This window comes from Pan troglodytes, chromosome 19 (genome assembly GCF_028858775.2).
Source record: "Pan troglodytes isolate AG18354 chromosome 19, NHGRI_mPanTro3-v2.0_pri, whole genome shotgun sequence".
Classification (NCBI taxonomy): Eukaryota; Metazoa; Chordata; class Mammalia; order Primates; family Hominidae; genus Pan; species Pan troglodytes.
In genome coordinates, this window is record NC_072417.2 from 68,873,132 (window position 1) to 69,017,310 (window position 144,179).

The 144,179-nt window shown below is 39.5% G+C and overlaps 1 protein-coding gene across 8 annotated transcripts; it reads left to right on the forward strand.

Annotated features, from left to right (window-relative positions):
- The first annotated feature begins 3,656 nt into the window (after positions 1 to 3,656).
- On the forward strand, positions 3,657 to 97,156 carry PCTP (phosphatidylcholine transfer protein). 8 transcript variants are annotated; one of them, XR_675393.5, is made up of 7 exons: positions 3,707 to 3,920; positions 20,000 to 20,117; positions 23,777 to 23,856; positions 26,396 to 26,567; positions 27,464 to 27,531; positions 76,156 to 76,322; positions 97,071 to 97,156. XR_675393.5 is itself a non-coding variant. In XM_009432873.4 (6 exons), the coding sequence occupies exons 1-6, from the start codon at positions 3,780 to 3,782 to the stop codon at positions 28,013 to 28,015; spliced, it is 612 nt and encodes a 203-aa protein (XP_009431148.1). In that variant the 5' UTR covers positions 3,657 to 3,779; the 3' UTR covers positions 28,016 to 30,026. The 8 variants fall into 8 exon arrangements, 6 of the variants coding, with proteins under 6 accessions (XP_009431148.1, XP_511897.3, XP_063655950.1 ...); XR_008540504.2 differs by lacking the exon at positions 3,707 to 3,920 and adding an exon at positions 4,081 to 4,153; XM_009432873.4 differs by lacking the exons at positions 76,156 to 76,322; positions 97,071 to 97,156 and adding an exon at positions 27,983 to 30,026 and having other exon boundaries at positions 3,657 to 3,920.
- Positions 97,157 to 144,179: the final 47,023 nt, after the last annotated feature.

A 144,179-nucleotide genomic window follows, 5' to 3' on the forward strand; every position in this document is an offset into this window, starting at 1 on the left:
TGAATTGTACTGCATTGCTGGATATATCACAACTTGTTTTATCCATTCACCCATTAAAGGTCATTTGGGTTGTTTCCAGTTTGGGGCTAATACAAATAAAGCTTCCATGAACATTTCTGTACAAGTCGATGTTTGAACAATGCTTTATTTTTTTCTCTTGGGTGAATACCTAGGAGTATGATGATTAGATTGTATGGTAAGTATACGTTTAACTTTTTAAAAAAATTGTCAGTTTTCCAAAGCATTTGTACTGTTTTCATTTCTACCAGCAATGTATGAGAGTTCTAGTTCCTCAGCATCCTTGCCAACACTTGCTTTGATTAATCTTTTTAATTTTAGCTATTCTAAAATAGCCATAGTGGCACTTAATTGTGATTTTAATTTACATGACCCTATTGACTAATGTTGTTGAGCATCTTTTCATATTCTTATTTGCCACCAGTATATATTTTTTGGTGAAGTGTCTGTTTAAATTTTTTTTTTTTACCTATTTTTATTGGGTAGGTTTTTTTTATCATTGATTTGTGAGAGTTCATATCCTTAAAGTTTAATATGCACAGTTAAAGTAAACTAAAAAACACTAAAATTAATATCTTGCATCTGCCTCCTTAACACAGCTCTGATCTTGCCCTCCCTTGTTCCAGGTTTCTGTAGGTTAGAACTTTTGTTCCACTTTATTTTTATATGTGCCTTTTTTTTCTGTATTCTCCCCACCCACCCATCCCATCCCCTGGCCTCTTTATTCTCTGATTATTGGGCTTCAGTAAGAAGTGTTTAGCCTTTTCAATGTGTCCTTCGTGTTTCTTAATTACTCTTTCATGTTTTCCATTTCTTTATACCTCTGTTCTGCTTCCTGGGAATTTACTCATCACAGCTACTTTCTTATGCCCTGATCTCTCTTGAACTGTGGTAGGGCAACCATTTTACCTTTCTTTTAAATTTTTAATTTTAATAACTATATTTTGTATTTATGGAGGGTCTACTTGGTTATTTTTCAAAGTCAATGCTCTTCTCTTCCCCATCTGCATTGTGAATCACATTAAAGGTAGATGCTAATCAGACAATGGATCAGCATTTCACCTTTATTACAAATAAAGCTGCTTGGAGAACAGGGCTTGGGTTTGTGGCAACAATAGAATTATAACACTCTGCCTGTAATCAAACTTGCCATCCAGGCACAGGCATCATTAGGAAACCTGGATTCTGGTGTCAGAGCCTGTCCTCTTGAGTCTACTATACAACCTAGGGCAGATGAGAATGCATATTTTCTACGAGTAGACAGTTGCCAAAAAGGAAGAGCCAGAAGGGTTGATCTAGACCTGACCAGTAGTTCCTTCTCCTAAACTCATCAACTACAGTCATGCACATCATAATAACTTTTTGGTCAATGTTGGATTGCCTATATGATGATGGTCCCATATGATTATAGCACCATATTTTTATTTTACCTTTTCTATGTTAATTAGGTTTAGATACACAAATACCATTGTGTCACAATTGCATTCAGTATTCAGTACAGTAACATGCTGTACAGGTTTGTGGCCCATGAACAATAGGCTCTACCATACAGCCTACATATGTAGTAGAATCTACCATCTAGGTTGGTTTAAGTGCACTCTATGATGTATGCTTCAGGATGCAATTGCCCGATGACACATTTCTCAGAATATATCCCTGTCATTAAGCAATGCATGGCTGCATTTAAATCACCCATCTTCTCCAGAGTAGGAGTTGAGCAAATGAGTGAGGTCAAACATATTTCCCTAATGGAAGTTCCTCCACTGGGAAACATTGCATGGGGAGGTGGGGAGAGGACGAGTCATCCATTCTAAGAATATTCAGGAGCTGGTGTTGCTGGCTTTCATTCTCTCTTCCCTTTCTGAAACCTGGAAGTATCCTTTTTCACTTTTCAGCTAAACTATGTATTTACAACTATTTTCAACACGTTTTAACCAACATTTCCATGTTTGAAGCCAGGAGCTTTAGCTGCCATTTTGCCAGAAGTTGTTTCAGAGAGTTTTTTTTCACAAAGGAAACAGGCTATTAAGGCAACTTCTCAAGAACAGGCCTTCCTGGATCCCTTTCCTAGCTGTTTTTAGACTTTAGAGATACCATAAAATATTTCCTAACATTATTCTTTCATTAACTGTAATAAAATAACTGAGTGTAAATCTCAGCATATTCAAGGGTATATTTATTTTTCTCCTGAGTTTATTAGGCAACACACTTTTAAACACATACAATAAATACAATTTGAAGTGCGTGCCTTATATCTTGCATGATGTCGTTTGTGCTCTTATGCTTGTCTCCATTAGTCTATTGCCATAGAGTAATAAAGCTTTATCAAATCAAACCTTTATAATGGATTCCTTGAAGATACTTGAAAATACTTCATAGCCAATAGTTTTTACACAATTGGTTTTTCAAGCAATGAATTTCCATTTAAATAAAATATGGATTTACAATACATAGAAAATTTACAAGGAGTTATAAAACAGTGGGAAAGTATGTCTAGTCTAAACTTTTGTGCATTTAGTCTAGGAAAATTTCACATCCCTCTTTCCACACCTATAAAACCAAACAGAACCAGGACTGACTTGAGGAAAGCAATTATTTATCTCTGCTGTGTCTAACTAAGCAAGCTGCCAAATGTGATCATTTGCCTGATTGGAAGTTCGCATAAATGAAGACTTTGCCATCAACTTTCTTTCAAGTAAGGAAAGAAAAGCATTTCAATATAGTAATGCAAAACAAGTGGAAATTGTTATTGAACATTTACTTGGACGGGCACTGTGCAAAATTATTCCTTGTCCAACCACCTCCTCAGCTGTAACTGGTAGCACAATTCTTGACCCATTTTACAGATTAGGAAACATGAGTTTCCAGAGTTTATTGGCACTCATGTGGCTGTTACATCGTTTTGATGTTTAAACGACCTACTTTACTCAAAGTCAGGTAGTACAGTCTGCTGGTGGGACATACAGTATTACTCAAGGGACTTCAAAGGAACAAGAAGATGTTTGAGTTGCACAGTGAGCTAAATTATGCAAGTTGCAGAAATCCTAGGTGGATAGTACGACACCTTTCAGATCAGTTTCTACCCTCAAGGGAGGCAACAACCTTGTAGATCCATTATGGATTAGGTTTCTAAACTGTTTTCGTGTTATGAACCCCTAGAGTCTTCTGGGGAATCCAATGGACCTCGTCTCAGAATAATGTTTTACAATGTATAGCAGAAAGAAGAGAAATTATATTGAAATACACTTCTGGCATTTGACCCCTTAGGATTTTTCCAGCATTTCTACTCTGCCCACCTCTCCTCTCATGTCTACCAAAGAGACTTTCTCTACTTTATTCAGAAAGGTAAATGAGAGACACTCAAACAGGTCTGTAGGTTATGGGAGTAGCAGGGAGTATGGGATGGGCTACTGAGGAGCTGTTTTTGAGGTGACATCACTGTCTCCCTTCCTCTTCCTTTTCCCTTCCCTCTGGAAGCCTCCTCACTTCTCCAGCTCTTCCTTCCTTCCTTCCCCACATCAAGTCCAATTTTTCTCCTTTTACTTCTTGTCTATCCTCCTCACTCCTTGCTCAGCCCCGCCCGCTTTTCTAGGCCCGCCCCTCCAGGGCCCCACCCTCAGGCCGCTCCTCCAGTCTAGGCCCCGCCTTCTCCTCAGTTTCCTGCCAATGACGCTGGGGCAGCCCGGTCACCCCGCCCCCAGGCCCACACCAAGGGTGTCCGCGGCCTGCCCTCCAGGCGGAGGAGCCGGGACTGCGGAAGGATGGAGCTGGCCGCGGGAGGCTTCTCGGAGGAGCAGTTCTGGGAGGCCTGCGCCGAGCTCCAGCAGCCCGCTCTGGCCGGGGCGGACTGGCAGCTCCTAGTGGAGACCTCGGGCATCAGCATCTACCGGCTGCTGGACAAGGTAGCGGCCAACCCGCTGGAGGACCGCGGGGCCTAGAATGCGCCGGCGTCGACCTCCCCGCAGGGAGTGCGGGGCGGCAGTCGCGGAAGGGACAGGGGCGGGTCTTCTCCGGCTCAGGAAGGAGCTCCGCCCGGACCCTGTCTCAAGCTCTGGAGCTAGCGCAGGGGCGGTGCTTCCAAGTGACTGCCGTGCAGATCCAGGGGAGTTGGAAGGTCACAGGAGTTCAGCCTCAGGTCAGGCCCGACGGGGCATGTAGTTAGAAGTTAATGATAGTTGAAACGTGGGTCAGCTGGTTCCTAGGCCCGTGCACACGTCTGCAAGGGACGTTGATCCTCACTCTCCAATGCGTGTCAGTGGCATATGGGGGCTGGGGTGGGGGAGGGGCGGTATCTTAGGGCTTGGATATAGGAGGAAAAGAAACAGAACTTTTCAAGGACTGGATGTGCAGGGTGGTGTCAGGGGTTGCCGAGAAGGGCCCTCCTGTTTTAGTGACTCGTTTCTTTTGGTTGTTGCCCCTTCCTTCCAATTTGCTCTTAATAAGTTGAGTCCGAATCTTCAGGCAGGAGTAAAGATGTAGGAGGAATGGGATTGGTTGTTGAAGTCTTTGGAACCAGGTAGCCATCCAGGTGGAAGGCATTGCCCCTGAGGCCTGTCATCCAAGGCTTGTCATCAGTAGCTTTGTGTAATAGTCGCAGCATGGCAAGTAGTTTAAAAGTCGCCGGCAGGTAATGTGGGTGAAACTGAAGTTTCCTAATACAGGACCAGGATATTATAGTGTTAGAGTTAGGAGGATACCTCATGCTCACCTGGTTAAACCCCAAGTTTCATAGGTGAAAGCAACAGGCCTCAAGGGTGAAGTCACTCCTGAAATGGCCCAGATAAGTGAATAGCAGAGGTGGGATTGGAGGGTTCATGATCTTGTGAATGTCAAACATGTGGTTGCCTTTTTAGGCACTTGCATTTTTGTTTACATCAAATATAGTATTTTTATATTTTAAAACAGAAAACAAACGTATGCAATATTTAGAAGTTGCTCACCTGTTAAACAGGAATGAAAACTCTGCCTGTCTCATTGCAGGGTTGTTAGGGGGTTCAAATCCAATCTGTCAGATATGTGTGAAAATTTGATAGCTGTAAATAACTCTACAATGCACAGGACAGTGACCCCATACCTCTCCCGGGGAAGAATTATCCAGTCCCAAATTGTAATATTGCCAAGGTCAAGAAACCCTACTCTAAATAAATGGAGAATATAGGTATTATGAAGAAATTTCCTGTCTAAATACATATATATTTGCTTTGGATGCAGTCCGTCCCTCTCCAGTTAGTGGGACTGTAAAACATGCTATTTGGAATACTTACAAATTAGTAGGGCTGGCCTTTACATAATCCAGGACACAGCAGATACTGCAAGTGGCTAAGCTGCCATATTTACTTTTTTTCTGTATACAGATGTTATATCTTGATGGATTACTCACTCAACAAACTCTGAGTGCTTGCTGTGTACTAGGACCATTGGGTTTAACAAGATGATCAAGAAGTTCACAGTCTAGAACAGGCAGAATTAATTTCTTAGGGTAACTTTAAAAGGTACCTTAGTTTGAAAATTGATACATTTTCAGAAAAAGTCTTTCTTTTAATTTTTATTTTTTAGAGATGAGGCCTTGCTATGTTGCCCAGGTTGGTCTTGGAACTCCTGGGCTCAAGCATTCCTCCTGCCTCAGCCCTCAGCCTCCCACAGTGCTGGGATTACAGGGATGAGCCACCACACCCAGCCAGGCAAAATTCTTTTATCTTCTCTGCTATTCCATTTTTCTTACCAGCCACATCAAGGCTTTGGCCAAGTTTTGTTGATTCAACTGCTCAGACGTGTCTAGCATCTGGCTTATTTCCTCCCATTTTCTTTCCTTTATCTTTGCTACTTTGGGTACTCAGCACCCCTCACTTAGAATTGCAGTGACCTCTTAACTAGTTTTTGGCCTACCAGCTCTCTGCTCCTGTCTATCCTACACCTTCCAGTGCATTCAAACATCTGAGAAGCAGTGATCTTATCACTACCTTTTCAGTGGCCTATTGATTGCAGAAATAATAATAATCATCACTGTAATAGCTAACATTTATTGCATGATTTCTTATAATTCAGGTGCTAAGTGTTTTGGAAGTATTGATTTACTCAACCCTATGATAAGGTACTATGATGATCACCTTTTTACCTATATATAAATGAATGTATAGAAAGGTTAAGTTGGTTTCTCAAGATTCCAGCTAGGATCCAAACCCAGCTGTCTGCCTCCAGTCCTGTGTCTTCAACATGCTCCTGCATTGCCTCTCCAAACAGAAGGCAAATGCTGCCTGGTGGGTACACTGAACTAATTTGGTCTCAACTCCCATTTCCATCATTCTCTCCCATGACCATAGACCTGACATCTTCTCCTCTAGCGAGCCCAGACCACTGTGCCATCTTCCCTGTATACAGACGAGGCAGTTGAGGTCCAGGGAAAGTCAGTGGCATATACAAAGCACATGGCTAAGAAGTGGTGAATAAAACTGGGATTTAGATCCAAGTCCATCTGCCCATGAAGCCCCTACTCTTTCCCCAAGCCACACACACTCTTTTTCTAATAAAGCTTCCAGCATGTGGGATGGACCGTCTTAGGAGGGTGAGTCCTCATTATTGGAAGTACAGTACTGTGTTGGAGAAAAAACTCAAACTGTGTTTTTTTCATTATCTCAACATCGCCAACAACACAGAGGCACAGAAGACTCCTGTGACCAAATGTCTGAGGATGTCTCTCCAAACACCACGTAAGCAGTCAGTTTTGCGGTGGACGTCAGCTAGGTGTCCTCCTGTTCAGTGTTGACACTACCTACCTGGAAATAGTGTCAGATCCCATAGGTTGAGGTCCCAGTCCCACAAGATTAACCCCCTCTTCCCTGCCACTTGTAATGCCAGTTGAAAGCCCCAGGTTGTTTTACCTGTGCTTCTGACCAACTGGCTGTAAATAGGGGATCCCATGACCCCCTCCTTGGATTCAATTAATTTACTAGAGAGGCTGACAGAACTCAGGGAAACACTTGCTTACATTTACTGGTTTATTATAAAGGATACTACAAAGTATACAGATGCATAAGATGAGATATGGGGGAAGGATCTTGGAACTTCCATGCCCTCCTTGGATGCGTCACCCTCCAGGAACCTCTATGAGTTCAGCTATCCAGAAACTCTCTGAACTCCCTCCTCTTGGGTCCTTTATGGAAACTTCATTGGCTAGGCATGATTGAAGCATGGACAACAGTGTTGAAATATGACTGGACAGAAAGGGTCTCATCTCATATTAATAGACTGATTGGGGAAACCCAAGAAGGCCTGTCCAGATTCTTCTGGCCTCTCCATGCGACATTCCTTCTTCCAGGGTATGAGGCAGGACCCTCCCTGGAATAAAGGTCTTGCAACTCTTGGCTCAACTCCTGAGGCCTAAAGTGCACCAACGTACAAAAGACTGTAACGAGGGCTATGAGAGTTATGAACCAGGAACAGTGGATAGAAACCTGTGTGTGTGTGTGTGTGTGCACGCGCGCGTGTGTGTATTGGATGTACAGTACTGGAGTATGTATGTGGGTGTGTGTGTATACTCTATGTCCAATACGCACATGCCCCCACACATATGTATACACACATATGTAAATTATATATTTATATACACACATATACATATGTATGTATATGTATACATTTTGTATATATAGCTCATAATATCACAAGTACTGTATTCAGAAAGGAGACCAGAGACAATTTGTTTATATACTTCATTGAGCCTTTATTGAGGATCTGCAATGGGTCAGATTTCCATCTATGGAAATGGATCTGAGATAGAGTTGCTCCCCTGAAGATTCTAGTGGCTTAGTTATGAAGTTATGGGCGTCGGTTGGACTGATGGTCCTTTAAGGACCCGATTGTGCATAGCATGCTTGCCACTGTGTGGTACGAGCTGGTTGTGATGACCGTTCGCTTTGCTTCCCACACTCAGCATAGAGGTGGCCAACCTAAGGCCAAAGCTATGTGGCTTCTTGGGGCTCTTGAGCAAGATTTGAAACAAGAATAGAGAAAAAGAAAATTGTGACCATGATTTAAATGATGCTGTAACAAAGTTACTGTTACATGTTTTTAAAAGACTGAAAGAAGAGTAGAGGCTCTTGAAAGAGATTTCAATGTAGCAAATTGTATTTTGAAATAAAAATAATAGAATTGTGTCCTTTTTTTTAGTAGACACAAATGATTCTGAATCCTGTTCTTGGACAAGTGGGCAATTTTGATGTACAACTTTTGATAATTTTTTTTTTGTTTTCTATTTTTCTCTTAAATCACAAAATTCTGGACTGGAAAGTTTCTTCTAAGCCATGCTGTCCAACACAATCATCTTTTTCCTCTACTTCTTCTTTCTTTGCCTACTCTATTTCCTTCCTCTCTTATTTCTTCTCCATGTTGTAATGATAATAACTTTGTTTGATGCTGCAAATTATAAATGCTGTCATATAAGTTTTCACTTATCCTTCTAAACAGATGTGGAAGATAGGCAAGAATAGGCTTACTTTACAAATGGAAATAAGATCCAGAGTTGTTGAGCGAGCCACATAAGACCTCATAACTAATAACTAATGTGAACAGTCTGCTATGATAAACTCAGTACCAAATACACAACTTGCTTCACAAGAACTACATTCTGTTTCCAGAGGCTAAAGCAAAACTAGACCAGGGCTGCCATGGGTATTGTGGGAAAAGCATGGATTTTGGAGTCAGATAGTCCTGTGTGAGAGTCTCAGCTCTGTTCCTGTATCATTCATTTAAGCATTTGGGAGATATTCATCAACTGCCTCCCATGTGCTACTGTCTTCACAGACCCTGGGGATAAGTGGTGAAGAAGGAACATGGTGCTGCTGCTTCAATGAATGAGCTTCTTAAACATGGATCATATTCATTGATAAGAATAAGCCCATAGTATGTGATGAAATGTCCAGTGGAAAATGCTATAAAGTACTTTAAAGAAAATGTTATAAAGAAAATAAAGCGAGATAAAAGGATAGAGAGATGGCATGGCAGGGTAGCCAGGGGTGATGTGATGTGTTTCAGATAAGGGAGTCCAGAAAGGCCCTCTGTGGAGGTAACATTTGGCCAATTTGAATAATGCAAATATCTGGAGGAGAAATGAATCTGAGAGTGTTTCTCAAAGTTCAAGCACATTGGAATCACTCGAGAGAGCTTGACAAACCATACCAAGCCCTACCTTAGGGATTCAGGTTTAACTGGTCTAGGGTGGGGCTTTGGTGGTCCTTTTGAGAGGCTCCCCCTTCACATAGGGGTTAATTATTTTGTCCTCTCTACTTTCTTGTATGTTTGAAATCTTTCATAATAAAACCGTTTTATACGTGTGTGTGTGTGTATTATGAGTGTGTGTGTGTGTGTGTGTATATATATATATTTAGGCTTCTCAGGAGATTCATATGAGCATGCTGGCTTTTAAACCACTGAGATAGAGGAACACTGGGTTCTAGTCCCTCAGCCAGGCTGAGCTTGCCTTATTTTCCAGGAGGAGCCAGGAGGCCCACAGGACTGGAGTGGATGTGAGATTGAAGAGTGGCCAGGGGCCAGGCACTACTTACTGGCCAGGTGATATTGATCAGTTACTTTTTCATTTTGAAATCTCAGTTTCCTCATTTGCAAAACCTGGATAATACTTACCTTTCAGGGTTGTTGAGAGGATTGAACGAAATGATAACATGGCAGAATGGTTCTCAAACTTGAGTGTGTATTGGAATCTCAAATTTGAGCATGCATTGAGTGTGCATTTGGATATATATATGTACACACACAAAAGCATGCATTGAGTGTGCATTAGAATATATATACACACACACATGCTTGTGTGTGTATATATGTATATATATACATATATACATGTATACATATATACACATATATGTGTATATACACAAGCATGTGTGTGTGTATATATATTCTAATGCACACTCAATGCATGCTCAAGTTTGAGATTCTAATACATACTGAAGTTTGAGAACCATTCTGCCATGTATCATTTCATTCAATCGTCTCAACAACTCTGAAAGGTAAGTAGTATCCTGGTTTTGCAAATGAGGAAACTGAGACACACACACACACGTATGTATATATATGTGGAAAATACTATATGTGTATATATATACACACACATATAGTATATATGAATATATACACATGTATATATGTGTGTGTGTATATATATACACACACATATAGTATATATGAATATATACACATGTATATATGTGTGTGTGTATATACTAATCACACTCATCAATGAATGTGATCCACGTTCTCATCAATGAATAAGTTCTATGTTCATGTATGTATGTGTGTAGATAGGTAGATAGATACTCTTCTTTTTTATGCATTATATTTCTAACCAGCTGCTGAGTGATGCTGAGGCTACTGGTCCGGGAACCACACTTTGAGAACCACTGGTGGATGGGGAGCATCTAGCATGGTGCTGAGGCAGTGCTGACAGTTAGAGCTAAAGTCAGAGGCAGGAGAATACCCTAGAGATGAGATGCAATGGAAATTGAAAGATGAAAGTGAGACCAAAAAATGTCTTAAGACAAAAGCAACATCCATTTTAGGGCTCCCTCTCCCTGATGTTTAAGTTAGTGGTCACTTGGGAGTAAATGTGGTCCCCTGAGCAGTGCTGAGAAGTTTCCCTGAGAGAAGGGCCATGGGTCACTTAGAAAAGCTCTTCCAGTGATCTGCAAGTCAGGCCCTTGCAGGAACTTCAGGCTTCGTTACCATGCCATTAACCACTGCCCATAGAGTGTGGAACCAGTGCGCGGAGGCTCACAGCTTCAATTTAGACAAAATAAATGTTGGACTGAAAAGCTCTGGCTGATGGCTTGACTTATTAAGTTTTTAAATCTAAATATCTGGCACTGTGAGAAGGGACAGCCTAAATTGTGTTTTTGTCCTTGAATAGGGCTTCTAATCAAAGAGTTTGGTGAGGAGCAGACAGTACTTTCCCAGGGACTGTTCTTCCCTGTGCTCTTGACCTACTAAAATTCTCAAAGACCAGCATGACTGGAAAAACTGCATTTGGGCAGGCTGGGCTGAGAGAAAGTTTGGCCTTTAGAGAGAAACACAGATCCAACTCACAGGAGAACAGATTTCACTCTATAGATGTGAAATCCCTACTCCTATTTCCCCAGATGGGATAATAATCCAATTAGCATCATGAGCCCCATTACTTCAGGATTGTAAAACTGTTCTGCTCCTTTCTGTCATCCTTCTGATTACCAGCGTGATTGATAGAATCATTCTTGAGCCCTGGTCACTTTTGGAGCTGAAATTTACTTGTGGGCAGAGCCACCATTTCTCCAGGACACCCGTCTGTGGCATTCTACTTCCCACCATAGACCAAGGCCAGCTCCTTTTCTGTCTCCCTTGAGTGTGCAACTGGGTAGATAAGTTAGAGTCTCAGTTTTTCCCTCTCCTCGCTTCTGTCTTAGGATAAGCCTGTGGGTATGAGGCCATGCGAGAATGCTGGTCTCTAGGTTCAGATTTAGTGGAAGGAGGGGAGAGGAAGGAGTAAGATGCCTCCCTTCTGTCTCCAGGTATAAGCCAAGCTTTATGCTCTCACTCTGTCTTTCACCAGATTGCTGTATGGCGATTACAGGAGGTGGCTATTAATAAAACAAAGCACTGATATTTCATTCAGCCTTGGGAATCCCTTGAGAAGAGAGGTGACTTGTAGGGAAGGGTATAGGCATTCCGAATGCTTGGACATAATACCATACCAACATCTGGAGTGAACCAGCATGTGAATCTGGGGCAATGCTGAATAGAGGTTCTTGTCTCTATACATGTGCCTTTTCTGGACATTTTGCAGAACATCTTTAAGCCTCAGTTTTCCTGTCTGAAAAGTGGATTTACTGATGGTCCATACCTTGTATCATTATTTGGATTAAGTGGGATAATCCATGTAAAAGCACTTGGATCAGTGCCTGCTGTTCAGTTAATACTCAGTAAACATCAGCTCTGAGTATTGTTTTACCCAGCTGTGTGCAACCCTGAAGGATTAGACCTATCACATTTTCTTAGAGAGGTCTTAAATATTAAATCAGATTTAGTCAACTATCTGTCTTTGTAGAGTCTTGGCACATACTTCCCAGCAGCAGCTGCAGCTTTGACTTCTGCCATTAGAACTGCTTTACTTTGATGAAAAATACTTATTTTTCATACCATCTGAGTCTATTACTTGCCCCAAAGTGGATGGACTTGGACAGCTTTTAGATAAGTAGATTGGGGGGGGGTTTCCTGTCCCTCTGAGGAATGGAAATGAGCTCTTCTGTGAGAGGCAAAGAGAACTCAATGCACACTCATGAGTGCATTCACAGGATTTGAGAATATGTGATTTATCAAGACCACCTTGTAGTTAGTGGTGTAAATTCAGATAAACACCATAAATTGGAGGTAATGAGTGGTGCCTTTCTCCAGGCCTGGTTGGGTGATGGGACATCTACAGGAGATTACTCCTGTGTGGGGATTGCAAGTGTCATTTGCAAACATTACGACATTTTGACACATCTCATATGTAAATGCATAGCATCTCTTTCAGAGTTTATTCTGTTTGGGACAAATAAGTGTACTGTTGACAATAATATTTCTCAGAATACTTTAACCTTGTAAATATAATTGAAAACAAATTGCACAGCTGTTTTTTTTCACGCATTTGAATCACCATTGCTGAGAAATATACCAGTTTAATGTTTCGACAAGTTAGCCAGCGTGATAGCATCTCAAAAATTAGTGATAACAGTAACAGATTTCCTGGCCATGCATTCCCCTGTCTCCAGCCTCCATTTCTTCACTTATAAAGTGGAGTTAATGATGCTTACATCACAGGATTATTGTAAGTATTCATGATTAAGCCCAGCCTGGCTTAGAGCAGGTTCACTGTAGATATTGGTTTTCCTGAAAATGTACATTACAGTTCTGAATCCCAGTTCTTTAATCTGGAAAAAGGAGATTATCATACCTACCTTGTTAATGAAATAGTAACCTACCTTATTAATGGGAATGATATCTAATATTTACTAAGTACTTATGATGTGCACCACATAATAGAACTTTAGATGGATTATCTAGTTTAATCCTCATAATCATTCCATGAAGTAGAAACTTATTAGACCCATTTTGCAGGTTAGTAGTGGAAGAGGTTAGATTCTACCCAGACGGTGAATCTGAGCCCATGCTATTACCACCACACTGTCTTTTCTGACTAGCTTTTCTGATTTATGAGACAGCACTTTGGAATAGTATATGGAAAAACTTGGCACAGTACCTCATCTGTTGAAAGTGATAATATTCATCCTTTCTCTATACCTGCCTTTCTCCTGGTTCCTTTCTGAACCCTTCAGAAGCAGCATCTAAAAAAAAATACTTCTTCTGTCCCTTTGGATGCCTGTTGGGCAAACACACCAGGCTTAGGGACTCAGGGGAGCATCTCAGTGGGAGGTCCGTTCTGGGTGGCCTGGAGCAGGAGTACTGGCTTAGGGAAGGAAAGGGTTCCCATCCAGGCTTTGCCACCAACAGCGTCATCAGCTGACTCTTGGCAAGTCACTCACATTACACAGCTAAGCTAAGACCCCTTCCTGCTCTTAAGATCCTGTGTGATGGGTCTTCTTTATCTTTATCATTAGTTTGTGGTCTGGAACAATGATTTGGGAATGACATGCAGAGAAAATAGAGCTAAATAAGGAGACATTGTAGGGAATAGAAGGGGCCAGTGTGCAAAGACACACCATTTCTTTCTGTCTGTCCTGTTGCTAGCTGTAGGACTTAGGCAAGTAAGTTGGCCTCTCTAAGCATCATTTCCTTCTGTAAAGGTAGAGATAACACCAACTTCCCTATCTACATCACAGGGCTATCTTAGCTGTTACATGAGAGAATGAATATAAAACGTTGGAAAGTGGACCATGCTTAGAAAAACAATGACTAGTATTATTGAAAGAATTTGTAGCAGGTCAAAGGGATTAGAAAACTCCTTCAAATACAAAATACATGACTTTTGTTGTACTGTTAATAAATCATCAAGGGAAACAGAATCCAGTCTGCAGTCAAGTAGAAGCCTCTGCTTGATTTCTTCTTGGGATCAAGATATAGTGAATACCAGCTGGTATTCACTATATGTACTATAGCAGGTATATATAAAAATATATATACCTACTGGCATTATATATACACATATATATCTGCTGGTATTATATATAAAATATATAATATATAAATATATGTAATATATATTCTATGTATAACATTATATTTATGTAGAATAATATTTCTATATATATTTATATATTTTTTTCTGAGTTAGTTATTCAAAGGAGACAGTACTTTTTATAACATGGCATGTAGGGTCTTGTACGCATTTGTGCAAAACTAAATGTTGTATCTCAATTTAATATCCATTAAAGTGTCCATTATCTCTTCCTTGACAGTACATTTTAGCAACATTTATGTACTTCTGTACTGTTTTAATGAATTTATGTATAATTATATTTCTTGTAAATATTCATAAGTCTTACCAGCACTATTCTGTCAGCCTACTTTTTTACCTTGATGTCAGATTTTTAAAAATAAATCTGGACTTGGTAAGGAGAGACTTGTATTCAAATGGATTATTTCAAGGAGTTAGGGAAAGAAGTATTACAGTAGGAAAAGTGCTTTGCCGATAAGCTCCGCAGGCATCTTGGGAGTTGCAGAGCCGTTCTTTTATAAAGAGGAGCAAAGAACGTTAGAACCATATGCGGGGATGTGGGATGAAAGGATGGCATGATCGGATAGCAGATCAGAGAATACTTTTCCCTGAGCCCAGCCTGTTTTCAGGAGGGACTGTATGCTGGCTCAGGTTTAGGATGGGCCAAAGTTCAGGGGCCTGGAGGAAGGAGAAAAGTTCAACCAGTTGGGTTAACAAGCATTTTGTTCTGGTTGATCAGTGGGGGTGGGCAGCTTAGCTAATCATTTATAAGACAAAGAAAGGGAAATCTGGAGGGTCTGTGTCTGGCCTTGTCATAGGTAAACGGGGGCATCCGTGAGTCTTATCTAAGTCATATGGGGAAGGGTAGTGGATCTTCACAGTAAACTTTCTGAAACATAAAAGGTAGGGGATTTCTTAACCTTCACTGTAATCTAGGATGACAGGGTTCAAATAAAATTCAGCATTGTTGATAAGGACCACTATGTCAATTAGGATTGTTTTTAGCTACAAGTAATAGAAAATTGGACAATCAATGACAAACAGAGGCATGTTTATCTCACCTAATAAATAGGTCAGAGTTCTACCTATTGGTAGAGTTTGCTGTCATTGATTTAGCATTCAGTGATGCCAGCAACCCTCTGAGTCTTTCTACTCTATTTCTCATGTTGATTGCCTCTTGGTCATAGGATAGTTGCAGCAGTTCCAACCATCATGTCCACATTTAAAACAGGGATAAGTCACACGGCTACCTTTCTCTGCAGAGGAGACCAGGGAAGTTATTGGCTGTTTACATTGCCACGGGGTTCTCTTAATAAGGAGAAGGAGTGTTTACCGCATCAAGTCTTATGTTTCTTCTGGCAGTTGCATTCTGTACATGATACTGGCTAATTCTCTACTTCCAACATAATCCTTTTACTATTTGAATTGTAGGAAACTAAATGTCTTATAACTGGAGCATTAGAAAAGTATCCATTATATTTTAGTCTAGATAAGGAAATTGAGCCACTGTTATAGGTGGTTTTCTGGAGGAGCTTCAGGAAAAGCCAAGAATCTCTTGAGTAAGCTTCTTTGGAGTCATTTATTCAAATGTTAGTAAGCTTGGAAAAATAAAGCCGATATTGCAAAGGATTTATATATCTAATTTTAAGAGATCTTACACATCAGATCTTATTATAGTAGCAATAAAAGTTTTGCCAAATAAGTTTTGCTTTTTCATATCAAATTGTTTGTATAAACAATGGTGCCCAGCGCTGGTGAGATGCTCCTTTGGAACTGGTGAGAGGAACTGGTGAGAGTACACACTTGGTGCACACGTTCTGCAAGGTTTGTAAAAAGTATAAAGAGCCTTAAAATGTTAATCTACTTATCCTAAAATTTATCTGTAAGAAAAAATTTGTAGTAAAAAAAAAAAATAGAATTATGAACCAAGTATTCTATACAAACATAAATATTCTGGAAATTTTTTTCCATAAAAATATTTGGAAACAGAAATTTTTTTGGAGAATAATTGAGTTAGGTATGGAGTCTTCATAACCTCAGTATAATATTTAGTTAAAAATAAGAATACAAACTATTTATACCATGTGATTCCCGTTTGATAATGTACAGATGTATTTATTTACTTAAAGGAAATATGTCAAATATTATCAGTAGATATTTTTGGATTATGGGGTTACATGTCACCTTTTAAAAATTCTTTTTGTCATTTTTATAAACTTTTTAATTATAAAAACTTTTTTAAAATATGAAGTAAAAATGAGTGTGGTTGCTGAGATCCTTTTTAAAAAGAAATAATGGGTGAGAAAATGCTTTGATTCAAGAATGTGGACCAGGCTGTTCAGCGCTTGGACATTGTATTGATGAAGTAGGAAAGGTGTGGCCGTGTTATGGAGCATTTGGTTCCTCTGGAGCTCTGGCATTGCTCAGTTCTGCCTCGAAGGGAATGTTTAAAGGAAGTTGTCGCAATCGTTCATTCTTCTGTATTCACGCAAATTATGGTTGTTCTATTTTTCTCTTCCTTGAGAACTTTCTGTTCTCATTGTCTGTGCCATATAACAGGATGGAAGTCACTATGGGTTGTAACTACATTCAGGAGAAGAAGAGAACCAGTGTAAGGGAACAGTGTGTTTTAATTTATGCAGATATCCAATGCTAACTTATTTAAAGGTTGGGGAGGTCATTATCTTAACACATAAGAATTCTTGTTGCTTAGAATGTGTGGAAAACAAGGCCTCAGTATTCTTGAATAATTGCTATTTGTCTCCCTTCCAAAGCCTATGATGAAAACAAGTGTGTATGAGTGTAAATGTGTGGGTATGTATAAATCCTTACTAAGTTCTCTTGTGTGTGTGAGGGGAGGGGGCAAGAGAGAGAAGATGTTTATCTTCCTGACATCTCTCATCAGACCCTGAGGTCTGCCCTTCTACTGGGGCATCCATGGCATGGCACATAAGGGGTTCAGATAGACTAGTTTGATATTTGCTGGTTGGAAATTCTTGGTATAAAATCACATGCTTTTAGAGCTGGAAGATTCTTATGGATTCAATTTCAATTCTACATTCATTTTTTGCCAGGTACTTTCACATACATCTGAGATTCCTAAACCGGGATGTATTTATCCCTAGGTTATACCACCCAAGCTAGAAGACCCTTAAAGCTTCAGGATCTCTAGAAAGATTCAGCATGTTTATTCCTTGACTTCCCCTCAGGCCATGGCACAGTGTTTACGGAGAGGGCTTCATTCATGCATGATTAACCAGTAACACGGCCTTAGCGCATGGACGCAAGAGTTCATCCAAAAGTTCATGTTTGTTCGTTTGTTTCTTTGCCTTTGTGTTGAAATTAATCTAATAGCCATTGCTTCAATTTTAATAATAGAGCCTTTAGGCAAAGCTGAGGGTCAGGAATTGTAAGTTGCCACCGTACAGAGAGTGAAATGTGTGATGGGGCAACTCTAGGCCAGGACCCTCATGGACAAGCGTATGGCTTACCAAGGAAACAAGGGAACTCTCTTGTACTTTGGAATCTAGAAAGGCCTTTTCCCAAATCAAAGGAACTTATATGATTTGAAGCAGATTTCTTTTGTTTTTCATTTTCAGTCTTTTATACAGAATCAAAAAGAAGCAGTTGTTGAAAAATTCTGTCTTGGAATTGATAAAACAATGTGTTGGGTTTCACTATGCCACATGGCTATTTGAAATATAACCTCTCTCGAGAACTGTAGCTGCCTATGTGACACCCTTACTTGGATGCTTAATAAACATCTTAAACTCAACTTGTTCAAAAGAGAACTCTTAATTACCCCAAAAGCCCACCAATCACCTCTTCTCCAAGTTTTTTTTCTGTCTTAGAAGATGGCATTCCCATCTGCCCAACTTGGGTTATGAAAGTTATCCTGGATTCTTTGCTTTCCCTTTCCCCAGGATCTAGCAGGAATTCCTTTTTACTTTACCTCCAAAATATATCCTTAAATCACTGACTCCTCGCCATCACTGTTGTTACTTCCCTGTTCAAATCACCATCATTTCTTATGTGAACTATTGCACTGGTCTTCTCTCCCATCTCCTTGTTCTCTGATGATCTATTTTCTACCAAGCAGCAAGAATCACCTTTAAAAAATTAATTTGATTGCATCATTCTTAAACTGAATTATGAATCAGATCTGGTCATTTCTCTGTTTAAAGCCATCCATTAGTTTTCTATAGCAATGAGAATAAAATCTTTACCTCTTACCCTGGTTTACAAAGTCCTTGGGGTCCAGCCCTGACAAACTCTCTAACCTCAGCTCCTGCCACTCTCTCTTTTATCCAGAGTTCTCCAGACCCCAGGTTCTTTAAAGATGCCAGCCCACCAATCTGAGGACCTTCCTTCTACCAGGAACGGGCTTTTCCTATCTTCCTATGGCTGGCTTCTTCTAACATTTGGAACAAGATGCTCTGATAAATGTTAACTCTCATAGAGGCCTTTCCTGATCACCTGATTACATAGATATCCTCCCCATCCCCACCCTTGCAAGGCATCATTTATCGCACAACTCTTCTTACCCTATTTAAATTACCTAGATGGCACTTATAGCTATCTCTAGCACTGCTGCCTACCTGAATTTAAGATCTCTGAGAGCAGGGCCTGCACCTGCTTTTTTACCATTGTGTCGCCAAGACCACAGAGGAGGTCAGTGTTTGGTGTGGCATGAACGTCGTCATCAGCTGCTTTTCTTTTTTTTTTTTTATTATACTTTAAGTTTTAGGGTACATGTGCACAATGTGCAGGTTAGTTACATATGTATACATGTGCCATGCTGGTGTGCTGCACCCATTAACTCATCATTTAGCATTAGATATATCTCCTAATGCTATCCCTCCCCCCACCCCACAACAGTCCCCAGAGTGTGTTGTTCCCCTTCCTGTGTCCATGTGTTCTCATTGTTCAATTCCCACCTATGAGTGAGAATATGTGGTGTTTGGTTTTTTGTTCTTGTGATAGTTTACTGAGAATGATGATTTCCAATTTCATCCATGTCCCTACAAAGGACATGAACTCGTCATTTTTTATGGCTGCATAGTATTCCATGGTGTATATGTGCCACATTTTCTTAATCCAGTCTATCATTGTTGGACATTTGGGTTGGTTCCAAGTCTTTGCTATTGTGAATAGAGCCGCAGTAAACATACGTGTGCATGAGTCTTTATAGCAGCATGATTTATAGTCCTTTGGGTATATACCCAGTAATGGGATGGCTGGGTCAAATGGTATTTCTAGTTCTAGATCCCTGAGGAATCACCACACTGACTTCCACAATGGTTGAACTAGTTTACAATCCCACCAACAGTGTAAAAGTGTTCCTATTTCTCCACATCCTCTCCAGCACCTGTTGTTTCCTGACTTTTTAATGATTGCCATTCTAACTGGTGTGAGATGGTATCTCATTGTGGTTTTGATTTGCATTTCTCTGATGGCCAGTGATGGTGAGCATTTTTTCATGTGTTTTTTGGCTGCATAAATGTCTTCTTTTGAGAAGTGTCTGTTCTTGTCCTTCACCCACTTGTTGATGGGGTTGTTTGTTTTTTTCTTGTAAATTTGTTGGAGTTCATTGTAGATTCTGGATATTAGCCCTTTGTCAGATGAGTAGGTTGCGAAAATTTTCTCCCATTTTGTAGGTTGCCTGTTCACCCTGATGGTAGTTTCTTTGCTGTGCAGAAGCTCTTTAGTTTAATTATGTGGAATCCAGCTTTCTCTCAACTTGGGAACCAATAGACATTTCTACCTGTTCTGTTTTTATAGAAGACTGGACTTTATGAGTATAAAGTCTTTGGTGTTCTGGAGGACTGCTCACCAACTCTACTGGCAGACGTCTATATGGACTCAGATTACAGAAAACAATGGGACCAGTACGTTAAAGGTGAATGATGCTTGCTTTTCTTTTTTTTTAGACATACTTTCACTCTTGTAGCCCAGGGTGAAGTGCAAAGGTACGATCTCAGCTCACTGCAATCTCCGCCTCCCGGGTTCAAGCGATTCTCCTGCCTCAGCCTCCTGAGTAGCTGGGACTACAGGCACCCGCCACCACACCTGGCTAATTTTTGTATCTTTAGTAGAGACAGGGTTTCTCCATGTTGGTCAGGCTGGTCTTGAACTTCTGACCTCAGGTGATCCGCTTGCCTTGGCCTCCCAAAGTGCTGGGATTACAGGCATGAGCCGCTGCACCCAGTGCTTTTTTTTTTTTTTTTTGATCATTAGAAAGTAGATCTATTCTGACCAGATGCAGTGACTCATGCCTGTAATCCCAGCACGTGGGGAGGCTGAGGCGGACAGATCACTTGAGGCCAGGAGTTTGAGACCAGCCTGGCCAACATGGTGAAATCCCGTCTCTACTAAAAATACAAAACTTAACTGGGCATGGTGGTGCATGCCTATAGTCCCAGCTACTTAGGAGGCTGAGGCACTAAGAATTGCTTGAACCCAAGAGGCAGAGGTTGCAGTGAGCCAAGACTGTACTTCAGCAGGGACAACAGAGGGAGACCCTGTCTCAAAAAAAAAAAAAGTGTAATCTATTTTTATTTATTCTTGCCAGTAGAAAAAAATAAAATTAACTTCTACTACATAGTGCTTCCTATTAAATTTTGGCACAAAAGCATTTTAAATGTTGGACTGAAATGCACTTTTGCTATTGCTAGGACTTGCTCCTTACCTAGTCTTAGATCCTCTCCACAGTTTGCTCTTGGGGCTCCTTTGCTGCCACTTTTAAGTTGTGTGATCCTCCCATGTATCTAGGTTGTCATGAAAGGGGAGGAGGTGCAGTCCAAGTTTTGGTTTGAGAGTTGAATCAAAGTTTTCCAAACAGAGAAGAATATATGTATGTGAGGAGGTGAGAGAGGGACAGGATGACTGGTTAAGAGCATTCTAGGCGCAGGGATCAGCATTAGTAAGGTCAGGAAAGCGTGAAGCAATATGTTCAATAGCCGCCAGCAGTTTGGTGTTGTTGGGTTGGTTGGAGTAAGAGAACCTATCCTAGGTCTTCGACTACTGTTAGTACTAGTTCTACTACTACTATTGTTAGTACTGCTAGTACTAGTAGAACTAGCTAATAGAACTAGTACTAGTAGTAGTTGAAGAGCTAGGGTAGGTTCTTCTACTACTAGGCGAACTAGGGCAGCTGTTGGGTCCAGATCCTCCAGGGCCTAGCATGGCGACCAGGCTATCGGTCTTAGATTTTTCCCTGTAAGTGATGTGTTATGGAAGACATCACACAGGGACTTCTCCTGCCACTTAGAGCTGGAGTAGCCTTTGCCAACCCAGTCATAGTGGAATGGAACTATGAAACTAGCCAAAGGCACATAAAGCCTTTAGTCAAGACTCTTGGTTGCAAGTAACAGAAAGCCAACTAAAGACAGTGTAAGAAGAGAAAAAGGAGTTTATTAGTTCATGGCATTGAAAAAAGTCCAGGGGTTTCTAACTTTGAGGACAGCTGCAACAGGGAACTTAAATAATTTCATCAGGATTGTTTCTTTCTCCATCTGTAGACTCTGTTTTCTTCTGTGTTGACCTAATTCCTAGGCAGATTCTTATGTCATGGCCAAGATGTCTGCCAGAAGTCCAGGTTTATATTCTAACCATATGAGTAACCCCAGAGGAAGGAGAATTCTACTTTTCTAGGGATGACAGCCAGATGCCAGGATTGGCTTTTGTCAGCTCAGCTTGGAGTTTGTGCTTATTTTCTGTGGAAATTCATCATGGTTTGGGGCAACTTAGTGTTCTCAAATACCCTTCCTATTTAGGGGGCAGTGGGATGCTTACCTATCCAAGGGAACAGCCAGACACTGTCTGTCCAGGCCTCCCTTGCAGCCAAGATACAGTCATGTGACATAGACTCTGCCAATAAGACCCACATGTGGCTTCAATTTGGAAAAGAGCCATGCGAGGAAGCAGGCAGCATGGAAGATCCATTTTTCAGTGACCATTGATGGCATCTGACTTTAGGGAAAACAACTGCTGAGCCTCTGATGTTTGCTCCCCAACATCAACAGCTTTCACTCTGGGTTCTGATCCAGTGGAAGCAGCAGTTAGGCTTTGCTGGAACAATCTTGAGGTTGGAAATCTCACTCTGGTCCATCCGAGAGCTTTACTAAATCACTTTTTGCTCTCAACTTGCTAGAGTGACTAACTACGACTCTGGACAGATCTGCCATCCCTGAATTCGTCACCACGGCCATGTCTTGCTCATTTTCCCAGCCCTGAAATTACTGCAGAGTCAGTCTTGCGAAACCATGCAGCTGAGAAGTAGGGGAAGGGTGATGCCCTGAAGGAAAATTGAGATGCTCAAGGGGCGATCAATGCTGAGCATGTAAAAGCAACAGATGTCCACCTCTCCCTTTCTTTTAAGGATTCTCATCAGCCTCCTGTGACCCTAATGGGCTGGCACACTCCTTAATCTACAGTGTGCTTCTAATAGATTTTCTTTCAAAACCTAAATTATCCCTCCTTAGCATCTCCTCCAGGGACTTTGGGCTCCTTCTTTAACTGGAGGTAGAAAGAAGTTTACTGCACAGCACAGTCTGGGGACAGAGCGTGTGCATGCCATTAAATTTCTTTGCTATCTCCCTCCAAGAGTTGGCTGCTGTTTGCACATAATAGTAAGACGGAAGGATTATTAGGGAAATTTGGTCACCCTAGCTGTGGCATAGTGCAAAGAAACATGGGAGAGAAGAAAGAAACTTGGGGTAAGCCATAGTTCTGCTGATCTCTAACTATCCAAGAAGGACGTTGCTCATTCTGGAACCTTCATATCCGACCTATGAATGTGCTAGACTGGGTGACTCCGTTCCAGGTTAGCTGTAATGGATCAAGGAATCCTAAAGAGGAATTAAAGGGCTCAGAAGCAAAACTATTGGTACTCTAGTGACATCTGGTGGTTATCCTGAATTTAAAACCTCTGACTATTTTTTTGATGTCTGATTTTGTTTCATTGCATTCTATCAAGAATATTGATTATGCTGTAGAATGGCCAAGATTTGTTGGCTTCTTTTATTTGTGCTGTGTTTTTCTATCCACTAGACTCTGTCCCTGGGCAATAAGCTTTCAGTGGAAATTAATCGGTTTGACTTTTTTCTAGAATTTTATACCTTATGAGTTAGTGGTTTATCATAACCTAAGAGGTCATCTTTTTTTTTTTTTTTTTTTTTTTTTTTTTCTAGAGACATGGTGTCATTCTGTCACCCAGGCTGGAGTGCAGTGGTGCAATCATGGCTTGGCTCACTGCAGCCTTGACCTGCTAGGCTTGGATGATCCTCCTACCTCAGCCTCCAGAGTAGCTGGGACTACAGACATGCACCACCATACCTGGCTGATTTTTTTGCTTTTTTTTTTTATATAGAGATGGGGTTTCACCATATTGCCCAGGCTGGTCTTGAACTCCTGGACTTGAGCAATTGACTCACCTTGGCCTCAAAAAGTGCTGGGATTACAGGCATGAGCCACCATGCTTGGCCTAAGAGGTCATACCTTTATTAGTTGTAGCTAAAAAGGCTTCCAGATGCATTAACTTCTTTTGCTTTCCTTTAGAACTCTATGAACAAGAATGCAACGGAGAGACTGTGGTCTACTGGGAAGTGAAGTACCCTTTTCCCATGTCCAACAGAGACGTATCCTTTCCACAAGGTACTCATTCCCTGGCCCTTTAAGTGTTTCTGTGTTCCTCAGCTGCAGTCTATTGCAGAGAGGTAGAGCTGGTTTCTCAGCAGGCACAGATAACATTGTCTCTGATTCTTGCAGCAGCATTTGCTAAAGATATTGCTTCTTGTATGGTGTTTGGAGAGCTCAGAGTGTGATTTCTGGGCCCAACCACATGGAGTGTCTGTAATTTTGGTCACTGGAGAGCAGCTCTTACTTTCCTAAGAAGTTTCCTAGGCCTTGAAATTGTCAGGCCACAGAATTGGGGATCTGGAAGGAACTTCTTATAAAAAGTGCTTGTTACAGCTCCCTCAGTCTACAGAAGGAAAAAGGGCTCCCAGAGAGGTGATAGGACAGAGGCACATAGGTGGTTAGTGGCAGAGCAGGTGCTGGAACTCAGGCCTCTGCATTTCCAGCTCTCTCCGCCTCCCCCATCTCAGTAGACCCCACAGCAATCCCTCCTTGATTGTTGGCTCTGGACACTGACTGTAAGCTTCTTCCCCTCAATGTCCTTGTTTATGAAATGAAGCAGTTGAATGAAATGTAGGGAGGCTTGGCTGGCACTGTAAGGTCTTCAGAAGCCCCCTTAGGACTAAGCTGGGGGGCTAGGATGGAATTTTGGGGGTGGGTAGGATGGAAGTAGGATGACTCCTAGGTAAGATTTTGACTCCTTCACCATGCTCTTCAATCCCAGCAGCGGAGTGTTTTACAGGTTCAATTTCCATGTAAGACCCTTTTAGCAAAGGGTCTCTTGGAGTCAAAAAAAAGTTTGGAAGCCGCTGAATTAGATGAACTGCCAACACTTCAAAGGTGTTCTGCCAAATTTTAATCACTATATCAAGATAATCCTTCCTCCGTGGAGTATCAGATGATATCTATCACATGAGCTGAGAAAGTTGGGGGAGAGAGTGGAACAATATTTGCTAAAAGGAAAAAGTAAAAGGTGTAGGAGAAAGGAACCCAGCGACAAATCAACATCTCTTTCCTGAAACATTTAAGAACTTTACTCATTAGTGCATAAGAGCATGGAGCAATAGACTGTCCAATGTGAGGGTGGGGCAACAGGGGGCGCTGTCAAGACACTGAGGTGGGGCTGAATGCGGGTGGCTCACGCCTGTAATCCCAACACTTTGGGAGTCCAAAGTGGGCAGATCACTTGATGTCAGAGTTCGAGATCAGCCTGGCCAACATGGAGAAACCCCGTCTCTATTAAAAATACAAAAAAATTTAGCTGGGTGTGGTGGGTGCCTGCAATCCCAGCTACTCTGGAGGCTGAGGTGGGAGGATCACTTGAACCCAGGAGGTGGAGGTTGTAGTGAGCCGAGATCGTGACACTCTACTCCAGTCTGGGTGAGACTCTGTCTCAAAAAAAAAACAAAAAAAAGACACTGAGGTGGGTGGAGGCTGAGACGGCTGCCATGTTATAGTAAGTGTAATTGTGTTGTGCGTAGTGACTTTTTTGATTATTTTAGGTTTTTGATTCCTTTGAGTGGGAAACCCAAAATTCTGTTTTATGAAAGTGTAACTAACAAACTAAATATCTGAGCTCCATCCAACTATGAAATTCTAAGTAGGTTTTAGAGCCAGATCTGGGATAAAAATTCAGGTTTCATCACTTCAGCTGGGATGTGGGATTTTTGGCAAGGTTCTTTTCCTCTCTGAGCCTCACTTTTGTCATCTGTAGTATGGGGATACTCATACCAAACTCACAGGGTCTTTGTAAGGATCCAAATTTAAGCTGTATGTCAAGTGCATGATGTTACATGATAAAGGCTCGATAAGCAGTGATTCCTGTTGTTTCATAGACTTTCATTATCCTCCCTAGAATAATGCCGTAAACTTAAGGGTTCTTCTGTCAAGGCTGATGGACATGAAATGGTTTTGTTATTCTTGGTGAACTAGTGTTAGCCCAGAGAGGACATCTGCCTACGAAATATTCATGTAGTCCCATGTCTTCCTATGGTCATCAGCTGTAACATTGCTTGACCATTTACTATGCATAAAGGTCAGTAATTAGAGCATTGGGTGAGGCCAGAACAAAGAGGAATGACACCATTGTCTGTCGAGTGCTTACTCTGCCCAGGTATTTCTCTAATGCCCCACCAAGCCTGTCTGCAAGGCAGTGTTACTCCCTTTCCTACATAGGGAATCTGAGTCTCAGCAAGGCTGAGTAGCTTACCTAGGACCACACAGCTGTTAAGTGACCATTCCTCTGTCATCTCCCAGTGCCTTCTTGGAGAAAGGAAATGTGGTTTCCTCACATAATTAAAAGCATGAAGGGATCACTCACAGGTAAGTAATACATGCTCTTTGGTGAGAACACTAGGTGTTGTGAGGCACAGTCTTGCAGTGCAGGTAGGGAGACAGGGCAGGTCAGTGAACTAGTGGTAGAAAGGAGCAAATGCCAAGTGGGAGGCACAGAATCACCTCCCTTTGCTTCCAGCTTGTGGCGCTTTCCTTCTGTCTGTCTACAATGCTGGCATTGGTGTCTTGCCTTGACTGGCCATGCAGTATGTCTACCTTCGGCAGCGGCGAGACCTGGACATGGAAGGGAGGAAGATCCATGTGATCCTGGCCCGGAGCACCTCCATGCCTCAGCTTGGCGAGAGGTCTGGGGTGATCCGGGTGAAGCAATACAAGCAGAGCCTGGCGATCGAGAGTGACGGCAAGAAGGGGAGCAAAGGTAAAACCCATGGTGCCTGTCAGTGCACCCAGCCAGGGGTCCCCCACGGGAGGGCCAGGCTGATGGGGGGACATGTTGAGTACATGAAGCATATCCCTGAAGGTCAGAGGACAGGCACAGCTGCAGAGCAGACCAGGATCAGCACCTAGAGAGAGCCTCATTCCACCCCAACAAACTTGAGTAGAGTATGAGGTTGATGTTTAACTCTGACCCAGTCTATTTTCTCCAGACTCATGGATTGTGCAGATGAAACCAGACCATTATAAGTAAGCCAGAGAGTTTAGAAAGTCACTTCCAGCTGGTCCTGTGGGTACATACGCTGGGCCTAAGGGTAGGCAAGAAAGCTGGCAGGTTTGTCTTGGAGGTCTCAGCTCCGGCTCAGTACCAACTCAGAGCTACTCAAGACCTGCCCAGCTTGAGTTTCAGCCCCCAGGGAGGAAAGCTGCAGACAGAGAGTGGGGTGCGAGGCCACCTGCTCTACCAGAATGAGTGTGGCCTTGTGTCCTAGGCAAAAATCTGAACTATAGTTAGATGGTCACCTGGAATATGTCACCTAATTTTTATGAGTATCTGTTTCATCAGTTATAAAATGGGATTAATTTTACCATCTCCTTAGGATTGCTAGAATAATTGAATGAGAGGCTATATTCAAGTGTCCAGCACTTGCCAGGTATTTAATAAATAGCAGCAAAATGTGTCTATGGCTGTTTTCAAAAGTGCCTATATTTAAGTATGCCGTAAGGGCAGTCAATGGAGAGAAGTCCATCTGAATTATATGCTACCTCCCTCTGCAGTTTCTGAGCTTGAATATGAAGATATAAAGTTTGCACAGTTTTGTTGCTATATTTTTCTGGTATTTTTCCTTTTTCTGAATTGTCCTTTCTTTCCCTCTCTAGTTTTCATGTATTACTTCGATAACCCGGGTGGCCAAATTCCGTCCTGGCTCATTAACTGGGCCGCCAAGGTGAGATCCCAGGAGGTGGGGCAGGGGGGAGGGATGGGGGAGTGTGTTTGACAAATGTTGACTTAGCCCGCGGGGCTGTCAGGCTGAAGAGACACATTGTCTCAGGCGTAATGAGGCTCTTTTATGAAGAGTTTGGTTGAGTGACTCTGGTTAGGGCTGGGGTTGCCAACATCCAAGACGGAGGCTGGGACAAGAGACAAAGAATTGTCAGCTTGGAATGCCAGCCTCTCCCTGCTTGTGCCCCAGGACCCCACCAGAATCACTCTCTGGAACCTCTGGACAATAGTCTGCTCCTAGTAGGAACAATAGTGCCTTTGGAGCCTATATTCCTCTGCTTACTGGGGAATAAGACAGACTGACCTGGCTTGGAGACAACCAGATGTGTCCAAGCCTGAGGAAAGCTTCCACTTCTGTTGTTGTTGCCCTTTTTTTTTTTCTTTTTCTCTATAAGGGAGGGAACTGCAGTGGTAGTTTGTATCACTAGAGACTGCCCAGGAGCCTGGCATTATGGGGACCATCAGCCTGCTTTGCACAAGATCTACTACTAGAGAGCTCAACAGATTCCTTGGAAGAGTGAAAAAGCACATCAACTTTGGAGTCAAACAGACGCAATTTCAAATCCTGGCTCTGCTACGGAAGCCATGCATTTCTTCCTTTTTAAAAATGAAGATAGATGTCTTCTACTGCATAGAGGGGGAGTAAATAAGACAATATTTAGGAAAAGTCTTGCCCAGTGCTCAACATTAACTAAATAATAATATATCCTGCTCCTTGATCCCCAATCCTTACCATTTTCTAATTCAGTAAAGCAAGTGCTTTCTTTTCTTTGGAAGAATGTAACAATCCAGCCCAAGCCCATTTCTTGTGTTTTCTTTTTTCCAGAAACACTGTTTCAGAAACATCTTCACTTTTTCCTAGAAAAAGCTAACATATAAGGCCTTTTTGCAACAGAAGTTCCTGTTGACTGGTCTTACTTTTGTCCTCAGTCCTACTTTTTGTCATCATCTGCAACAACATTCTGTTGAAATCCAGTTAGGGAGCCTATTCATTTTTGTTCATCCGAAAGCCAACATTTTTTACCTTCTGCCACATCCCAAAGAATCAAGAGTGACCACTGTGAAGACATAGAAATGACAGTCTCATTTCCTTTGCAGAATGGAGTTCCTAACTTCTTGAAAGACATGGCAAGAGCCTGTCAGAACTACCTCAAGAAAACCTAAGAAAGAGAACTGGGAACATTGCATCCATAGGTTGATGTCTCTGGAAGTGCAACCACCCAATGTCTCTGGAAGTGCCACCTGGAAGTGCCACCTGGAAGTGTCTCTGGAAGAGCACCCACCACTGTTCAGCCTTCCCCTGCTGTTTCTGTCTTCAGAGGCCTACACACTCTACCACATCCTTTCTAAGCATGTTCGCCTGACATCCAGCTCACTCGTCTGCTTCCTTTCTCACTCCCCGCATCCTGGGCTGGGCAGCCTTCTTCTACAGTTCAATATGGGGCAGACTAGGGAAACCTTTGCTTGCTTACTATTAGGAGGGGAAGTCTTCAGTAGGGAACACGATCATTCCATTGTGCAATTTTACGGGGATGGGTGGGCGGAGGGACACAACAAAATTTAAGAATGACTATTTGGGCGGGCTGGCTCTTTTGCAGCTTGTGATTTCTTCCAACTTGGGAGGGGCTGCTGGAAGTGGCATTTCGTTCAGAGCTGACTTTCAGTGCACCCAAACTGGATGACGTGCCAATGTCCATTTGCCTTATGCTTTGTGGAGCTGATTAGGCTGGGATTTGAGGTGATAATCCAGTAAGTCTTTCCTCGTTCCTACTTGTGGAGGATCAGTAGCTGTTATGATGCCAGACCATTTGGAGAAGTATCAGAGGCCTGACTGGACACATAATATGACAACCACATTTTTCCTCATCATCCATGAGGAAATGGATGATTTCTCTTTTCCATATGTCACTGGGGAAAGGCTGCCTGTACCTCTCAAGCTTTGCATTTTACTGGAAACTGAGGCGTCAAGATGGCTGTGGCAGCTAGCAAAAGCAAAGATGCTTTGTGCATAGCCTTGTGAAAAAGTATCTTTCTATGCATTAAGATGAATTTTCCTCCCAGAATATTTAGAAATGTAGAAGGGATAACAGTTCACAGCCAGGTAAAATTTAACTGGTGGCTTAATGACTCTGCACCTTTTTCTCAGGAATTCTGCCTAAGTTGTCTGCCTTTTCTACCACCAAAAAGACTTTTAGTTTTCTATGGTTTCTCCTGAATTTTGGTAGGATAAGGTATTTCTATGTCAAAGGCACAGCCTTGATGATCTCAGGGAAAAATTTTAATCACTGTGTATAATGATACTGAACCTTGATTAATAACAGAAATTCAGGATGTAAAGCCACAGAATGGGATTTATTAACGTGGGATACCCCAGACTGTTTGTTTTCTTTCTGGGAAGAAAAGTGTGTTCTATAATGAATAAATATAGAGTGGTTTTTACTTGTCCTGTGTACCACTTCCTTCCTACCTTCTTCCTTTTGTGAGTGTGCATCAGTTAGATCTCCTTTATTTGCAAGTGATATTCAGCCTAATTTGTAGACTTGAACATAAAACATAATTTTGGGCTTACTTATATGCAAGATCAGGTGTAGGTATCTTCATGTAGGGATCAATACAGGTGCTCAAACTGAGATTAGAATTCAGATCGTTTAGTATTGGTCTGCATTTCCTGGTAGCATTGTCGCTAACAGCAATAGGTAGGTTTGCATCTTCCTAGGCTCATGCCAAGCAAAACAAAAAAGACAATGTTTCTTTCTAGTAGGACCTGCACTATTCCATAACTTAGAGCCCCTCTAAAACATATGCTTATCTATGCCCTGCTCATTATGGTCATCTGGATAGAATTATACAAGTAAGTGAATGCCTCATAAAATTATCATTAAAATATCATTATCAGTAATGTAGCTGAAATCTATTCTAGATAAACTAAATCTGAATACTTCCTGTTAATAGAAGTCAAGTTGAAATCTTATGAATAGATTATTTGAAATAAAAGCGCTGAGATTATAGTCATTGAAAGAGAATTGGCACGAAATGGTGTTATGTAAACCATTTCTTTAAATAACATTAAATAATTTGCTAAGAACTCTGAAAATACTAAGAATGCTGAGTTTCTAGGTAAGGTACTTATTTTAAAAGGTTACAGTGTTTGCTGTAATGAATGGAGTTAAGACTTTTTAGCATTTTTACTTGCTAATTTAGAGTAGTGGACAGTCCTCACGAGCTGAGGTTATGTAGGAAACTGAAAACTCTTGAGCTATAGTAAGTGCCAAAGTCAAAAAAAAAAAAAAAAAAAAATAGAACTGGTGGTTTAGGCCTTTACTTAGAGGGACTTGCACCTGAGTTCTCAGGGTATGTTTTTCTGCAGCAGCTGGATGTATCACTTGGAATTTGTAAGTTATATTGTCATTCCTCTAGCACTTTGTTTTACTTATTTTTCCCATATCTGTGTTTCCAAGTAGACAACCAGCATTTGTGGATAGAAGCAGTTATATCACTTTGATTACTGGTCCTTGGGGTAGTATATAGTAGGCACTCGAATGGTGACTAAATGAGTGAATGAATGATTTAGAGAAGATTGACCAAATGGCATGAACCTGGAAGACTAAATCCATTCAGCTATAGAGGCTCAATCCCCATGGATTCAAGCCAAATTATTCCCCAAGTCAGTGTTTTGTGGGGTGCGGGGTGGGTGGGGGCGGTTTCTAGATTTCCCAGGTTCCCATTGGTCCTTCCTTGAAGTACCAAGGTCCTCTCTCTGTTAAGGGGTGGCTTTGCTGGTGTGGCTATGGGTTATATTATAATGTTAGAGAAATGGCACAGTTTGAATTGAGTCCGGCTGAGATTAGTCAGGATTCCAGTTGAAATTTAATGGCAAAAGTAGCACTACTGTTGGTGGTAAATTTTTTCCACAGGCAAGTTATTCACACTGCATAACAATTCAAAGTTAATGACCACCTTGGAACCGAGGAGTTCCAGCAGAGGGTCACTTCCCTTGAAAATGTTCCTATTTCACAGCAAGAGTCCTGGCCTGACTCCCTGGCTGAGATTCCTCACCCAGAATCCCCATCTATAATGCCTGCCCTTCCAACCTCCCACTTCCTAGCTGGACTTGCAAGAGATGAGGCAGGAAGAGCCCCATTCAGTTCTCACATTTCTAGTGGCACCACCCAGTCAGCTCAGAGAATTATCTTTAAATGCATCGAGACATTTAGTTCTTTAACAGATATTTCTCAAGAGGCTGGAGTCCATCAGCATTGGGATAGGCATGGCATTTGCGGGATGAATGAGAAAGATATGGTGCCTGCCCTTAAGGTGCTTATGGTCTAATGAAAACTCAGTGAACAAGCTGCTGAAGGATGATAAGTGCTCAGAAAAGGAAAATAAAAGGTGCTGTCAAAAAAAGGGCAGTAACCAAGTTTGAGGAGCACAGGAGAACGTGTTGGAATTGTGGCTGGATGAAGGTTGCAGAAGAAAGCTGTTCATGACAGAACCATTTGCACAAAACCTCTAAGGAGGAAGGACTCAGCAGGAGAGTCAGTCACATGTGAAGAATGACAGAAGGCCAGTGTGGCTGGAGCGCTGACATGAAGGAGAGGCATCTTGTATGTGGCTGGAGAAGTAGACAAGCCATGTAGGGTCCTGAGAGCAATGGCAAGGATTTGGGACTTTATCCCAAGAGTCCCAATAAGCTTTGAAAGATTTTAGATTGAGGAGTGACCTAAAAATATGTATTATTCTTAACACCATTCATTTTTCTCCATGATTCCCCAGCATCTCTGACAGCCTCTCCAGTAGCATTGTGTGGGGCTACTCAAGGTGCTTTAAGCCCTATTACTTTGAATCCTCTCCATTGTCAGGCAGCATGCAGAGTAGCCCATACTTAAATCAAGTTTCCAAAGTGGAACATCAGCTTCTGAAGTTTAACTGAAAAACAAAAGGCTGTAGGGAGGGGACCACCCATGCACATCCCCTCTGTCTCTATTGGCCCATGTTGGGGCGCAGCATACCCTCCCACACATCTGCATCATGCAGCCCATCAGAGCAGAGCCATTTAAGGGGCCAGAAGTGGGAGAGAAAAAATGAAAGGCAAAAAAATGTAAGCAGGTCCACTTTCCCCAAGTTCCTTTTTTTTATATTCATCCTTAACTGCAAGGAAGAACTTTTTTTTTTTTTTTTTGCTTGAGAAGACAGAAGCATAACATATTGTTTGTTTAGGTTGCAGAGTTTAGAACCAACAAAATGGGAGGACTTCAGAACAATTATTTACATTGCTCATCTATTTATATATGTGTATGTCCATGTGTGTCTCTTTGGATACACATAATAGATGCTGCATTTCATAAGATATAATAATGGAACAACAATTAAACAGTACACTATGTAAGTACACTATGTAAACTTTCTAAGTTTCCTGTGTGATATGCCAGGCCCGCTGCCAGGCAGTGGAGTACATAAAGGTGGGATGCAGTGACTTTAGAATTAGTAGACAACAGATCCTGTAGGACAATGAGCAGTTTGCTACAAGCTCTTAAAGTATTACATTTTCCTTCCATCCGATGGTGGTCGCATCCTTTCTGATTATTATAAACACTTGTGCACATATTCCATGTCCTCTGCAGACTGCTATAATTCCTGAATGGAAGAATCCGCCCCACATTCATGTAGTCCACTGCTTAGCAATGGACCTGGCATGACATGTAGAAAACTTGGAGTCACTCATATAGCATACTGCTTAGTTGTTGTGTTATTGTATCTTATGATTGCAAGGTCAGTGCATTTTAGTTGAGTGCACAGCCACCCAGCCACCCTTGCAGTAAAGTGTGGCCATGGTATGTAATTCTGGCCAATATCATATGAGCATAAATAATATGTGCCACTTCCAGCTCAGGATCTTAAAAGGAAAAAGTATGAACTCAGCTTGTTCTTGCCTCCTTCACCATGTCTGGGAAATGATGAGAACTGGAACAAATGCCCTGGAATCAAGGATGAAAGCCTAGGATTAAGGATGACAAAATAACTCTACCTCCCTTGGACTGTTACAAGAGAGAGAAATAGACTTCTTTCTTATTTAAGCCACAGCATGTAAAAAAAAAAATAGCAGCTTTGCCTATACCAACTCATGAATAGCTCAAAAAGAGTGTCCCTTTGGACCAGGAGATCAGGAACCAGCTCAAATCCTCCTCATCTATAGACTTTGGATCTCCTGGCCTGTGCCAAACAATAAGTGATCTGCAAATTTCTGACTTGTTCCAGTTTCATTTAATGTGGTCAATAAATGTTGCCTGTTATTAGCTGTTACTCCCAATTGTACATCTCTATCTGCCTCCTGTTCTCCTGCCCCATGCTTTGCCTCAGGCTACTCTTTTTGTCTGTGGAGGAAATCTTCCCCAACTTTTGTGAAATTTCTGTCAAAATTGAAGGCTTACTATAAATCTATTCCCTCTAAGATATTCCTTGGATTTAGAAAAAACTTAATCTATGATGGTTCTGAATAAATGAAATCCAGCACCTTCAGATTGGAGCTACTTCTATTAATCACCTTTGATAGACACTGTATTAGTCCAGGTTCTCCAGAGAAACAAAACCATCAGGATATACACCTTGTCATGCACCACATCATGATGTTTCAGTCAACAACAGACTGCATTCCAATTCATACCACTAACTAAAAACAAATAAACAAAATAAACTAAAAACCCCAACAATATGTATGGCAGTGGTGCCATAAGATTATAATCCTATATTTTTAATGCACCTTTTTAAGCTACACTAATACATACCATTGAGTACTGAATACTGTAGGCAATTAAAACATGTTGTACAGGTTTGTAGCCTAGGAAAACAGGTTACTCCATATAGCCTATTTTTGTAGTAGGCTATACCATCTAGGTTTGTGTAAGTATACACTATGATGTTTGCACAATGACCAAATCACCTGACACATTTCTCAGTATGTATTCTGTTGTTAAACAGCACCTGATTGTGTGTGTGTGTGTGTGTACATGTATGTGTGGAATTATGGAATTGGCTCATACAATTATGGAGGCCGAGAAGTCCCAGAACCTTCAGTTGGCAAGCTGGAGACCCAGGAGACCTCATGATATAGTTCCAGTCCAAAAGCTGGCAAGCTGGAAAGTCAAATAAATTATGTTTCAGTTCAAGTCTGAAGGCCAGAAACACCAGTATCTCAGCTCAAAGCAGTCAGGCAGGAGGCATTGCCCCTTCCTCAGAAGAGGGTCAGCCTTTTTGTTCAATTCAGGCTTTCAGCTGATTGGATGAGAACCTCCTATATTGGGGAGAGCCATCAGCTACTCAATTCAAACATTAATCTTATCCTCAAACACCCCTACAGTCACACTCAGAATAATGTTTTACCAAATATCTGGACAGCCCATAGCCTAGTCAAGTTGACACATAAGATTAAACATTATACTTGGTGAGAGCCCAGTGTTCTCAGATAAGGAAAAAGATTTAACATTTTGAAGCTCTTATTGTGTGCGAGGCACTAGACTGGATGCTTTAATTACAGCTTAGTCTTTGGTGAGATAGGAAATACTATCTCCAACTTACTAATGATGAATATAGGCTCAGAGAGGCTAAATAATGTGCTTAAGGTAACTTGGCTAGTTAGGTGGTAGACTGGGAACTCAAAGCTAGGCTTCTTTGATCCTAGATCGCATGCTTCCACATTCCCCCTCACATTCCAACACTTTTAATCTTCCTTCTGTTCCATCAATGTGCCAAGCTTGTTTTTGCATCAGTCATTGTACCAGTTGTCCTCTCTGCCCAGAGTGCCCTGCTCCCTGATCCACACAAGCCTGAAATCTTTAAGTCATGCAAGTCGTTGTTTAAATGTCCCCTCCTCTGAGAGATTTTGAAGTTGAAGTCAATCCCTATTCCTTACCTTGTCTGCACAGCATGTAATACTTTCTATTAAATGTATTTATTTTCTTTTCATTTATTTCAGCTCCAAAAGGGTACAGAACTTTGTCTCATTCCCAAATTATATACTCAATAGATAGAGCACAAAAATATTCTGAAGTATCTGCTGAAGGAATAAATGAATCAATGGTGGGGCAACAAGCTCAAAGTCCCATGATCTCAATTTGACCAATAATGCCTGAAAGATAGGTCCAAAAAAAAATGTATTCTCAATCTTGCGTTCCACCTAATTTTTACCAAAGAGGGAACACTGAGGACAAATTTTTAGTTCTTTTTTTTAAAGCTAGAATTGCTTTGTTTTCCAGGGTTTTGTTCTTTATTAATTTGTTTGATTTTTCATTCTGATTTAACACCGTTGGAGAGCTCATACTAGCCCCGTAAAAGTCTACTCAACAGAATGATATTACTGATGTAACTTAGGGAAGGGAGAGAGGCTGGAGGCAAAACAGGGCTAGAAGAGAAGATCTTTTCATTTGCAGGCCAGAATCCTGAAAGAAGAAAACCTGTATCCCCCATGGACAGATATGGGGAGGGGACTGTGGGTGGAAGGACAGCACACCGAATTCATTTTCTCTTATCTATCTTATCCAATTCCTCTCTAGTGGTTCATAAACTGAGAAAAAGTCAATGGAAACCAATCAGGACAAAAACAGCACTTAGAACTCCATGCAGGGCATACAGCAACTTTTGTTTTATGTCAAACAGCTTATGAGGGGCTGGATTTGCTTTTAAGTGGTCATGGATTCTGCTTACCAGTGAATGTGGTGGTTCATTTTCCAAGGGAGAGTGAATGATATTCTTCATGGGGAGCCTATATTTTAGGCCTGGTATTGAATAATTACTGGACTGCTGAAAGCTTCCAAGTAGGAGTTCGCCCTTCACTACACAGTTTGGCTCATGTTCCCATTTCGGCTACTTTAAGCTGTTGTAAACAGCATTCGTTTTCCATTACAAGCTAGGAAATGTGACTTCAGCGACGGTGCCGAGTCCCTGGAGAGCGCCTGCCAGGGAGGCCGTTTCCTCACCTCTCATTTTAGTTTGTAACTTGATGGCGAGGTTGAGTAATCGCTGAAGCTCCATGTCTTCCCATCCTATTCTGTTCCACTAACTTATAAAACAGCCAGTGACCCGCTTGAGGACTAGCGGATCAACCAGATGTTTCCTGAGCAAAGACAGCATGCGTTTCCCCTTGCACATCATCTTGTGAGAGGGGAGGGCTGGCGGGCCACTCACCCCGTCTGACATCATTGGGCGAGGTGGCCTGGGGGAGAATTTCAAAGCAGAGCAGCTTGGCCAGGGAAGAGCTCAGCTGGCAGCTGTGAGCTGGGATTAACTGACCCAGATAACTAGGGAGAAGGAATTGGCAATCTAAGTGTTTGTTCTCCAGCAGGAAGTAGACGGCCTCCTTTCTACTCCCTAAATATCTGTGGCTGTAGGAGACCTTCCCCCAATGGCTCCACATACACAGTCAGGATTGCGTCCACCATATTTCTTCCCATCCCAACTTTTTGTTGTCCCTGGCTTTTGCATAAGGTTGACATGGCACAAGCTCAACCAACTGCAGTGTAATAATAATAACAACCATAATAATAATAATATCAATGAATTATTCTTCCCTAAACAACATTGGGGAAGTCAAATTCTAAACAATCTGATTTCAAATAATCTCCTTATAGACCACTAGCTTGTCAGAGTTGGGGTATTAAGAACCAGTAAAATAAAATATTTTTCATAATACAGGGAGCAGCTGACATGTAATTGTCAGCTTCCCCTTAGAAAGGTCATTAAAAATAAGACAAATAAAAAGTAAATCCAATATACCATTTACCATCACTATGATTTCATAAAAGAAAGGTTTAACCTCTTCTGCTGTAATGCATCCAACGTCTTTTCTTTATACTTATAATCAAATCCAAACTACTGAGTCCTAAAAAATTCCATATTACTTAGGATCTGGCCCATGCCTGCTCTTCAAGCTCCACTTCCTCCTTGACTTATTCCTCTCTAGTCTTTTATCTGTTCCTCAAACATACAGTGGTCTTTGCATTTACTGTCCCCAACATCTGGAATGCTCTTCCCCACATCTGTATATAGCACACTGCCTATGGTATGCAGCTTTCTGACACAGCTCCCAATAATCCCCACATCTGTATATTCACTTCTTTGTGTAATGCCCTCCTCTGTATGTGGAGTGGACCTGGGGACTTGCCTCTAAAGAATAGAGTAGAGCAAGAGTGATGGGATGTCACATCCAAGATTAAATTGTAAAATACTCTGCCTTCGTCCATTCTTGCTCACTTTCTCTGTCTGGATTGTCTCACTTGCTTTCTCTCATGAAGCAAGTTGCTAATTATGAGTGTCCTATGGAAGGTCAATGTGACAAGGCCTCTGGCCAAGAGCCAACTAGGAGCTGAGACCCTCAGTTCAGCAGTTTGGGAGGAACTAAATCCTTCCAACAACCTCCTGAGTGAGATTAGAAGAAGATCCTTCTCAATAGAGCTTGGCAGTGACTGCAGCTTCAGAAGACCTCTTGATTGCTGCCCTGTGAGACAGGCTAAGCCAGAGGACTTAGCTAAGCCAAGACACACTGGAACTGCAAGATAATACTGTTTTAAGCCAGTAAGATCTATGTAGTGATAGATAACTGAAGCAATGCCTCATTTATTTAGATCTTGCTCAAATGTTTTCCTCTCCAAAGTCGTCTCTCTCTAAAACAAACTAAACCAAACAAAATGATCACACATTATTCTCTCACACCTTACCCAGTTTTGTTTTTCTTCATAGCAATTATCACTACCTACATTTATATCACAGATTTATTTGTTAGCTATCTTCCCTATTAGAATGAAAATTCAGTGAACAAAATATCTGTCCTTTTGCTGGTGAACAAGATGGACATGCATTTGCCCTGATGATGCTTCAGTTTATTTGACAAATATTGATTATAGGGCTACTTTGTACCAGGCTCCACATTTATAGGTTATTTGTTCCTGGTTCTGTTGTATATAGGCTAATTAATTTTAGTATATTGGTTCAGCTGTTTTGTTTTAAATTTAGCTCAGCTGCTCTTTGATAATGCACCTTTCTGTATCTTTCACTGAGTGTTTGATTAAAATGCCATATGTGGGCTGGGCACGGTGGCTCATGCCTGTAATCCCAACACTTTGGGGGGCCGAGGCAGGCAGATCACTTGAGGCCAAGAGTTCAAGACCAGCCTGGCCAACATGGCAAAACCCCTTCTCTACCAAAAAATACAAAAATTAGCCAGGCATGGTGGCACAGGCCTGTAATCCCAGCTACTCGAGAGGCTGAGGCACAAGAATAACTTGAACCCGGAAGGTAGTGGAGGTTGCAGTGAGCCAAGATCACCACTGCACTCCAGCCTAGGCGACAGAGCAAGACTCTGTCTCAAAAATAAAATAGAATAAAATAGCCATGTGTGATAGAGTCAAGAGTAGAGCTTGTGTATACTCTGTTGAAGTCCATTGTTGAATGAACATAATTATTTGAAAAGATACCTAATGTAAATGATGAGTTAATGGGTGCAGCACACCAACATGGCACATGTATACATATGTAACAAACTTGCACGTTGTGCACATGTACCCTAGAACTTAAAGTATAATTAAAAAAAAAAAGAAAAGCTCTCAGTTTATGCTATGCTGACATCTGCCTATCTGTTACTTTCTTTTTTTTTTTTTTATAAAATAGTGCTTAATTTTATTTGGGTTATATTCATATAAATGTGTTATTAATATAGTTTCCAAAATTGTAATTCTGTCAATATATTATCAGTAATAATTATTATCATTATGTGCCACTGGCATAACCAAATTTACTTGTCAATTGTGTCTTTAACTGTGGCTGTCCTAAGACTTTTGTCATCCACAGACAATTGTCCTGTTTGATCCTTTTTTTTTTTTAATGGTTTTTCTTTGGAACATTGTTAGTTCTTTCTTTTTTTTTTTTTTAATTATACTTTAAGATTTAGGGTACATGTGCACATTGTGCAGGTTAGTTACATATGTATACACGTGCCATGCTGGTGCGCTGCACCCACTAACTCGTCATCTAGCATTAGGTATATCTCCCAATGCTATCCCTCCCCCCTCCCCCCACCCCACAACAGTCCCCAGAGTGTGATATTCCCCTTCCTGTGTCCATGTGATCTCATTGTTCAATTCCCACCTATGAGTGGGAATATGTGATGTTTGGTTTTTTGTTCTTGCGATAGTTTACTGAGAATGATGGTTTCCAGCTTCATCCATGTCCCTACAAAGGATATGAACTCATCATTTTTTATGGCTGCATAGTATTCCATGGTGTATATGTGCCACATTTTCTTAATCCATTCTATCATTGTTGGACATTTGGGTTGGTTCCAACTATTGACCTCAGATTTACTGTCAGAAATAATATAGAAAGTGTCTATTCTTTTTCTCAAATCCAGTTAAAATTGTTCTGTTAACTCTATCTCTTTGGATGTAAGTTCTATTTATCAAGTTTATTGCCTCTTTTGTGCAATAGGCTTTTCTTGGATGTTTAGTGTGTCTTCATTTTGTGGTCATCTTGTGCAGTTAAGATTGCAAGTTTAACTTTCTGCTTATTTGAGAGCAGATCTGAGAGCTATCACTGTGGCTCCCTCTCCACCGTTTCCAATGAGAGCAATGGGGCTCCTGGTACCATCAGCCATGCTTCCAGGGATAGGATCCTGCATCACCTGTACCTAGGAATTACCCTATCTTTCTGTCTCAAGCTCCCACATTCATGAGAAAATACATCTCAAGGCAGATTCATCTGTTTCTGGCATATGTGTGTATGTGTGTGCTTGTGCATATGCATGTGTGAGCATGTGTGTGTGTGTGTGTGTGTGTGGTAGACTGGTTAGTTAACCTGGCTACCTTACTGCTCTCATCAGAGACTCCAGAGGTAGACTACCTCCGAACATCGATCGTCTTCATTGTTTTTCTCATCTTTAAGAGCTGCACTTTCCACCAATGTCCTAAGCTATAGCTTTTTCTGCAGTTTTATCTCATGCATTTTCTGCTTGTTTCTGGACCACAAAATGTAACAACTCTTATGTTCCAATCCTTGTGTTTTAATTCTTATGAATGTATTTATACATGCGTTTGTGTGTGTAGTCATATTTTATATTTTTAAGTATATAAAATATGAATATATATATATATATTTTGAGATGGAGTCTTGCTCTGTCACCCAGGCTGGAGTGCAGTGGCATGAAATCAGCTCACTGCAACCTTCACCTCCTGGGTTCAAGCAATTATCCCTGCCTCAGCCTCCTGAGTAGCTGGGATTACAGGCACACACCACCATACCCGGTGAATTTTTGTATTTTTAGTAAATACTGGGTTTCACCATGTTTTCCAGGCTGGCCTTGAGCTCCTGACCTCAAGCAATCCACTGGCCTCGGCCTCTCAAAGTGCTGGGATTACAGGCATGAGCCACCACACCCGGCCGTGAATATATTTCTGTTTTATATCCATATGTGTATGTTTTTATAGGTCATCTTATCTACCATCTTGAAGCCATTATCTCCACTGTCTTTTCAATTGGTCAGCACGTCAAATATTTAAAGATAATTATCACATTCTCCATTGTTGTTTCCTCCTCAGTCTAAACATCCTCAGTTCCTTTAATGATCATAATGTACAATAATTTTCTGACCCCTTATCCCCTAAAATTCCCTTCTCTATTCTTCTCGGCACATAGCATTTATTCAACAGCACTGTCATATAATATGGCCCTCAGAGTTGAGAGGGACACTCAGAGTACAATGGGACTGTTACTGCTTGTACTCTCTCTCTATTTTTCTATCAATGCTGTCTAAGTCTGGTTCATCTTTTTAAAACCACATATTTATACTACTGGATTGTAATAACCAATTTCCTTTCTACCTCTCTTCCGAATTTTATATATCTAAACTCTGCCAAGCAACAGGTTCCTTATTCTGTACTTGTGTAATTGATTACCAACCAAAATGAAGGACTTCTCACTAGTTCTTAATGATTTGTACCATGCTAGCTTTAACCTCTCCACATCCTTTTGTAGCGTGTGTCAGAATATGCAGCAAGGCAAGTTTCAGTTTATTCTTGTCTTTAACAAACTGACAAGCCTCTGATATATTGATCTCTGGTGAATTGTGGTTCCTTCCTTCTATGGAACACCTTCTCCTATGTTACTAACTGATTAGAGACCATATTATTGGCTTCTTTAGCCAAACCCCATATTTACTTGTGGGGCTTATGTTATTTATTTACTCAACAAAGATTTATCAAGGGCTGACTCTGTGCCATGAACCAAGTTGGGCATTGGCTATACAGAGATAAATAAACATCATCTTTGACCTCATGGAACTTATGATCCAGTATTTACATATTTATAATTATGTATAGACTTATTATACTTGTGATTGCTAGTGATTATATAGTCAGAATTTTACTGAAAAAAATTGCCAATCTGAATAAAGCAAATATAGCAAAATGTTCATTACTGAATTAAGGTGATGGAGTATCCAGGTGTTCACTGTACGATTCTGTCAACTTTTCTGTATATCTGAAATTTTTCATGCTAAAATGTTCGGGGGAAATTTGCCTGTCCCTCATGAGCTATATTTCTTTTATAGTCCTCAGCTATGCAATGGTACGTGTCTTTCTTTTAAACTCTTTGGATTGTTTTACTTGCTTTTTATGACCTTCAGGATACCCTCACCCTTTTCTCCTAGGGTTCCTGGAAGAAATTGTGACATAGTAGAAAGAATACAGACATTGGAGATGAGCTAGGACTCAAATTTTGAGCCTGGCACCTACTGGCTTCCTGCCTCTGGATAAGTCATTTAATGTATTTGAGCCTCGATTTTTCTTATTCCTAAAATGGAGTAATTATATTTCCCACTTTGTTGTGAAAATTAAGTAAAATCATGTATGCAATCACTTGGCATATTTAAAATGCACCCTTCCCCACTTCCATGACTTTATCCATCTACCTCACACATCACCATTATTTCCTTTCTTACGAATCAGAATTAACTGGTGAGTACCCATTTATGCTTTTCTCTTTCCTCTTTGAAAAATAAAATTCTCAGAAACTCAGATCCTTAATGTGTTATTGGATAGTTTTGTTTAGCAAATATGGTATCAGAAGATATGAATTCATCCATAACCTTCAAGTTTCCTTTTTGTTCAGGTACGGGATTAATGTTAGGAAAGTACCATTAATATCCTGACTAAGTGATCAGTAATTGCTGTTAAGTTGTAAACGCTTTATTGCCAATTCCTGTCTTGATTTAGTAGGTTTATGTTGTCTGTGTCCTAATTGCTGTGTCTGCAATGTTATCTCCTTTCTTCTATTTTTGCGAAAATCCTGTGCATTCTTTGAGAACAAGTTCAATGCTCTATCCTCCTGTGAAGGCTTCCTAAATCCCTTCCTTCAGGTCTTACTCAAAACATTCTCACTGCACCGTGTTATGTCTTAAAATATCTCACATAAGGACCAGATGGATTCACAGCCGAATTCTACCAGAGGTACAAGGAGGAACTGGTACCATTCCTTCTGGAACTATTCCAATCAGTAGAAAAAGAGGGAATCCTCCCTAACTCATTTTATGAGGCCAGCATCATCCTGATACCAAAACCGGGCAGAGACACAACCAAAAAAGAGAATTTTAGACCAATATCCTTGATGAACATTGATGCAAAAATCCTCAATAAAATACTGGCAAACCGAATCCAGCAGCACATCAAAAAGCTTATCCACCATGATCAAGTGGGCTTCATCCCTGGGATGCAAGCCTGGTTCAATATATGCAAATCAATAAATGTAATCCAGCATATAAACAGAACCAAAGACAAAAACCACATGATTATCTCAACAGATGCAGAAAAGGCCTTTGACAAAATTCAACAACACTTCATGCTAAAAACTCTCAATAAATTAGGTATTGATGGCACGTATCTCAAAATAATAAGAGCTATCTGTGACAAACCCACAGCCAATATCATACTGAGTGGGCAAAAACTGGAAGCATTCCCTTTGAAAACTGGCACAAGACAGGGATGCCCTCTCTCACCACTCCTATTCAACATAGTGTTGGAAGTTCTGGTCAGGGCAATTAGGCAGGAGAAGGAAATAAAGGGTATTCAATTAGGAAAAGCAGAAGTCAAATTGTCCCTGTTTGCAGACGACATGATTGTATATCTAGAAAACCCCATTGTCTCAGCCCCAAATCTCCTTAAGCTGATAAGCAACTTCAGCAAAGTCTCAGGATACAAAATCAATGTACAAAAATCACAAGCATTCTTATACACCAACAACAGACAAACAGAGAGTCAAATCATGAGTGAACTCCCATTCACAATTGCTTCAAAGAGAATAAAATACCTAGGAATCCAACTTACAAGGGATGTGAAGGACCTCTTCAAGGAGAACTACAAACCACTGCTCAAGGAAATAAAAGAGGATGCAAACAAATGGAAGAACATTCCATGCTCATGGGTAGGAAGAATCAATATCGTGAAAATGACCATACTGCCCAAGGTAATTTACAGATTCAATGCCATCCTCATCAAGCTACCAATGACTTTCTTCACAGAATTGGAAAAAACTACTTTAAAGTTCATATGGAACCAAAAAAGAGCCCGCATCACCAAGTCAATCCTAAGCCAAAAGAACAAAGCTGGAGGCATCACGCTACCTGACTTCAAACTATACTACAAGGCTACAGTAACCAAAACAGCATGGTACTGGTACCAAAACAGAGATATAGATCAATGGAACAGAACAGAGCCCTCAGAAATAACACTGCGTATCTACAACTATCTGATCTTTGACAAACCTGAGAAAAACAAGCAATGGGGAAAGGATTCCCTATTTAATAAATGGTGCTGGGAAAACTGGCTAGCCATATGTAGAAAGCTGTAACTGGATCCCTTCCTTACACCTTATACAAAAATCAATTCAAGATGGATTAAAGACTTAAACGTTAGACCTAAAACCATAAAAACCCTAGAAGAAAACCTAGGCATTACCATTCAGGACATAGGCATGGGCAAGGACTTCATGTCTAAAACACCAAAAGCAATGGCAACAAAAGCCAAAATTGACAAATGGGATCTAATTAAACTAAAGAGCTTCTGCACAGCAGAAGAAACTACCATCAGAGTGAACAGGCAACCTACAAAATGGGAGAAAATTTTCGCAACCTACTCATCTGGCAAAGGGCTAATATCCAGAATCTACAATGAACTCCAACACATTTACAAGAAAAAAACAACCCCATCAAAAAGTGGGCGAAGGACATGAACAGACACTTCTCAAAAGAAGACATTTATGCAGCCAAAAAACACATGAAAAAATGCTCACCATCACTGGCCATCAGAGAAATGCAAATCAAAACCACAATGAGATACCATCTCACACCAGTTAGAATGGCAATCATTAAAAAGTCAGGAAACAACAGGTGCTGGAGAGGATGTGGAGAAATAGGAACACTTTTTACACTGTTGGTGGGATTGTAAACTAGTTCAACCACTGTGGAAGTCAGTGTGGCGATTCCTCAGAGATCTAGAACTAGAAATACCATTTGACCCAGCCATCCCATTATTGGGTATATACCCAAAGGACTATAAATCATGCTGCTATAAAGACACATGCACACGTATGTTTATTGTGGCAGTATTCACAATAGCAAAGACTTGGAACCAACCCAAATGTCCAACAATGATAGACTGGATTAGGAAAATGTGGCACATATACACCATGGAATACTATGCAGCCATAAAAAAGGATGAGTTCATGTCCTTTGTAGGGACATGGATGAAATTGGAAATCATCATTCTCAGTAAACTATCGCAAGAACAAAAAACCAAACACCACATATTCTCACTCATAGGTGGGAATTGAGCAATGAGAACACACGGACACAGGAAGGGGAACATCACACTCTGGGGACTGTTGTGGGGTGGGGGGAGGGGGGAGGGATAGCATTGGGAGATATACCTAATGCTAGATGACGAGTTAGTGGGTGCAGCACACCAGCATGGCACATGTATACGTATGTAACTAACCTGCACATTGTGCACATGTACCCTAAAACTTAAAGTATAATAATAATAAATAAAAAAAAGAAAAAAAAAACACACATACTCATATTTCTAAACACTTTCTCAAAGTTTGAAAAGGAGGGAATGTAGCTACTGAAATATTAAAAGTAAGAAGGATTCACACTACATCTTTTGATACAAAATAAATTCTCCACAGAAAAAAATAAAATAAAATAAAATAAAATAAAATATCTCGCATAACTTACCATTAGATAGTAAGAACTGTGCGGCCAGAAAAAAGAACTTTTTAAGCTTTCTATCCCTAGTGTATGGGACTAGAAGCAGTCAGCAGGTACTTCTTAGAGATAATTCGTGGATACCTGGAGAGGTGAGTGATTAGAGTTAATTATCCCTGGGCCTCAGTTTCTTCCTCCAGGAAATAAAATAGGTCACCAGGTGACTTCAAAAGCCTATGTAAGTAAGCAGTGAAATTTTATGATTCTTAGCCTTTCTATTATGTTACTCACTCACATGCAGTATACCTTTTTCATTTCAAGTATTTGTCTTAATGTCAGAGCTTTATGTATGGATCTGGAGGTTCTTAATTTTTAAGCAATAGAGATGGATGCTCATACATTCCCTCTCTGACTCTTTGCTCTGATTTTCTCAATGGCTTTGCACCAAGGGTATGGATGAGTTCCCCAACAAATCATAGTTCCCCAACATATACTTCGGTCCAAACAAAAACGGATCTCCCCATGCCCTTCAACCTCACCCTGCCATCCCCTCCATTTTGCAGATCACCTATTTTAGAACATCTCTTCTGTCCTGTGTCCTAACTCTCTGAAAAAGGCTGAGTAGATTCACATATCCTGGAGTCTGGTGGGTGTCTAGATTAATATTAAGAAGATGCTGGCCTCTGAGTCTTAGACCCTTTTATCCTTCAGCATATGCTGAGTTTGAGTTGCTGTAAGTTATTTGATTCTAACCTTCCATATTTGTGAGCCTCATCTGATTATTCTGGACAGTCAGAAACACTTGGGGAGGATGAGGGGGCATGTTAGGGAGGTGCAGGACCTCACATTTTCACCCCTGTTTCCTAACCCTTTAAATTTCAACAATGCTGAACATACTTAATGTTCCGAATTCTCTGCACTCTCACTCACCCCGTTTCCCTCCACTTAACACACTCTTCAAATCTTCTCTACCTTTTTTGCCTGATAAACCTGATTCATCATCTGAGGCTCAATTGAAAACCACTTCCTACAGAGAGAGTTTTCTGATTCTCCTACTACAACTCTTACTAAACTGTTTGGTGATTGTCTGATTATTTACATGATTTCTTCATTTAATGGATGCCATCATTCTTGTTCATTATTGTAGTCCTAGAGCTTAGCACACAGTACCTGAAACACGATAGTTGCTTAACTTGTCTCTATTGAATAAATTAATAAAGGCGGTAGTCGCTGCTCTCATTGAAGAAATTAAAATACTATGGAATGCACAAGATAAGCACACAAATAGCCAATATATTGATGCCTCTCATTTTACAACTCCCAAGGATCCTGTGGAGATAGCATTGTTTCTACCATTTTGCAGAAAGAAAAATGTAGCCTTAGAAGTTATATCAATCATCAAGTTATTCTACAGCTAGAAAGTAGCGGAATTGAATTTGAGTGCCAGCCTTCACAGTAGAAGTTAAGTGTTCTCTCCATAATATTGCAACAATATGCAACGACTGTTGCAAAATTGGTACAAAAGTTGGCTGCATTGCAGAAATGAGAGAGTTACTCCTAGATGACATTTAAGCTTAGATCTGAAAGACAGTAACTTGTTTTAAAAAATATTTTCAATTGCCAGAACAAAACCAACCTCCTTTTTTGCATCATAATAAATTAAACCAATACAGCCATATTTAATGTAAGAAATGAAAGCTCATTCCCCTCTTGCTCTAATTACATTCCCAAGACATAACCATCATAAAGCCTATCTATATACATGATATGGTGGTTTTATGTTATTTAAATGAAATCATACTCTAAATGTCCAATAGTCTTCTTCTTTTTTTTTTAAGTCAGTATAACTTGGACAACCTTCTATGGAGTATATTTATATTTACTTCCTGATTTTTAGCTGCTACATTTCATTCCTTTGTAAGAATGTTCTAAAATTTGTTTAACCCGTCTCTTGTTATGGGCATTTGGGTGTTTTTTTAAATTTTCTCCCTTATAAATAATTCTATAAGAATTCTCCTTGTATATACATCTCTGAGTCCTCATTAAAGATTTTCTGTCCATCAATTCCTAAAATAGGATTTCTTAAGTTATGGGTTATATGCAATTTAAATTATAAAAGAAGCTGACAGAATTGCACAGAATGTGAAAAACTTGAAATTAGAGGGCAAAAACATTCAAGGTGGAACAAGTCACATAAATAAAGGCACCTAAAAGCATAAGTCACATTCTTTTATTTTTCCCAAGAAGTTTCCGCATTTTGACCCTTTGTGTGAGCTCTAACAACAAATTCCAGCTCCTGCCAAGAGACCACAAGCTATTTGTCAGTTTGTCTTTTTATTCTCCTTCTTGTCCCTTCAGTGATGAAGTCCCCAGAGGTTAAACACTCTCATTATTAATCTTACCACAAGAATCCCAGAAAACCAATGTTTGCTGCCCTTTGGTTCTTTATTTTAATGACTCCTCACCACACACAGACCCCTTATTGTGCTATTCACAACTTTCCAGATGAAACCAAAGGCTTGATTCAACTGTAGTCAAAGAAAATGAATTCTCCCCAATTCCACACACATACACACACTAACCCTCCTCTTTTCACCAGTGCCTAAAACTTAAAATTGAATGAACATGACATGAGATGTTTCTAAAGAGCTATCCCCCTGCCATCAGTTTTATTAAAGGCATAAATGTGCAGTCGCATTTAATGGTGTTTATTTTGAAACATGTGATGTTTACCCTTGAAAGCCTATTATGCATCTCTCACCTTACAGTGAACAAAAGGGCATTGTAACTTCACGTAGTCTGACTGCTTGCTTAAATTTAGGTCTGCACTCAAACGAGAAAAATACTTGAGTATCAGTCATCTTGGAATCCAAGGGACTTATTCATAGAGCATGTGGGGCTCTATTCATAAATGATTTATGTCTTTGCATAAAGGGGAGTGGGGGTTGCATGTGTTGCCCAGAGAACCATCGTCTGCCTTTCCTGGGTAATTTATACAAGATCAATATTTATCAAGGTGAGCCAAGAATTGTGCCGTAACTCTCTGAGAGCCAAATACTTCATTTACAGTTTCTTCACCCATGGAAGGGAGCGTGACAGATTGAAATGTTTGCATAAAAGCTACTTAAAGAGGTTCTCACTTGATTCCTGTTGCTTTAAATGCGGCGTGATGCCTTGCAAGAAATTGCAGATTTCACTCATAGATGTTGCTCATTGACTAACACATAGTAGATATTAAAAAATGTACTTGTTGAATTAGTGACTAAAGGGAAATAAACAATCATAATAGAAATATTACTATTCCCAAAGAGAAAGACTGATTGCCCACTTTGTTTATTCTGTCAGTAAATATTAATTGAGCATCCATTAGGCATTTTGCATTGAATGAAGTCACAGTTATTACCTGGGATGATCCCTATACATATGTGTGAAAACTTTAAAACATGTTAATGAAATATATGCTCTATTAAAGGTTCAAAAAAGTGTTCTGGTGATAGAGATAAAGGATCAACTAATTCTGCACAGAGGCGTCTAGGAAAGGATAAGTGTAAGTAGGAGTTAAACAGAAAGTGAATGAGGATGGGAATTTTTGGGAGAAGTAATAGTACGAATTAAGGCAGCATGAAAGACCTTTGGATTGCAGGAATGGGATAAATATGTTGCCGTCAGAGATTAGAGTACCGTGTCAGTAATAATAAATAAATCTGAAAATTTCTCTTAGAACTGGATTGTGAAAGGCATAATACACTCAACTAGTGAGCTATTAGTTTATTTTGTAAGCAAGAAGAGGCTCTCATAAATTTTTAAACATGGACATTACATGGTTGGATTTCTCATAGGGATATATCTCTGGTAGCACAATCTATACTATTTACCATCTGGTGGAGATGAAAGAGAGGAGATGACAAGTTGGTGTAAATTTGTTTATGTCTGGTAGTGTCTCTTTGGAGTACTGTTTTGAGAACGATTTTAAAACTTCATCTGGACTCATTGGGAAAGGCTTCAATCTAAAGAAATGATGCCTACCATGAGTGTAAGAAGGAAAGCAGGGAAAGTGTCAGCAGACATAGCTAAGCATTTGCCATCCCTGGGTTAGCAGGACATTGGGAAGGTCTAGATGAGATATCATTAGTCTTTAATTAGGACAACTTCAATGTATGGGAGATGATAGGTGTAGGTTTATATATGATTATGATCTCCTGTGCACATATGACTTGATGAATTATGTGCAATTTAAAATAGAATAGAGGATGACTTTCTGAAGCTTGTAGTTTAAGACAGATCTTGAGAAAAGCAACCATAATTAATTAAGATGGGGAAAAGTAAATCAACAGTGGTAAAGAGGAAAAAAAGATTATTTCTGTATGATTTTTACACATAATGAGTGTAAAAATGTCACAAAATGTTTGTAGCATGAGTTTGAATCCCAGAGAATGCTCTGAAATGAAGATTTAAACCTGGGATTTATCTGAATATAGGCAACATGTCTCATAGTTCAAGGATAATATTACTGAAGGAGAAGTCCAGTGGAACACCAGCATTCAAATAATGGATAGTAGAAAAGGAAGATCCATGCAGATGACTTCACATTTCCAGAAAGAATATTTCCAATTTGAGAAAAACGTAAAATTCAACCCTCTACCTTTCATTATCACACAGAAAAACAAAAGGGATTTCCATTCCTGACTATGATAACTAGCTAGCATCTGAGCAGCTATCCTGCAGAGAATAACTGGAAAAGCTAGATTCAATTTTTAAAAATGTGCTTTAAAGTTTGGGAGATTTACAAAGAAAGCGATAACTTGAGGGGCTAAAAGGAGAGGTGCAGAGATATGAACCTAGTGTTAAGGCTTTGTATTTCCTCTTGAGATTTTTGTAAATTTGTAAGTGAAGGCAAAAAAAGCCAAGAGAAAGCAGAGCTCATACATTCTCATGGGGCTATGAAGGAAAATGTGGAATTTAGAACCTGCCAAAGATAAATGTCTGGTAAATACCACAGGATTTCTGTTGGTACCAGGGTTAATACTGGTAAGAGGCAAATGAGGCATGTATGGCACAAAATTTTAGGAGGCACTTACTCATTAAATCATGTGCCCTAGGTGGCTCACTTGCCTCATGTTAGTCCTAACTCACACTGGGATACCTGGAAGGTTGTCTACAACTACAGAAAAACTGGAAATAGATCACTCTTTATAAAGACTAGCTCTAAAAGAGATGGAGTCAGAATTGTATTGAGACCTGCCTCTAGTATAACTGCCTGAGAAAAACAAAACTGAGTCCTCTCTGGAGGAAGAAAATGTTATCCAGAAACTCAAGTTATTGCTACACTTCTTTTTTGACACAATGCCTTCAATAAAAATTTACCAGGCATGCAAGGATATGAGGTCTAGTTATTAAAAAGCAAAAATAAAACAAGAATAAAAGCAGACAAGAGTGCCAGACTGGTAGGAGATCCAGATACCAAATTTATAAGACATAAACTTTTAAAAAACTGGGATTCATATGTCCAATATATTAAATAAAAAGATGGAAAACTTTAGCTGGGAATCAGACTGTATTAAAAAAAACAAATAAACTCATAGACCTGAAAAAATAAAACTGAAGTTAAGAACTCATTATATGAGCCTAACAGATTAAACACAAGTGAAGTGAGACTTAATGAATGTAAAAATGTCAGTTGGAAATATACAGATAGAATAATAAAAAGAAGAATAGAAAATGTAGAAAAGGGTCTAAGAGATATATGGGACAACATAAAAATGTCTAAACTGCAATGTCATAAGAGTGAAGAGGGATAATATAGCAGAAGCAATATTTGAAAAGATTGTGGCTGAACAGCTTATACAATCGTTGAAGGACATTAGCTACAGCTTCAAAAAGTGTTACATACACCAAGCAAAACAAACAAACAAAAATCCTTCCAAAAAACCATAAAGAAACTCATATTTAAATTCATCACAGTAATTACTGATGAAATGGAAGAAAATATGAAGGGCAACCAAAGGAAAAAAAGATATGTTAGCATTAACGAAAGAATCCTAAAACTTACAGCTAACTTATAAGAAATTATAAAAACCAGGAGACAATTGAATGACATTTTCAAAATACTGAAAGAATAAAAAACTACCAGCCTAGACTTCTATACCCAGAAAAATATTCTTCAAAAATATTGGCATAATAAAGACATATTTAGAAAATGCAAACTGAGGGAATTTATTAGCAACAGAGTTATAGTACATAAAATACTAAAAGAAGATATTTGTATAGAAGAACAATGATTCCAGATGAAAAAAGAAAAATGCAGAAAATAATGAAGAACAACATACAGATTACATTTGTGCTTAAATGTAAATGAGTATTGACTGTATAAAACAACAACAGTAATGTTATATAAGGTTTACAATATCTGTGTCATTAAAATAAGTGAAAACCCTAGCATAAAAGACAGCAAGGGTAAATATTTTTTAATTGTTTGCATTGTCTTGCAAGTAATAAAAATATATATTTATGTTAAATATTAATAAAATATTTATGTTTGAATCTCAAGGATATACATTAAAGAATTTGTAAAAGGATTAGTAAGCTAATGGGGGGGAATGCAATAATAAAGAATGCTGGACTAATGCAACAGCAGCTAGAGAGGAGAGAAAAAGGACATAGAAATTGATTTAATGCCAAATATATCAATAATATCCTGAAATGTAAGTGGGTTAACTATTCAAACAGACAAAGATTTTTAGATGAAAAGAGAAGCACAACTATATGCTGCTTAAAAGAGACATAATTTAAATGCAAAAAGGTTAAAAGTAAAAATGTACAGAAAGATAGCATAACCTTTTTTAACTTTGTTGGTTTAAAGTTTGCTTTATCAGAGGCTAGGATTGCAGTCCCTGCTTTTTTTTCTTTTTCTTTCTTTCTTTTTTTTCGCTTTCCATTTGCTTGGTAAATATTCCTCCATCCCTTTGTTTTGAGCCTATGTGTGTGTTTGCACATGAGATGGGTCTCCTGAATACAGCACACCAATGGGTCTTGACTCTTTATGCAATTTGCCAGTCTGTGTCTTTTATTTGGGGCATTTAGCCTATTTACATTTAAGGTTAATATTGTTATGTGTGAATTTGATCCTGTCATTATGATGCTAGCTAGTTATTTTGCACATTAGTTGATGCAGTTTCTTCATAGTGTTGATGGTCTTTACAATTTGGTATGTTTTGCAGTGGCTGGTACCAGTTTTTCCTTTCCGTATTTAGTGCTTCCTTCAGGAGCTCTTGTAAAGCAGGCCTGGTGGTGACAAAATCTCTCAGCATTTGCTTGTCTGTAAAGGATTTTATTTCTCCTTCACTTATGAAGCTTAGTTTGGCTGGATATGAAATTCTGGTTTGAAAATTCCTTTGTTTAAGAATCTTGAATATTGGCTTCCATTCTCTTCTGGCTTGTAGGGTTTCTGCTGAGAGATCTGCTGTTAGTCTGATGGGCTTCCCTTTGTGGGTAACCCAAACTTTCTCTCTGGCTGCCCTTAACATTTTTTCCTTCATTTCAACCTTGGTGAATCTGATGATTATATGTCTTGGGGTTGCTTTTCTCGAGGAGTATCTTTGCGGTGTTCTCTGTATTTCCTGAATTTGAATATTGGCCTGTCTTGCTAGGCTGGGGAAGTTCTCCTGGATAATATCCTGCAGAGTGTTTTCCAACTTGGTTCCATTCTCCCCATCACTTTCAGGTACACCAATCAAATGGGGGTTTGGTCTTTTCACATAGTCCCATATTTCTCAGAGGTTTTGTTTGTTCCTTTTCATTCTTTTTTCTCTAATCTTGGCTTCAAACTTTATTTCATTAAGCTGATCTTCAATCTCTGGTATCCTTTCTTCTGCTTGATCGATTCAGCTATTGATACTTGTGTATGCTTCATGGAGTTCTTGTGCTGTGTTTTTCATCTGCATCAGGTCATTTAAGTTCTTCTGTAAACTGGTTATTCTAGTTAGCAATTCCTCTAATCTTTTTTCAAGATTCCTAGCTTCCTTGCGTTGGGTTAGAACATGCTCCTTTAGCTCAGAGGAGTTTGTTATTACCCACCTTCTGAAGCCTACTTCTGTAAATTCATCAAACTCATTCTCCATCCAGTTTTGTTCCCTTGCTGGTGAGGAGTTGTGATCCTTTGGAGGAGAAGAGGCATTCTTTGTAATAAATAGCTCTTATTATGTTGAGAAACATTTCATCAAAACCTAGTTTATGGAATGTTCAGCCTTTTTGCACTGTTTTTTTCCTCATCTTTGTGGATTTATCTACTTTTGGTCTTTGAAGTTGGTGACCTTCAATGGGATTTCTGTGTGGACATCTTTTTTTTTATGTTGATGCTATTCCTTTCCGTTTGTTAGTTTTCCTTCTAACAGTCTGGGCCCTCTGCTGCAGGTCTGCTGGAGTTTGCTGGAAATCCACTCCAGACCCTGTTTGCCTGGTTATCACCAGTGGAGTCTGCAGAATAGCAAAGATTACTGCCTGTTCCTTCCTCTGGAAGCTTCGTCCCAGAGGGGCACCCACCAGATACCAGCTGGAACTCTCCTGTATGAAGTGTCTATTGACCCCTGCTGGGAGGTGTCTCCCAGTCTGGAGGCACAGGGATCAGGGACCCACTTGATGCATTACATAATGGTAAAAGGATCAAAGCAACAAGAAGAGCTAACTAACCTAAATATATATGCACCCAGTACAGGAGCACCCAGATGTATAAAGCAAATTCTTAGAGAACTGCAAAGAGACTTAGACTCCCACACAATGACAGTGGGAAACTGTAACACCCCACTGTCAATATTAGACAGATCAATGTGGCAGAAAATTAATAATGATATCCAGGACTTGAACTCAGCTCTGGACCAAGTGGACCTAATAGACATCTACAAAACTCTCCGCTCCAAATCAACAGAATATACATTCTTCTCAGCACCACATCACACTTATTCTAAAACTGACCGCATAATTGGAAGTAAAACACTCCTCAGCAAATGTAAAAGAATGGAAATCATAACAAACAGTCTCTCAGACCACAGTGCAATCAAATTAGAACTCAGGATTAAGAAACTCACTCAAAAGCACAGAACTACATGGAAACTGAACAACCTGCTCCTGAATGACTTCTAGGTAAATAACGATATTAAGGCAGAAATAAATAAGTTACTTGAAACCAATGAGAACAAAGACACAATGTACCAGAATCTCTGGGACACAGCTAAAGCAGTGTTTAAAGGGAAATTTATAGCACTAAATGCCCACAGGAGAAAGTGGGCAAGATCTAAGATTGACACCCTGACATCACAATTGAAAGAACAAGAGAAGCAAGAGCAAACAAATTCAAAAGCTAGCAGAAGATGAGAAATAACTAAGATCAGAGCAGAACTGAGGGAGATAGAGACATGAAAAACCCTTCAAAAAAATCAATGAATCCAGGAGCTGGTTTTTTGAAAAGATTAACAAAATTGATAGATGGCTAGCCAGACTAATAAGGAATAAAAGAGAGAAGAATCAAATAGACACAATAAAAAATGATAAAGGGGATATCACCACTGATCCCACAGAAATACAAACTACCATTACAGAATACTATAAACACCTCTACACAAATAAACTAGAAAATCTAGAAGAAATGGATGAATTCCTGGACACATACACACTCCCAAGACTAAACCAGGAAAATGTTAAATCCCTGAATAGACCAATAACCAGTTCTGAAATTGAGGCAGTAAGTAATAGCCTACCAACCAAAAAAAGCTCAGGACCAGATGGATTCACAGCCAAATCCTACCAGAGGCATAAAGAGGAGCTGGTACCATTTCTTCTGAAACTATTCCAAACAATACAAAAAGAGGGACTCCTCCCTAACTCATTTTATGAGGCCAGCATCATCCTGATACCAAAACCTGGCAGAGACAGAACAACAACAACAAAAAACTTTCAAGCCAATATCTCTAATGAACATAGATGTGAAAATCCTCAATAAAATACTGGCAAACCAAATCCAGCAGTGCATCAAAAGGCTTATCCACCATGGTCAAGTCGGCTTTATCCCTGGGATGCAAGGCTGGTTCAACATATGCAAATCAATAAATGTAATCCATCACATAAAACCAATGACAAAAACCACATGATAATGTCAACAGATGTGTAATAGGACTTTGATAACATTCAACACCCTTTCATGCTAAAAACTCTCAATAAACTAGGTTTTGATGAAATGTTTCTCAACATAATAAGAGCTATTTATGACAAACCCACAGCCAATATCATACTGAATGGGCAAAAACTGGAAGCATTCCCTTTGAAAACTGGCACAAGACAAGGATGCCCTCTCTCACCACTCCTATTCAACATAGTATTGGAAGTTCTGACCAGGGCAATCAGGCAAGAGAAAGACATAAAAGGTATTCAAATAGGAAGTCAAATTGTCTCTATTTGCAGATAGCATGATTGTATATTAAGCAAACCCCATCATCTCAGCCCCAAATCTCCTTAAGCTGATAAGCAACTTCAGCAAAGTCTCAGGATACAAAATCAATGGGCAAAAATCACAAGCATTCCTGTACAACAATAATAGACAAACAGAGAGCCAAATCATGAGTGAATTCCCATTCACAATTGCTACAAAGAGAATAAAATACCGAGGAATACAACTTACAAGGGATTTGAAGGACCACATCAAGGAGAACTACAAACCACTGCTCAAGGAAATAAGAGAGGACATAAACAAATGGAAAAACCTTCCATGGTCATGGATAAGAAGAATCAATATTGTGAAAATGGCCATACTGCCCAAAGGAATTTATAGAGGTAATGCTATCTCCATCAAGCTACCATTGACTTTCTCCACAAAATTAGAAAAAACTACTTTAAGTTTCATATGGAAACAAAAAAGAGCCCATATAGCCAAGACAATCGTAAGCCAAAAGAACGAAGCTGAAGGCATCACACTACTTTACTTCAAACTATACTACAAGACTACAGTAACCAAAACAGCATGGTCCTGGTACCAAAACAGATATTTAGACCAATGGAACAGAACAGAGGCCTCAGAAATAGTGCCACACATCTACAACCATCTGATCTTTGACAAACCTGAGAAAAACAAGCAATGGGGAAAGGATTCCCTATTTAATAAATGGTGTTGGGAAAACTGGCTAGCCATATGCAGAAAACTGAAAGTAGACCCCTTCCTTATACCGTTTACAAAAATTAACTCAACATGGATTAAAGACTTACATGTAAAACCCAAAACCATAAAAACCCTAGAAGAATACCTAGGCAATATCATTCAGGACATAGGCATGGGCAAAGGCTTCATGACTAAAACACCAAAAGCAATTGCAACAAAAGCCAAAATTGACAAATGGATCTAATTAAACTAAAGAGCTTCTGCAGAGCCAAAAAAAAAAAACCGGGATCAGAGTAAACAGGCAACCAACAGAATGGGAGAAAATTTTTGCAATCTACCCATCTGACAAAGGTCTAATATCCAGAATCTACAAGGAACTTAAACAAATTTACAAGAAAAAAACAACCCCATCAAAAAGTCAGCAAAGTATATGAACAGACACTTCTCAAAAGAAGACATTTATGCAGCCAACAAACATATGAAAAAAAGATCATCATCACTGGTCATTAGAGAAATGCAAATCAGAAACCACAATTATCAAAACCATCTCACTCCAGATAGAATGGCGATCATTAAAAAGTCAGGAAACAACAGATGCTGGAGGGGATGTGGAGAAATAGGAATGCTTTTACACTGTTGATGGGAGTGTAAATTAGTTCAACAATTGTGGAAGACAGTGTGGCAATTCCTCAAAGATCTAGAACCAGAAATGCCATTTGATCCAGCAATCCCATTACTGGGTATATGCCCAAGGGATTATAAATCATTCTACTATAAAGACACATGCGCATGTATATTTATTGCAGCACTATCCACAATAGCAAAGACTTGGAACCAATCCAAATGCCCATAAATGATAGACTGGATAAAGAAAATGTGACACATATACACCATGGAATACTATGCAGCCATAAAAAGGATGAGTTCCTGTCCTTTGCAGGGAAATGGATGAAGCTGGAAACCATCATTCTCAGCAAATTAACACAAGAACAGAAAACCAAGCACCACGTCTTCTCACTTATAAGTGGGAGTTGAACAATGAGAACACATGGGCATAGAGAGAGGAACATCACACACTGGAGCCTGTCGCAGGGTGGGGGACTAGGGGAGGGATAGCATTAGGAGAAATAGTTAATGTAGATGACGGGTTGATGGGTGCAGCAAACCACCATGGCATGTGTATACTTATGTAACATACCACACGTTCTGCACATGTATCCCAGAACTTAAAATTTAATAAAAAAATTGAAAAGATGGCATAACTACAGTAATATCATACAAAATAGATTTAAGGTGAAATTATTAATATGGGTTTTTTTAAAAAAACATTTTATAGCAGTAAAGGGGTCAATTCACCAGAAAGGTAGAACAACCATGCATTTGTATGCACCCAATAAGATCACTTTAAATTTATAAAGCAAAAATTGATAGGATCAGGTGAAATAGACAAGCCTAGAATTATTGTGGGGAACTTCTTGTTTTGTTTTGCTTTAAGCAACTGAATTTGGGGATGGGTTGTTTTACATCAATAGATAAACAGAAGTATACATCTCCTCATTATCAAACTATTTTCCTCGTTTCTTTTTAAACTATTTTATTTTAGATTCAGGGGGTTTATGTGTTTTTTTCTTACATGAGTATATTGCATAATGGGTGAGGAATGGGCTTCTAATATACCCATTACCCAATAGTGAACACTGTACCCAGTAGGCAATTTTTCAACCTTGTCCTCCTTCCCACCTTCCCCCATTTTGTAGTCCCCAGTGTCTATTTTTCCATCTTTATGTCCATGTGTACCCATTGTTTACTTCCCACTTATAAGTAAGAACATTCAGTATTTGATGTTTCTGAGTTAGTTCATGTAGGATAATGTCTTCCAGCACCATCCATGTTGCTGCAAAGGACATGATGTCATTCTTTTTATGGCTGCATAGTATTCCGTGTGTGTAGACACACACACATATATGTATATATATACATATATATACACACATATATATATGATAGGAGATTTTAATGTACCTCTGACAGAAGGTGAAAAACAAGAAGACAAAACACACATTTAGTAAGAATACAGATCTACACAATACCATTTAAAAATGTGTATCCATTTGGCACCAGATTTGACTCTTTTCCCATTGCTGGGAGTAGTTCCTCATATTGTACCTATTAAATCTTTTGGAAGAGAATTTTGTTTTATTTGGCCCTGCTTTTGAAGTAGGGTATGAGAACTCCAGTTATGGTCTCTCTCTTTCAATCTGTATGTGTGTGTGTGTGTGTGTGTGTGACTTTAGAGAAATCTCTTTGGCCTCATTTTTGGTGAGAGTGATACATCCTAAAGAATGAAAACATTTTTATTCTTCTCCAAGTGATGGGAAACAGGCTAATACAGGGTGGGTTCTGCTTACCTCCTTAGAAAGATAAATAACTTGCCAAGTGCTTAAGTTATTTTCCAAAGGGTCTTAAGTCCTTTAAAATGGGCCATGGATCACAGAGTCCTATTATTAGAAAATAGAAGTATAGGCAAGCAAGAAAAACAGAAGGAGAGGGGATCTAGACTCAAAATTTGGAGATCTGGGTTTCATATTTGAGAGTGATCCTCTACAGAGAGTGCCAGAGCAATAAACCAGGAGAAGGACTTTATGACAGTGGTGTGCTGGAGGTACTGGTTCATACTGGCTTGCAAGAAACTTTTGTGTGCACATCTTCCCAAATCCAAGTTCAGTACCATTACGTTGGTGGCTTAAATGTATATAATGTGGTAGAAGTATTTATATCAGAGAAATTGGCAAATGGTACAAAACAAGACTGTGTGTTGGGGAAGCTAGTTTTTAAACATTTATGAGTATACCATAGCCAGAAAATTACCACTGAATTTACCCTCTGAAAATACCATCTGAATATAGGACTAGAATAAGACTGCCAGGTAGGAAACAACATCCTACCCTAGGATGATGACCCTCCTTGATAACTTGAGAATTCTCTCAAGTTTCAAGTGAACATCTGTACAACTAATGAGGGCAGTGTGAGGAATTAAGGAAGGAAGTCTCCCAGTTAAACCTCGGTACTGGACAGGAACATGTTAATACCTGCTGAGTTTTAGATGGGAGTGTAGACATCACTATTACAGTGTTTGTGTTTGTGTAAGTATTTATACAAGATTGTGCCTTCCATTTCATATATATTACAGAACAGGAAAATGTTGTCAGCTTCATCATGAAAAAGAGGTTTTTGGAAGAGACAGAGATTTCTCAATTGAGACCTGAGAAGACTTGACTTTTATATTGCTCAGTTTCACACAGGTCATGGATGAGTGCTAATCTGCTAATGACTCAGACTGCATTTGATGCAATGTTCCCTGTATCAAAAATGAAACTTATATAGATGTATAGAAAAACAAAATAAATCAGAACATGCGAAGAATGAGGGAGACAGTGATGGTGATGGTGGAAGTTTCCTTCTGATTTCCAGAATTCTCCTTTGATGCAGAAGTTAGGCCATAATAGTCTTCAGAAATGAACTATTAATGATAGTCTAGTCTTTACAGCAGTAAAACCATGTTGATAGGTTATGGGATTTCTTTCTTTATCATCACCATGACTGCTTCTTGGAAACCACTGAGTTGGCAGCAGCTGTGTTCATTAAAGGCTGAGTTCTTAGAAGTGTTTATAAAACTAAACAACCCATAGATTTCTACTGGCAGAAACTAGTCATTGGCATTCTATGTCTTAGTTGCTATTCCTTTTTCACATGCGGCTTGGCAAGACTGACATGTGTATCAGAATCATATGTACAATTTTAGTTAAACATGGACTCTCCTTCCGTCCTTCCCATCTCCTTTGGGCAAAAAGAGAATTTTTAGATCCTTATTTTTCTCCCTCTTCATAGGTTTAAGAGAACATTGCCTTATATAAAACAGTAAATCTCTGACTGATACCCCACTCTTTTTGATGAATTGTGCTGTAGAATATTTGATAGACCTTCTTGTTAAAGCTTTAATATGAAGTCAATAATTAATCAAGTAATCAATATATAGTTGGCCTTTATAAGTGCCAACACCATGGTCTGAAGATTGGTGAAATATGTTTGCTTTTTCACTTTAAGTCAACTTTCAGCATTTTCAGGGTTAAGACTCTAGAGCAACTTGAGTCGAGACTACCATGGAATTCACAATAATTCTCTTGAATTCAATCTATTACATTTGAAAATTATATTTGAATCTCCCCCAGATATAAATGCTTCTAATTTTTTTGGTACAAAGCATTTTCACATTCATTATCTTATTATAACACTCTAAAATTCTAAGGGCAAATAAAGTAGATATTAGCGATAATGATAATTACTGTGTTGGTGAAAATAATGCTTTTAATAGTGATGATAATGATGGTGGTGACTACAATTTAAATGCCTCCTAGGTCCCAAGTCTTGTGATAGCTTTATATATATTATATCATTTAATCCTCTGAACAACAACCTGAGGTAGAGTACCTCAACTCAAATATATGAAGTGATTTGTCAAAGGTCACATAGCTTATAAATATTAGACCAAGGTTTGGAACCCAAGTCTTCAGTCTTCTGGGCCAAGTTATTTGTAATCTATGAATTGCCAAATACAATGCATAAAATGCCTTTACAACTCCATAGGATGGTTGACGCACCTCACCTCCCTCAGAACTTGGATTAACTTCACATTCTCTGAGAAGCATTCTCTACCACTTATCAGCCATCTGATTTTAAGCAAATTATTTGACATGAGTTTACTCATCCATAAAAAGGAGGTAACTCATCCATGTTGGCTCAGTCTTTTCTGCAAAGATCCAATAACTTAACCAAAAGGCTAGAAAAGTCTGGCAAGTAATATGCATTTATTAGGTTGTGGTTCACCTTTCCACACTGGCCACTTGCCTTCTTATGCTTTATTGCAATTATGAGAAGCGCATGTGGCAAAACAAGGGTCACATCAACCCAAAGCACACAGAGTTTGGATGTTAGCACGTTATTCCTAATCACTCAGATTAGCAAGCAAGTCGTACTCTTTTCTATCTGTCCAAAGCTTAGCAGCATTACACTGGACCTTAATCCTGCTGTAACTAAGGGGCAGTAATACGTCTTAAAGAAAAATCTTTAAGAGAAAGGAAAACTGAAGAACCCTGGAAGGTCCATCCTGGAATGAGCCAAAGCTAACACTTCCTCAAAAAACAAAGGAATTTCCTTCCCCCTCAACCCCACCCAGCATATTTTATGTATAGTTTCTAAGAGGTCAGCTAAGAATAATGGGCTTGAGCCAATCCCGTATTGGCCAACTACTCTAAAGTATTTCTCCTCAATATCTGGTGAGGCAATGGTGTTCAAGAAACATCTACACAATGCAAAGTGAGCAAAAACCAGCTAATCCTAAATCCTACATCAGTAGTCTTCTCCAACCTTGGGGTAAAAAAGACATTTTTGGCCAAAGACTATGAAGTAATGCTCTTTATTAGCTTACTTCTTCTCTGTGTCCAAATGATATAATAAAATTCTGACATGAAAAAATAATATTTAGAATTTTCCCTTTATAGTCTTCAAAATAGTGGTTGTCCTCATTGTCTCTCCTTCTCTCAAACAAAAAACAAAACACAAACTCTTTATAAATTTAGATTGAGTTGACTTATTTTTCCTTTATTTGAAAAGTTTCTTTATATATGATATTACATCTATTATCTCTCTGTATACTATACCCCTTAAGGTAAGCAGATGTCATAATCTCTATTTTGTGGATAGGGAGGGATGCTTAGAAAACTTTGTAACATATTGATATCTCAGCTAGTAAATTGTGGAACCAGGACTGGAACCTACAACTTCTGACTTGAGATTGTTTGAGATTGTTTCCAAAATCAGAGCATTCTCAGAGTCTTTTTTTTTTTTTTTGGAGACGAAGTCTTGCTCTGTCACCCAGGCTGGAGTGCAATGGCGCGATCTCAACTCACTGCAACCTCCGCTTCCCGGGTTCAAGCGATTATCCTGCCTCAGCCTCCTGAGTAGCTGGGATTACAGGTGTGTGCCAACATGCCCAGCTAATTTTTGTATTTTTAGTAGAGATGGGGTTTCACCATGTTGGCCCAGATGGTCTTGATCTCCTGACCTCGTGACCCGCCCGCCTCGGCGTCCCAAAATGCTGGGATTACAGGCATGAGCCACCGCATCTGGCCAGAGTGTTCTTATTTTGCTTTTGTTGTTACTGTTTTTGCATTTTGTGTGTGTGTTTTCTCTATACACACCAAGTACAGAGTTTAGCTCTGTAAAAACATTGAAAACAAAACAGCAGAAAGGACTAAAGCTGTTACTATTAGAAATTTACCTTCTAGTTGGTAGATACATAACACTGTTCAAAGCAGGAAGCAAAGTCAGTATTATTATTATTTTTAAGAGACAGGGTCTCACTCTTTCACCCAGGCTGGAGTGCAGTGGTGGGATCATCACTCACTGCAACATTAAACTCCTAGGCTCAAATGATTCTCCTGCCTCAGCCTCCATAGTAGCTGGGACCACAGGCATGCACCACTATGTTGGCTAATCTTTATTTTTTGTAGAGACAGGGTCTCACTATGTTGCCCAGGCTGGTCGCAAACTCCTGGCCTCAAGTGATCCTCCTGCCTTGGCTTCCCAAAGCATTGGGATTATAGGCTTGAGCCACGGTGCCTGGCCGAGCAAAGTCAATGTAGTTAAGTACTGGGAAGGCCGAGCAAACCAATGGTAAAATTTGGATGAGAGTCACTGGGGAGGTTTCTGGGCCTAGTTGAATATCCACCTACCTATAAAATCTAGAGCCCTGGCTTTCCCATCTACTGAGACTCCAGGGGTAGGGGGCTTGTCCCACTGAATTGTCTGTGCTTCTAGGAAGCTCCTTCATTGTATGTGAGCCTAATGTGCTTTTATTATCCTCTACTGCCTTTATCACAGGAGTGAACCTCATCTACTCGTTGTCCCTAAAACATAACAGAGCCTCTCACTGTTTACCCATATCCAGTTCATGAGACTTGTAGGAGCTCCCTGTGGATGTAGTATTTGGGAAAAAGATTTTGGATAACTGTGTCAACCTGTTGGGATGCTTCCCTAAGAGTCCACTAGAGGAAACCATAGTCAGGAGGGAAATTGGGGTTTAAAATTTAAACACAGAACTATGTGTTGAGCTAATGGGGCAACACTAGGATAAAACAATAGCTGGGCAGTGAGAGTTAGTGGCTTAATGACCAGGAGAATAAAAGCAAGAATTGCTGTATGGAACAGGAGAAATTAGGCAGTTTAAGCCGTCTTAAAACCTTGGATTTTTCTTTTATTGCAGAGTTACACCCAAGCTGCCAGAGTTCTTTAAAGACATCAGGGGAGGCCGGATAGTTGTCCCAAGCTATTACCCATCTATAAAATGCCCTTCTCTCCCTATTAATTACTTCGATTTCTACATTTTCTGCATGGCCTACCTCTAATATTTTCTTCTGCAGAGAATTGTTCTTAGCCACTCAGACTATAGGAATCATGCTCAGTTGTCATATATTTCAAACAGTTCTGTGTCACCATTTCCTTGTTACATACAAAGTCTTTCCTCCAAATAGAATATAAACCAGTTATAGAGAGGCAAAAACATGATGCCTTTCGAAAATCCTAAAGGCCTTAGCAAATTAATTATTATCATTATAGCAAACACATATCTAGCACTTACTATGTTCTCTTCCAAGCACTTTTCACATATTATCTCATTTAATCCTGACAACCAACTATGCAGTATTTCCTATTGTCATTTTATTTTACATATGAGGAAACTGAGTCCTAGGCAGTGTCAGAGATAGTCCCAAGGTTACCCTGCTTAAAACAGAGATCTCTCACCCAGAACAATTTCTCATTGGCACCTTCACTTTGCTCGGCTGCCAAAAAAGTAGATATTGACGTGGAATCTGAATACAGCACCTGGCTGGAGAGCATTGCCTGTCTGATGATTCACACTTTTAAATAAAAATAATAAAACCCTTGGCTGGACAGCTTCACTTCCACAGTCCAGCTGGGATGTCATCACTGTGGTTCCAAAACACACTTGGGTGATATTTCAGCTTGAATAAGTGTCATTTGCACATTCAGTTGTGAAAATTCTGCACGGAGGTCTTGTGATCACACTCCTTGTCAGGCATCTGCCAAAAGCTTGCTAATGTTTTGGCTCCCTTGTCCTGCTGGTTTTTGCTGGAAGTGACCTAGAGGAGCGTGGGATGCCTTCTCCTTTAGTTGAAACCCAAGTTAAAATGGGACAATCTGGGTGAGTGACCCAAACCTGAGTCCTGATTCAACCATTATTTACTGAGCACTCAGTATGTATCAAGCATTTTCCTGTATTTTATTACACCGAATCTTCCTGGTAGCGCTCTGAGGTGGGTGTTGTGATCTGTATTTTACAGATGTGGAAGTAGATTCAGATGTGAAAGTAACTTGCCAAAGGCCATTCAGTGAGTAGAACTAAAGAGATCTGATTCCAGGTTTCCTGCCCTCATCTCCATATCAAGGTGCTTCTAGTTCACTTTGAGGTGAATAAAGTAAAGAATGGAGGGGTAATATAATAAAGATGATCATAATAATGATTACAAACATCACTACCAACATTTCTTAAGTCTGCACTGTGTGCCAAGCACTATGGGAATACCTTACAGGCATCACTTCATTTTACCCTCACAACACCCATAAGAGGTAGTAGGCACTAGTATTTCCCCCATGGTACAAAGAAGGAAAATGATGCTTAGAGACGTTAAGCAGGTTAGCAAATGATGTGCCAAGATTTAAGCCCAGACATTCTGTTGCCAAGGCTTGCTACAACAGCTGTATGAAAACATGCAATGTGGGAGTGCTAGATTAGATTCTTCACCTGCCCCATATCTTCAAAGAAAGCACCAAGAGAAAGTGTGAGGTCAATGATTTGAAAAAATTAATCAGACTGTCAACATTTCCAGTGGAGCCCATTCAGCCAAAGTCACCATTTTCAACGTTAACCTCCATGTTGCAAGGCTGACTTAGGAATGTTACACTCACAGACTCTGAGGAAGATGATGGATTTGTTGAGATGGAGCCTCACCTGGCTTGGAGCCAGGATGTCCAGGCTAAATCTGTGTCATTTAGTCCTTTTCACCCCATCTTATTGGGAGTAAGCTGGAAAGAAAATTCGGGTGCTTTGCCAAGGCTTTGGGAATTCACAGCCCTGTCACTCAGAGATGAGAAGGATCCTTTAGTTAGAAAAAGTTCTCAGTCACCCCTTCTGGAAGAGAATCAGTGATGTGCCTTTCCGCAGTCATGAGAGTTATCACTCCTCCCCACGGGGAGAGTGGGCAGTCACGGTGAATCCTGGAAATGGGAGCTGCTCCCAGAGTGATTGAGAACAGAACTGAACTCAGTTCCTCACTTCTTGGTACCAAAGGGGTTGGGTTGTGCCTTGCAAAGGGAGAGCAAGAATGAAAAGAAGAGTAGAATGAGGTTTCGTTTTATATCCAGTAATCAACACTCCAAATTAAAAATGAGCAGGGCAGTTTTGTGTGTGCTTGTGATTTGTTACACTGTTTTCCTTTCCTCTCTTATTTAAAAAAATGCTATTTAAACAACATTATAATGACATTAAAAGAAGTACATTATTTATTTATTTATTTTGAGACAGCACTTTGCTCTTTTATCCAGGCTGGGGTGCTGCGGTGGTGCGATCTCGGCTCACTGCAACCTCTGCCTCCCATGTTCAAGTGATTCTCCTGCTTCAGCCTCCCGAGTAGTTGGGATTACAGGTGTGCACCAACGTTTTTGTGTTTTCAGTAGAGACAGGTGTTTTTGTGTTTCAGTAGAGACAGCTAATTTTTGTGTTTTCAGTAGAGACAGGGTTTCACCATGTTGGCCAGGCTTGTCTCGAACTCCTGATCTCAGGTGATTTGCCTGCCTTGGCCTCCCAAGGTGCTGGGATTACAGCTGTGAGCCACCGTGCCTGGCCAGAAGTTTAATAAAGAAAATATTCACATTCCACTTGTAGAACACAGCATAGTCTTTGCTCGTGCATCATCTATTCTTATGTAACTGTAATCAGACAATAGAGTGAGCATTTTTCCATGTTGTCCCATATTCCTTAAAAATATTCCTTGCTGGGCATGGTGGCTCATGCCTGTAATCCTAGAACTTTGGGAGGCTGAGGCCAGAGGATCTCTTGAACCCAGGAGTTCAAGACCAGCCTGGACAATATAGTGAGACCTTGTCTTTACTAAAAATAAAAACATAGCCGGCCATAGTGGCACATGCCTGTGGTTCCAGCTACTCAGGTGGCTGAGGTGGGAGGATCACTTGAGCCTGGGAAGTCAAGGCTGCAGTTATGAGAGATTGAGAGATCGTGTCACTGCACTCCAGCCTGGGTGACAGAGGAAGGAAGACCCTGTGTCAAAAAAGAAAAAAAGAAAAATTGTTTCAAAAGAGAATTCAATGCGTCGATTACAAAGCCTATTGCTTCTTTCCTGTCTTAATTTTGCTGACACTCTGATATTTTAATCTCCATTCTAGAATGTGAGCTTATTCTTATCCATTCTAGAGGAAGGAGGAGGTTTGAAAATGAAGGGACATGCACATTTGTCTACCCTGTCATGTGTTAATGGTTCCCATTAATAACAAAATAGATGAGGATTAGATAAGAGGAGAAACAGAAGAAAAAAAGATCAAAAGTGTTCACTAAAATGAGTTGTATTCTAGTTATTTTCAATTTTAGGAGAACCAAGGTGAAAAAATGCACTAACCAGCTGACAAACAGCTCTGTCCTCCGGAGGCTTGGCAGACACTAAGCAGCTGCTCCCGGGGCCAGGCACCTCTGGCTGTGCCAGCAGCTGTGCCAAGGCTGAACAAGGTCGGGGGGAAAGAAATGCTTCACATACCTTTGGATTTGTTTAGTCATTGACGCAGGAAATAGGTCTGTGTTGCTCAGCTGGTAGCATCATTGCGTTTGCCTGGAAGGTCAAGGGTTCAAGAACCACACTAGAAAGTTGGCAGCTTCCCGAAGCCAATGCTTGCACTGTCATGGAAGGCAGGTGGTGGTGAACACTGGAGAAAGGAATGCTCTCTCTGCATGTCCCAGGGAAATGGGGCTCACAGGGGCAAGACAGACACAACACCACTCAGTTTACTTTGACCCATAAGCTTCAAAGTACTCCTGTGTGGAACTAGCAGAACTGTCATCCAGGGGACAGGATTGTGTCATAGACACCTCTAGAAGACAAGCGGAATTTGGGGCTCTCTGATGCATGCTCTACCATCTTTTTTACTGAACCCTCAGCTCAGCCTCTGTTTCAGCTTTGAGAAACTCAGAAACCAAGAACAGTGAAAAATTGTGGCAGATTCTCAGGAAGAAAAGAGGCCCACACTTACTGAGTAAACTAAGCCTGGAATTCAGGTCTACAGCCCAGTAGAATAATCTCTTTGTAAACTTCTCTAAAATGCTTATGTGCATTGCTGCTTGCAAGTTCAATGTTATGCACAAAAGCAATTTACTATAATATTTAAGATATTTAAATTAGTTTAAGAGTTTAAAAAGCATGATTATATTTGAAATTATTGGGAATTATTTATAGTAAATACACTTGATAATTTTGCTTTTGGCTAAATATTGGAAATTTGGGGAAATAATCCAAAAAATGATAGTAGAGAGGGAGTTCAGCAAAGGTAAATGTGGAAATACATCTTTTAAAATTAATCAAGCCCACTCCGCTAAAAGATAGATCACTTAAGCCTGAAATACAATTTATCTGCCTAAAGAATTTCTATGGCAGCAGGTGTGGCCTGAACAACAGTGCACACCTGAGTTGTTTGTGCATGGAGTAACATTTTGGCTTACAAGTTACCACAGGGCTAATTGTTGCTTATTTATTTCGTGGGCTGCTCTGATCCTAGATACCTTTGTCCCAGGAATGTGGGAGATTGAGTAGGTGTGGGGATGGTGCTCTTCGGTAAAATTGTCTTTAGACTGGAGAAGGTACAGTAACAGGCAGCTTCTTGTTAGTCTAAAGGAAAAAAATCCCTGACTCCTTTCCCCTTTAAATAAAACACCTTGCTTGCAACCAGCTATAAGAGAGGTTTGAGGCTGGCTTGCATCGGGACCCTGCCAACAGGTTCAAGTCTGATATTCCTACTCCCAGGACATCTTTTGCTGTCTTATCATGAGTTTTTTATTTATTCAGTTATTAGGAGCTGTCTTTCTGCTCCTACCCTCAGAGACCTAAACAAGACCTCTCATCTTTTGAAACCAAAGACAGAGTGAAACAGTCCCCAAAGAAAGGAAATCCTACAAAGTCTAATGGAAGTTACACAGTTTTGGATTTCCCTTGGCATTTCGTGGTACCTGTCTCTAGTCCTTAGTGCTGTCTACCTGAAATTACTAACATTTCCTCTCTTCGTGAGGACAAGGTTCTTCTTCTTTAATTTTTTAACAGCTTTATTGAGATATCATTCACATATCTCACATACGATTCACCCATTTAAAGTATATGCTTCAATGGCTTTTATTATATTCACAGACTTGGGCAGCCATCATCTTAATCAATTTTATAACATTTTCATGATCACCCCCAAAGAAATCCCAAATGTTTTAGCCAACATTCTCCAATCCTTCTGTCCTCCCAGGTCTAGGAAACCACTAATGTAATTTTTGACTCTATGAAATTGTCTGTATATTTCTCTATGAAATATTCTGGATATTTCATACAAATGGAATCAATGCTCTCTTTAAGCATCCTACTATTCTTCCACAGAGCCTGGCCAAAAACCTGGTACCTAGTAGGCCTTTTAGCAAGGCTATATTAGTTACTTGATTTAGGTATATTAAATGACTGTTTTAGGATCAATATAGCTCATGAGTGGGTAACTGGATAGTCCTAGATGAAAGACCTCATATGCCATTACCCATGGCGTGTTAATGGTCTGGACAGTATCAGAATGAAAAGACAGCCTATGAGTCATAGCTTCCCCTAGGTGAGGTCCCACAGACATGGCCCCCTGTACTACTTGTCTGTTCAATGATACAACACGGACGCCATCAGCTCAACAAATCAGAAATCGATTCCCTAGAAGACTGGAGTTCTCTTATAAGTTGGCACACCACGCTGTGTGTTAACAGGCAATAACACTAAAATGCACTAAAGACCATGTAATTTATTCCCAACATGCTGTTATTCTTTCCAAAACATTAGCTTTGGAGCAGAACGTTTGCTAAATGTTGTCTTTATTTCCAAAGCTTGGGGTAAAGATCATATGCAACCAATGACTGAGAGATAATTGGCCACTTTACAGTTTTAACCTCAAATGAACTCCCCTGTCTGAGTAAATTTCCTGGTAAAAGATCCCATTTTAATAGAATGTGAAAGCTGCAAGAAAGATGGAGCTTACAGATCACAGTATGGTCTGTTAGATAAATGACTAGGAGTAATATTTCTTAAAACCACATTTTGTAGACAGAGTTAACAGAAAACCCAGGAAAAAAATACCCAGTGGTTCAGCATTCACGCTTAAATGAAAATAGCATGTGTGTTTTCAGCTCAAGTTGTGCCAGGGCTTGGAGGGAAATTGGCAAGGATTAAAACCAAGAGTCTCTTGGGGGTTTTTGGGTATTGTCATCCTGGACCTGACCTCACAGCTTTCTCTTGGAGGAGAAGGCAAAAAGTAGCTGTGCTAAAACTTTGCTCTAAGAGTTGCCACAGAGTCCAGAAAGTTCCCCTTCTTGCAGTTGGCTTATTTTCACTGAGCTGGCACTGAGCCAGAAGTCAAGTTATTATTTTGTTTAATAGCTGAAGAAATGACCATCTTGTGCTTTTTAACCTAAAGGTGGCCTTGACTGCAGATCCCTGGATGTGGGGAAGCACCTAAGAAGGTCAGTTCTTCTGGAAGAATGGGAGGGTGTTCTTGCTGTGTATTTAAAGTGAAGTCCTTGGTTTCCTCCTTTGGATTATCATCTTTGGTGAGGTTTGCCTCATGGAGAACTGATGACTATGAGTTGTCATGTACAAAGTGGAAAAGTAGCTTTATTGTCTGAAGCTCAAATTTCACAGGCTTGCACTCCTTGGTTTAGAATTCAGATTCCTCAGTTTGAAAGAGAACAAGAAAATGTCGCACCTTTTAATCTATTTGGGCAGAAAGAAAATTTAAATCTAGTCAGAGAGGGTATCTGTCTACAAGAGCTCATCCCAGAGATTTCAATTAGTTATTCAAGAAACCATGGCTAAGAACACACTATGAGCCAGGAACTCTCCTGGGTCCTAGGGGTTACAGAGGAAAACTAACCATGACTCTACCTTGAAGGGCTCACAGTTTATTGGTGATTGGTCATAGGGGAGAGGGAGAGGGAGTAAGACCTAAGTGTGGTGAGTACCATGATACAGGTATGTACAGGATATGATGCAGCACAGCTTGGGGTGGGTCAGAAAGACTTTTCATGAGAAACGAATCCAAGGTTGGGTCTCAAAGTAAGAATAGAAGTTAGCCAGGCATCTGGAAGTTCACAGTTGCATGGGGGAGGCAGTTGGCTGAGGTAGAGGGAAAAAGCACAGAAACGGAGATCGCATGATGTGATTCAGCATGTCTTGGGTGGGTAGGCATGTATTTTTTGAAAGATGAGGTCAGAGAAGTTGGCAGAGGCCAGATCAATAGCAGCCTTGGGTTTTAAACAAGACCACTTTCCTAGCTCCTCCTGGCTATTCCAACATGGCAACTGGTGCCCTGAGTTCTATCTCAGCATTTGTCACTGTGTGAGTATCACTCTTTTTTGCTCTAAGCAGATAGATCTTGCAGATCTGTAAAAAATTCTGGTTTTTCCACTTACTATGTATGTAATCTTGGACAAACTACTTAGCTATATGGAGGCTCTGTTTTCTCTTCTGTAAAATGGGTCAAACAAAAAACAACTTCATAGGGTTATTGTGAGTATTACCAGGATCAAACAAGAACAATGACTGGCATGAGAAAAAAGTGGTCATGAAATATTTGTGGAATTAAATTGGGTACAGGAGTGAAAAGGAAATTCTTCTGTCTGGAAAATAGCCTTTAGCTTTCCAAACACCAGTAGCTGCCAAAGCAGTGTAGGACACCTGGAAAGAGGTAGAAAAGAGATCCGAACCATGAAGAAGAGTGACAGGAAGCCACAGACCCCAAAACTAGAAGATGGTAAGCCAGTGAAGCAGATCAAAGTGGGAGGGGTGCATCTTGTGCCAGAACAGCAAGGGCACTGCCAGGTCAGAAGGGTGGCCAGGAGGGAGGAGGTGGCAGATGCTGGCTCATAGGGCACTTCAGGGAGTGAATGCATGGCAGCCTGTGGCTTCCTCTTTCCTGATGTTGTCCTGGTGTCCTACCAGGCTCTGGAAAGAAATCAAAAAAAAAAAAAGGAAAGAAGAGAGGAAAAACGGGAAAAAGAAAACAGCGGCATTGTTGTTTAATAACAGCAACACCCCTTCATGATAGAAAACACATAACAAACTAGAAATAGAAGGGAACTTCCCCAACCTGCTAAAGGGTGTTTATGAACAAACCACAGCTAACACACTTAATTGTGAAAGGCTAAAAGCTTTCCCCTTAAGATCAGAAATAAGACCAAGGTGTCTGCTCTTAACACCCTTTTCAAAATTGTGCTGGAGGCTTTAGCCAGGGTAATTAGGCAAGAAAAAGAAATAAAAGACATTAAGATTGGAAAGGAAAAAGCAAAACTATCTGAAGATACATAATTTTTTATATAGAAAAACAATATTGAAAAAGAAGAACAAAATTGGAAGATTTGCAGTTCCTGATATAAAAATTTACTACAGGCCGGGTGCAGAGGCTCATGCCTGTAATCCTAGCAATTTGGGAGGCTGAGGTAGGAGAGTGGGAGGATCATTTTAGTTCAGGAGTTCAAGACCAGCCTAGGAAATATAGGGAATCCCAAATCCACAAAATAAATAAACAAAAAATTAGCCAACCATGGTAGTGTGCATCTGTCGTCCTGGCTACTTGGGAGGCTGAGGTGGTAGGATTGCTTGAGCCCAGAAGGTTGAGGCTGCAGTGAACTGTGATCACTCCACTGCACTAACAGAGTGAGACTCTGCCTAAAAAAATAGCTTACTACAAATAACTTGCTACAAATCTACAGTAATCAAGATGGTGTTGTACTGGCATGAGGATTGATATATAAATCAATAGAATAGAATTGAGGATCCAGAAATAAACCCTGTCAATTACAATAAATTGATTTTCCATGAAGGAGTATCAAGAAAATTCAATGGGGGAAGAATAAGCTTTTTCAACAAATGGTACTGAGACAACCAGATATCCATATGCAAAAGAATGAAATTAGATCACCTGCCACCGTATATAAAAATTAACTCAAAATAGATCAAAGACCTTAAATGTAGGAGCTAAAGCTATAAAATTCTTAGAAGAAAACATAGGGGCAAATTTTTTTATGGATTTGCCAATAATGTCTTAGATCTAGCACCAAAAGCATAAGCAAAAAAATAAACAAAATAGATAAATGTAACTTTATTAAAATTAATAACTTTTGTGCTTCAAAAGAAACCATAAAGAAAGTGACAAGACAATGCACAGAATGGGAGAAAATTTCTGCAAATCATATATCTGATAAGGGGCATTCCTGTTGCTATAACAAAATACTGAAGAGCAGGTAATTTATAGAAGTAATAGAAATCTATTTCTCATAGTTCTGGAGGCTGGGACATTCAATATCAAGGCACTAGCAAATCTAGGGGCTGGTGAGAGCTGCTCTGGGCTTCCAAAATAGTGCCTTGTTGTTAGGTCCTCACATGATGGAAGGGATGAAAGGGCCAAAGGGATGAATAGCTCCCTCGAACCTCTTTCATGAGGTCATTAATCTCATTCATGAGGATTCTACTCTCATAACTTAATCACCCCTAAAGGCCCTACATCTTAATACTATCACATTGGTGATTAGACTTTAACATATGAATTTTGAGGAAACACATTCAGGCTACAGCAGGGCTTGTATCTAAAATACGTAAAGAAATGATACAACAAGAGACAAAAACTTAATTAAAAAATGGAAAATAATCTGAATAGACATTTCTCCAAAGAAGATATACAAATGGCCAATAAGTGCATACAGTATGTTCAACGTAATTAGCAATCAGGGATGTGCAAATTAAAACTGCAGTGAGATGCCCCTTCACACCCATTAGGATGGCTATAATGAAAAAGTTGAATAATAACAAGTGTTGGCAAGGATATGAAGAAGTTGGAGTTCTCATATACTGCTAAAAGGAATGTTAGGCAGTGCAGCCACTTTGGAAAATACAAGGCAGTTTTTTAAAATGTTGAACACAGAGGTTTAATGTTCAAAAGGTTAACATTTGACTTTGAAATTCTACTCCTAAGTATAGATACAGAAGAAATAAGAACACAGAGGTTTAATGTTCAAAAGGTTAACATTTGACTTTGAAATTCTACTCCTAAGTATAGATACAGAAGAAATAAAAACACAGGTCAACACACAAACTTGTACGTAAATGTCCATAGGAGCATTTTTCATAATAGGCAAATAATGGAAATAGTCCAAATTTCCAATGACTGATGATTGAATAAAACATAATATATCTGTACAATGAAATATTATTTGGCAATGAAGTACTGATACATGGTACAACATGGAGGAACTTTGAAAACATTATGTCAAATGAAAGAAGTCATTCACAAAGGATCATATATCAATTCATGTACGTGAAATGTTCAGAATAGGCAAATCCATACAAAGAGTAAATTAGCGGTTGCTTGGGATTAAGAAGAAATGGGAAGAGATGCTAATGGATATGGAGCTTCTTTTGGGGGTGATAAAATGTTCTAAAATTTATTGTAATGATGGTTGTACAACTCTGTTATTTACTAAAAACCATTAAATTGTACACATAAATTGGTTCATTGCATGGCATGTGAATTATATCTCAATAAAGCTGTCATAAAAACCAACAATACAAATAGCTATTGTTAATTTAGCACTTTCTAAATGCTAGGTACTGTGCTAAACTATGTAATCTTACCTAAGTCTCATAATAAATATGCCAGGAAACTTTTAGTTTTATTTACAAAGGGAAAACATGAGTTCAGAGATAAGGAAATTGCCCAAGGTCACAAAACTAGTAATTACCATACTAGTTAGGATTTTAACTCATTTTTGTCTCATTTTGAGTTTCAGGGTCTTACAAAATGCCATTAGATGGATCTTGTGAGCCTCCTTGTGTACAAGGCTGGGGTGTTCACAATAGTGACTAACACGAAACAGTAGAAATTAGTGAAATCTCTGCCTCTGACTTTCTCACCCTGGAACTGGGGTGAGGTGTTGGCTCCCAGGCGCTGTGGATATGGGGTGGCAAGGAATCTATCCTCAGTGAACTGAATTAATTCCTTAATTCTCCCTCAGATATGTCACAGCTGTCATTCTGGAGGTGAGACTCTTGACCCTCCACCCCCAGCACCTGATTTTACAGATTATGTCTTGCGTTTGAAAGTGAGTCCTGTTACTGTTGGCTCTGTCTGCTTCCTAGTTCCAAGAAACAAAACGTGAGAAGGAAGGTGTTAAGCCCACAAGACAAAGACGTCAAATAGTTCTCACCAAGGAACATTTGGATGAGTTTTGGGAAAATGACTGTGAAGCAGATGGATTACATTTTCTGTTTGGGCTCAGTAATTAAGGGGAAAGGGGGACTCAAGCCAAATGTGCTGGGATTTTGTCAAATTCCAAATGTTGGAACACATTTCAGGATGTTTGACTGAGTTTGGCAGAATCAGTACCTTGACTGTGGCCTTCTCTTCTTGGACAAAAGATGACCGAAGAGCCTACAATAATCCAAATCTGAAAGAAGCCACAGGCATGGTTACCCTTTTGTGGGAAATGGCACAATGGTACCCTTTGTCAGTTGGAATATTTCAGTGGGGGGATTAAATATGCATATGGTTATTCTTGCAGGGTTTTTGAGAAAGAGGATAAAAATCAGCTCACATAACACAATTTAAGAACATATTCTTTCATTCTATTCCTTGTGATCCAGAGGCTAGAAGTAGAATTGCATCCTTCCATGACTATCCAAACCCCTTATTCTGTGCATCCTGAAGTATCCCCAGGAATTTTTGTGGCTGTACTTACTCTCATCCTTTGCTCTTTCCATTTGATTCTTTAGAATCAGAGCAGAACCAAGCGGGAAGCTCAGAATCAGAGAGATCTCATCAAGTTTTCGGCAAACCCAAACATTCTGCAATAGATTGAGTGGAAGGAAGAGGAAGGACATAAAGATAAAGACATGAGAAAAGAAGCTGAGTCTTTGTTGAAACACTGAAATGGGTGCAGGTATCATTTCTTATCTCATTGTTTTTTCTCATAAGCCCTGAATTAATTCATTTATTCACAGTATTTTCACAGATGTGAAATTCACATATTATTCACAGATATGTTCACTATCATCTATGTACTGGAAAGATAGCAGTGAATAAAATGGACAAAATTACCTGCCCTCTTGGAGCTCGCATTCTAATGAATAAAATGCCATTGTCACTTGGAGGATATGCTTATCAAAATTTTTAGAGGTCAGTTGCCTAGCTGGTCAAAGAGCAGTAGAATTTAAATTTTTCTCCTGTAAGTAGCTACAATGCTTTGTCAGAATTTTTACCCTAGTATTACAAATATTTATTCTATTTTGCTGATAAATTTAAAAATGGCCTTCAGTGTCATTCCAGATGGGATATGTTGTCTTACCATTGACAGAATATTCTACACCCAAAGTTAAAATTTCTAAGAAGAAAACACAATTAAGCTCATCCTTTAAAACATTTTTTTCAAATGACTAAAAATTAGCTATTGGGAAGTGCTGATATTAAAATGGCAGCAAAGCTTCCGCCTCAGAGCTCTCCTTTCTTCTCCCTGTCTTCTCATCAGCAGATCTTTTTTTGTTCACTGAAGAAGCAAAACTGGAAAGTAAATATATAAATTAGAAACTGGCAAGAGAAGTAAACAGCAGTCTTGGGTTTTCACTTCAAGGCAAAACGATGGCTCCTAGTGTCCCCTTCTGCATGTCAATCTTGTATATCAATTCCTTGTGATAGGAAATGTTATTTTCAGTGGACTGTAGTCCAGGCAATTGTCAAGAGAGCTCCTATGTGGCAACTGTTTTGGACATGTCCAGAGACACAACTTTTTCAACACTGCATCAGCCCCAGCCTGGCTTTCACTGCTTCTGTATCCCTAGCTGGTCACAGCTAGCTCTGCTGATGCTCCACAGCTTCAGGCACAGCTCCACCTGAGCTATTCCTGATGGAGATGAATAGTGCTGCGTAACTCCCTATTGCAGACTGGTTTCACATTAGGTCTACTGTCTAGACTTGAGACTTAATGGCCCCAGATGTCTGAGGGACTCCCACACTCCTTGCTGCCAATTAGATCTCAGATCTACTGGTGGTATTCATGACCATAGGGGACTAAGTTTGGGTGGTAGCTCCCTTCTTTTACCTTCTTCCCATACATTCACTCAGTCCATAGAATAGAACTGCAAACTTGATGTCCTCTTTTTAATCCAACCAATCAACTTGTCTAATGCACTAGTCCCAATTCTGGAGATCCTAGTTTCAGTGACCCAGTTACTGACCTGGGTCTTCTTGCTTACAAAGACCTCCGAGAGTGTACCCACCTGCCTGTTAAACTGGTTAATTTCCACCAATCTAAGTGTAGGTGCCACTTACTAGATGCAACTTTTTGGTATAGCCACTTCTAAAATGAAGATGGAAACAGGTACAGCCCCAAAGACAGTAGGCATGACCTGACCTCCTGTACCTTTAGAGTTATTCCTTGTTCCATCTCAGTGCATGTCTCAAATTAATTAGTGCATGTCTCAAATTAATTCCTGCTCCATTTTACAGCTTGCCTGATAATACTATAGGCAACAATGCAAAGTATCTAACATCAAAGTCTCAAACAATGATAAATTGTAATTGGAACTACTTCATGGTGGGAGAGAAGCTTTTGTTATCAACATTTATTAGGCCTGCTGGACCTTTAGTAGGTCACTCGGTCCCTGAACACAGAGATAAGTGGACCTGGGTTTCATATTTAGTCTTCTTGCAGAACAAATTTAGCCTTGGAGAAGACCAAGGCTTTGGGCCCAGGAATGGCCTGGAAGTTCTCTGGGACTAATTCAAAGCCTCACTAAACTCCCTCTTGGAACATCTTAGGATCCATAGCCACAGATTCCTTGGTACACCCAGAGCATGGTATAGACTTTATAACACTGCCAGTCCTTTTTAATGTTTCAATCTTTTTCTTTCATCTTTATTCTAATGGTGCCTTGAGAAAAAACAGCATTGAGTATACAAATGAATTTGGGAGTAAGAGAGAGGGATCTGGGAGAAAAAATAAAAGTGAAGTTCAAATAAACTTGTTTGGGGAACTAAATGGCTCTTACGTTAAGAAGAGTGGGCTCATCCCCACCAGGTGCACAAATTTTTTTAATGTCTTTTCTTATTTAAGAAAAAAAGTAATTTGTCCAAATTAATGACCCTGTGTCCAATATGGAGGGTATTAGATACTTGATCTTTTCTTCTATGTCGAGGGCATGGCTGAAGTCTTTTAATCCGAGCTCTGAGAGCCCAGTGAGAAGTTAGTTGTTTGTAGCTTGAGACCTGGACCATTCTTTTCCCTTTAAAATTTTGTGAGTCTCTAAGTCAACTTCAAAATAAGGATGGAGAAAAACTTAAGGCTGTCTCAGTTTTGTGTTGAGTGAATGCTTGCTTGAAATAGAGAAGCAAAAGAAAAACAAAGGTAAAATATTTTGATCATTCACCAAATTAAGAGTTAGATGTTACTGCCATCTAGTGATGATTTAACACCTGGCCACCAGGGGAAGGTAGAGTCATCTTTTTGTTACACAGGCATCGCCTTAGGGCCTATCATAGACTTGCAGGTTTGGGAAAAAGGTGACATCTGAGTAAACTTCCAAATTACCAGAGGATGGTACTATGGTGAAAAGGTCCCACAACTGTGAGAAAAATGCATGTATTCATATTAAATCCTAAGCCTCTCTGCCCATAATATTTCTTTAAAAAAATCTTCCTTGCAACAATGAAAACAGGTTTCTCTTAACTCCATGACTCCAGGATCCTTAACGCATATTTAAACATTCACAGGCAAGTTATATGCCACCTCTCCATTGCATCTGCCTCCAAACCCTGTCTCTACACATCACTTAATAGAGCTCCAATCCCATTCCTCCTCATTCTGACTGCACTAATTCCAATCCCATTCCTCCTCATTCTCACTGCACTCATGTGGTCACTGGAGGTGGGGAAGAGGAAGAAGCAAAGAAGATGATACTGTGCTTACCTTGTGTAGATGCTTTACAATCATAGTTGCCCTCACTATCATCCCAGAAAGTGGCATCATTCCAGTGTGAAAGATGAGAAAATCAAGAATTAGAAAAATTAGGTAATTGGCCAGAGATCACACAGTTAAGTGTAAGTAGCAAAGCTGGAATTTGAACCCAGTGTACCTGGTCTTATCATCTGAGGAGTTTTTTTGTGGCTTGGTAAGCACAGTGATAGGATGTTGGAGAGGAACGCTGAATGTGGAACAGTGGGAAATGTTCTCTGCTCATCAAAGGGCAGAGTTCAAGAACATCCTCATGTGGCCTCCTCTGGAGCAGGTACAGAAAAGCTGGGAAGGTACAGAAGTACTTGAGTATAAAGGCTTAGCAGGTTTTGGACGCACAAGCAAATCCATATCTAGAGCAGGGTTGCCAGAAACAGATGGTAACTCTAGGGTGCTAATTTCATCCCCTTCCCTCATCTGAAGAAACACCATGCTTCATGAGGGTATCCATCTCCGAAGGATTAAAAAGATAAGAAAAAAAAAAAAAAGAAGGTGATCTGATCTAAGCCTGGCACCAGCAGTCCCCTTAGGTATATGGAGGAAAGAACACTGAAGTTGGTGAAAAGGATATAGGTCGGGATTTCTGTTGCCTTGGGATTTGGGCTACAGCCATAAAGCTAAAGACATGAGGCAAAGCGTATTTAGTTTTCTTCATTGGCATCAAAGAACCTTCCCAGATGCCTTTGCAGTTAGATGGCTCATGAAATCTTGGCCAAGTTCCGGCCAATGGCAACGATGTAAGCCTGTCTAGGTTTGAGCTCTGAGACATCCTACGTGATCCTTCACATGCTCTTTCTTCTTTCCCCTGAGGGCTACATGTGGAGTATTCATAGGGTAATTCTGAATCCAATTTGGAGCCTTGAAAAATTACTTGGTGCAAACATTCTTCTCTCTCCAACACACACCAGCCCCTCATTGGACTGGGTTGTGAATAAGAAAAATGCCACTAAGATTTTTTGTTTGTTGTTTATTATAGCATTTCATAATAACAGTAATTTAACCTGTTAATATACAACAACAGAGACAAAAGATACCTACTGTGGTAAACAGCCAAAAAAAAAAAAAATGGCCAGAATTCTTTATTGCTCCTTGTATCCAAGCTCTTTGCAATTTGACTTTGCACTTTGTCTCACTAGGGAGGCAAAGTCTATTTCCCTGCACTTTGAGTCTGAGCTAACCTGTGACTTCTTTCATGCAAGTAGTAGCCGTGTGCCACTTAGGAGTCTAGGTCTCCAGAGGCTTTGCATGCTTCTGCCACTCATTTAGAATCCTGCTCAGCCCCAGTGACAACAAGCCTTGACCTGCTGGATAAGGAGGGACATGAGGTCAAGACACCCCAGCCAACCACCAGCTAATGCCATCCTAATTCAATGTTCAGCCAGCCTCCTGCCACCCACAGCTGACCACTGAAGCATAAGTAAGCTCAGCTAAATTCAGTTAAGCCTGGCCCACAGAAACAAGAATGCCCAGCTGATGGCATGGTGTATTTTAATACTTATTATTTAAGCTACTGGATTTTGGGGAAGCTTGTCACACAGCGTTAGCTGAAACACCTATATTTTAAAAAGATCTACTGCTCATAACCCAGCAGGACTTACTAAGAGGCTAGCAGAACTTGTTTTGTTGTTATCAACCTACCACAGTCTCCAAAATTGGAACATTCCCCGTTAGAGGAGACATCACTGGGATCAGGGGTTAGAGGGGTTAGAGCATCCCATGTTCCTGGTAAGAACTTACTCCATTCTGCCTCTCTGGGAAAAGATTACAGGTGTTTTCTTTTTTCAATGAAAGTCCAGGCTAATTAAGGGAAGCGCTGAGAAAACCACTTGTAGAAATCGGTGGGAGTCAGAGAGAGGACCTGCAGGAATTGGGGCTTAGCTTATCCCTCCCTGGCGAGAAGCTTATTAGGATGCAGGTCCTGTAAAACCACTGTTACTCCCAGCAAAGCAAGCATGATGGAGTAGTTTTTGATAGAGCTGAATTTTATGCTATTTGCGTTCAAGGGTGTATATTAATATAGTGCCTGGTACTGCTTCTCACTTGGACAATTTTGAAGGCAGGAAACTTTCTAGGGGCACTCTGTGGTGGGAAGCAAAGGAACAGAAAATTGGTATGCTAAACCCTTCTATAACTAATTGGAGAAGCAAGGAGCTGTAAGTTTCCTACGTGAGAAAGGAATAGGTAATTGGATTGGAACATTTTGGCAGAACAGTGTCTGTATTAGCCTCCTAGGGCTGCTGTAACAAAGTACTACAAATTGGGTGGCTTAAAACAACAACAATGTGTTCTCTCACAGTTTTGGGGGCTGGGCATCTGAAACCGAGGTGTCAGCAGGGCTGTATTCCCACTGAATCCTTCAGCAGAGGGCCCTTGCCTGCCTCTTCCAGTTTCTGCCTGCACAGACGTTCCCGCCTTGTGGCAGCATCACTCCAACCTCTGCCTTCATCTTAATATGGCTGTCTTCCCCCTCTGTTCTGTGCTTTCACATGGCATTCTCTTCTCTTTGTATGTCTATTTCCAAATCTCCTCTTTTTATGACACCAGTCATTGGATTAGGACCCACTCTAATGACTTCATCTTAACTTGATGACATCTAGAAAAACTCTGTTTCCAGGTAAAGTCACATTCACAGGTATGGAGATTAGGACTTCAATGTGTCTTTGTGCGGGGGAGGGTGGGAAGCAATTTAACCCAAAACAGTGCCCAAAAGGGCTGGCTTCTGGGTGATGGAGCCCAGTAGTAAGAGCTGTAGACAATAGCAGAAGATGGGGGAGGGGGCAAGATGAGAGCGTGCAGCAGTGCCGGGCCTTCTGAAAAGTGGGCACGAATCACTTTAAGGAAACTGATATTTGGACTTCTGCTTCCCAATGGGCATAACAGCCAAGGGAGTGCCGGATATGGCCCCAGTCAGGAAAAAGAGCTTCTTGCTCCTTTCCCTCAAGGGCTTCTTCCCAGTCCCCCCTACATGTTAAAAATGGAAGAGATGCAGAAGGAGAAAGTGTCCCAGGAACAAAGGAGCAGACACCTGTAATAATCATCACTGAGGACCAGAGCCATGGGGAAAGCTAGCACCAGAGAGAGAAGAGGAGACAGTGGGGCTGAGTTCAAGATGAGATTGATAGTTAAACCAGACTTTGTGAAACCTGAGTGGATATACAGGTTGAGATTTGCCCAAGATATGATCAAGAGGTGCAGAAAGGAGCTTCAAAGGCCAATATGTGAAAAAAAAAAAATAAAGACATACTTACACTTCACCTAGTGAATCAGTTTGGTAGAAGAGTTATAGGTGTTAAAGTCTAAACTGTGTGATTTTTGTTTATTTGTTTGTTTGTTTGTCTGTTTTTGTTGAGGTGGAGCCTCGCTCTGTCACCCAGGCTGGAGTGCAATGGTGCGATCTCGGCTCACTGCAACCTCTGCCTCCCCAGTTCAAGCAATTCTGTCTCAGCTTCTTGAGTAGCTGGGACTACAGGTGAATGCCACCACACCCAGCTAATTTTTGTATTTTTAGTAGAGATGGGGTTTCAAACTCCTGACTTCAGGCTGATCTCAAACTCCTCACCTCAGGTGATCCACCTGCCTTGGCCTTCTGAAGTGCTGGGATTATAAGCTTGAGCCCCTATTCCCAGCCTAAACTGTGTGATCTTGACCAATCTTTTACCACCTCTGAGCCTCAACTACCTCATCTATACAGTTTGGATAATAATTTAAACACACACACACACACACACACACACACACACACACACACTCTCTACAAGCTTGTAAAAGAACTTTCTATGTTTGAGGTGCTGTTGTCACTGAGACCAGAATCCACAGATGGTGGCTTGTGTTTCCATGTTTGGTTATAGGTATCAGACAATGCATTCAGCTTTTCTGAGCTTCAGCTTTCTCATTTATAAAAAAGGGCCATGAGTCATGGGGCAAATGGAAAGATGAAATGAGATGTGAAATTGCTTTTTTATTTTGCAAATTGTTTTATATTTGCAAAGCATTTCAGGCATGTCTCCTATTGTCCGTGTTTTTATGATACCAAACAGCGGCAGCATGTTGAATTAAATGTAAGAATTTATATTACTTGAATTCTGTTGGTGAGAATTTGTAATGAGCAATCAACCTTGTACAATATGAACCCCCTGGAAAGCTTTAAAAATACTAATGTCTGGGTTCCACCCCCAGAGATCTCCACTTAATCAGTCTGGGCTAAAAAACCTGGGCATCAGGGAGATTTTCCAAGCTCCCAGGAGATTTGACTGTGCTGCGGGGTAGGGGGAGGTGATTTGAAAACCATAGAGTAGAAAGTTCTGCTGCTGTGGCTGAATGACTGACTGCCACATTGTTATCTGTTTTGTTTTTCTGTTTACCTCTGACAATTTTTAACTGCACTGCAATTTTTGTTGATGGACTAGGAACATGTTGATTTGGGTGTGATTTTCTGGCTAGTCAGCGATTTTTTTTTCTTTTAGCTTTAGGTTTTGCCAGTTTTGATCAACTACTTTATCATTTTCTGCTTGCCACACAAAAAGTGTACCTGTCACCTTAAAAATGAAAATTGGTTGGTAAAATTCCACATTCTGACAGGAAAAATAACATCGTTTTTGTGAATCTGAAAGATGGTTTCCTTTCCACCACTGGAACAACTGCTTTTATTTTTTAATAATCTGAGGTATCTTAGGACTGCAATTACACTGTAGAAAAACACGTGACATTAATAAATCAGAATAATTAAAACAGTGCAAAACAAACACATTTGTAAGTGCTGAGCAGAGAAATACACAGAAAAATGAATCTTTTTAGTTGAGGGGTTAGGGGAGATGGAGGTTGCCATGATGAAATCAGATTTCTGGGAGAAGGCTTAGACATGCCTGGGAGCACATGAAGTGGTGTCAGGCCGGCTGCTGTGAGGCAGCAGTATAATAGTCCTGCAGGAGAAAAATTAGATTTCAGAGGGGTGGCTGAAAACATGAGGTCAAAACTGATACAAAGGCAGATTTGTTCCTAACAGAAAACCCTCTTGCCAGCTGTCGGCGCCTTCTCTTCCTGCCAGGTTTGCAGGGCAGGGGCAGCAGCCTTCTTCCCTTTTGCCCAAATAGGAGAAGAGCCCATTCAATCAATTACGGGCTGTCCAAAGTGGGCTGAGACCGGAGAGCTTTTCTTCTTCTCCTCCCACTTTCCCTCCAAAAGCAGCAAGGGTGAAACGCCAGGTTTAAAAAGCGACTCGGTAGCTGACAGTTCTTGTAATACTCCCAGTCTCAGCTGCTCTCCTAACTCCAGGGTAGAATTATCCTTGTACTTAATTGGAGGTTCAGGAGAGCTTATTAGCTTGCTCTGTTGTTGCATAATTCAGGAGTTCAGTTCAAGCTTCCTTAAAAGTGAAGCAAAGGCACCACTTTGTGTTGCAAGAAGCAAGGCTGGACAACTGAGGAGGGTCACACCTGGCTCCATGCCCTCCCTGTTCTGCGGCTAATTCACTGGGTAGCATCAGCCAAATAGCCAACCGCTTTGGGCATCAGCTTCCTTCCTTGCCAATGAGGAGACAGACCTGGGTTAGTATTTGTGAAAGGGTGTTACCTGAAACACTTGCTTTTCAAGAGGCTTCTTTAAAAAAATGGTTTTGTGTCCTTAAATAACTTCAGAAAATGTTGTGTACCAGGCATGCCTGTGGTGTATATAATACATTGTCTCACTCAATATCTGTTCCAACGTCAAGTTTACTACCTAAACCCTGTATTTCCCAAACTCCTTTGCACTAGAGTTCCAGATACGATTAGGCTACCAGTCAGATGTATTTGCATAAGACATGAATTTGAAACTGGGGTAAGTAGGCAGGGAGACATTTATTTAACTGTCATGGAATGGTTCCTGTGGCAATTTCCGGATCGTAACTGAGTTCCCTTAGCAAGCCAGTACTCTGCTGTGATTCTGAAAATTATTCCTGCAGGCCCAGCACGGAGCTTGCATTGCCAGTGTTCCAACAAATTTATAAGCTCTCAATTCCTTGTATCAAATCCCTTGCTAATTAAAATAAGAGTGGTTTTATTATCTGCAGCTGAATTTGACTGATGCACAGCCTCTTAGGTATTGACAGTACATATAAACCTGTTAAATATTCTAAAATTTCTGGCAGTAAAGAAACCTATTTTACCTAGCCTGTTTCAAACTTACTTACTTTAACTATAAACCAGGGGTCTATATCTTATGTTGACTCTTCCTGTGCCTTTCAGAGAACAGTATACACTTTTGTTTTCTCATTGTCTTAGACGGGGGAAAGAGGAGGCAAAGTCTACAGCCTTCAGAAAGCTGTGAATTCTGATCACCTCTTTGTATCTAGCCTTCTTGATGTAGACTATGCAACGAAGGGGTTGATGAATAAAGATGTTCATGATACTTCTGCCTCTCATTTCCTTGTTAGGATTCATTCTCATAGACATTTTGATTCTCTGGGTCTGAGGAGAGGCCCCAGGGTCTGAGTTATTAACAAATACTCCAGGGGATTCCAGTATAGCTGATGCATGGTTGGTCCTCCTTAATAACTGCACAGGCCTCAGAATGAAATCAGCATTATGCTCACAGTTGTCTTCCTGGAAAAACCCTCCACCACTCATGTAGAACTTCAGCCTGAGACCAGGTATTTCAGCAGTCCCTGCCTCTTCAGCAGCTGGCAGGGACACCTTGGTTACAAAAGGAATATTTTAACTGCTTTTAGTCAAACAGACTTTTTTTTTTTTTTTTTTTTTTTGAGACGGAGTCTCGCTCTGTCACCCAGGCTGGAGTGCAGTGGCGCGATCTCGGCTCATTGCAAGCTCCGCCTCCCGGGTTCAAGCTGTTCTCCTGCCTCAGCCTCCTGAGTAGCTGGGACTACAGGCGCCCACCACCACGCCCGGCTAATTTTTTGTATTTTTAGTAGAGACGGGGTTTCACCGTGTTAGCCAGGATGGTCTCGATCTTGTGACCTCGTGATCCACCTGCCTCGGCCTCCCAAAGTGCTGGGATTATAGGTGTGAGCCACCACGCCCGGCCAAACAGACATTTTGCCATCAAAACAGAAACACCCGGCCGGACGTGGTGGCTCACACCTGTAATCCCAGCACTTTGGGAGGCCAAGGCAGGCAGATCTCGAGGTCAGGAGATTGAGATCATCCTGGCTAACACAGTGAAACCCCGTCTCCACTAACAAAAAATTAGCTGGGCGTGGTGGTGGGCACCTGTAGTCCCAGCTACTTGGGAGGCTGAGGCAAGAGAATGGCATGAACCCAGGAGGCAGAGCTTGCAGTGAGCCGAGATCGCACCACTGCACTCCAGCCTGGGCGACAGAACGAGACTCCATCTCAAACAAACAAACAAACAACAACAACAACAACAAAAAACAAAAACAGAAACACCCAAGCAAGCTTGAGTTTCTGTCTCACCTTTCTGCACACCACAATAGTTCTGTCACTATGCCGTTGGAAGTATATTTTGAAAGCTCACTCTCAGGTGAGGATATGAGATCCTTGAGGGCAAGCTCTGTGTCTCAATTATCTGTATTCCTTAGTACTTAGAATACTGATTGCACAAAGTATCATGCTATTATTATTTTTACTATTTTAATGTCCAGATACATCCTTCTTCTAAAATGGCTACTGCCTCAGGACGTTTGAAGGGGGAAAAGAAGAAGAGAAATTTCTGCTCCAGGAAGGCTTGGAATGAAGAACACAGATAGCAAATTGTTCTTCTCTCCTTTCACCTCTCCTCCCAGTTTTTAATGTCTCTCACCTGCAAACTCATTGGTGGTGTTCTTTCTTTGCTTGCAGTTCTTACAAAGGCAAGAATGCCTGAATACTTGGTTGAAAGAGCATCGATGGCTTCAACCTGAGTGTGTTTTCCAAATTCATGCAATGTATTATGCCCCTAGGCCTTTGAGAGCTGCTGCGTGTAATCCCTAATGCTATGGCTGACACATGTGTCTATCAAATTGTGTCTTGTCTGAGCCTTCTGGGCACAAAGGAATATTCCCTTGATCAATATGTTCGATGGGCTAAAACAATTTTGCTGAATATCAAATATTGCCTGTGTTCTGCTAGGCCCTGGACATTGGAGTATGATTTACAACATCCCATTTGTTTTGATCAGCACCCCAAGCTAAGTTGAGGGCTTTGGGGGCTCTAAATGGTTGCAAAAACTTCAGCACAATTCAGTGTAAATGGTTTAAGAGTTTAAAGAGACCGTCCTTCTCCTCTGGGGCAGTTTCCTCTTGGTTCAACTTTTGTCATATGTTCCCTGGGAACACTGCAAAGTACTGAATGCTTCACACTCACCGCCACTCTGTCCTTCAGAGGGGTGTGGACTGAGGTGGTTAGAGATGGTCTTTGAATGTATTCGCTTAGGAAATATCACTCAGGGGAGTTGCAGGAGGAATATTTGAGCAACATCATAGATGTGAGGATATTAGAGCCAAGAGTGATCTAAGAGATAAAATAATTCAATTATTTTATTTGAGAGATAAGAAACTTGAGACCCAATAGACGTTCCACAGCAAGTATAGATACAGAAGCAAAGTTTCAGGCTTGGAATCCAGGATCTTTTCTGAATACAACAAGTAACCTCCAAAATTTATACTTTTGAAGGAACAATCTGCAAAGAAACTTAAATTGTGCCTTCTACATACTTCCTCTGAATTTCTCTAAAGGCTTTTCAAAAATGAACAATTTATCCACAGTGCTGGTCCAAATAAGGGAAGTATCCTCCCACACAAAGAAAAGTTTGTAAGTGCTCTCATGCACTGCCTGGCACAGTTTCCTCACCCAATGCCAGACTTCAAAATTAGTGGTTTTCAAAGTATGTTCTCTAGACCAACAGCATCAAATCACCCTGGGAATTGTTAGAAAGGCAAACCCTTGTGTGCAGATCTACCAATTCATACATTCAGAGGTGGTCCTAGATCTCTGTATTTTGCAAGCCTTCTAGGTGACTCTCACGCATGCTCAGGTTTGAGAACCACTTATTAATTTTGAATTCTCTTTGCACAATGTTATTTAGAAGCAATTGGAATATTCTCATCCCCCGCTGAAAGACCTTGCGTCCTGCCTTTTTTTGCCGTTCCTTAGTTTCATATCCTTGGATTAAGACTTCTAGCTCTAGATTATCCTGGACTATAAAACATGTTGAGCCTTCAAATCCTTCACATATCAGTGTGTACAATCGTATCAGAAACTTCCTTAATAGCAGATTTTGATAGAGTATATTTATAACATATTTATAACTTATTTATGTCTGAAGACTGACTTACAAAAATGTAGGTGAATTAGAATAATGAAAGAGGTGTATCTCACGAAACACAAGCATAAGGAGGAAGCCCCTGAGTCTCAGGAGCTGACTGAAACTAGAGCCTAGAATGCCCACAGCACCCCTACTTTCCTCTTGTATCTACTCTGCTTTTGGAGTCAGTTTTGTTCTCTCTCTTTTAAAAATTATTATTTTTTTAAATTTTAAGTTCTGAGGTACATGTGCAGGATGTGAAGGTTTGTTACATAGGTAGACATGTGCCACAGTGATTTGCTGCACCTATCAACTCATCACCTAGGTATTAAGCCCAGCATGCATTACCAACTTTTCCTGATGCTCTCCCTCTCCCTGCCCTCCACCCCCAACAGGCCTCAGTGTGTGTTGTTCCCCTCCCTGTGTCAAAACTGGCTTTCTCTGCCTCTCAGTCCATGTGAGAAAAAATGGCTACAGCCTGCAACTCCTAAGTGGAAAAGATCTAGCCACCAGGAAAGAGCCCACATGTCTTTCCCAGTCTCAATTCCAAGTTCCTAGAAGGGGATTTTAGCTTAGGAAGGATCAGCTTTTCACCTGAGGTCCATCGCTTGTGTGTGTGTATAGGAACATGCCCTTTGGGAGCCCCATGCACATAATGGTGTGGATGGTGTATGGGTAGAGTTTTCTGAAAATAGGGGAGGACTGGAAAGTTAACCTGATAGACAGACAGCTTGGATCCTGGATAAGAAAGTAATTAGAAAGAGTTCTATTGAACGGTGGAGGGGATGTGAAAAAGAGGAGGGGGGCAGAGGGATGCAAAAGAATAAATTTCCCAGGTGGTAATTCTAAGGGTTTAGGCAAGTCAGTATTTGTAATAGGTTGAGTTGTGTTCCTCAAAAAGATATGTTGAAGTCCAGCCCCAGGTACCTCAGAATGTGACCTTATCTGAGAATAGGGTTATTGCAGATGTAATGAGTTAAGATAAGGTCATCCTAGAATAGGGTGGGCCCTAAATCCAATACGATTATGGCCTTATAAGAAGAGGGAAATTTGGACACAGATGTGGAGACACAGAGGGAAGACAATTATGGGAAGTTGAAGGTAGAGCTTGGAGTGATGCTGCCACAAGCTAAGTAGTCTGGGGCTGCCAGAAGCTTGAAGAGGCAAGGAAGGATACTCCCTTAGAGACTTCGGAGGGAGCATGACCCACCAGCACCTCGATTTCAGATTTCCAGCCTCCAGAAGTGTGAGACAATAAATGCCTGCCATCCCAAGCCACCAGTTCATGGGACTTCATTATGGCAGCAAACACAGTATTCTTTAGCCCTTTCATGCATGTTGAACTGCTACCTGTCCCATGCTTCAAGCACCACAAAAGCCTAAACTCCTGCAGTCCCACTTTTCCTAGCTTGGTTCACGACAACCATTCACCTTTGGCTCAAAAATCTTCCTTCCTCATTTTCTGATTTCTACTTTGCTTCTGGCTTATTGACTTATTACCTCTTCTGGCCTCATCATTCTTTGGATTTTGATATCCTTTACTATTTGATATAGCCAGTTTCAAATTATTCCCATTGCAAGGGACAGAAACTTAAATATGGAGGATTTATTAGCTTAGAAGTATAAAATGCAGAGATAGTCTCACTTCAAGAAGAGTTGGTGATAAAAACTCAGACATTGTCGCTAAGACAATGTTTCCTTTATCCCATGGGTTTGCTTTCCTTATCACTGTCCCAAACCTCCATCAGGCTCTCCTATCTGGTACAAGGTGGCTACCTGAAGTGCCAGGCTGAGGTCTGACCAGCAGATTGACTAGTAGGATGTCTTTCTCTTGATAGTCCCAATAGGAGTTGGGAGACCACAGACTGCCTATTTACCAGTAATGAAAACTGAGGGAACATACTATTTTAATTGATTCCAACTGGGTCATGTGTCCTGCCCTGGAGATTTGGAAGGAAGTCAGCTAAATCTGAATCAAATGTGCCCACAAAACACTTGCTGAATGGGAGATTGATATTGGGAAGGCAAAAATAAAAAGTGTCTAGTGCATCTTCCACCTCAACTTAGATTCTTTATTCTTCTGTGTTGCAATAGGCTAGCAAATACCTATTGTGGTATAACATGACCCAACCTTGTAGGTTCACTTAGTTTTTTTCCCACCCTGAAGGAGAAGTAGGAGAATGAGTGCCTTATGAGTTCAACCAACATGTTTACTCATAAAAATTCAATGAAATGACATAATTAATATTTTCCAATTCATAAAAAATGACATAACCTAGTGGATAGAATTTGATAAACTACATGCTTTTAGCCCAAAAAAGTTTTCTAAAATCTTTGGCAACTGATACTACTTGTGTATACTATAAACTAAAAAAGAGTGGTTTAGTCCACCATTATGTCTTTAATTATTTTTTCATTGAACATACCAAGTGCCCCAAAGACAAGGTTGAGTCAGTGGACTTTTGTCTGCCTGTGAGGTGAAGGGTCTTCTCTATCCTTGCCTTATCTATCTCTTTGAAGTACTTTCCTTCAATGGCCACCTAACGCATATTCTTTGCAGAACTGGGAGACTTCCTGGGTTATCTTCAGCAAAACAGACTGCTACTCTTCACAGAAACAGCATTCTTCTCCTTAAAGTTCTTCCTGGGCCTAGGGCTAAACTATCAAGTATGTTTTTGAATATATGTTAGCTTCAACTCCATACCTTTGTCCTGCCATTGTTTCTTCCTGGGACACATTGAAGACAAAGTTATAGCTTTATTGTCTTCTGCCATGAAATTTTCCTTGGTCACCTCCATGCTAAGACTACATCAATAAGAAATAAATACATAGACCTTATTCTAGTAAGAGTGACTAATAATAAGCCAAAATTATACAAATAATTCTATATTTCCTGTTGTGATAGGCAGTGAAAAGGAGAGTGCTGGGGGAATGTACATCAAGGGGATCTAACCTAGTCGATGGTGGAGCAGGGAATAGAGAAGGTGTCCCTGAGACTGTAGTGTTTAAATAGAATCTTGGAGGAGTAGCAGGACTAGTCTGGTGATGTGAAGGTTGTATGGTGGTATGATGGAGTTTGATCATAGATATGGTAGTTACAGGAAGGAGTTTGGCATATCTGAGAAATGAAAGGATGACAACATGGAGGCAGCAATGAGTAGAAGCAAAGTGAGATGAGCTCACTCAAGGATGGAGGTGCAGCCAATGATGAGGGAGAGTCTTGTGAGCCGCATGAAGAACTTTAGACATAATGCTGCAAGCAGTGGGTGGTAATAACAAGATTTCAGACAATGGCAACCTAAATGGGTTTGCATTGGTAAAGGCCATTCTAGCTTCCATGTGCATAATGGATCGGGGAGAGATAAGAACGTGTGCACTAGACTCTTAGATTGTATTCGTACGGTGTTGAATCATCACTGGGAAACTTCCTTTCTTGGGTACCTATAATGGTACTTGCCTTTGGTAAATGTGCCTCTTAGAAGATTTGGATGCCCTTAAAACTCGACATGTCTAAAACCTATCTCATCATCTTTTTCAATGCCCTTTCGCGCCATAAAACTCCCAACCTGGGTCACATGTCTTGGCAAATAGCGCCAATTTTCATTTGGTTACGTAATCCAGAATCCTCATATGTCTTCCTTTCTCTTTGTCTCCCTCACCAGCTCTCACTCCAAATCCTTTGCCAAAATTGTCTATTTAATCCCCCTTACATCCTCAAATCCATCATATCTCTCCATGTCTGTAACCATCTTCTGACAGAGCCACCATCATCTCTCTTGCCCAGGGGTCGACTTCTTCCTCATTCACTTCATTGTCCTCACTCTGCCGACTCCCTGCCAGTCTGATCTTTGCACCAGAGTGTTCTTTTCAAAATGCAAGCTGAGTGCTGTGGCTCACACCTTTAATCCCAGCACTTCAGGAGGCCATAGCTGGGAGAATCGCTTGAGGCCAGGAGTTTGAGACCAGCCTGGGAAATATAGAAAGACCTAATCTCTACAAAAATAAAAAAATAAAAAATAGCAGGGCATGATAGTGTGCACCTTTAGTCCCAGCTACTTGGAGGCTGAGACAGGAGGATCTCTTGAGCCCAGGAGATTGAGGCTGCAGTGAGCTATGATTGCACGACTGCACTCCAGATTGGGTGACAGAACAAGACCCTGTCTCAAACAAAAGAGAACAAAAAAATGCAAACTTAATCATATTTCAATCCTGTTTAACATCTTGTAACAACTTTCTTTGCTCGTAAGCTTCAGACAGAATTCCTTAATACAGCCTGCAAGCACTATTCAGTGCCTGGTCAATAACCACTCTCAGCCGCATTCATCTCTGCTCTAGCCACAGTGAAATCTGCAATAGAGGTTGTCCCTACTGTCCCCTCTGCCCTATTGTCATGATTTTGTTAGCATATATTCCTACATCTCATCTCAGTTAAAGGTTCACTTCCTCAGGAAGCCTCTTCTAACTTCCCTGACCAGGTCAAATTCTCCTACTATAGCATCTCTTAGCTCCATGTTCGTGCTTGTTGCAGTTGCAATTTTGCATTTGTCTCAGTTAATTTCTCTTCCCTCACTAGATTGTAAGCTCTGTGAGGGAAAACTTAGCACTGGTTTTTGCTCATCATTATAGCCCAGAATCTCAAAGACCTTCCATGATATTTATTGAATGAAGAGTGACGGAATAAACACATATCAAATGGTGCTTTTTATTGAATATCTAATGTGAACCAAGCAATTTATGTGCATTATCCCAGACCTCACCACAATCTGGAAGACAACTCGGATTTATTTTTTAATTTTAAAGATAAAGAAAACTGGAGCTCAAAGAAGTGTACTTATCGGAGATTACAGAGCTCATAAATGAGCTATTTAACCTATCCAGTATTAAAAAGCTAGTCTATCTGTTTCTACGGGCTGTGCAGTTTCAACCATAGCATACAGAATGCTAAGGCTCGGGGGAAACTGGAAGGCATTTGATCTAATTCTGTCATCTTGCTAAGAAAGAAGCTGAGGCTCATGGTTAACAAAACCAAACCAAACCAAACAAAAACAAAACAAAACAAAACAAAACAAAACATACACATTCACATAGAACATCCATAGGAGAGCGCAGATAGAATCTGTATCTCTCTTGACTTTGTTTTTTCTATTATCATATGTCATTTTAATCCTCTAGTAAAGAGTAGCAGCAGTGACTTAACAGATTTTTTTTTCATCGCTGCTGCTTCTTAATCCCTTTGAGCCTCAATTTCTTTTTGTATAAAAGCGGAACAATAACGATTTTGTAGAGATGAGGTATGCAAAGTCTCTGGCTGCAGTGAGCACTCAGTAATAAGAGCTATTTATTGGGCCAGGATTCCAACTACTTTCATAAAAATAGCAGGAAAGTCAAATGGAAAGCTGACTTGATGGTAGGGGAGGCTTCTGCCCACCAGCTAGTTCCACGTTTCTCAACCCTGCACTGAATGTTAAAATCACCCGGGGAACTTTTGAAAAATTATGATGTCTGGTCCCAACCCCATGGAGCCTGGTTTATACAGGGACAAGATATCTATAGGTTTTTAAAGTTTCTCCAGGGGATTCTAATGACCACCCAGGGTGGAAAAGCATGGAGCTAACTGGGGTGCAGGACCAGTGTCCTCATAAGAAGTCAAAGGTTTAGTGGTAAACAACAACTGAAGCACGTTTTCAAGGTGAGATCCATTGGAATGTATATTCCTGTCCTTTATTTAGTTTAAAGTGATGGATATCTTTTTATTTTTTCGAAGAAACAACAACAGATTTTTTTAAATTTTGCACCAGTCACCATTGCCCAAAGTGGCCATCCAGTGGTCATATCTGAATCGCTCTTGTAGCAAGGAATTCTGGAAAACTTCAGGGCATAGAGTCTGCTGGGACAGGGTAGGGGGTGGAAATACATGACTGAATGGTAAATAAAACCAATTTTCTTGTTGCTGGCTTTCTGGCTACTTAATGTAAAGCCATAATTATTTCCATAGCAACACACTCATCACATACAACATGAATATGTAGATTCCCCAGAGGGAAGATGGAATAAACTGTATCTTTGTACACTTTACTTGAAAAAGAAAAATAAAGCTTGTATAATTCCAATCCACAGTTGCATAAACAGTATTTTACATCCATGTAGATAATTAATCCAAATTCATCTATAACCACCAGAAATGAATGATGTGCTCACTGAGGCCATAGAAAAATACCCTATATAGTAGTGCACATCCATGATTTTGTTTTCCATGGTTTTGGTTGCCCATGGACAACTACAATCCAAAAATATTAAGATATTTAGAGAGACAGCGCAAGAGTGAGAGTGCAAGCACACATTCACATTACCTTTATTATGGCATATTGTTATAATTGTTCTATTTTATCATTAGTTATTAATGTTGACTTCTTACTGTGCCTAATTTATAAATTAAACCTTATCATAGGTACATAGGTATAGAAAAAGAAACAAGAGTGCAAGGTTCAGAATTCCAAATCTGAAAATCCGAAATCCGAAATGCTCTAAAATGTGAAACTGTTTGAGTGTCAACATGATATACATTGGAGCATTTTGGATTCTGGATTTTTGGATTTGGGATGCTCAAGCAGTGCAAATATTCCAAAATCCAAAAACGTCTGAAATCCTAAACACTTCTGGTCCCAAGAGTTTCGGATAAGGGATACTCAACCTGTATGTATAGGGTTCAACGCTATCTGCAGTTTCAGGCATTTACTGGGGGTCCTTGAAACATATCTCCCACGAACAAGGTGGGGACTACTGTAATTGATACGTATGTGTATGTGTGTTTGCAAAAGACAGAGACAGAAACAGAAAAAGATAAAGAGACACAGAAAGACTTGAAATCATAGTACATGGAGATTTTTAGAGGGAAATCCACGTCATTAGTAGCCTCCTTTCAGAATTAAAGCTCTCAAAGTACTCTGATTATTGAAGCACTTGAGGCATTGGTACTAGATGGGTTCACAGCTTGGAGATTGCACTATAGGCTGCAGATCATGCAGGGAAAGTAGACAAGTAGTACTGTGGTTGTGGAACTTCCACAGAGGAGAGGTTGTGGGTAGCCATCTGGTGAGAAGGGCGCAGTAGAGTTGAGTGAGCATGGAGGTGTCTCAGAATATTTGAATTGAAGTCTTACTATGGCTTTTATGCAGATTATATTTTTACTGAGTCTAACTTGGAAATGGAGATGTGATAAAACATTCTTGAGTCACTACTTTGGTATTGCCACTGAGAAGAGCTCTCCAGTTTTCTCCTTTACCTCTTTAATGCCATGGTCTGTGGTTTTGAAGCTTCTCTAGGATCTATAATTCTGGATCTCGGGTGAATATTCCAAGTGAGGAGGGGGCCGTCATACCTTGGGCGAGATCAAAATAATGAGCACAGAGACTATCCTGCATTTCCTGGAAGAATCTCAATTCCAATCAGTCCTCTGTGATTCCACAAGGAATTTTTAGATTGGGTATGCAAATTACTCATACAGAAATCATTGTTTCTAGAAATATGACATGGTGATTCTCATTCTGGCTGACTCTGTTTTAATGTTCTCTCTCCTTATACCTTTTCCTATACTCCCATATAAACACAAAACCATCTCTGTCTACCTCCCTCCCTCCCTCTTAACCTCTATTTACCTATCTAGCTAATTCTCTTTATTGAGATATAGATGTGAGTATGTGTGTATATAGAAAAAATATATAAGTACACCTCCCATATTCAGAAAACATTTACTGAATATATATTATGCACAAGGTACTCTCATATACTCTTAAAATACTTCAATGAATAAAAAAAGAAAAAGTCTTTGTCCTTGTGAACTTTACATTTTTGGGGTTGAGGGGAGCAACAGGCAATAAACAATAACTATAATAAACAAGTTACAATAAGAGATACACAAAAATTAGTGTGGGGCAAATGGAATGGGGCATGGGGGCAGGTTGCAATTTTAAATAAGAGGGTCAGGAAAGTCTACAGTGAAGGTACACTTGAATAAGTAGAGGCCTATATTATCCAGAACTAGCTCTTGAACTTCAGAGCAAATGGGAACTGTTTGGTTTAAGTTACGTGTTTTTTCCATTGCCTTATTTTCACTGAGATGTTGGAAGTCCCAGGAAATTGTGTATTGTTATATCAGTTCTTGAATGGGCAGAAATTTGACTGAGAAAAGCCAGATCCTAAGTTAATCAGAAAGAGACTGCAAAGAGCCAGGCTTTAGTTTAAAAAGTGAAGAACCAGACTGGAGAGATCAAGACCAGATCTTGATGACAGGTTGGCGTCAGCTTGGAGGCGTGAAGAAATTGGACAATTTATGGTCAGCCAGTCAGGTTGCATCATAATTCCTAGTCTGCACAAGAACTCAAGGGAAAGAACAAATAAGTTTTCCGGTTCTATTTTCAGTTTATTTGCTCTCTGTTTTATGGATTTCAGACTCTTCAAAGATACTCTTCAGTGGCTTTGTTTCCAAATGAAAACCAGAAAAATGATGCTGGAATTTCATAGAGGCAGCGGCGGATGGAAGAGGGCTCCTCCTGTCTATAACCATGGGAATATTGTTTTTGATTGTAGACCAACTAACTGCAAAGAGAGAAGACACATAAATAAGACAAGCCCTGGAAAGCACATGTGGTGTGACGGTGTCCTGCCGAAGCTGAGAAGACACAAATAAAAAGTAATTATTTACTGTTTGTAAGAGAGTGTTCTAAACCCAAGACACTGATTCATAGATGCTATCATGGCCCTGTAAACACATTAAAAATCAAATACAGGTTATATTACATGTACCCAGTTCATCTTACTATGGTAAAGTCCAGAAATTGTCAACAGTCTAAAAAAATTCTAACTACTTGTCATATTAATGATGTGTAATAAGGTATAATATTGATAATATTTTATATTATAATAATGTTATATTATCTTTTTTCTTCTAGTCTTGATCTTGTTTGTTTTCAGGTCTTAGCCATGAGGGCATTTAAAATGTTTTCTGATTATGTTTAAGGATGATTGCACTGCATGAAATCCTTCAGAGGCCTCACACTTCTTTTAGGATAAGATTCAAATGGCTTATGAAGCACTAGGAAGTCTTTTTGATCTGCCCACCTCCCCATCTACCTCTCCAGACTTATCCTGTGCCACTGTCCCACAGGCATCCTTCCTGCTTCCAGAACAACTTTATGCAGTTCCATGAATAAACCGTGGTGTTCCATGCAGCAGTGTCTTTGCTCATGATAGTTCCTTTGTCTAGAACATTCTTCCTGCCCTCACCCACCGGACTGGATTTATCTCTTCCTCCGCATAGTTCTTCTAACCTTTCTTTCTCAGTCAGACTGAATAGGGATCTGAGTCCCATAAGGCCCCAGGCAAACCTCTCGCATGGCTCTTACCAGCTTGAAATGTTAACAGTTGCTCTTTTTGTTTCTTATGCCAAAGACTAAGAATTTCTTGAGAGTAAAATTGAAATGATCTCTTACCCCAGCTTCTAGAATAGAGTAATAGTTCTTAGTATATATAGTGGCTCAATGTATATGTGTGTATATGAAATTAAATTGAAGCACTGAAGGTCTCAAATATTGCAATATCCACAAGGTAACGAATCTGGGAACTTTCTGGCAATCATTACACTAATGTCAGTGACAGAGATGGAGCTCAGAAAGTTATAACTATTATTTTAAGAAGCAATTTTCCAAGGTCAGCAGTTTATCATGAGAGCCTACTGACTTTCTCCCTAACCCACAGGAGACAGATTTGAGAGAGGAAGCGATAAATGGCTTTTCAATTCCATTTACTTCCACAGTTTTTAAACGCTACATCCCCACTGTCTTCATATAAACTCCAACCAGCATAGACATCGTATTATAAATGGAATTGATCACCTTGTAACATGGCAGAATAGTTTGTCTTTGATCTAAGATGGACCAGCTAACAACTCTATCTGTGCAAGGCCATTTTGTGTGCAAATTAGAAAGCAGGTGGAATCTGTGTAATTATAGGACACACATCTGGACCTGGCTCCTTTCTTTATGTATCCATTCCATTTGCCCAGGCTCTGGGTCCCCAGCACTCTGTCCTGTGCAAAGCTGACCTCCATTGCTACACTACTGCTTGTCCAAACTTTCCCATCTTGAGGCTCTTTTCAGTGCTTCTGATTCGCCAATCTATTGAACTAATTCCTGTTAAGCTGCCAGTGCCATAGATTCATAGAAGCTTAGAGTTTTAACCCTTGGGGTCTAATGCAGGACCTTCCTTTTACAGAGGAGAAATAGAAGATCTGGAGAAGGGGAGGTAGCCAGCCCAAATTCATACCGCGGACAGGCGGAATTATATCTGGGTTCTCCCTGACATTCCAGTATAGACTCACCGACATAGACTCTAATCCCTGCTCAGCCATTTACTGATATAATTATGGAAAACTTGCTGAAACTCTCAAAGTCTCTGTCCTTGTCCTCTGTAAAATCCAGAAAATGGTAACTTCCACCTCACAGGGTTGTTATAAAGGTTAAATAACAATATATAGACCAGGCGCGGTGGCTCACGCCTAAAATCCCAGCACTTTGGGAGCCCGAGGCGGGTGATCACCACAGGTCAGGAGTTGGAGACCAGCCTGACCAACATGGTGAAACCCTGTCTCTACTAGATACAAAAAATTAGCCGGGCTTGGTGGCACATACCTGTAATCCCAGCTACTCGGGAGGCTGAGGCAGGAGAATCCCTTGAACCCGGGAGGCGGAAGTTGCAGTGAACCAAGAATGCGCCATTGCACTCCAGCCTGGGCAACAAGACCAAAACTCCATCAAAAAAAAAAAAAAAAAAAAAAGACATCTATCACGGTTTTAGCACAGCTTCTGACGTGCACTAAACATTTAATAAATACTGAACAACTTGGAGCAGGATCTTAGAGGAGATGCTTTAGAGCAGGGTTCCCTTTTAGCCTTCAGCTCAGCCAATAGGTGTTTATTTTGACCACTTCCAGTAATGCACTTTGCTCATAGGTCTTTCAAGATAAACGGAACGTCCCTAATAATTAATGTTTTGGTTATGTGCCCACTTGAGAAGAGATACCACTTCAGCCTCTTCCGTCTCCGTGGTGCAGCCAGGCCCTAGCGTCTCTCCATCCCTGTTCCCCGCGGGCTCCCAGGACGGCGTCCCCGGGCCTCTGCGACTCTGCGGAGGGTTTCCGCGGGATGCTCAAGGGGGCAGTGTGGTCCTGCCGAAGAGGGCCGCCTCGCCTCGAGGAACGCCTTGGCCATTTTCACAGGAAAATGTTTACCCTGGAAATTAAATTATATTTGGGATTTTGGGTTTCCCCTCCCCCACCCCGCCGTGGGAGGTTTCGGAAAGTTACTGTGGTGCCCAGCGCAGTCAGAGGCCTGTCAGCATTTCAGCTCCGCGCGGCGGGCCCTGCGGCCTCCTTCAGCACCTGGGACCCCCGGGACCCCGGGCGTGTGAGGGCCGGGCCCCCCCGTGAGGTCCCTGGCTCCGCACCAGCCCAGCAACAACCCCTCCCCCCATTCTCCCATCTTTAGCCACTTTTGGATCAACAGCTTAGGATGAATTTCAAACTTAAGTTGGATGATTTGAGAGGGTTGGGGTGTGTGTGTGTGTGTGTGTGTGTGTGTGTATGTGTGTGTGTTCCCAAATATTTCTGAGAAAGTGCTCTTGAAATGCGCCCTGTGTATCCATGGATTCATGCATATTCATAGCCTGTTCCTCTCTGTAGGTTCAGGTTTTTCTTTTCTGTCAAGCGAGGCATTAAGTAAATTCTAAGGTCTCCTGCAGCTCTGACATTCCAGAGTTCTAGATATATAAGAATAGAGAGGAATCTGTGAAAAAGTCCAACCCTGGGGAACTCCTTCCTTTCTCTGTAGCTTTACACAGTGAAACCATCACCCAATGCTCTTGATAACTTAAAGATGAAAATTTCCTGTTCTCCAGATATCCTGCTCAATTCACCCATCATGTACCACCAAATATAGATTCACTGCACTTTGTCCTGTGTCAGGGACAGGGGTGGCTCCTGCACATAAAGTGGTGAAGAAAACAGGTACAGTCCCTGCTCTAATGAGCCTTGAGGATTCGTGGGGATATCGATGCTACATCAATAATCACACATAAAGGGGGTGAAATTACAAATGGAGGTGAGCGCTTTGCAGGAAAAGTAAAGGGTAAGATAAAGTGTAAAGAGGATCTAATTTAGCATTAGGGGTCAGGGAAAGGGGAAATGATCTTCTAGCTAAGATATGAAGGACAGGTGGAAGGTGGCCAAGCAGTGTCTGTGTGGCACATCATGTGTAAGAACCGAATTACTGCCATAGAATGACTGTTTGAGAGTGATAAACCCCCTCTTTTGGCATCCAAGGAAAAAATTAAGTCACTCTAATTCTCAGAGAACACTTATAGCAAAGTCCATGATAGTTTTTATAGGTAGTTTATATTGTCAAAGATTCAGAGCCTCTCACAGTGAGAAGAAACCTCAGAGGTGACCTGACTCAAATCTGTTCTGATTTAGAAATCTCCTTCAAAATATGCTATACAATTATCAAGATTCTGCCAGGAGTCTCAGCTACTCAAGAGACATTTTTCCCACTCTTGACAAGTCATTTTCCTTCCATTGAGTTCTTAGATTCCCATTACTTAGATTTTCCTTGCTAGACTGTAAATTCCATAGGGCAGGAATTTTGTCTTCTTTGTTCAATGGTGTTATCTCAAGTGTCATGAACAGTGATTGCCATGTAGTAGCCTTTCAAAGCACATTTATTGAATGAATTCATTGAGACTAAAATAGGCCTCCCTAGATTTTTGCTCACTGGCCTTAGTTCTGCCCTCTAGAACAACAAAGAACAAACCTAACATCTTATGTAAGGACAGTGTTATGGTCATTTAAAAATAGCCATCATTTTCTGGTTATTCTCTTCTCTCTGTTAAATATTTCCAAGTATGTAGTTTTGAAACTCTCAACATTTTGATCACTATTTGGGATTCAATCTGACATGACCAGTCACCTGATGTGTTTTGGCTCCATGGCCCTACCCAAATTTCATCTTACTTGTAATCCCCAGGTGTTGAGGGAGGGACTCGGTGAGAAGTGATTGGATCATGGGGGCGTTTCCCCTATATGTTGTTCTGGTGACAGTGAGTGAGTTCTCAGGAGAGGTGATGGTTTTAAGTGTGGCATTTCCTCACTCTTTCTCTCTCTGTCTCCTGCTGCCATGTAAGACATGCTTTGCTTCCTCTTTGCCTTCCACCATGATTGTAAGTTTCCTGAGGCCTCCTCAGCCATGTGGAACTGTGAGTCAATTAAACCTCCTTTCTTTATAAATTACCTAGTCTCTGGTAGTGTAAGTTCCAGTCTGAAAGCTGGCAGTCTAAAGACTCAAGAAGAGGTGATGTTTCAGTTTGAGTCCAAAGACTAATGTCTCTGCTCAAAGCAGTCAGACAGGAAGAGTTCCCCCTTGTTCAAGGGGGGGTCAGCCTTTTTGTTCTGTTCAGGTCTTCACCTATTGGATGATGTCTATCCATATTACAGAGGGCAATCTACTATTCAGTCTACCAATTCAAATGTTAATCTCATCTCCAAATAGCCATATCCAGAATAATGTTTTTTGTTTTTGTTTTTGTTTTTGTTTTTGTTTTTGAGACAGAGCCTCACTCTGTCTCCCAGGCTGGAGTTCAGTGGTGAGATTTCAGCTTACTGCAACCTCCACCTCCCAGGTTCAAGCAATTCTCATGCTTCAGCCTCCTGAGTTGCTGGGACTACAGGTGCACGCCACCACACCCGGCTAATTTTTGCATTTTCTTAGTAGAGACAGGGTTTCGCCATGTTGACCAGGCTGCTCCTGAACTCTTGACCTCCTCAGCCTCCCCAGTTGCTGAGATTACAGGCGTGAGCCACCGTGCCAGGCCCAGAATAATGTTTGATCAACTATCTAAGCAACCTGTGGCCTAGTCAAGTTGACACATAAAATTAACCATCATATTACCTATCAGACTATCAAAGAAAAGTGTGTGTAAGGAAGCTTTGAAGAATTAACTTACAGTGAGAGATAGTACCTCATAGGTGAGAAGTAGCTAGTGGCATCTTCTGGGAGGAGGGTAATTGGTTGGGTTTGTATACAGGCAGAGGGAGAAGAAAGTTTTACCCTTACTAGGTCCAGAGGAACCTGTGGAACTAATGGCAATCATGAGAGCAGATGGGACAGATTACATTCAGAAAAACTCCTCATGCACTAATAATTTGCTTGAATAATTATTCTTTCTAATACTTACCCCCTCCACAATTTTGCTGTGAACTGGCAGTGAAGGCAGGACAAAAACCAAGAAAGAACTTATTCACTCTCAATCATTCTTTAGGCTTGGAAACTGGCCTTAACCCATTCAATCCAAAGGTGATAACTGTGGCCCAACCCCTTACCGGCTTCAGGATAAAACACTGACAATGAAAGGCAAACCCAGAATCATCAGGGCCTACAGCAACAGAGCTGGAAGTTGGGAATTGTGCTAACCGGAAATGTATTTGACTTTCTAATGCTGGGGTCCAATCCCAAATTAACTTATCTCATAATAAAATGTAAATGATCACTCTTTCAATTTAGCTATCACACATAGAAAACAGTTCATACTTACTGGAATAAATAAAAAAAATAGTGGTATAACTCAGTCTCCATTGTAATTCTATGCACAATTTAATACAATAAAATATTATGAGATGTGAAGAAGCTAGAAAATAATATCTATCATCAAAAAATAATTCAACAGAAACACAGATGAACTAGATATTGCAACAAGCAGACAAGGAGTTACATATTATTATAATAACGTTTTAGGATGTATAGGAAAAGATGAAAAAGTAAATGAATAGGCAAAGATCTCAAGAGAGGTTTGGAAAGTATTAAAAAAAAGAGCCAAAATAGAAATTCTGCAGCTAAAAAACACAGTAGCTAAAATAAATACATATTAGATGGCTGAAAAGGAAATGTCTAGCTCCAGATGGTTTTACTGACAAATTCTATCAAACATTTAAAAAATAGCACTAGAGTCAGGTGTGGTGGCTCATGCCTGTAATTCCAGCACTTTGGGAGGCTGAAGTGGGTGGATCACCTGAGGTCAGGAGTTCAAAACAAGTCTGGCCAACATGGTGAAACCCCATCTCTACTAAAAATACAATAAATGGCTGGGGGTGGTGGCGGGCACCTGTAATCCCAGCTACTCAGGAGGCTGAGGTAGGAGAATCGCTTGAACCCAGGAGGTGGATGTTGCAGTGAGCTCAGATTGTGCCATTGCACTCCAGCCTGGGCCACAAGAGCGAAACTCTGTCTCAAAATTAAATAAATAAATAGAAATAAAAAATGGCACTAATTCTACACAATATCTTCCAAATAATAAAAGGAAAGGAAAGATTCAATTCATTTTATAAGACGAACACTACCCTAACACTAAGACCAAACATAGACATAGATCAATGCCAAAAAAACAAAACTATAGACCAATATTTCTCATTATCCTAGATTCAAAAATTCAAAAAATTTTAGCAAATTGAATTCATCCATATAAAAGTATACCACAACCAAGAAGAGTTTATTCCAGGAATACAAAGACTGGTTTTGTATTCAAAAAAATTATCAATGTAATTTGACATATTACAGTGGATTTTGGTTTATATTAACTAAAGTTTATATTTATTAGTTTATATATAAACAGTTTAAATAAGAAAGACTTCATGATCATGTCAAATCATGCAGAAAAGCCATTCAAAATTGAATATAATGTGGCCTAAATTATACTCATTTTTATACCAATTTGGTCATAAAATGTAACCTTTAGTATCTTTTATTGAGAAAGGGACCCACAAAAGCAAATGTACCTAGGGCCTATGAAAGTCATAAAGCAATCCTACTCTGGAATTATATAGATAATAATTAGTTGGTAATCTTAAGTTATATCACTGTAATATATCAGTTTGTTTCCTCATCTATGCAATAGGAGATAATGAATAGTTTTTATTTCATAGGAGTGTCGATTTTCAAAAGATTATACAAGTACCTAAAAGCTTATTAAACTGCTTTTTGTATAAGGAATAACAATAAATGGTAGCTGCTCTTAAAATGCATATATATGATATGATATGTACTTTGCTTAAACTTTCTGTATTTTTAGTTTATCAGTTAAATTGGGTTAGGACATTTGTATTACAAGACATTATACATTTTTGGAGATTCTTTTCCAGTTTCACAAAGTTTGCATAAGGCTTAAAAACTGCAGTTATACTTTGCAGGCTAATTCCCGTCCTAGCATTTATGCAAAGATCTACGAAGATCCAACCAACTCCTGTGGGCTTTTTATGGGATGATGATTCTGTCATATACTTTCTATGGCACGTAGGTCTCAGTTATCTTCTCAGTAGCAGAAAAATGACTTATATTCACCCACTTTTACTTTATACTTAGTCCTCTGTTTATTTTTCTCCTCTATAAAAAAATCACTTAATGGTAGAAAAGCTTTTAAAGATATAATTTGTTATCATTGGTCAGAGATTTTTCTCCGTATGAAATTCATTGATCCTATTGGATCAAACTGGTCCGATTGGCATCATGTTCTAATTTAGTGATTCTAAAACCCACCTACAGAAGCAGAGGGTTGTTGCTTTTTAATACGAACCACTGTCTCTCACTCCGCTGATTCAGGTTTTTTAGATAAATTATTTTAAAAGCTCTCAGGTGATTCTAATGATTGGCCAGATATGGAAACCAATATCTTCTCAACTATCCAAAGTATCACTCATGTGAAAAAGCATTGTTATTTTATGAAAATGGGCTAGGGCAAGGGGAAGGAGCTCTGGCCATTGATGCCAAAAAGGCTCTTAGATCCTATTTTTTCTTAAAAGTATGATTATGTGTAGAGTGATGAAAGTATGTTTGACATAGTCATCTTAGTCATTACTGAGGCATAAATGACTTTGAGAATCTTATCAGTGCTATAGATAGACCCTTTCTCCAGGAAATTCAGAACATTTCTCAGACAGTTTCAGAGAGTTAAAGATTTTTTAGAATATTTCTAAAACAGAGCTTTCAGATGAGCTGAAATGGACTATGGAGGTTGTCTGTAAGGTGACCCACTCAAGCTCTCAGCTAGCACGTTGAACTGGATGATATTGGGTAATACTGGAGGCCAACCACACTGCAGAGTTTATTCTACTACATTCAGCTTTCTTTTCTTTTCTTTTTAAAGGAGGGTAATCTAACATATTATGTCTAAACTTTAATTACTTGGCTCACAAATAATAATGGAAACCTCCCTTCTCAAAGAGTGACAGAAAATAAAATACAGGCTGTGGGGAAACTCTATACATCCTTGGGTCTCAGTTTTCTTCATAAGATGAAGGGACTTATTGGGTCAGAGCAATGGATTTATTTTTTTTCTGACTATGTTTTTAATTTCAAAATATTTTAACCATACTAAATGAAATGATATAACAAACCCACATATATTTACCATCTGAATAAAAAAACCTTAATATTCTGCCATATTGGCTTCCAGTTTTTTAAAAGAGATAAAATGGAAAAACCACAATTGAAAATCACTGTATGTACTATCTTGATCTCATCTCCCGGCCTTCCAGAGGTAGCTACAATCCTGAAGCTGCTGTGTGTCATTACGTTATCGTTTTTGACTTATATTACGTATATATGAAAAAATACAATATAATTCTACAAGTTTTGGAATTTGAGTTAAATCAAATTTTATCAGACTCTACATATTGTTTTGCAATCTATTTTTTTACTCAACTTTATATTTTTGAGATATTTCCATTTTGACATTTGTAGCTCCACTTCATACATTTTAAGTGTTATATACTATTCTGTTGAAGTAATATATACTAGAATCTCAGAATAAGTGTGAAATTCAAGTGCAATGGAATTTATCTTTGAAGAATGAGACAAGAGTATGTCTTCTTATCTCCAGTATCCTTTTAGCATAATTTCATTGAATATAACCCTCAAACAAAAGGAGGTGACAATGAACTGGAAAAGTCATGGTACTGTAACCACTCTCCTGGAATGTTATTCCAAATATAAGGCCAAGAAACACTCCCATTGATATTTAAGCTGGGTCATACAACTTCACCAGGTACTGCCAAACCATAGAGAGTGAGACCCAAGAACTGCAAGATCTCATAACTAAAATCCTTATCTTACCTGGCTGAATGTTTGAACCTCATTTATTGTATTTTAGAGAGATTTTACTGTACAATAGTTAATTTATATGTTCTCCTATTGATGAATATTTTGGTCATTTCTAATCACTCATTCCTAGTGTTTTTAATATCATTTTATGTTTTCTTCTACCCAGGTTTGAGTATTTCTCTAGAGAATTCATGTAGGAGTGAAACTGTTGAATAAACAGCTCTGCAGATCTTCTCCTCCAAGTGATTGTACTAATTTATTCTCTAACCAGCCATTATGGGCTGAACATCTGTGCCCTCCTCAAACTCATATGTTGAAGCCTCAATCCCTAGTATGATAGTATCTGGAGATGGGACCATTGGGAGGTAATTAGGTTTAGACTAGATCACAAGGGTGGAGCCTTTATGATGGGATTAGTGTCCTTATAAGAAGAGGAAGTGAAATGAGAGCTCTCTCTGTCAGTATGCACACAAAGAAGAGGTCATGTGAGCACACAGAGAGATGGCAGCTGTCTGCAAGCCAGCAAGAGGGCCCTTACCAAGAACAGAATCTGTTGGCACCTTCATCTTGGACTTCTCAGCCTCCAGAACTGTGAGAAATAAATGTCTGTGGTTTAAGTCACCTAGTCTAAGGTATTTTGTTATAGCAGCCTGGGCTAAGACACTAGAATTTACAAAACTTCTCATTGATCCACGACTTCATTCAGCATTTACTGGCATTGTCAGATTGATGCAAATCTGATAAACATAAAAAGGTATCCCATTTTGGTATTAATTTACATTTCCCTGATAACTGGGGAGGTGTAATATGTTTTAATGATTTTGGTCCCTTCAATTACCACCTGCGAATTAACTGTTTACGTATTTGTCACATTTTTAAAAGAACAGTTGTCTTTTTATTATTGGTTATGTTAATATGTCATAGATCTGTTTATAATATATTAACATATGAATTTATATTTTAAATAACATATATCTATATAAACTTAGGTATATAACACATGTTTATGTAACATATGTCATTTATTTATATAAAACACACGTTACTTACATAACACATATTTATAACATGTTATAAACATAACATATTTATAGTTATATGTTATATATTACACATATAATATTAAAATATATTTATATTATAATATATATAGCATATTTTATATGTTATGTGTTATCTGTTACACATACATTAACATAAGTAATATGTTAATAGTCAACATAACATATATTTAAATTATAACAAATTTATAACATATACATATTTTAACATATAAAACATGTATATTTATATGTTACATATTATAACATATGTTATAAATATAACAACATTAACATATATGTATTAATATTATCTTTCAGTTCATGACTTGTCTTTTAATTTTGCTTATGGTGGTTTTCTGCCCTACACAAGTATTTACTTAAAAAAACTTGAAACATAAGCTATACACAGGAAATTGCACACAGCATAGGTGTACAGCATGAAGAACACACCTATGTAGCCAGCACCCCAGAGGCCCCATCATGCTCCCTCTCAACAAACCTTCCCACAAAGGTGACCACCATCTATCTACACTTACTACTCAGTTGTGTCTGTTTTCTGAACTTCATATAAATAGAATAGTGCAAAATATATTATTTTCCTCAATAAGGTGCTACTTAAATGTTTCTGTGTTTTTTTGTAAGGCAATAGTTTGTTCCTTCTCCTAATTCTTTATTTTATTATTAGAATATACCATAGATTATTTTTTCTACTATTAATAGACTTTTTCTTCTCAGTTCTTGGCTAATACAAATAGTTTTCCTATGAACATTCCTATACATGTTGGAGAATATATGCAAACAGAACATTTTGGTTTGACATATAGCTACAAGTGGAATTGCTGGTCCTAGAGTCTGCACAGTACCACACAGTATTTCTAGTACTACACATTATTTCAAAATTTTACACCAATCTCTATTTCTACCAGCAAGGCCTAAACAGTCCTATTGCTCCACAACAATGCTGTCTTTTGGTATTGACAATAATTTTCATTATAGCCATTCTTTATGTGTAGTATAGGCTCTTGGTAGTTGTAATACATATTTTTCTGGTGACTAATGAAGCTGAATATCTTTTAAAATTATGTTTTTTGGAATTTGAATTTCCTCATCTTTTGTAAGGGCTGTTCAAGTCTTTGGTTTATTTGAAGGAATGGTTGTCTGTATTTACCTTTTCTTTGTGTATTCTAGACCCAAATATTTAACATATACATGTTATATATGTATATGTATATTACATATGGCATGTTATATATGTGTAAAACATGCATAGGTATGTATATATTTTTTACATGTTTGTGTATGTATGAATATGTATATTCACCCAGAAATATATATACACATATGTAAGTATACATATGTAATATGATATATATTTTTATATGTGTGTGTGTGTGTATAAAGTATCTTCCCTCATTCAGTGATCTGTCATTCAATCCCTAATGGCATTTTTTTCTTCACTGTATGACTTTTCTATGCTTTCTATATTTTATATTTACATATTCTGTATTTTCTATATATCTTGAATCATAAAATTACCTTTTAAAAATTGAGGCATAGCATAGTCACAGAAAGGCACACTTCAGTGCATAACTCAAAATTTCACACATTGAACATGTCCACATAACCAGGCCCCAGATGAAGAAACAGGATACTGTAAGTCCCAAGTCTTCCTTGCATTTCTTTCCAGTCACAGTTTTCCAGGTGGGGGTGGGGAGTCACTAACTTGACTTCTAAATGCATGGAGTGGGTTTTCATATTTTTAAATTTAATATAAATAATGTGATACTTCTTTTGGGGGTGTCTGGTTTAGTTTGTTTAATAATAGGTTTTGTTGCTGTCTTAGTCCTTTTGGGCTACTATAACAAAATACCATAAACTCAATGGCTTATAAGAAACAGAAATTTACTGCTCACAATTCTGGAGGCTGGGGAGTCCAATATCAGGGCACCAGCAGATTCAGTGGCTGGTGAGGGTTCATTTCTGGTTCATAGATGACACCTAGCTACGTCCACATAAGGTGGAAGGGAGAAGGCAGATCTCTGGGGCTTCTTTTATAAGGGCACTAATCCCATTTATGAGGGTAGAAGCCTCCTGTCCTAATCACCTTTTTAAGTCCTCATTTCCTAATATTATCACCTCTGAGGTTAGGTTTACAACATATGACTTTTGCAGAGACACAAACATTTAGACCATAGCAGTTGCTTATAGCAACTATTTTATTGTTAAATAGAATTCTCTTCTATTAATATGCCATAATGTATTAATCCTACTCTAGACGGATATTTTGATAATTTTTATGTTGTAGCTGTTACAAATAACACAGCTATGAATGAACAATATTGTAGATTTTTTGAGAGCATATATATATGCATTTCTTAGGTGTGGAATTGCTAGTTCATAGGATATGCATGTGTTCAGCATTAGTGGATACTTCCAAATAGTTTCTTCAGTCTTTCTTTTTTTTTAAGCCAATCTACACTCCCCTCAGCTGTCTTTAGATATTTGAAGAAGCCAGCCAAGTCCAGAAAACTAAAAAGCCCACTTACAGACTTGAAGTTGAAACAAATGGTTATGGCTTTGAACAACTGAGATTAAGGGCAGTTTGTCATACAATATAATTGCCTCAGTAGATACCTGATTTACTTGCATTCTTGGAATAAACTCTCATTTGGTTATATTATCCTTTTATATACCACTGAATTCTAATTGTTAATATTTAGACTAATGATTTAACAATTTTTACATCTATGTTCATTAGCGTGTTGACATTTAAATTGCCTTTTTTGTAATGCCCTTGTCATATTTTAATATCAAGCTATGCTGACCTAATAATTTGAGATGAGAATATTCCCCTCCCCAACTCTAAACATTTCCTCCCCTAATCTCTTCCAGAGTGTGTGAGAAATTGGTGGTGTTTCATCCTTAAATGTTAGGAAGAAATCACTGTGAAAGCCTTCTAGTCCTTGAGATTATTCAGCAGAAAGAATTTAAATTATAGATCAAGTTAATTAATATATATGAAATTATTAATATTTATTTCTTCTCATTTCAGTTTTGGGGATTTCTAGAAAGGTGTCAATTTGACTGAAACTCTCAAGTTTACTTATATAAAGTTGTTAATATCCTTTTATTATCTAGTAATATCTGCAACATCTATCTGTGGCGATGACCTCATTTTAATGTCTGATATTAAGGGGTTTTCCCCTTCTCTGTTTTTGATCACCTTTTTTAGCTGAGTCCATGAATTTTATTAGCCTGTTTTGTTTTAAGAACCATTTTATTGTTTAATTTTTATATTAATAAATTTGTCTTCTATCAATTTGTTCACATCAAGATTTCTGGATTTTTTTTCATTTTCTTAGGGTAAGGTTTTTTCAACTTTTTTAGGTTGGATACTTTCATATTTTCTAATATATTCATTTTAAGCCTATAAATTTTATCCTTAATAGCGTCAGCTTTACTTCACATCATCTAATAGCAGTAGTTTCATCATTATTTAGCTCAAATACCTTATATTATTTTTTGTTAATTCTATTTTGATGTGGATTATTTGGAAGTATGTTGACTATTTTTTAAAGAGTAGAAATTTTCTGGTGATCTGTTTGTTTTCAATTTGTTGGTTCATTCTCCTGTGGTCAGAAAACAGGCTCTGAATGGTGTATCTATCCTTGTTCTGTGTCCCAAGCAGAGAACAGGTTCAGGGTATAAAATTATCACGCCATCTTCAAATTGAGAGTTATAGGGTCTTGTGGTTCTTTGAGTTACCTAAGAGTCAGAAAGAGAAAAATCAGGCTGAATTCTATTCTCCCCCTGCCCTATTTCATTTTATTTACAGCACACCTACCTTATCTGTTTTACTGACTAGGTTTTGGTGCAAGATTTTTTTAGAAAGAATTTCTCATCCTGACACTACTAAAAATACAAAAATTAGCCAGGCATGGTGGCGTGTGCCTGTAGTCCCAGCTACTTGGGAGGCTAAGGCAGGAGAATCACTGGAACCCAAGAGGCAGAGGTTGTGGTGAGCCGAGATCACACCATTGCACTCCAGCTGGGAGACAGAGCAAGACTCCGTCTCAAAAAAAAAAAAAAAAAGGGATTTCACTGCTGAAAATGTTTATAAACCACTGTATTATTAGAATATCCTGCAGTAGTTTCGTTATAAAATTTCATTATTCTATATATTTTGCTATTCGGAAAAATCATATTACCCTTCTGGGTTCAGAATGATCTAACCAGGTTGACATGGTATGCTGACCTCCATACAGTTGATTCATTAAACTTATCCAGTTACATTATTATTATGTTAATGTACATATATGATCTGGGTGTGAATGACCACATGGACCTCTGCTAAGTTTTATAAAAACCTATATAGCTAGTTATCAGGTGATCTAGTAAAAAATATTCAACCCATCCTGAAGATCAAAGACATGCATGTTAAAGCAGTAGTCATATAATTTTCTTTATTTATCAGAATGGCAAATATTAAGTATTTTTATACACTTCTAGTGAGAATCTGTATTTAAAATTAGATGGCTTTTTTTTTTTTTTTTTTTTTGTCTAAGGAAAGAGCTGGACCAGAGTCAGGTGTCACAAACTCAAATGCCTACAGGAGCCAGAAAAGGGAAACCAGATTGACATTTCTCTTTCCCATGGAAGTGTTCAATTTTGAAAGCTTTCTATGAAGTTCTAGGAGTGTGTCTAAAAATAATGAATAGAGCCAGTATGTATTTCAAGTATAAGACAACAATTAGATATACTCAAACATGAAGCATTTCAGCACCAAACAACCCTTCTTATCCCAAATGCATACATGCACTTGCTGACAAGTTCTGCTTTAAAAGCATAAAGCAAAAAAAAAAAATTAAATGAGAACTGAAGGAGCCATAGTAAAAAAAGTATTAGTGGTGTGTGCTGAATCTTTTTAAATCTAAAACTAATATAAGCCAATTATGCAAATAATATTTATGGAACAGATTAGTCATGCGACAAAACATAATAAAGATAACGATAAACATAATAAAATTACTTCAAAAATTTAAAAATGCAGTTAGAAGAGGTAGGAGAAGGTGTGAGATTTTTCTTTGATAGAGTAACTGATAGGGTCAAAACTGAAATTTGCTAAAAAAGTCAAACACATAGATTTCAACTACTACATAGCCTTTCATCAGTCTTAGAGGGATATTTTTGGAAAATAATGAATGAGGTCATTATACTTTTCCCCCTTCTATGAAAATCAAGTTAAAATAAATGCTTTTATGCAAAATCACTGCATAATCTTTTTAAAATAAGTTTTCAAATCCATTACTGTTCTATGCATATAAAAATGGTATTTGAGATGATAGTCCCCCAATAATAATGGATATTTCTTGGTGGAAGATTTAAGGTGACAAAGGTGTTTTCTTCTTTCTACTGTTCTCCATGTCTAAAATTATTTAAAAAGATCAGGCAATAATGTTACAAGAACTTTAACTCATCATTTTTCTTCTTCAAATAAAAATAAAGCAAATATCAAACAAACACATAAAAAAAATTGTGTGCTTCATTCTATATACTAATTGTGACCCAAATGATCACTGAGATTTCTGTAATTCTAAACCATATCAGTCTGGTTCTAACTAATGAGCAATAAGAAAACTCATGAGACAGCTGTCCTTGCCCCTCAGAGGACATCCCATCTCCTGTCTACTCTTGCCTTGGAACTGGATCTATCCTCCCTCCCACCTCTACCCAGTAGCTGCCTCTTTCTTCTGCTGTCTCTGTGTAAAGGTTCTTCCATGGTCTTATGTAAATTGGAATTTAAATCCTACAAACTACATTGTGAGACTAATGGATCGGAAGAGATCTTTCCTCTCTGCCTACTTCTCCCTTGAAGGGAACCGTATTTATTGCTTTAATTAGAGCACCAAGCTGTAGGAGTAAATGCAAGTCTTCAGCACTTCTCCTGACAGCTTTAAATTGGGGAGGCAACTTGGAAAACTTCTGTTGCAAAAATGCCAGCTGGATAATTAGTACTCTGTGGCTAACAGTTTTAAAAAGCTGGGAGGGGAGATGAGAATTAGTGTAAGCATCTTTAACACACTTTAACATTCTAAAATGGGTTTCCAAAAATGTTGCTGCTGAAATGTTTGCAAGATTTTTGTTAAATGTGACTTCATGTATTAATGTTCTTTTTGTGTGGAGGGAGGAGGAGGTGTTGACATTCATCTAACCTGCAGCAAGTGTCACTGGATTGCTGAGCTGGCTTTCTCTCTGTGCTGAAAGGAAAGAATAATTCCCTCCAATTATTCCTCCAGGGAGAATTAAATTTGCCAACTGATTAAGGCAAGAAAATACAAAGTTTCTCAAAGAATTTTGGGAATTTAGCATGGTCTGAATAAGTCATAAGTTTTTAAGATAGTAACCTGTAGTGTGTCCAGGGTGATGTCCAAAATTGCTAATGACTACTGAGGTACGGTCCAGGCCAATCAGAATAGAAGCTTGGCATTATGCTGTACAGGTACACGATACTTCAATATTAGCTCTGGTTGAATCTCCTTTTTTGCATACAATGTACCTCTGCTTGTTTAGAAAGAAGGATAGAAGCTTTTGGTGGTCTCTCTAGAAGATGAAACTGTTTATAGTCAGATTTAACTACTTTTTATAAATTTTGAACACGATCATCTTTCATTCACTTATTCATTCAACAACCCACAACATTGAAGCCACTATGTGCTGAATAGTAAAGCTTCAAAGACAAACAACAAAGACCACAATGTCTGCCTTTATAGGTTTGTGTTTTAAAGCAGGGATCAGCAAACATTTTTTGAAAAGACCCAGATAACAAATATTTTCAGCTTTGCAGATACATGGTACCTGTCACAACTATTCAACTCTTCTGCTGTAACATAAAAGTAGCCATCGGCAATACATGAACAAATGAATGTTGGAGTGTTCCAATAACACTTTCTGGATACTAGATATTGAATTTCATATAATTTTTACATGTCATGAAATACCATTCCTCTTTTGAATTTTTCTGACCATTTTTAAATGTTAAAAACCATCCTTAGCTGATAGGCAGTACTAAAACTTGTGGGTGTCTAGATTTGATCCATGGCCTGTAGGGTTCCTGATCTAGAGAGTTGACAGTGGAGAGGCTCAAGTCACTAGGGTCAATTGGCTGATGTTGAAAGTGAAGTGACAGAACACCATCTGGCATAGATGACTGCACGCCCATTGCTGTGTGAATTGAAGAACGTTGTTGCTGGAAGAAACCTCAGAGAGGCCTTGAATGCCTTTAAAGGGTATTTGCTTCACTTTCAGGTCATTTTCAACCAACTGACCCAGTCACCTTCAATGGCAGGACTTGGAAACTTCCCAAGGCAGCCCACTTTATTGTTGGATAGAGACATTTTCATTAAATTTGGACTTTTATTTCCTACAAATATATGGATAAATAAGGACTCTGAATCCCAGTAAGACTTAGGATCCTCATTTTGCAATCTTTGGCAGGCCTCAGAGAATGAATGTAAACAACTTTTCCACAAGACATATATTACAGACAGTTATCCCATCACTTGTAAGTCTTTGGCTATATTTTTTGCCAATTTTTGGTCACACAATTTGTTTTTCCTTATTGGAAGGTTGAAAAGGCATGGTTCTAGGTTTCCTATTCTTTCTGATTCCTTCAAGTATTCAATACTACCTCATTTGTTTACAGAATGGAGAAAATTAAAAAGAAGCTTAAGGAAAAGAAAATTAGATTGTTTCCTTTTAAAGTGGTGATTCAAAACATGTTTGCATAAAAATAACAATATGAGCCAATGTGCCCTATTAAAATTAATCTGCTTATATGATAAGGTTTTTGGACCATGAGGCACAGCGGTTTTGCCTTGAGAAAAAGTGCTAATCCCAAATGAGCCTTGTCTTCTTTGCAAAGTGAATATTACCAAAGCTAGCAAGTCTCCTAACCTTTCCTGTAATTTCTAATCTTTATTAAAATATAAGGCAATTTGTTAAAGTCATTTTAGTAACAGAGGTTGTATTTAAATGGGCCAAAGTACTGGGGCAAAAATGCATGCTGAATTGTGTGTGTAGGGGGGGTGGTGTATGCATGTCTCTCTGTGTGTAACTGCATTTATAACACTATATTTTAATTGCTGGACATTGTGTTGTATAATAAATATTACAGACTTCGAAGTTAAACTGATTATATCAAATAGCTCCATCACATAACATTTGGATAACTTTGGGCAAGCTACTTCTCAACTTATCTTTAAGTCTTAGTTTCTTCATTTGTAAAATGAGAGTAATAATATACATTTTATAGCACCAAATGAAAAACGTTAGCAAGCTGTTTAAGAGAAAGTTCTGGTATTTGAATATCATTATCTTCTTCTTCCTTTCAGCCTCTACCAAATTGCTTGTAAGGCTAATAATTGACAAAGTGGGAGTAAGAGAGAAAAGAAAATGAGATTCTGGAAACCCAGTAGGAAAAAATTTCAAGCTAGAGCTACAAATACATTATCCAAGAGATTCACTCTCTGGTTTCTTTATCCTTTCCCTAGAGTAATTAAAATATGACTGTAATATGATTAAATGTTTAGCTTAAAAAGAAAATCTCTTTCTCATCTGGAAGTTATTATAAGGAAGCAGACTGGTGTGTTTCTCATTTAAAAATGTAAATGTTGGTTTAAGTGTGTGAGATTGTCTCAAAGTCTAATAAGAAATACTTTGGCTCTTCTAATTGGAAGGTTGAAAAGACGTGGTTGTAGGTTTCCTATCTTTCTGATTCCTATTGCATTCCTGGAGGTTGGATTAACTTTGGGCACCAAGATATTTGGATGCTAGCTAACAATTTTCTAGCAGTTTGCTCTGTACTTTTTGATTACGCACTTTATGAGAATCAATTTCGTTAGTCCTCACAACAAAGTGACAGACACTATTATACTCCCACTTTACAGATGAAGAAACTGAGTCAGTTGGGACTCACATTAAGGTAGCGACAGAGCCAGAATCGCACTCCAGGCTGGCTGGCTATGGTTTGCATTGCCCTTCCTGAGTTCCCCAGGGCATTTCTCCCCTCTCCACTTTCCCTCATCCTTTCTTCCCACTTCAGTGGGAGAAAAAGGTACTATAAACCTGATGAACAGGGGTCCTAAATCTATACACCTGTAAGGCTCAGCAGATGACATGAATGAGTGTAGGCCTTATAAGGAGATATAGACCGAATGCCATGTAAAGGGAACAGTCACCACTCAGCTGTAATTAATTTTTGAGTAAAGGGAATTCAATTTGTTCAACAGTTAGCAAACACTTAACCCATGCCAGATAGTCTCCTTGGCATTCAGACGGCTGTGGTTAAGGAAATAAAACCCCTGTGTTACAGGTTTTTATAGTGTCTTTCCCAACAAAAACCAAAAAACATGTCCACTCAGAACTTCAGAATGTGATGCTATCTGGAAATAGGATCTTTACAGATGCAATTAAAGCAAGATTGTGGATGAGATTAAACTAGATCAAGGTGGGCCCTAAATCCAATGAAAGTGCCTGTAAGAAACAGAGAAGAACACACAGACACTCGGGAAGAAGAGCACCTTGTGAAGATGGAAGAAGACATCGGAGTGATGTCTCCGCAGGCCAAGGAACGTGAAGCATTGCCGGTTACCACTAGAAACTAGGAGAGAGGTATGGAGCAGATTCTCCGATTTCACCAATTTTTCAGCCAAAACACTGGAAAATAACTAAGCGACCAGAAGTTCAGGAATTGTTAAGCTAGAATTTGACATATTCATATGATTGACCATTTCGTGGCTATTTAGAAGTAATGTTAAAATATTAATTTGAATGCAAAGACACAGTGCCATATAAAGTTAAAAAGCAGAAGAAAAGAAGATATCTGGTCTTAACTGTAAAAATATATGCATAGAAAAAATTCAGGAAGAAACTGCAATAAAATGCAGTAATTGTTTCTCTTTGTGTTGGGGTTATCTTGATATTTTTCTGTAAGCTTTATTTATTTTGCATTTTTTTCTTATGAATATGTGTTGATTTTAGTATCAGAAAATAACATTTGTTTTAAAAAGCAGGAAAAGCACTGAGCGATGGATGTTTTCTAGATGTGTATTCTATTCAATATTATCAGTAGCCTCTCAACAAGATGGTAAAAATTGGCCTTTAAACCTAAAACAACTCATAGATCTGGGAGAATCTGAAGGGCAGACCTTTAACTGTTGATTTTATTCTAGCCCAGGGAGGATGAGTGCAGTAAAAAATGTTAGGGCTAGAAGGATAACTGGAGCCTGGAGGTCTGCACTGTGCTACTTCGTAAGAAAAATTTGTGATAATGATATTTTTTGAGACAGTAAAACACAGACCTCTAGGTGTGAATAAAACGCCTAAGAGAAATCTATGTTAAGAGGCCAAATGAAGAAATAGCCTACAATTCAATAAAGGTAAGCATAAGGGTTTTGTTTATGTTTGTTCATTTTCACCTGATTAAAAGAGAATTTTACAAGATGACTACAGAAGGGGATAATGACTTACTTTTCAAAAAGAGATGATTTTAGAGTTAACAGCAAGCTTTCTTGATACATAAAAATGTCCAATTTTTAATCATTGAAACAGTCAATAAGAAAGCAATGGAAAAAGAAACAATTAGGGTGTGAACAAATCATTGCCAAATTGCAGATCCTCAGAAATGAAGGCAAATGATACCAGAAGTCAACAGGATTAGAGTATAAACACTTGGTTTACAGCCCTGTCTTTGGGAATTCAGCTTTAGGGACCCTCCAAATTAGATTTATTCTGAGTTGCTAGCCAAACAAGACTAGTGAGTTGAAGCTACAAAAAGTCAGCATTTCATTTCAATGTAAAGATTTTTTTTCTATTCATTAAGAATATTTTCAATGGATTTGGACTATCTTCTGTGCTAATGACTCAAGTCACTATGGGGCCCCATCAGAGGTCATGCCATTGCAATTGGGTTGATGAAGCTCCCATACCATGTAGTATCTGGTCATCCCACCCCCTCATGTGCTCTTCTTTCCTTATTTCCAATTTAGTTAATGATATCACCGTATTCCATCCAGTTGCCTCAGTTGGTAATCTCAAGGTCATTTTAGCCTTATTCCACCTCCTCATACTGCTATAGTTCAAACCTTTGTGTCACCCCAAAATTCATAGGTTGGAATCTCTTCCAAGGTGATGGTATTAGAAAGTGGTCCCTTTAGGGGGTGATTAGGTTATGAGGGTGGAACCCTCATAAATGGGGCTACTATCCTTAGAAAAGAGACTACAGAGAGCTAGCTAGCACCTTCCACTGTGTGAGAAAGCAGCAGGAAGACTCCCTCTTGAACCAGAAAGTGGGCCTTAGACAGACACCAAACCAGCCAGTGCCTTGATCTTGAACTTCCCAGCCTCCAGAGGTTTTAGAAAAAAAGGTCTGTGGTTTATAAGGTACCTAGTTCAGGATATTTTGTTACAGCATCCTGAATGGACTAAGACACATACCAAATTGGGTAGAAATGAAAGCCTTAGAGAAGTGCATGTAATGTACCAAGTGTCTACTAATCTTTTCACTCCTCCAGTGCCATATTGTTCAAGCTTTTGTCATCACCCATGTGAACTTTTACAATAAACCTGTAATTGGCCTCCTATTCTTTCATTCTTGCTCAATCCATCCAACCAATTTTACTGATAGATTAAGAGCTCAGTTTATTAGCTCAAAGACTCACAACATATAGGCACTCAATAAATATTTGGTGAGTCAGTGAATAGATGAATATGTATAATAAGTAATAAAATACCAATCCAAATATGCCTTCCCTGCTTAAAAGCTCCTCCAACCTTATTACATACAGGTTATAGCTCAAATCTTTTAATTTGATCTGACTCCTGCAAAACTTCCTAAGCTCATTTCTTGACACATATTTTGATGCACAGTGGGTCTCTAGTATTGAACTAGAATAGTGATTCTCAAACCTTATCATACGTCAGAATAAGCTGGCAGGCTTGCAAAAACACAGATTGATAGATTCTACTTCCAGTATTTATGACTCAGTAGGTCTAGGGTTGGGCCAGAGAATTTGCATTCCTATTCATTTCCCACATGTTGATGATGCTGCTGGTCTAGGGACCATACTTTGAGAATCTCTAGGCTAGATTATCTAAAAAATTCTTTCAGCTATGATAGTCAATGATATTTGGTATTAAAAAGACCTCAAAGACTTATATTTGTAACTCAGACTAATTTTATCCAATATGATACTATTTGAAGTGATAATTTTGTTTTTAAGCCAGATCAGAAAAGCTAGAGAAATGTTATAGAAGGGAATATGGTGTCTTTTCCTTTTTTTTTTTTTTTTTTTTTTTTTTTTTTAACTTTCTGAGCTCTAAGGTATAAAGACACATTATGTCCTGGAGCTCAGAAAGTAAAGAAAAGGAAACCTATCACTGGCCCTGTAGAGTTACTAGGTTCTAGTGGTTAAGAATGTAAGTTTTATCATTGTAAAGACTTATGCTGAGTTCCAGCCCTACCCTCACTACCTGTGAAATCTTAGGCAGCTTATTTAACCTCATTAAGCCACAATCTCTCCATCCTTCAAATGCAGATGGCACCAGGATCTATGTCACAGGGTTGCTAAGGGGATTAACATATATAATGTGCTTAGCTGGATGCCTGGAACATAGTTGTGTGCATGAAGTAATGCCATTGTATGTTTAACAGGTAAGAATCTTGGTCCACAGGGTCAGTTGATAAGAATTGTAATTTATCTATTTTTATGTGACTCCATTTAATTTCTCTTAATAGTACATATTCTACCATTTGACAAAAGATAAATTCAAGTCAATTCAGTCCCCACCCAACTTCCTTTCCTTCAAGTTGCATCTGCTTTCTAGGGACTTGTGTGGTGCATTGGAATGGTGTTTGGGGAAACTTCATTAGTTCTATGTCATTAACAGGTCTACACTGGTATCCACTGAGAAAGACATAATTGTGACTATCCTTTGGTCATGGGTCAAGCAGGTCACTGTTATATTATTCTAAACCATAAGATCATTTTAAGTTAGACTTTGTCTCATCTGCTTCTTTACCACCTGTGAGGACACAGGGGAAATTCTGCTGCTGTCCTAGACTTCTCTAAACCAAGGGAATACATTGGGTTTGTTTAAGAGCCTTCCTCTGTGGTTTCCTGGAAACAGATGAAATTGTTCCACTGCCTCCAGCTTCTCACTGGTATATGTGGGGACTCTGGGGATCTGCCTCAATCCAATGTGCACATAGGTAGCATGCCTGATATGGCTTGACTGTGTCCCTACCCAAATCTCATCTTGAATTGTAGCTCCCATAATCCCCTTGTGTTGGGGATTATGAGGGACTGGTGGGAGGTAATTGAATCAAGGGGGCAGGTTTTTTTTCCATGCTGTTCTTTCATGATGGTGAATAAATTTCACGTGATCTGATGGCTTTATAAAAACAGTTTCCCTGCACATGCCCTCTTGCCTGCTGCCATGTAAGATGTGCCTTTGCTACTCCTTTGTCTTCTGCCATGATTGTGAGTCCTTCCCAGCCATGTGAAACTGTGAGTCCATTAAAGCTCTTTTTCTTTATAAATCCACCTAGTCTTGTTTATGTCTTGGCTTGTAATTGATATAAATGGATAAGCCAAAGAAGAAGATAAAATAAAATCATAAACAATGTTCAACTAACCCAAGAGAAGTCGCAAAAATAAGGAAGCAGAAAGAAAAAAAAATGAACTAAATATTAAATTGGTGCAAAAGGCATTGTGTTTTTTGCAGTTATTAATAAAAGTAATATGGCAGGCATTGTATCCTAGGGGATCATAGATATGGTCTTCTCTTGCTCCTCTTACAGCTGTAGCCTGGACTCCACACTATTCCTGTTTTTCTTGTACATATAGGAGTTTTTATTTCTAAATCCTTCCCCAATATGCAGTAGGTTTTCATTAATGCTCCAAAGGCAATGATGTAAGGATGTAAAAGTAATTAAAGTCAGAAAAGAGCTGACAAGATAGAAGATATTAACTCAATATGTTAATAACACACTTAATATCAATATATTGAATTTTAAAATTAAAATTCAGAGATTGTCAGAATGGGCAAGAAACAAGACCCTATACTGCCTACAGGAAACTTAATTTAAACATATGCAGATTAAAAATAAAGTGCTAAAAATGATATACCATGCAGACATTAATGAAAAAGTGGGAATAATTATTAATAATATAAAGCAAAGTAGCATTCAAAGCAAGACATATTATTAGGAATAAAGAAAAATACTAGGTAATGATAGACAGGTCAATTCTCTAAGAAAATATAAAAGTCTTCAATATGTGTGTACCCAGCAATAAAGTTTCAAAATTCATAAAGCAAATACAGACTTGAAAGAATAGGGAAATCCATGTTAGGCTAAACTAATTGCAGGCTGATGGCTCTATTATTTTTTTTAAAAATGCCCTGGGGCATAAATTTATTCCATGGCTTGATCCAATTAAGGTTGGGGAAGGGTAAGTTTCAGTGCCCATCTTTGAATGTTTTCTGACACCAGGAGGGTTCTAAACTGTCTTTCCCTCTGGTTCTCTCTAGTGAACCAGCTGGCCTATGGTTTAGCTTGTCACTCTTAATTCAGAGAAACTATTGTTTTGAAGCTTAGGTTTACACTTCCCACATTTTGTTTCAAACAGTCAGTTTCTTTGAGAAGAGATCTGGAGCTCTCTGCTCTTATGGACTGCCTGTTGCCCTGGACAGACATCTCTGATCCACTATGTTAGGTATTTGGTAGGGCAATAGCCTCTGGTCTACTTGTCTTACTTCTTTCAATGTAAAACTTCTGCACTCTGAGTGAGCTGGAATGAAAGTGATCAGGGGCCCATCATTATTGGTATTCCATGCTCGGGGGAAAACTTCCATCCTATGCATGAAGGCTGGGTGGGAAAAGGAAGGGAAACCCAGATCTTTAGGGCATATTCACCAAGAATTTAATCTCTGCATTTTGGAGTTGGGTGAGGGATAAGTAAAATTTGTGGCCTGGCCTTCTCAGTGAGATACTTGTGTCAGGCAGTTCTTGCAATGCTATATAAAATATGCTTTGTAAATGGGTAATTTACAAAGAAAAGAGATTTAATTGTCTCACAATTCTTCAGGCTGTACAGGAAACATGGCACTGGCATCTTCTCAGCTTCTGGGGAGGCCTCAGGGAGCTTTTACTCATGGCAAAAGGTAAAGTGGGAGCAGATATTTCACATGGCAGAGCAGAAGAGAGAGAGTAGGAGTGGGGAGGTGCCACACACTTTTAAATGAGCAGATCTTGTATGGACTCAGAGTAAGAACTCACTTATCACCAAAAGGATGGGCCAAGTCATTTATGAGAAATCCATCCCCATGATCCAAACACCTCCCACTAGATCCACATCTAACATTGGGGATTACATTTCAACATGACATTTGGGTAGGGACAAATATCCAAACTACATCATTCTATCCCTGGCTCCTTCAAATCTCATATCCTTTTCATATTGCAAAATACAATAATGTCTTCCCAACAGTCTCCCAAAGTTTTAACTCATTCCAGCTTTAACTCAAAAGTCCAAAGTCTTGGCCAGGCATGGTGGCTCACACCTGTAATCCCAGCACTTTGGGAGGCCGAGGCGGGTAGATCACGAGGTCAGGAGATCAAGACCATCCTGGCTAACACAGTGAAACCCTGTCTCTACTAAAAAATAGAAAAAATTAGCCGGGCATGGTGGCGGGTGACTGTAGTCCCAGCTACTCGGGAGGCTGAGGCTGGAGAATGGCGTGAACCCAGGAGGCGGAGCTTGCAGTGAGCCAAGATTGCGCCACTACACTCCAGCCTGGGTGACAAAGCAAGACTCCATCTCAAAAAAAAAAAAAAAAAAGTCCAAAGTCTAGTTTGAGACAAGGCAAGTCCCTTCCACTTATGAGCCTATAAAATCAAAAACAAATTATTTACTTCCAAGATAAAATGAAAGTATAGGAATTGGGTAAACATTTCCATTCCAAAGGAAAGAAATCAGCCAAAACAAAGGGGCTAAAGTTCCCAAGAAAGTTCAAAACCCAGCAGGGCAGCTATTAAATTGTAAAGCTTCAAAATAATCTCCTTTGACTTCATGTCCCACACCAAGGGCACACTTCTGTGAGGGATGGACTCCAAAGGCCTTGGAAGGTTCTGCCCCTGTGGCTTTGCAGGGTTCAGCCCCCACAGCTGTTCTCACAGGTTGTTGAGTGCTTCTGGCTTTTCCAGATGCAGGGTGCAAGCTGACAGTGGATCTTTCATTTTGGAGTCTGGAGGACAAAGGCCCCCTTCCCACAGCTTCACTTGGTAGTGCCCCAGTGTAGACTCTGTGTGGGACATCCAACCCCACGCTTTCCCTTCACACTGCTCTAGTGGAGGTTCTCTGTCGGGGCTCCTGCCTTGCAGCAGGATTCTGCCTGGGCACCCAGGCTTTATTATACCTCCTGTAAAATCTAGGTGGAGGCCACCAAGCCTTTACTTTTGCTCTCTGTGCACCAGGAGGCTTAACATCACATGGAAGCTGCTAAGGCTTATGGTTTGTATTCTCTTAAAGTGGCAGTTTGAGCTATACTGGGGCCCCTTTGAGCCCTGGCTGGAGTTGGAGAGGCAAGGATGTGGGAAGCAGTGTCCTGAGGCTGTGCAAGGCAGTGGGGCCCTGGGCCTGGCCCACAAAACCATTCTTCCCTCCTAGGCATATGAGCCCATGGTGGAAAGGGCTGCCTTGAAGGTCTCTGAAATACCTTTGAGGCCTTTTCCCTATTGTCTTGTCTATTAGCACTTGGCTGTCTTTTAGTTATGCAAATATCTCTAGCAAGTGGTTGCTCCACTGCCCACTTGAATTCTCTTTTTTTTTTTTTTTTTTTTTTTTTTTGAGACATAGTTTCACTCTTGTCACCCAGCTGGAGTGCAATGGCTCCATCTTGGCTCACTGTTACCTCCACCTCCAAGGTTCAAGAGATTCTCCTGCCTCAGCTTCCCAAGTAGGTGGGATTACAGGTGACTGTCACCATGCTCAGCTCATTTTTGTATTTTTAGTAGAGATGGAGTTTTACCATGTTGGCTAGGCTGGTCTCAAACTGCTGACCTCAGGTGATCCACCTGCCTCAGCCTCCCAAAGTGCTGGGATTACAGGCGTGAGCCACTGTGCCTGGCCAAATTCTTCTCCAGAAAAACTTTTTTTTCTCTGCCACATGGCCATGTTGTAAATTTTCCAACCTTTAATGCTCTCTTATGCACTTTTATTAAAAGTAATGGCAAAAACCACAATTAGTTTTGCACCAACCTAATATAAAGAAAAGAGGTTTGATTGGCTCAAGGTTCTGCAGGTTGTACAGGAAACATGGCACTGGCATCTGCTCAGCTTCTGGGGAGGACATTGGCTCCAATGCAATGCCTCACTTGTCTCACTGAGTTTTAGTAGATTTTCTTGTGTAAATGCTTATTTATTTCTACAAGACTTTAGGATAACTTCCAGACACTTTAAATGGTTGGCGATAGTCAGATAGGTAGATAAATAGATAGATAAAATACATCTATATACTATCTATTTCTCCCTGTCTCTGTCTTTCTTTCCAAATATGTATCAATCAATTATGCATATTTCTCTGGGGAGTGGTTTTGCAGACTCTTGACTGGGACCTAAGGGAAGAGAGACTCCTCATACTGTCATCCTGGTGAAATTTGTAATGGCTTTTGATAGAAATTATGTTTGAGCATATACCAGGGTAGAAACAGAGAACCATCTACCCTATATAGAGTTGAGTAGAGGCAGGAAGTCAGAGCCAGAGGTAATTGTAAAAATATTAGTTCCCTGGGAGTTTATGGAAATCTTGGGAGAGCATTAGAATCTCCACGATATGAGATAGGGATGTAGAAGAAGAATCAACTTCACCCATTCCCTCCTAGGTTTCAGCACAGAAGAGTCTCAGGCTTAGTGGGTAGATTATAGCTTTGAGATATACGCCATTACCTTGGAGGCAGATTCCACAAAGAATATGCCAGAAAGACAGTTGAACCGAACCTTTGTACAACTCTCTGGCTGCATAACTTCTCCCCTTAGACCAAAAAAGGAAAGCCCCTATGAACTGAGGAACTGGTATTTATCTCTGGTTTGGCAAGGAGTGAATTGTTACACAGCCTAGGAAGAATTTCCCATTAAACTTAGTTTCTGCATTTTAAAACCCTTCAGAAAAGCTTAAGTATAAGCTTATTTCTTACACGTAAAAAGCAGGCTTTTCAAACTGAAAAGACAAGTCCAAACTGGTCCCTTTTATCAGACAGGTCTGTATCTGGGGGTGGTTTCAGCTTCAGCAAGACTGATTTTAGGGGTAAAATGGACGCTTTCAGGAAGCTAATAGAAACTCTTGGGGAAAGAGGGCAAAGATCTAATTGCTTTGTTCACAGTTCTGTAATTTTGTTGGAGCTCTGTGGTTGTTCACACCCTTGTGCCACATTAATAATTATTGAGCTATATTATTAAACCAATTTCAGCTCTTGGGAGACCAAAGTGTTCCTTGGCAGCATTGGCCAATATGAAAAACAATATCAAAATGTTAACACTGGAAGAGCTTGGAGTCCTTCTAGAATCAATGTTTTCAACCCACATTCTGTAGAGCCCAAAGGTTCTGAAGAGAGACTTAGGTGTGAGGAGAACTAGGGGGAAGCTGAGGAAACAGTCCAATAAAACCTCTCATCCCTTCAACCAGAGCAGTTCTACCTATTTGTTTTATGTTTTGCTGGGATTCCATATGAGATTTTGTTTAATATAAACTAGTACTTTTCTGCCTTAGAAAAAAGCCCATGATGGCAACTACTGATCCAGTTCAGATGTTGGCAAACATTCTTTGTAAAGATCCAGAAAGTAAATATTTTAGACTTCAGGACCACATATTCCCATCACATATTCTTTTTTTTTTAAATCATTTTAAAAAAAGTAAAAACCATTCTCACCTTGCAGGTCACATGCAAATAGGGCAGAGGAATGACCTAGTTTGACTATGCCGTTATTTTAGGTGATGAAACTAGAGTCTGGAGAGGGACGGTATCTTCTTTAACCACAAAATAAGCAAATAGCTGAGACAGGCTTTGAACCTGCGTATAAGGAGCACTCTGCAGAAACATAATTCCTGTGTTTCCTAACAAGGCTGTCTGCTTCATCAGCCACAGTCCCAACCTGTTTTGTGATCTAACCATTGTTTATTGCAACAACAACAAAACCTTTTCAGTTTCTCTGCTACAAAATTGACAGCCACAGCACACTAAGAATTTTTTCAACCAGGAAAACGTACGTACATTTGGATATTTTCCCAAGGTAGCATCGCTTTATCCACCATACCTTCTCAATCTGGAACCAATTTATGGGATGTTTCTCTGAGCATTGTGATACCCTGGGAAGAGAACTCAGCCACAAAGTGCCAGACTTCTGATCTACAGAGCTGTGAGCTATAAAAGTGGGTATTGTTTTTAGCCACTAAATTCATGGTAATTTGTTATGCAACAATAGAAAATAAATACAACACTCCTCCTTGCCTTGTTGCAGAGTAAGAACTCAATTTCCACTTGATAGTTGGGATCAGTCACCTCAGTCACTAACTTTATTGTTTGCCCAATGTAGTGGCATGAGGAACGCAAGGTGGCCAGGTGGCAGTCTCAGCTTCTATTTTAATAAAACCATTTTTATGTACTCTGGCGGAAACACACACCTCCTAGGCACTAAGATCTTTGAACCAGCAGAGGTCAAAGTGTTACCGAGCAAAAGGGCTTACTAAACAATGGGTTAGAAGCCAAAACTATGACACCAGGTTTTTGAGAAAAGAAAAGCTTTTTATTGTAGGTTGACCAATGAGACAGGAGTCCAGCTACAATGTCTCCCTGTGCTGGCTTTTAGGTAGTAATTTTATTATGAAAGATTTAGGTGGTAGATGCTAGGATTAGTAGATAACTGGTGACTGAAAAGGGGAGGTCTAGAAAGTCCTCAGCCATATGCAGTTATTTCTTCATGCTATTTCATGGATTACATGTGCAAATCCAGGGGAAATTAGTATGAAACATGTGGTGGAAGTTCAGACTGTGATATCAGTAAGCTTGTTCTGTGCAGACTCCAGTTGGTATATTGGTTACAATTTCAGCCAGTTTTGTTATCTTACAAGCTGAGGGAATTTCAGAGTTTCAACAAATTGTTTTGTTTTTTATCTGCCATCCTGTAAATTCAAGAATTTCTCTTAGTCACTGGTTTCTTTAACTCTTTGGGGCATGGTTCAAAAGTTGTAAAATTTTGCTATTGAATTTTTAGGGGTAATAGTGAGAGGAGCCACTCCCATTTCCATTGTTTGATGTCCAGACATATGTCTTCTAACTATGGGTAAATAATACCATATACCGAATGATGAATTACAGCATATAACATATCTTGGAGGGCATTACTTCAGCTCTGCAAAGGGTTGGCACCCAGTAGATGCCATACCATTCCTGATGGACATAGAAAGTCATTTCACGTATATATTATATATACACATTCCTACTACTGGCATGTGGAATTCTGGGTAGGGTAGGCATTTGTTTACTCTGGGAGATATTGCCAAAACGTTTTTCAAAGTAGTTCACTTAATGAACAGAGTTCTAGTTCCCCTACATGTCTGTCAACATTAGATATTGTTAGTCTTTTAAATTTTAGCCATTCTGTAGGTATACGGTAATAAGTCTCATTGTAGTTTAATGTGTACTTTCCTAGTGACTAATGCATTGAGCACCTTTCATTTACTTTTTGGCCACTTAGATTTTCTCTTTTGAGAAGTACCTGTTCAAACCTTTTGCTATTTTTTTTTTTATTATACTTTAAGTTCTAGGGTACATGTGCACAATGTGCAGGTTTGTTACATATGTATACATGTGCCATGTCGGTGTGCTGCACCCATTAACTGGTCATTTACATTAGGTATTTCTCTTAATGCTGTCCCTCTCTCCTCCCCCTTCCCTCCACTCCATGACAGGCTCTGGTGTGTGATGATCCCCGCCCTGTGTCCAAGTGTTCTCATTGCTCAATTCCCACCTATGAGTGAGAACATGCTGTGTTTGGTTTTCCATCCTCGCGATACTTTGCTCAGAATGATGGTTCCCAGCTTCATCCATATCCCTACAAAGAACATGAACTCATCCTTTCTTACGGCTGCATAGTATTCCAAGGTGTATGTGTGCCACATTTTCTTAATCCAGTCTATCATTGATGGACATTTGGGTTGGTTCCAAGTCTTTGCTATTGTGAATAGTGCCACAATAAACATACGTGTGCATGTGTCTTTATAGTAGCATGATTTACAATCCTTTGGGTATATACCCAGTAATGGGATCACTGAGTCAAATGGTATTTCTAGTTCTAGATCCTTGAGGAATCACCACACTGTCTTCCATAATGGTTGAACTAGTTTACACTCCCACCAATGGTGTAAAAGTGTTCCTATTTCTCCACATTCTCTCCAGCACCTGTTGTTTCCTGACTTTTTAATGATCGCCATTCTAACTGGTGTGAGATGGTATCTCATTGTGGTTTTGATTTGCATTTCTCTGATGACCAGTCATGATGAGCATTTTTTCATGTGTCTGTTGGCTGCATAAATGTCTTCTTTTGAGAAGTGTCTGTTCATATCCTTCACCCACTTTTTGATGGGGTTATTTGATTTTTTCTCGTAAATTTGTTTAAGTTCTTTGTAGATTGTGGATATTAGCCCTTTGTCAGATGGGTAGATTGCAAAAATTTTCTCCCATTGTGTAGGTTGCCTGTTCATTCTGAGGGTAGTTTCTTTTACTGTGCAGAAGCTCTTTAGTTTAATTAGATCTCATTTGTCAATTTTGTCTTTTGTTGCCATTACTTTTGGTGTTTTAGTCATGAAGTCCTTGCCCATGCCTATGTCCTGAATGGTATTGCCTAGGTTTTCTTCTAGGGTTTTTATGGTTTAAGGTCTAACATTTAAGTCTTTAATCCATCTTGAGTTAATTTTTGTATAAGGTGTAAGATTATCTCTATTGAGATAATCATGTGGTTTTTGTCTTTGGTTCTGTTTATGTGATGGATTACGTTTATTGATTTGCATATGTTAAGCGAGCCTTGCATCCCAGGGATGAAGATAACTTGATTGTGGTGGATAAGCTTTTTGATGTGCTGCTGGGTTCTGTTTGCCAGTATTTTATTGAGGATTTTCGCATTGATGTTCATCAGGGATATTGGCCTAAAATTCTCTCTCTCTTTTTTTTTTTTTTTGTTGTGTCTCTGCCAGCCTTTGGTATCAGGATGATGCTGGCCTCATAAAATGAATTAGGGAGGATTCCTTCTTTTTCTATTGATTGGAATAATTTCAGAAGGAATGGTACCAGCTCCTCTTTGTACCTCTGGTAGAATTCGGCTGTGAATCCATCTGGTCCTGGACTTTTTTTGGTTGGTAGGCTATTAATTATTGCCTCAATTTCAGAGCCTGTTATTGGTCTATTCAGGGATTCAACTTCTTCCTGGTTTAGTCTTGGGGGGGTGTATGTGTCCAGGAATTTATCCATTTCTTCTAGATTTTCTAGTTTATTTGCATAGAGGTGTTTATAGTATTCTCTGATGGTAGTTTGTATTTCTGTGGGATTGGTGGTGATATCCCTTTTATCATTTTTTATTGTGTATACTTGATTCTTCTCCCTTTTCTTCTTTATTATTCTTGCTAGTGGTCTATCTATTCTGTTGATCTTTTCAAAATCCGGTTCCTGGATTCATTGATTTTTTGAAGGGTTTTTTGTGTCTCTATCTCCTTCAGTTCTGCTCTGATCTTCGTTATTTCTTGCCTTCTGCTAGCTTTTGAATGTGTTTGCTCTTGCTTCTCTAGTTCTTTTAATTGTGATGTTAGGGTGTCAATTTTAGATCTTTCCTACTTTCTCTTGTGGGCATTTAGTGCTATAAATTTCCCTCTACACATTGCTTTAAATGTGTCCTAGAGATTCTGATATGTTGTGTCTTTGTTCTCATTAGTTTCAAAGAACATCTTTATTTATGCCTTCATTTCATTATTTACCCAGTAGTCATTCAAGAGCAGGTTGTTCAGTTTCCATGTAGTTGTCGGTTTTAAGTGAGTTTCTTAATCCTGAGTTCTAATTTGATTGCACTGTGGTCTGAGAGACAGTTTGTTGAGATTTCTGTTCTTTTACATTTGCTGAAGTGTGCTTAACTTCCAACTATGTGGTCAATTTTGGAGTAGGTGTGATGTCTGCTGAGAAGAATGTATATTCTGTTGATTTGGAGTGGAGAGCTCTATAGATGTTTATTAGGTCTGCTTGGTGCACAGCTGAGTTCAAGTCCTGGATATCCTTGTTAACCTTCTGTCTTGACAATCTGTCTATTATTTACAGTGGGGTGTTAAAGTCTCCCATTATTACTGAGTGGGAGTCTAAGTCTCTTTGTAGGTCTCTAAGGACTTGTCTTATGAATCTGGGTGCCCCTGTATTGGGTGCATATATATTTAGGTTAGTTAGCTCTTCTTGTTGAATTGATCCCTTTATCACTATGTAATGGCCTTCTTTGTCACTTTTCATCTTTGTTGGTTTAAAGTCAGTTTTATCACAGACTACAATTGCAAACCCTGCTTTTTTTTTTTTTTTTTTTTTTTTTTTTTTCCATTTGCTTGGTAGATCTTCCTCCATCCCTTTATTTTGAGCCTATGTGTGTCTCTGCACATGAGATGGGTCTTCTGAATACAGCATCCTGATGGGTCTTGACTATTCATCCAATTTGCCAGTCTGTGACTTTTAATTGGTGCATTTAGCCCATTTACATTTAAGGTTTATATTGTTATGTGTGAATTTGATCCTGTCATTATGATGTTAGCTGGTTATTTTACTCGCTAGTTGATGCAGTTTCTTCCTAGCATTGATGGTCTTTACAATTTGGCATGTTTTTGCAGTGGCTGGTACCAGTTGTTCCTTTCTATGTTTAGTACTTCCTTCAGGAGCTCTTGTAAGGCAGGACTGGTGGTGACAAAATCTCTCAACATTTGCCTGTCTGTAAAGGATTTTATCTCTCCTTCACTTATGAAGCTAAGTTTGGCTGGATATGAAATTTTGGGTTGAAAATTCTTATCTTTAAGAATGTTGCATATTGGCCCCCACTCTGTTCTGGCTTAAAGAGTTTCTGTGGAGAGATCCGCCGTTAGTCTGATGGGCTTCCCTTTGTGGGTAACCCGACGTTTCTCTCTGGCTGCTCTTAACATTTATTCCTTCATTTCAACCTTGGTGAATCTGACAATTATGTGTCTTGGGGTTGCTCTTCTCGAGGAGTATCTTTGTGGTGTTCTCTGTATTTCCTGAATTTGAATGTTTGCCTGCCTTGCTAGGTTGGGGAAGTTCTCCTCGGTAATATCCTGCAGAGTGTTTTCCAACTTGGTTCCATTCTCCCCGTCACTTTCAGGTACACCTATCAAACACAGATTTGGTTTTTTTCACATAGTCCTATATTTCTTGGAGGCCTTGTTCATTTCTTTTTACTCTTTTTTCTCTAAACTTCTCTTCTCACTTCATTTCATTCATTTGATTTTCAATCACTGATACCCTTTCTTCCACTTGATCGAATCGGCTACTGAAGCTTGTGCATGTGTCACATAGTTCTCATGCCATGGTTTTCAGCTCCATCAGGTCATTTAAGGGCTTCTCTATGCTGTTTATTCTAGTTAGCCATTCATCTAATCTTTTTTCAAGATATTTAGCTTCTTTGCGATGGGTTCAAACACCCTCCTTTAGCTTGGAGAAGGTTGTTATTACAGACCTTCTGAAGCCTACTTCTGCCAACTCATCAAGTCATTCTCCATCCAGCTTTGTTCCATTGTTGGCGAGGAGCTGCGATCCTTTGGAGGAGAAGAGGCATGCGGCTTTTTTAATTTTCAGCTTTTCTGCTCTGGTTTCTCCCGATCTTTGTGGTTTTATCTACCTTTGGTCTTTGATGATGGTGACCTACAGATGGGGTTTTGGTGTGGATGTCCTTTTTGTTGATGTTGATGCTATTCCTTTCTGTTTATTAGTTTTCCTTCTAACAGTCAGGACCCTCAGCTGCAGGTCTGTTGGAGTTTGCTGGAGGTCCACTCCAGACCCTGTTTGCCTGGGTATCACCAGCAGAGGCTGCAGAACAGCAAATATTGCTGCCTGTTCCTTCCTCTGGAAGCTTCATCTCAGAGGGGCACTCCGCTGTATGAGGTGTCAGTCAGCCCCTAGTGGCAGATGTCTCCCAGTTAGGCTACACGGGGGTCAGTGACCCACTTGAGGAGGCAGTCTGTCTGCTCTCAGAGCTCAAACTCCATGCTGGGAGAACCACTGCTCTCTTCAGAGCTGTCAGACAGGGACGTTTTTTGCTATTTTTTAAGATTATCAGAATGTGTCCTTTTCTCTCTTTTCTTTCTCTCTCTCTTTAATACAGTATTATTGGGTTTATTTTGTGAATATTTTCTCCTACTTTATGGCTTGCCTTTTTGCTCTGTTAGTGGTGTGTTTTGATGAACAAAAGTTTTATTTATAATGAATTTCAATTTTTCAATATTTTCTTTTATGTTTTGAATATTCCATGTTTGGTTTAAGAATTTTTTGCCTTCTGCAAGATAATGAAGATATTTTCTTGTGTTTTCTTTAGAAGATTAACTGGTTTACTTTACAAATTTAGGTCTATTAGCTACCTTAAATTCATTTTTGGAAACAGTGTTTTACATTTTTCCATACAAATATCTATTGACACAGACAAAATGTCTTCTGTTAACACTTCTGTTTAAAGTTGTACAGGAAGCCCTAGCTAACACAGAAAGCAAAATAAATAAATAAATGAATAAATAAAATTTATAAATATCAGAAAGTGTATGTAGAAAATCCGAAATAACGTACAAACAAAATATTCAAATTGATGTGTGAATTAGCAAGGTCACTGAATACAAGTTCAATAAACAATAAAAAATGCATTTCTACCTCCTAGCAGCAAACAATTAAAAATAAAAATTTAAAACATTACCATATGTAATAGCATCACAATCGTCAAATACTAAGGAATACACTTAACAAAAGGTGTGCAAGACCTCCACACTGATAACTACAAAATTGCTGAAATTAAAGACACTTAATTATAGAGATGTATCATGCTTATATATCCAAAACAACCCTCATAATTTTAAGATTTGTTTTCCACACTGATTCATACATTCAATAGATTCAATGCAATCCCAATAAAAACCATAAAGGGTTTTTTTGGGATGTGGGCTCATTGAACAACTGCTTCTAAAATTTATATGTAAATACAAAGAACCAATAAAATCCAAACAACCTTGAAGAAGAAGAAAATTGGAGGACTTACATGGTTGCGTACAAAGAGTTACTATGTATCTTTGGCCGGCGCAGTGGCTCAGCCTGTTATCCCAGCATCATGGGAGGCCGAGGCAGGGGAATCACCTGAGGTCAGGCACTGGAGACCAGCCTGGCCAGCATAGCGAAACCCCGTCTCTACTGAAAATATAAAACTTAGTGGGGCATGGTGGCGCAAGCCTGTAGTCCCAGCTACTCGAGAGGCTGAGGCAAGAGAATCGCTTGAACCCGGAAGGCGGAGGTTGCAGTGAGCCGAGCTCACACCACTGCACTCTAGCTTGGGCAACAGAGCGGGACTCCATCTCAAAAAAAAAAAAAAAAAAAAAAAAAAAAAAAAAAAAAAAAAGAGTTACTATATATCTTCAGTTAATTATGACGTGTGGTATTGGAGTTCAGTTGGGAAAAGAATGGACTTTTCAATAAATGTTGCTTAGATCAATTGGATATCCTTATGGAAATAAACCATTTTCTTTTAAACTAAGAAAATGTTTTTTTACTTGTATGTGAAATCAAAAACAGTTGAACTCATAGACAAAGAGTAGAAGGATGGTTAACAGGAGTCAGAGGGTGAGGAAGTGGGAGATGTTGGTTAAAGGGTACAAACTTGCAATTATGAGATGAGTAAGTTCTGGATACCTAATGCATAGCATGGTGACTATAGTTAATAATAACATGTTGTATACTTGAAATGTACTAAAGAGAGTATATCTTAAATATTCTCACCACACAGACAAAAAAGGTAATGATGTGAGGTGAGGTGCCTGATACAGCAATTAACTTGACTTTGGTAATCATTTCACAATGTGTATATGTATATCTAAACTTTATGTTGTACAAATTTATTTTATTTTATTTTTTTGAGATGGAGTCTCACTCTGTCGCCCAGGCTGGAGTGCAGTGGCATGATCTCAGCTCTCTGCAACCTCTGCCTGCTGGGTTCAAGCAATTCTCCTGTCTCAGCCTCCTGAGTAGCTGGGACTATAGGCATGCACCACCATGCCCAACTAATTTTTTGTATTTTTAGTAGAGACGGGGTTTCACCATGCTGGCCAGGCTGGTCTCGAACTCCTGACCTCGTGATCCACCCGCCTTGGCCTCCCAAAGTGCTGGGATTACAGGCGTGAGCCACTGTGCCCAGCCTGTTGTACAACTTTAATACACACAATTTTAATTTCTGCGTTATACTTCAAGAAAGCTGAAAAAAAAAGTTTTGTCCACGGGTGCTGAGGTGTCAAGCATGAAGCAAATTCTGATAAATGGAAATTATTTGAAGTTCTAATTTTCTGTATACTGAAATATATAACAATTTCACTCTAATATTGTCACAGTGCTGTCTTTTCCTCCTCATTTAGAGGAACCTTTCTTTGACAAATATTTTTACATGACAAAATTCATCAAATAAGTTGTTTTTGTATATAGATCCTTTTGAATGTTTGGCTACATTTAGATATTGTAAAATCATAAACCTTCTCAATTTAATTTAGTTTCAGTATACAATATAAATGCATTCAATCCATCAAAAGATTGCTCCCAAATATCAACAGAATAAAAACACAATGAAATTCAAAATTAATTCTTGTATACCATTTGACCACTTATTTAATTTGTTGTGTTCCTTCTTTGCTTTCTTAGGCATAAATTTCACTAACTTCCTGCTTGCAAATTTTGTTTTCAATAATTGCCATATGCTCAAAGTTTCCAAAAGCTGAAATTGAAATTCAACGAATGGCTTCTTCAGCCCTGCGGAACTGTGAGTCAATTAAAACTCTTTCCTTTATAAATTACTCAGTCTCAGGCAGTTCTTTATGACAGCATGAGAACAGACTAATACAAGTGACTAATGTCAGATTTTTCACTTTTGATAGGATGAACCTCCAAATGTTTTACATTGCATCCATTATTTGGACTAAAAAAGTATTGTTATTGGAATTAAGTTAACTGACTTTGTTGAGTTGAATCATCCCTCTGACATAAAATTGACATATTTTAACTTTTCATGAAGGTCTTCTGCTGATGGACCCAATATTTTTAATAGATATCACATTAGCTTTCTTACATGCACAAGAAAATTTGAACTGAACGTAAAAGTTAAATTGTTTGCCTTAAAATTCATGTTTTACAGAGTGTTATAGACACACACCTTTTGTAGCATCCAGTGTTAGATTATTTTCATTCAATACAGTAACTACTAACTTTTGAGGTAGATATCAGTGCCTCTTCAGCGGACCTGGGTCTTTGGTTTTCATGTGGTGATAACCATCATTATAGCTCCACTGGTGATTCATAAATGTCAACAAACATTTTATGCATGTCACATATTTAGGATGAACTTTCTTGATAAATGGAAATTCATTATTTAAATTTTATTAAATATGCATTTCTATTTTTTAAGCTCATTCCTGGGAAAGGCTTTGCATCCAAATAAACATTATAAAAAGTAAAATAAACAGTTGCAAATTAATATATAAAAAATGACAAGGCACTCTATCAAAAATATTTAGATTAATGTCTATATACTTCTATTACCCTCACATGTTTGATGTATATTTAACCTATATTTTCTTACGTTCTCCACTAATTCAATCTCGTGTGGTCTGGCAGCTTCCTACATCTCCCAGGATAAGCACAGGCCATGGCAAAACTGACTTGTGTGAGTCCACCAAGTGGCCAGCAGGGACAGCAGGCCTGAATACCTACTAGGCCCAGACACTGGAAAATGAAAGCTAGCTATCTCTAGCCTCTGGAGTCAGAACACAATACATTTTACCAGTGACCGCCCATCATGCTGACCATGAAAGGGAGATGCTAATTAATTGCAGCTGGAAAGGGGTGGTATAGCATATGCTCTCAACTTTCCAGTCCATATCCCCATAACCTTTACCATTTCACTTTACAGCATCCCAGTTTCCAATTGCTAATTCTTGCATCTTTTTGCTTAAAGGCTATCTCTTTCCACTGAAGCCGTCATTGAAGGTGCAAAAGTCCCCCACATGTGGGAGCATCCCACAACCAATGATTGCCAGGGATTGAAATATACATACCCCAGCTTTTTTCCCCTTGAGGAAAGAATTCTTTTTTGTTTTTGAGACGGAGTCTTGCTGTTTCCAGGCTGGAATGCAGTGCCGCCATCTTAGCTCACTGCAACCTCCAACTTCCTGGTTCAAGCGATTCTTCTGTCTCGGCCTCCAGAGTAGCTGGGATTTTAGGCACATGCCAGCACGCCCAGCTAACTTTTGTATTTTTAGTACAGATAGCGTTTCAACATGTTGGCTAGGATGGTCTTGATCTCCTGATCTCGTGATCCACCCGCCTTGGCATTCCAAAGTGCTGGGATTACAGGCGTGAGCCACCATGCCAGGCCGAGGAGATCATTCTAAGGCATGTTTGACAATGGTTTCCCAGAATTTTACTAGCAGCATTAAGCTCTAAGTTCTTACAGTTTGATAATGCATTACTTATTGGATGTTTTCCCTTATCATACTTTCCTACTCATCTCCTAGTTTTTCCTTCATCTCTTAAACTGCTTTTACATCAATTTTGTTTTACTCAGAATTTGATTATGGAGAAATCCAAGTAAAGACATACAGTACCAGAAGTGTTCCTAGGAAGTAGATCCTCAGAATGGAATTATAGAACTGGTCACTTGACAGCCAGATTACTACAAAGATGAAATGTTACAAAATCAGAGACATTGGTCTAGAAAAGAAGACTGTGGATGAACCTGTACAGTGGGCACAAAGCACACAGAACTTTATGTTTCACATTAATGCCTATCAGAGAGTATCCATTGCATAGAAGACACCGAACAAGGAGCTGGATAGATGAGCTGTTCAGTAGGGGTCAGCCAGCCTCTGTTTTGGGTCACTCAAGGGCTTGTATAATATGCCCACAATCAGAGCAGCCATGATGATAGAGATGGGGTCTATGTATGTGTACGAAAGGATGAACTCTCTCTCACTAAGACTGATTTAGTTATTGACGTTGATGAACATCCAACCTATTATCAGCAGAGATTCATGCTGAGCCCTAGATATATTGGACCAATCTTGAAGGATATTAGTTAATGGAAATTGAAAACATTGAATCACATCTATCTTGCTATGATCTGAATATTTGTGTTTAACCAAATTCATAGGTGTGATGGTATTCAGAGGTGAGGGCTTTGGGATGTGATCAGATTGAGGGCTCTATCATCATGAAATGGATTAGTGCCCTTATGAAAGAGATCCTGGAGAGCTGACTAGCCCCATCCACCATGTGAGGACATAGCATGAAGGGCCGTTTAGGAGGAATGGGCCAAAATGGCTTTCATATTTTTAAACCTAATCCCTGATATGAAAGTATTCAGAGGAAATTTGAACTGGGCAGAGCCCACCACAGCTCAGCAAGACCGCTGTGGCCAGACTGCCTCTCTACGCAGGGCATCTCTGAAAAAAAGGCAGCAGACCATGTACCCCAGAACTTAAAGTATATAAAAAAACAATCAGGAAAGAGGAGACTAGAAAAAAAAAGAAAAGAAAAGAAAGTATTCAGAGGTGGAGCCTGAATTTGCTGGCACATTGATCTTGGATTTCCCAACCTCCAGAACTGTGAAAATAAATGCTTATTGTTTATAAACTATCCAGTTTACAGTATTTCTTTTATATCAGCCCAAATGGACTAAGATATACCTCTGGCAGTGATTTATCCCTATTGAATTAACAATCATCCAAGGTTGGGTTTGTCTTCCCTGTCCTCAGTTTCTTGACTAGAACCACTATCCAAGGGCTCATTGTTTGGTTTATTGTCATGTAATCTGACACTGACTTTGATCAAAAGACCTATATTACAGTGAAGGGGATACAATAAGGTTATACATTATGAGGTCCATTGAGCTTACCATAAACAATGTGACCTAGAAGCTGGTAGCCTGATAAAATAATGGAATTGTCTCCCAAAGGCATCAGACTGGGTATTATCCTTCAAGATATGTTATGTATGTTGAACTAATAACAATTTCATAGTGCTGAGCACCCTATAGATAGATGTATGGGTCTGGAAACCAAAAGGTAAAAGTAGGAGTGATCCCTCTCACCATCATTCGTAGTCACTCACTTGTATGATATGTGCTCTCTGTCTCTACAATTGTAGAATTTATTGGCCTAAATCTTCTTGGTTCCAGAGAAGGATGCTTCTAAAAGGGGACAGAGAGCTTCACTAATCCTAAAAGCACAACTCCTACTTGATTATTTTAGGCTTCTTGTGCCCATATACCAACAATAGACAAATAATGAGTTACTATACTGGCAGAGATGATTAACCCTGATTATCATGAAGATATTGAGTTGCTGTTACTTAACGCAACCAGGGTGGGTAATATCTGGAAGTCAAGAGGTTCACTGGGACATCCATTTGCACTTCAATGTACCGTGGAAAACATATGTGTACACTGTAACAACAATGACCAGGCAATGGTATAGCCAGGAGTTCAGTTATCTCAGAGATGAAGGTGTGGCTACCCTAGCAGACAAAGGACTGAAACTAGCAAAAGTTATGGATCAAGGTAAAGGGAATATAGAACAGGTGGTAAAATATAAAGATAATGAAATCACTTGGATATAAAGAGTGCAAGAGGAAAACTATATGAGATGCTGTTAGTGCCCAGTCCATAAACCACCTCTTTTTATCCCATTGGTCCAGAGTAGCACATACCTGTATTTCTTTTCTTGAAGGCTTTTTCTTATTGCCAAAGCTTTGTTTGCTGTCTGCAGTGTAGCTAATGAGTGCCAGGGGATTAATACCCCTTGGAAGAAGTCTTCAACCAATGACTGATCAAAGTCAGGGTATAAATATCTCAGCTTCCTCACACTGTGGGTAGGATAACCAGGAGGCAAGTATTTTACACTGGATCCCAGAGTTTTCCCAGCACAATTACGCTTCAGTTGCCTTCAGAGTAGCTGGCTTGACTCTACACCTTTTATTTGCTCTTTTTCTTCCCTTGTTTCACATCCTAACTCCTCGAGTTGCATTTTCCTTCACCTCCAAAACAAATTACTTCCATGAGAATCATTTTCTCAGGATCTGCTTTTGGAGGACCAAAAAAAGTTGAGAAAAGAGACATGAATTAGTATTGATTGTCTTTCAGACATAATCACAGGTTAAATTGAGAACCATGTTTGGTGCTAAGACATCTCATGCATTAGTAAATGAGAACCTCACAGAAACTAGAAGTATAAAGTGCAGTTCTTCAAATCCATCCAAGCTTATTTTAATGTGAACATTAATAATAATATTTGGCTAAAAATAGAAACTCCAAAACAAATGCTAAACTGAATGGGACAATAGGTATAAAATGGGATTGTCATTGGTAAATTAGGATTTTCAGCTATCCTACAAATATACTTTGTGATTATCTTTTGCAATTTGAATGGACCTCATTATTGGAATTTCATTTTGGGTTCCACATTCCTGTGAGGTTCAAGTAACAGATGCCTGGATGTTCTCCTATGTTTTGACTCTTCACCTCTGCTCAATGCTGAAGATATCTTTTCATCTCAGTCTTCTAGGACCTCCGATGTTCTGACATGACCTGAACCTCAGCCATATAACTCAGCATCCAACTCTCATGAGCCTTTTAAATATTTTAAGTTTAATATTTTAAGTTTGAAATTAAGCCTTTTAAATATTTTTGTCTACTTTTAAATAAATAATCTTCATACCTTTCATGTTTTTATGTAATTTCTTTTCCATTGCTTTGATGTACTTTATAAATATCATTTCCCTAGGACCTCAAAAGACCTTGGATATTTTCAATATTCCAGGAAACATTGTCTGATTAAGAAGCAACCACTTCTGAATAACACAGCTGTTAATTCAATGTCCAGCTTGGACCTTGTTCAGACTTGACGGAGCACCCTTGGCCCTCGGGGATATCCTCCTCTCTCAACCCCAGGACAGAGTGACACCCAATTCACACAACTCAAGCTTTTAGCAAGAAAGAGCATTTTAATTGAATTCCAATTAAATTCCAATTGAATTCCTAGACCAAGGCAGTTAGTTTGGGTCTTGGTAATTTATCACTGCCTGTGGGTGGCCTCTTGAGAGGGGTATGCTTGGAGTATGAGTGTATGCATTTCTTTTCTTCTTTCGGATGGGTCCAGCTAAGAGGTTTATGGTATACTGAGTCATACAGACAAATAGAGCTCTAGCTCCGGCCACATTCCTGGATCATCAACTCTGCATAATATCCCTTCCTTAATTACAAAGGAATCAAGGTCTACTTAGCAAAAGGATACTCGCTTAGTACCAGAGTTGACTCCTTCATGACCCTTGAGGAATCTATGAAAAGAAGACATGTCCATCTTTTTAACTTGTGACCTCACCTCTATGTCCTTCCAGAATACTGTAGTTAATTAAAAAAAAAAAAAAAGGAATGGAGAAATTTAAAGCTACCACAGACAACGTAATTTAACAATAAAAATATTCACCTCCTGTCTGTTCTATCTTTTGTGGAAAATCTGTGTGGCTATATTTTTCTCTCATTAAAGGAGAACAGTTTTGTGCCTACAGAGACAGTTTCACTTTGGGAGTTTGGAGTCATCCATGGTTGACTCTGATTAATGCCCACTAGATTCTTTATTGAACCAGAGATCTCCCTTGAGGCTCTTTTTTGTTTTTTTGTTTGTTTGTTTGTTTGTTTCCCTCTAATAGAACCTTACTTGTATTGTGAGATTTAGGAATGGTTTCCGTAAGAATGTGAAGCTTGAGTGAAGAGCAAAATTTTAGAACACCATTATAGCCTGGCTGGGACCCATATCGTCACTAACTAGCCCAGACCACAGCTCACTCTTTCCAGTGAGATCAGGATTCCTGTCCTACTCTCAGAAGTATGGTATGCACAGTGTGCCCACACCTACCAAGAAGCCTATCTCTTCCTTCCATCTTCCCCAAATCCCATCCTTCTTCCATCCTCTTGGAAACATTTGAAAACTGAGCAAACCTGCCTTTTTTCCCATTGTTTTTGATTGATATGTAAGCCTAAAATTTCTCCATGATGCTCTTCATAAAATTCATTTCATGGTTCCAATTGATCTTATATCCTCAGCCTCTTCAAAGACCGTTGATTTTAACAGCAGCCTGATTCTCCTTTAAGGACACAATTTCCTTTTGTAGCTCACCTATGGTAGTGATGATGATAACAATGGAGCAAGGTGAACAATTTTCCCCCACTTTAAGTTGGAGGTGAATATGATATGCAGCTCCTTTTTCCTCTATAGCTTGTCTGACCATTTTCATGAGTACCCTCACCCACCTGCCACTCCTTGGGAGTGCACTGGACTAGACCATCATTAGGCATTCGGTGAACATCCTCTGCTGATGACCTTGTGGTCTATTCATTTTTGGCCCAATAGCACAGGAGTCCCCAACCCCCAGGTCATGGACTGCTACCAAGTCCATGGCCTGTTAGGAACCAGGTCGCACAGCAGGTGGTGAGAAGTGGGCGAGTGGGCATTACCACCTGAGCTTCACCTCCTGTCAAATCAGTGGCGGCAGTAGATTCTCATAGAAGCCGGAACCCTGTTGGGATCTAGGTTGTGCACTCCTTATGAGAATCTAATTCCTGATGATCTGTCATTGTCTCCCATCACCCCTACATGGGACAATCTAGTTGCAGGAAAACAAGTTCAGGACTCCCACTGATTCTACATTATGGTGAGTATATACTAATAACAATAGGAACAAAGCACACAACAAATATAATTTGCTTGAATCATCCTCATACCACACCCTGCCCACATCTGTGGAAAATTGTCTTCCACAAAACCCATCTCTGGTACCAGCAAGTTTGGAGACCACTGCAATAACACGTCCCTGTTGACTCAGCATCCTCTGGGCTCTTGCATATATTGCAGATTCCTCTGATGCTCTGCCAAGTCCTTCATCCAGATGTTTATCTACGTTAGGCTGGCACATTTTAAAGATGTCATGACCCCCAGCTTCCCTCTTCTTCCTCTTCTCTATCATTTTCATGCTGTAAACTAGACCTGTCTAAGGTAGGTTTGGAAGGATTGTCAGGTTTTTTTTTTTTTTCCAGAAATCTGTTGTTCTTCGTATTAGTCCTAGGCATGGAGCCCCAGGCTATTATTTGCTTCTTTCCAGCAGTTATCCTACTCTTGTCAACCCAGTCTCTAGCACTATTTGGTTTTAAGCTCCTTCCTTTGACTTCAGACCATGTTGCATTGATTTATAGTTACCCCTTTCAACCTGCTTGATGTTATCTGTGTCTAGATCTTTTGCATTCATCTTGATCCATATTGCAGGTCTATTTGATTTGCAGGGCACATTTACACTAGTAAATAGTTTAACAATAACCTAACAATCTCTTATGAAAAGGAAGAAGAGAAGAATGGGAATTATTATGGTAAGTTCTGTGGGCAGTTATTATGGTAGGGCTCTGTGTTCTTTACCTCCTTTAGTCCTCTAAAACTCCCATAAAATTTCATTATTATCACTTTTTTAGAGATTAGGAAACTAAAGCTCAAAGAGATTAGGTTAAGTAGTTTGTCCAAGGTCAGAGAACCAGCAAGAGGGAGAAGTAAAATTTAAACTCTGGCCTGAATCTAAAGCACGTACTTCTCCCAATACTCCAACATGCCATCTTTGCTTGGATTTTTCACCAACTCTTATAAGTTCTCCAATGGGGCCAGGTATCATGTGACCTCCATGTCCCCATACCTGACTGCTTCACACTGGTTCTAAACTACCCCTAATCAAAGCCTCCCATTTCTTCCAGTGCTGTGCCTAACTGGACAATCCATCTAGTTTTTGTTTTTTTATCAATGATTTTTTAACATGGAACCATCCATGTTTTCATCTCATTTGTGGCACATATTTCTGTTGTGTCTTGAAGTCAATGAATTAACCCACTCTCATTTTTTTTTTTTTTTTT

Coding starts and splice junctions, on each gene's coding strand:
- PCTP (XM_063799880.1), top strand. CDS start 3,780: ATGGAGCTGGCCGCGGGAGGCTTCTCGGAGGAGCAGTTCTGGGAGGCC. Junction 3,921..19,999: donor TCTACCGGCTGCTGGACAAG/GTAGCGGCCAAC, acceptor CTGTTTTTATAG/AAGACTGGACTTTATGAGTA. Junction 20,118..23,776: donor ATGGGACCAGTACGTTAAAG/GTGAATGATGCT, acceptor GCTTTCCTTTAG/AACTCTATGAACAAGAATGC.